General features: G+C 36.6%; 4 protein-coding genes across 7 annotated transcripts; 2 read left to right on the top strand and 2 right to left on the bottom strand.

Annotated features, from left to right (window-relative positions):
• The first annotated feature begins 21,609 nt into the window (after positions 1-21,609).
• On the top strand, positions 21,610-50,234 carry LOC123873662 (runt-related transcription factor 1-like). Of its 2 annotated transcripts, XM_045918629.1 has the most exons (6): positions 21,610-21,907; positions 22,493-22,709; positions 26,507-26,524; positions 37,799-37,996; positions 48,758-48,916; positions 49,415-50,234. In XM_045918629.1, exons 1-6 carry the CDS (start codon positions 21,728-21,730, stop codon positions 49,909-49,911), a joined length of 1,269 nt encoding a protein of 422 aa, XP_045774585.1. In that variant the 5' UTR covers positions 21,610-21,727; the 3' UTR covers positions 49,912-50,234. The 2 variants fall into 2 exon arrangements, with proteins under 2 accessions (XP_045774585.1, XP_045774586.1); XM_045918630.1 differs by lacking the exon at positions 26,507-26,524.
• Positions 50,235-51,858: 1,624 nt separating this feature from the next.
• LOC123874017 (carboxypeptidase D-like) lies at positions 51,859-64,998 on the bottom strand. Its single transcript, XM_045919161.1, has 15 exons — positions 64,480-64,998; positions 64,105-64,256; positions 62,893-63,053; positions 61,766-61,891; positions 61,368-61,464; positions 59,668-59,814; positions 58,867-59,145; positions 57,489-57,606; positions 56,518-56,700; positions 55,728-55,861; positions 54,954-55,114; positions 54,415-54,537; positions 53,597-53,702; positions 53,050-53,196; positions 51,859-52,416 (listed from the first exon to the last, which is right to left on the bottom strand). The coding sequence occupies exons 1-15, from the start codon at positions 64,832-64,834 to the stop codon at positions 52,144-52,146; spliced, it is 2,562 nt and encodes an 853-aa protein (XP_045775117.1). The 5' UTR covers positions 64,835-64,998; the 3' UTR covers positions 51,859-52,143.
• Positions 64,999-67,819: 2,821 nt separating this feature from the next.
• LOC123873664 (carboxypeptidase B-like) lies at positions 67,820-83,186 on the top strand. Its single transcript, XM_045918635.1, has 8 exons — positions 67,820-68,025; positions 68,573-68,776; positions 69,212-69,345; positions 69,648-69,808; positions 80,516-80,641; positions 80,925-81,030; positions 81,827-81,973; positions 82,890-83,186. Exons 2-8 carry the CDS (start codon positions 68,605-68,607, stop codon positions 83,169-83,171), a joined length of 1,128 nt encoding a protein of 375 aa, XP_045774591.1. The 5' UTR covers positions 67,820-68,025; positions 68,573-68,604; the 3' UTR covers positions 83,172-83,186.
• Positions 83,187-83,338: 152 nt separating this feature from the next.
• LOC123873663 (carboxypeptidase B-like) lies at positions 83,339-88,269 on the bottom strand. 3 transcript variants are annotated; one of them, XM_045918632.1, is made up of 9 exons: positions 88,202-88,269; positions 87,919-88,130; positions 87,562-87,651; positions 87,270-87,403; positions 86,614-86,774; positions 86,054-86,179; positions 85,211-85,316; positions 84,238-84,384; positions 83,339-83,736 (listed from the first exon to the last, which is right to left on the bottom strand). In XM_045918632.1, exons 2-9 carry the CDS (start codon positions 88,076-88,078, stop codon positions 83,482-83,484), a joined length of 1,179 nt encoding a protein of 392 aa, XP_045774588.1. In that variant the 5' UTR covers positions 88,079-88,130; positions 88,202-88,269; the 3' UTR covers positions 83,339-83,481. The 3 variants fall into 3 exon arrangements, with proteins under 3 accessions (XP_045774588.1, XP_045774589.1, XP_045774590.1); XM_045918633.1 differs by having other exon boundaries at positions 83,644-83,736; positions 84,225-84,384; XM_045918634.1 differs by lacking the exon at positions 83,339-83,736 and having other exon boundaries at positions 84,258-84,331.
• Between the last annotated feature and the right edge of the window lie 33,627 nt (positions 88,270-121,896).

Genomic DNA, 121,896 nt, shown 5'->3' with positions numbered 1-121,896 from the left:
ACCTGTACCTATTACCTATGTCATGGTGCCTGAAATAAGTACTATAGGTTTCATAAAATTGCTAACCGTTGGCCAATCTTCATTTTAACTAGACTGCATCATCATTTACCAGTTACTACCAAGTGAGGTCGCCGTTAAAGGGTAACTTGTTTCGTAAAAATAAAAGTTTCATAATAATGGAAAACAACACAAATATATGTAATATGTACCTATACGATGACAAACGTGCAGGGTGCTATGATGGGTGTTCATACAAAATACGGGATAAGGCGTCAGATTAGATTTCGATAGGCGACAAGCGAGCGGTGTCACAAACACTTCCCCTCTCGATACAAGACTTATTCGCACCTACATCAAGCTCAAATCATAGGCTACACCGATTACCGAAATAATGATGGTATTTTGTTACGAAAAAAAGTATATTATGACCATTGAATTAAAATAAGTTATCTAAGTACCTATAGGAGATAAATAGGTAGGTCGGTATGTAATTATAATATTTTATAACTTTAATTTTCCAGGACCTCTACGGCACTATGAAGAACGCAGTTTTTAATTGAAGATCGTGGTTTCGACTTCGGCAGGGGCTGTAATTTCTAAACTGTTTCTGGTCTGGTTTGGTCTCCACTGTACCAGCAAAACTATGCCGCCAAGCGATTTAGCGTTCCTCTTCGATTTCGCTTGGAAACTCATTAGAAATATGGTTGCTGCTATACCATTTCCAAGTTCTTAATTTCCGATTGCCATTAATAAGGTCGCCCTTTGTTTATTTAAGTGTATCATATATTCTGTCTTTGTAATTTTGTTACAATAAAGTTGTTTAAATTAAATTAAAATTGCATCTAGACTGCAACGTCATATACTCATACCACCAGGTTGATATAGCCAAGCACTATGGTGGTCATTGGATACAGGTGTGAAATAGACCGTAGACTAAGATCTGCAGTTGAAATTCCACGGACTCGTTCGAAGCGATTTGGCTCCACGTTTTAAATTCGAACCGCTAGGATGCGGAGTGCCCTTCCAGAATAAGTTTTCCCCTCCCGTCACGTCCCGTGACGTGTTAAGTTAAGTTGGACGTGTTAAGTTTTGATATTGATACCTTGAAGTCAAGAGTGAATAGGCATCTATGGAAGCTCGCTCCATCTTAGACTGCATCATCACTTGCCAGTTGCCAGCAGGTCTGACTGCAGCGAAGCGCTAGAAAATTAGTAGGTAAATACCTAAATAAAATAAAAACTTTGAGAAAAAAATAAACAAATACTGTCATTATATCACGAACGCCCGTAAAACTCGTCTGGGGCTGCCAATTTCCCCAGCCATTTCCCCTCAATTTTTTCAATACGCGTTCGAGATCATTTAACATTTTTATGTGTAATCTTGCTTGGTGGCGATAAGACAAGGATTTTTCGCGCTGCCGTTTATTTTATCGGCGACGCTTTACGGCGAGTCTGAAGAGATTAAATGTAAAGAGGGAAGCCTATAATATAGCCTCAGTAGCCCAACGGTAAAATGGCAGACAGTTATGAAAAGAAAAAAGGTTTGTATCATGAAGAGCTTTTCTGTGCCATTATATTATTACTACTGTACTATATATTTGAAATGTCTGTCTGTTGATGCTGCTGCTTGGAAAGCAGAATAATTCGTCGACAAATCAAACAGTTAGTAGAATACCTTCCTACCATACCTTCCTAGGCTTTTATTCGTAAGGAGACTGATTGACTTGTAGAGCTACGTTCGTAGCTCGTAGCTTCGTAGCATGTTTTAGGTTAGGATAGTCTGTTTTTTTTAATTTGCATTAAATGTCATTGTCCTATTATAATTTATCATATTATCTTCTATTTTCTCATGTACCTACTAAATATGTATACATATTAAACTTTTTCTCTTGTTCTCACTTTATGAACCCATAATATCATAAGCTTACTTTGAATTTTGTATTAGGTATACAATAAGTAATAATATTTATATTTATTTAGACATAAAAAAATAATAATTTCAATTCTAAGCCCCCAGATATATAGGTAGTACTTAACCAGACTATTTTTTAAAAGAATCGTATAAAACAACAGCTCTATGACGCAAAAGGCGCATCAAAATGGTTCTATTTCTAAATTATGCAACATTTGTATGGAAATACTACACCACCCCTCCTCCTTAAAAATACATCCCATGTTATTTGTTGCGTTGGTTTGACGCGCTCTCGCGATTTGATTGCTTTTTCATGTAGATCGTTATACATACTACGCTACGTCTATGAGTGTCCCTAGATTTTAAACCCTCTACGAAAATTTATAGGTATTAAGTACAATTTTAACGCACTTTAAAAGAAAACGCATTTCAATAGGAAAGTTCCGCGTTGCGAAAAATTGTTATTCGTAGGTTCCGTGTCACTGATTGAAGTGCTGTGAAGTGTGTGTGTGTGAGTGTTTTATCCCGGAAAATCAACGAACTACCGTGGGATTTTTGAAAATCAAAATCCACGCGGATAAAGTCGCGGGCATCAATAAATGTATTTCGTTAAAAATCTGAAGGTACAACACTACTTTACCAGAGCTCTCACATTAACGAAATGGTGGTATAAATAAAAAAAAGTGTCATGTCGGGGCGTTCGGTGAGCCGATTGGCTTCGATTATTGCCCCGCGGAGACTAATATACCTTTCTTTCGCAAATGTTTTTGGGAAATGTTATTTTTTGGATGTCGCAGATGGCGTCTGGTCCACGTGAAATTGCTGGCTATTTTTCCATCCGTCAACTAGAACATAGATAAGTGAAGAAAGCAAGTTATGACGTCATATTATTTACAGTGGGTAACAACAAACACTACTTACATAGTATGTGGGTTATTATAATTCTATAATAATTATTTCATCTCTTCTTTTATTATCATCGTTTCTTTTCACGAGCATTTTTGCCGCTTATGAATACAAGAGCAGAGAATAGCAACCGCTGGTTTAAGATATTCATCACTATATTTCAAAACAATTCTTATTGTCTAAACGATAAAAATATAGACCGGATGACAGAAAACTTTATACGGTATAGGATAGGGTAAAAAGAAAAGCTGCCATAGGCGCATGTCAATAAGAATAACGAGTCACATGCTTAGCTGCTGCTCAATGTTACCTTCAACTAAAAGCAGCGAAATATGGCTTGCCTGCATTTTACTTAAAGGATCTCATGCATCCTGCAACGGAAACGTATTGCTTCTTGGGTTTTTGAAAATTGTACCGTCAATAGGCAAAACAAGCCCACCTGCTTCGACGGAGCTGTTGTCATCACCTTCAACTTAAAATCGGCGAAATATGTCTTGCCTGCATTTTACTTATAGGATAGCAGTATTGGAGTTTCTTAGACGGCTCAGTTGGGACCCAGTAAGTGGGGTCACTCGAGTTAAGTAGATTCTTAGTGGGGCACGTGTTCAGACAGCAGGTGCGTTTCGGAATATCGTTTGGAATTGTGATTGAAATTGCGCCTTTTCCGGGGTCAATTTTTAGGGGACAATGATATCTATTGTCCGTTTTATGTATGCGGAAGTGGAGAGATCGGGATGTATGTAATTGGATATCTCTATCATGGTCTTACACTTAGGTTTCGGAAATATTTCGGGAATATACCTATAGGTAACAGGTAACTAACAAGGTTTATCAACTCACTATAAGATAAAGTCCTTGATCACTGGTCCTACATTGTTTACAGTATGTTTTCAATGACCGGAGGCCATCGATGCCGGAGGCATTATACTGTATCTTAATTTTCCGTTGTGTAGATCTGTACAACTAATTTAATTTACTCTTACTAATGAAGGTAAAGTCAGAATGCTAATACAAGTTATAAATTTATAAGTGCTAATTAACCTCAGAGATGAATGTGAATGCGTGCTAATAACCGTATCTCAAGATAAAGTACTGCTGCACAATTTCTAATATAAGAACCGGGCCAAAAAGTAAACACCGCGCCGTTTCAGCAGATATTAAAGGCATATCTCTCTATTATGAGCGGGAAGTTCTGTAATTTAAGGGCGCTCAGTGCCGGCATATGGCGAGCAGCGGAAGGGTTCTAGCTAGGGCCGTGCCTATACTACTATCGATATCGAAAATTCATGATTTTCCGGGACATTCCGTATTTGAATGAAGATGGATGGTGTCGGTATCTCGCGAACCAAAACAGGAAACCAAGAAATATTTTTTGACACAACAAACATTTTTTGAATACTACAAAGTAGGCTCTCTTTTTTAAGTGGAAAGTTTTGAAACGAGCAATGGAAAGTTTCAGACAGCGATCATCCTATTGAACGATACATATCGATAAAATCAGATTTTCCAAGGTTAGTTTCTAATAATTTGATAAAATAGCACACTAGTAGTATTAAGCGAGTTGTTGATATTCTAACATTTTTTAATTCCATTACAATTTTCCCCGTGACTGCAATCTCACCTGGTAGTAAGTGATAATGTAGTCTAAGATGGAAGGGGTTTATTTACACGGTATCGTAGCGAAACGCTAAATCGCTTGGTGGCACTTTACCAGTAGAGTGGTAACGAGCCCCGGCTTAAAATTCTCACCAGACCAGATCCAAGAGAATTTTTTTTTTGTTGAAAATATTACAATAAAAGTTAAAGCAAGCCTTATCTAATTACTATACAAATCATGCCCGCGTGGAATGGTGTCATACAAGACTATTTAGATATTATAAATTGCCAAATTGCGCCTGCTGGGAATTGAACCCGGGACTTCCTACTAATAAGATCACGGTGCTCGCCACTGCGCCAAGCAGGTCGTCAAACATTTATCGACGTGTACGTGGCACATCACTATTCGTTCATTCCTCAGGCACAGCTGCAGCACGGCACAACACTCGATTATACCTAGCTCGGTGAACTTGCTAACACGCACTTATTGAACGTGACATACTATTTGTATTATTATTTATATTGTGGTTATTATACCAATAGGTAATATTATACTTACCTACATAATATGAGAGGATATGTCTACTTATCTGATTACAATAAAACTTAGTTACTTAAGTACATATTTCATACGATCAAGTCTTAATAGGAATTATGAGTAAGTATTTTCATAACACTGTTAAGTATCAGTTGTCTAGGTAAGGCGCTAGCAGAGTGAAGTCGAACCCTCGGGCCTCGGTTAGATCCTGAATCGACGATGTGTCAAATATATTGTGATTCTACGTCACCATAGCCTACTATGGTGACGTAAAATCAAGAAAAAAATGGCGATTCTTAGACTACCTAGGCCAGTGACGTCGAAGCCTCGACGTTTCGTTACAATTTCCCCAACTCCCCTGAAGGGCAGCCGCTAGGACTTTCAGAATAATCGTTATCACCATAAAAGCAGAGTGAACTAGAGTGAGGGAACTCGCGGTATGATCCTGAATATACGATATGTCAAATATTAGGCTATGGTGATGTAAAATCAAAGAAAAATAGAGCTACCTAGAGCTACCTGCGTTAAATGCACTAACATTTGACTCCTTTTAGAAGTTCCCCAACTGTCGTGAGCTGTGATAAAAGCAGAATATAAATTGATTCCATGTGTACATTACATCCCTTTACGAACGTAGTAAGGTACCAACATCACTGAATAAATAACTTGACACTTGTTTGCAAATAAACAATTTAAAATGTCAAGAAGAGGGAAGGGCATGAGCACGAACCAACCCTTTTCCTTTACCTTCCTGACATTATGTTTTCTGACAACCAATTTTAAACCTGTTTGCTGTTTCCCTATTTCCTTACCTTTATAATCGTTTCATGATTTCTGATAAGTGTGAAGACCTCTCTGTTGCAGTAAGTATACCTACCTAGGTACTAGCTACTTATAGGTTTGATTCACGGTTGACTTGAAAATTATCTTCAGTAAAAAATATGTCTATGGAATATCATTTCAAATTGTAGTATTTACGGTTATTTTATCATCTGGTGATAGAAGTACTGGCTCAGATCAGCCTGAGTGTCCAGCATGGAAATGCAGCCAGTATTCTTGGCACCTTTCCACGCGGGCATGATTTGTACCATTACAGTAATTAGATAAGACTAGCTTTAAGTTTTATTGTAACATTTTCAATAAAATAATAAGTAGAATTCCGACCTTTAAAGGTGGTACTATTAGTAATGACCGTATGTATAAATACTTAGCGGTTGTGTTATAACGACATGGTTTATTATAACATCCGACAACCGCAAAAACATTAAATATACTGTAATTTATGACATTAACTATTATTCCACCACAAATCCGTCCAAAATTCATATAATATTAAGCAACAAAAGCGTCGCAACTTGAGACTTGATAGTGACCTCAGAATGGTCGTTATTGTGAGGTTATAGTGACCCACAACTTGTGAGGGTGTGAGTGCGGTGGTATATCAAGATACGGCTACCATAATTTACGATGTAACTCGGACGAATCCCCATACCCAAATCGTCAATGATGTTGAATGCAAAACGGTATTAATTCGGTTGTAAGTACACAAAATCTAAAATTGATTGACACGTATGAAAATAGTGATACGAGTATTTTCTTTCTCTGAGTCCTTACTTAAAATCTTTTTTACTGAGTTCTTACATTATGAAAGGAACCTGATGACAAATTGTAGCAGCCAAATTGTACCTGCCTATATTTTTGTTTTGCTTTGTATACGTTTTGTGTACTAATTTTGTGGTGTACAATAAAAGTATATTCATTAATTCATTCATTCATTATAATCTCAAAATTTCAAGTTTCTAAACCCAACGTTTAAACGTTTAAGTGGGTTGATAAATCAGTCAGTGAAGGCAAGTCTTTTCATATTTAAGTATATGTAGATATCTTTAAAAAAAAAAAATACTAGCCATGCTAATCATGAGTAATACTCCCCTTTCGCCTCCAATAAGGCGTAAAGCTTGTGCCAGGAGTAGGTACGACAATAGTGCAACGGGTGAGGTTTGAACCGCCGACCTTTCGGAATTCAGTTCGCTCCTCAACCGTTGAGCTATCGAGGTTCAGAAGATGAAACGACCGCGGCGGTCACAGCTGTTTGCGCTTGTCATAGTGCCGTAAAAAATCTGTCGGAATATTTTAGGATTATCTCTTGGAATACAGTGAAGTTGGCCATCTCAGCCTAATCAAAACAAAATGGGTGAGCGATACGGCCGAGACTGGGTGAGTTTGGTGAGCTAATCGCGTGGTCGCGCTTCACAATTTGCAGGTTACCCGCGCGACCGCTGTTGCGGCGGCCCGGCGACGGGTTCTTCGGTACACCACTATAATGTTGTGTTTTCATACGCATATTCCTTCATGGAAGTGGGTAAATACTACATAGTGTTAAGAATTAAAAATATTTAGGTTCTAGATAATGAATAAAAAAAAAATTTGCCAGTCTGCGTTTTATATAAACTGCCCAAGTACCTACTGATTTAACTGTCCAGATTTTATAATTTTAAGATGTTGTGTTTAACTGATTTTGATAAAAAAATTTACAAAGATAGCTTGCATCCCGGAGACGAACATTTACTTACGCTTTTTTTTATCTTGGAAAATCGAAGAATTCTCACAAGATTTACTAAAACCTAAGTAAATCCTCGCGGACGAAGTCGCAGGTATGATCTAGTTTTAAATAATGATAAAAATAATAGGTATATTGCTCATACCGACTACCAAAATATAAACTGACTAAAAATCTAAATTCTAGAAACCCTCCACTCTATCAACTTACAAGTAGGTAAGTACAATGTCATTTGACTCGCGAAAATATAAAGATTTTATTATCAAACAAAGCGAGCCTTGACCTTGCCATTTTCCGGCAATTTGTAGTCATTGCCATAACCGAAATTAAGCGAGCTCAAATAATTTTTAGTAAGTATGGATCAAACCGGGACCGACGGCCCAAGCTTATGGATCCACGGGTACAGTAAGTATATTATTTTAGGCACAAAATATATTTCAGACGTATAATACAATAATTCTAGCGATATATATCGAAATTTTGATGTAAGGCTTCTGAGAATTTCCATTGAAAGAATGCAGTCTTTACTAAATTACATGCTCCGTATGAAGCACCTATATCAGACTGCTGCGAGCTACGTCCTCACGCTCGCGTAGCAACATCTTTATAATCCGAAAGGAAACTCCAGCTGTCAAAATTGGCGCTTAAAGATCGCGCAGGCGCGCGAAAGCTGTAAGATGCTATCTCTGTCTGCCCCAACGAGGTCTGCGGGTCGCGGCTAACCTTCAGCGCGAGGTTTGCGGCGGGAAAAATGTGTGTTTCGGTGTGCCGATAGCGGAGAGCCGCGTCTCCGCAGACCCCGCCCAGCGCACCCGCGCCCGCTAACGCGTCTTGAGCCACTTAGTCGGTAAGACGACGAGCACACTGTTCTAATTTTGAAATTCCAACGGGGTCAAGAACATTCCTTTTCCCCTTAATCAATTTCAGAACGTAACACTTATGTAACGTTCTGAAACTGATTTGTCTTTCGAACGTTTGAGTATAAAAGGACATGGGAATTTCCGCAGAATTTTACAAAATTCAAACTTTTTCAAAATTCAAATTTTACAAACAAAATTTTATTTTTAACTTAATCTCACCGTTGAAAAATGGAACTTTATCTTCTAAATCTGATTAATTCAATAAAAAAATACTTTGTTTGTAATAGTTTTTAGCGAAGATGCGCTGGTCAAAGTTCACTAATAAGTAGGTTTTTAAAGATCAGGTAACTTTTAATGGTAGAAACTTAGATTAAAAAGGCGCACTCTACAAAATATTCTTAAGCACTGCAGTTTCCATACTGCAATATTGTCAGTAATTTAATATAGGTACCTGAGCAACTAAGTATATAATGTTTCAGTTAGGGAAATTGGAGGAAAAAAGATGTTGCTTTATATTTAGGTTTTCAATTTGTAGTGCTGTGAACACTGTCTTAGTTCCTAGCCAGATATGGAGCCGCGAGCTGTCAAAATGGAGTGAGAAAAAAGGCGGGAATGTGGCGCCGCTTTATGTGAACCTCGTCATTGCGCTAGAGCGAGAGGCAGCGTATAGTGCATTGGGTTAGAGCGGGACGTCGAACACAACGTGGTTTATAAGAAAACCCAAGACGTTGGGCGTGTTTGGCGGGTGGGCGTGTGGGTTTCGGGTTAGTAGTGGTGAGGTTCGCATGTGTGCGTCGGTGTACGTACTCGTGGCTATGCGGTTACAGGTGTGTGGGTGTAAGACGAGGCATGAGCCAAGCCAAGAGGTTTCCTTTTGTCCGCGATACGACGCTTGAGGCTTAGTTATTAAAGTGCGCACTTAAATTTTACGATGATATAAATTTCCATTGTCGGCTTTGTGAAAGGCGCTAAAGGGTTTCGGGTTGCCATATTACAGCGATACAAGTTCCAATTATTATGATTGAAATATTCATGTACAATATTTTAGCAGTTGTTAGTCATAATGTGTCTGGTGGAACTAAATAATAAAGAATGAAGTAAAAAAGTAAAGTTTGAAGTTTAATTCTTGTATAACTGTTAAGTACCTTAATTAGGTTGGGTTTATAGAAGGTCACTTTTTACTTTACGTTAGTTCCTACTGACCTAATATATATTTTACAGTATTAATAAAAAGAAAAATCTTTTTAATTATTTCCAGTCGCAAGAATAGCTAAGTACTTAAGTAGAATATCTGTACTTTTAATTAGTCGCCACTGAGCCAGGTGATTTGCATACACTCTCTCCAGTAGACACTGGCTTCTAAGTAGGTTACACATTTCCCATGGCATTGTGTGCGTAGTTTTGGAAGGGCAGAAATAGATATTAAGTATAGGTACTGCTCCAATGGAAAAAATTCGTAATAGCCTGTGGTTAAGACGTGAGGGCCTACTTGGGAGGTTCGAAGTTCGATCCCGCGGGCACGTAGGTACCTCTGACTTTTTAGAGTTATGTGCGTTTTAAGAAAATGAAAATATTTCACTTGCTGTACCTACTTAACTGTGAAGGAAAACAGCGATTGTTCTTAAACGTGTATGAAATCCGCCAGTCCGCACTTGACGAGCCTGGTATCTAAACTATGGCCTAATAAACCCTTCTCATTCTGAGAGGAGACCCGTGCTCCGTAGTGGCTCGGTGATAGCTTGGGATAATGATGATGATCATGATGATAAATGAAACTTAACTAGGTAGAAATTTAAGTAGCATTAAGACCCAAATTTCAATGCACTCAAAAACGGTAGTCATGCTAGAATATACTTTACCTTAGCTCTTAAGTTGAACTACTTCGGTTCTTGAAAAATATTCACATTTATACTTAGTTAAGGAAAAAAGTATTTTACAGAACAAGGAATCTTATTATTCTTGTATACTGTGGTTCTACGTACCAATATTTCAAAACTTCAATGAAAGTTTAAAATAATTGATGTTCAAAACGTGGAGTCGAGCTAACTTTATTCATAACTTTCTTTGGTTTTACGCCTTGTTGAAGGAGAAATGTTAGGAAGGTACTTATAATGATATTGATTTGGTATAAGTCTAACGATGATACATCGCGATTTCATAAATTACATACTTGATACTTTCATTAAACATTGAACCTTAATAGTGTGCGTTAAGGGGCCAATTTTAAAAGCTAATAAAAAACTTGTGGCTTAATATTTTTTAGTATCGTTCGTTAGTAAAAAATATCCTACCACAACTTTTTTAACCACTTGTGGCTGTAGGTATAGACACATCCAAATCGAATCTACGCTTTTGAAATCATGGGAAAAAGCTACCTAAGTAAACAAAAGCAGTCGATATTGTTTAAACTCTTTTGTTTTGGTTTGGCATTTTCCGGTTTCAGATTTTCAGGATAGATTCTTAGTTCTCAAGTCTGAAATAATAATTAATAATAATAATAGTAATTTATTGATACTTATACATACATGGGTTGCATAGCAAGATTGAGATTCCTACCTTCTGCACTAGGAAATACCTGTATTGCAGAAGGTAGGAGTATAAAGTTTAAAGTTTTCTTAATTAATTTCTAATATTCAAACTTAACTAGGCTAAAATTATGGATGACTGTGTGTGTGTGTGTGTGTGTGTGTGTGTGTGTGTGTGTGTGTGTGTGTGTGTGTGTGTGTGTGTGTGTGTTAGTGTGTGCACGGTGCAAATGGTGTTCTAATTGCTCAACTTTACTTCATAATCTTTAACCCTGCATCGTCTACACTCTACACGGGCGACACGAGGCGACGCAACGTGAGAGCGAGAGTGGATCGTGTGCTCGCTTCGTCCTCGATTTTTGGCGGAGATACAAAAAAATGAGGCGCAGGCAGCTAACTAAGCGAAGATACTGAAGAATAAGATTAGATTTTTTTCTGGACAAGGAAATATTGTAGCTTTTAAGTAACTTCGGAGTTTTTTGCCAGCTCTTCTAAGTAGAATTTGTTTTTCGAACTGGACGTGGTAGAGATATACCTACGTAGCATGAGAGACAATTAGGCGTTGTCCTATATGAATATGTATATTTTGATTTTAATATTTCTCTTGAAGACTGGAAGGTATGCTCTTGCGGTTTTCGCTTGATAAAACTCGCTCAAGCACCGACGAAAGGCTTTCTGGCGATAGTGATCAGGCGTGAGGTAGGTGTGGTTTATTTACAATACCTGAAGTTTAACGATTTTTTTATTATGAGGACTTGGGTCTGATTCTCTTGTTTGGTTCTGACAAAGATATTATACCTAAAACTCCAGATAAACAATTATTACGCGTGTGTACGCATGGGTGTTGCAACATACCTACTAAGTACATAGATATTGGTGCGAGGTTTACGCACCTTTTGGCACTTACGAGCGTGCTTTAAAAAATGGCAGCCCGTTACTGGTTGAGTTCTGGTTATAGGTTTACTCAAAGGCCCAGCTAATTAAAATAATTGTTCAGTGGGTATTGGGTATCTACCTAATTGGAACATCTAGTAAGTACAGTTGATCTTTAACTTTTTTTCTTCGCAGTCGGTTTTATTACCTGAAGACTTTCAATGCGACTTTCAAGTTGGAACTACTTACTTACTTAGTTTTTTTTCTAGAAATGCAGCAAATGGAATCGTGATACTTTTGTGACATAACCATGGCATGTTACGTTACGTCTCTACATAATATAAATTCTGTAGCATTGCACGCCTTTCTAATGCAAAGAAAATTTCGTCTAGAATTTTCCGAGGCGACCCCCATTATGTTGGCACGTAGAATGTACACACTTCGTACTTGTCCCGCACCTAACTATCTCTTTTAATACTTATTTGTACCCCCGCACACACAGACACGGTCCCGCCGTGTCGTTGCAGCCTGCGCCTGTGTGGGTGGACTTCTTTCCGTGCCCCTGTGTGCGGGCGAATTTCTTTCGAGACGTAATAAGGGGACCGTTTCTTTCCCGCTAAGGTTTTAATGTCGACCACGTTTCGGTGGCGAACGCGCGCCTTTCGCGGTTTTCTTAAACTTTTTTTTTATTGAGCGCGCTACGGGTTCAAGTGTTTTAGTGAAAGTGTCAATAAAAAAATTTAGACTTTAGTTTTTTGTTTTGTTTTAAAAGTAAGTATGAGTAATGTTGCTAGTTATAAGTGCTATAGATTAATAGTTGTTAGCAAGTTGTGGATTTAATTAATGGAAAGTTTACGCAAGTCCGCAAAGTTGGGCGGGCGTCGAGATGCGTGTTGTTTTCACGTAACCGCAGCCTCATTAGCCTGCGTGCACACTACGCTTAAACGAGATAGGCGTATATTGTGATAACATCGAGCAAGGCTTCACTACTTGAACCCGATTAATTAAAGTTTTGTTTACCTAGCCTGGTTGGATGGCTCTGTTTTCACGTATCCAAATAGTAATCTGGATATGCATACCTAGATATTATAGCTACCTCGCTTTTTTATAAGTGATATCATAAACAACAGAAAATTACTTTCGATAAAATTTCATAATAAAAAAACTAAACATAATGTGATGTAAAAAATAATAGTGAACTACTTTTTGATTACTGAAAAAAAAAATCAAAATTAAAAATGGTCATTCATAATAAATCTTTAATTTCAAAAACTCATTACTACAAAACTTTTGAAAAAAACTCACCTTTTAATATCAAAACTGTAGCAGCAACTTAGAAACTCAACAAAAAACCAAAAAAATGTAACTTTTAAAACGGAATGGAAAAAATAAAGAAATGCCCTTCCATACCTGTTCAAGTCTTTCAAATCAAATAAAAAAAAAAAAAACAAAAAATGCAACTAAAAAACAAATTGAGATAAAGTACCTATAATGATTGACAATCATTGTTAGTAAAAAAAAAAACTTGAACAATTTCATCCCTAACAAAAATGAATGTCTTCAAATTATGAACCCACGCGTTTCCTCGGTAACCTTGGCGAGACTTGTTAAAAGTAAGTGCGAACTCCCATTAGCACTCCCGGCCCTCCGACCTCCACCTGCTCCTAATTGTCGTTTACGCACTTATGCCCAATCTGTTACATCGTTTTCAACTTTCATACGTATGACAAAGGGAATCAATCCAAAATTTTTATGTACAAAGTCTTAAGCTATGAGCAGACTAAATGTTTTCGTCCACATAATTTAGGTTTTTAGGGTTCCGTACGTCAAAAGGAAATAAGGAACCCTTACAGGATCTTTTTGTTGTCTGTCTGTGTGTCTGTCTGTCTATCTGCCCGTCTGACCATCTGTCAATCTGTTCGTATGTCCGTCTGTCCGCTTGTCGTGTCTGTAAAGAAAACCTATACGGCACTTCCCGTTTACCTAGAATCATGAAAATGAATAGCACAAGTAAAGGAAAAAATCCGACACCGTGAATTTGTGGTTATGTCACGCAAAAAGAAATTGAAATAGGTTCACGAAAAATTTAATTTACTAAATCACTTAGATGACTTAGACCCTTATTAACTTGCAGAGTTTTAAATAAAGCTGTTAGGTTATCTTGTACGATGGTACGGAACCCATCGTGTGCGAGTCCAACTCGCACTTGACGGGTTTTTAAAAATCCCGTGGAAATTCTTTCATGCCCATGTCCGTTCCCAGGGTTCCAAATTTTATCAAAATTGGTTAAACGAATGGGCCGTGAAAAGGTAACAGATAGACTTTTCAAATGTATAATATTCTAATATGGATTACTTAATTTTTGAGTGGTATAGTCTCGTTTAGACTTATAATTATAAGGAGGATACAGTTTATTGTAGTTACTTTTTAAAACTCTTTGTATATTTTTTAATGTAATAATAAATAAATAAAAAAAAAAAAAAACTCCGTTGGTAGGATAAACTCAGTAGTCTTAGCGTCAAAGTTTGACTGTGCCAATGTGTATTGAATATTAGGATCGCATTTATCATCTTTTCCGATTAACTGATACATTCTTTGGCACAGCTCTAGCAAGAATGCTATGAAATTAGCCAATTAGAACAATTATTGTGATAATTATAACTTCCGTGTTAGCCCCATAGCATTTTAGACGGCGGCGTAGCGCATGGCTACGGGTTCGCCTACGAGCAACTACGAGCACTGCCTAGGTCTATGAGGTTACGATGATATGCTAGAACAGTTATTTCCGCCCAGAAATCCTTTTCAGTAAGAAATTTGCGTTGATAAATCTATCTAGATAAGTGCAACATTAGGTACAATGCTGAACAGTACTTGCAGCGTAGCGATTTGCTACGATTCCCTCTACGAATGACGAAAAAAAAAAAAAAGTTAACTGCGTGCAATTATTTTTGAGTGGGTGCCTATTAGCTATTAGCGCTTAGCTTAGAGTGAGCGTAATATTTATAATGCAGTTTAAAGCTCAACGTAGGTAAGTTATAGAGTAGAGCCAAGGCGCAGCATCTTTTTTGGTATCAACTTAAACTCAGTTTTTTTTTTTTAAATTCAGATACAAGTTTGCCTATTCAGCCATAGTCATAGCCATAGTCAGTTATTTTAGTTAGCCATAAAATACACAGGACCCCAGTGAGCGTCGCGCTGGCCTCCATGTTTTGTTTTCATTTTACAGATTTCAACCAAATGCTGAAAGAATTTAAGCTGAGTTTAAGTTGTTATTTGAAAAGACGTTTCACTTTGGGTCCACTCTACTCCTGAGGTATTTAATGCACTTAAGAATGGTTCATCATCATCATGATCAACCCATCGCCGGTCCATTAAAGAACACGGGTCTCCTGTCAGAATGAGAACGATTTGTCCATACTCTAACAGGCTGGCCAAGTGCGGATTGGTAGACTTCACACGTTTTTGAGAACATTATGGAGAAATCTCCAGAATATTATAAGAATGGCTACCAAAAATAAATTTGTCCTAGAGTTTGATCGATCAGAATTTTAGGAATTTAGAATGATATTCTGTTCATTAAACAAATAGAACACTGAAGAGGAATTTGGTAAGGCACGCAACCCCTTGAGTCAAGGGTTGTAATACAAAAGAGTGTCGATCAAAGACGGGGGAGTTATTAAGGCAATCACCTTAATGAAATAGCACTTGCAAAAAATTTTAGAAGAGGAAAATTAACTGAACCTTATAATTTTTTGCACTAGGACCACCTGCGGCTTTGCTCGGAAGAAATATATTATCATCTTTATTCCCTTTACCCTATAAATTTAGGAAAATTTGGCAAAAAAATTATTCCTTGTCTATGCAAAATGAAAGTAATCTCTGTGCAAAACTACAGCTTTTTAGACCCAAGGTTTTGGGCTGGACGTTGAGAAGTCAGGATTTTTGTTTATTTATAGGTAACTATGTATTGACTGCAAAATTCTAACCGAACTCACCTAGGGATTGGCATACCTATATTTTAAAATACATTTAAAAATACTTACATAAGTATTTATAAATATGATAATATTACTTTAGAATTTTTTCTTTCAAATAAAAATTATTAAAAAAAGACCAACTTCCAAAATCATTACAAAGAAAAAAAATATTTCTACACATATATATAAAGTCATACATATGTATAAAGTCGGCCGAGCTTAAAAATTTTTTTTTTACTTTGTAGTGGTTTTGAAAGTAGGTTTTTTAAATAAATTTTTAATGTAAACTTATACCATATCTTAAATTGGCTACCATGTGGCATCAAACTTGAACTCTGCCAATATGATTATGGTATGATGATAATTAAGTTATAGGATAGAAGTTACAAATTAGTTCCGTTCACAGCTAACTTCACGAATTGTCATAACCGGGAATCGACACAGGAACCATATCTACCTATTTGATAAATAATAGGTAATCATATCAGTCCTCGAAAATGTGTCTGAGATAACCTTGAAAGTTTGAACATAAATCACATAAATATAATCAGTGCTAAATACCCAACAGATTATTATTACTAAAGAAGTCTTTAGAATTAATTCTATCAGCTAAAAGGAATATACGTCAAATAAACTTAGGCAGAAGTAAGAACTCATTAATTCCTTTGAAAGTCGAAAGAGGGTGGCAATGTTTGCTGGAGTATTGATGTTTTCGCGATTCTTGAATATCTGTAAATTTCAAAAGCTTCAAAATAATTAATATGTAATATAATGTTTCTTACACTAAGTATATACCTAAGTTGTACATGATTTTATAGCTTTATCTGTAACTTGATAACAATTGATAGATAGCAGCCTTGATAGCAACTTACTTTTCACTCAGGTATAATATTAATTGTACTAAATAGAGAACATTTATTGTAAGACAACTGTATCTAATATCGGTACATAGATCGCATACATTACAACCGTCTATATTTCACTTCAATACATGAAATACGATAAAAGTTAGGTTACACTTCTTTGATTTTGCTTAAGAGGGGTCTCTCCGTCACTCGCTCCATACAAACGTAGTTCCAATTCCATTTGAACATTAAGCAACCAAAGTCCATGAAATTTTGCAGACATATTCTAAAAACTAATGTCTATGCCTGTGGTTTTCCAGATTTCTGTTAAAATATTCGATTTCAAAGTTACGCGATCTTAAAAATTTCGAAGCGTATAAAAAGCTAAGAGCAAGAAATACGAATACTCGGCCGTGACTGTGAATGACACATAGTCCAATCATTTGGTAGCCCCTTTTTGAGCACCAAATGACTGGACTAACAACTCAATTTGCCAGAAACTTCGAGCGCATTTTGATCTTCATTATCTCACTCATTTTTAAAGCTAAATTAATCAAATGATAATTTTAATGGAGAAATCCATTTAAACTTATGAATGTTTGATGATAATACAATATTTACCAAATAATAATTGTAATTGTACGAACACGATAATAAAGGTAGGAGGAGGTCATATAAACTCATTAATCGCTATATTGTTTGACTTCTCTCAGAATGTTCTTTGAGAATATATACCTACTTACCACTTAAAAAGTTTCGTTTTAATTATTTAAAACTAAGTAAAGTTTAATCTACCAAATGTTATATAAGAACTATTTAGAGTAATCTGAATTCTGGATCTACATTTTATTTGAGGTTCCTTGGCTTAATTTAAAAGGCTTGGGCGGGTTTTTTAATATCGCGTAAATGACGTCACCCGTCGCATTCCGCGTATCCTACTTAAGTGCTTGATTGTGCCTGGTGTTGTTTATTGTCACCAATATTGCAAGGGTCGCCTCCAATGGCGTGCATAGAGTTTTAGAAATTCTCAAATTCTCGTCTGGAATTTAAACAGGAAGATCACATTGGAAAATAGGATTTTGTTGCTTTTCAAAGTAAGCCGCATTGGCGGCTCTTCTGGTGCTGCAAATGTTCATGGGCGGCGGTAATCACTTAACATCAGGTGACCTGCCTGCTCGTTTTTTCACTATTTTATTATAAACAAAAAAAAAATTAGACATTGTTACGTTCAAACATGGCATATTTAATTAGACTCGGTGTTGTATAAAACAGAAGATAAAACGTATGACAGTAATAGAGGTAACGCTTTACAAATGTGAACCTTGGGTCCTAGTTATAAGGCTTCACTTTAGATTCGTATGTAACACAGATATCTATTCTTTTACATATAATACATACATGTATGTATTGTATCACTGTATACAATTAAATTAGATTGTATTTAAGCCAAATCTCATCTCACTAATATTATAAAGGGGAAAGTTTGTATGTATGTATGTATGTATGTATGTGTGTGTACTGTGTATGTTTGTTTCTCTTTCACCCAAAAAGCACTTGTCAGATTTAGCTGAAATTTGAAATGGAGATAGATTAAACCCTGGATTAACACATAGGCTACTTTTTATCCCGGAAAATCAAAGAGTTTCCACGGGATTTTGAAAAACCTAAGTCCACACGAACGAAGTCGCGGGCATCATCTAGTAATAAATAAAATCCTGTTGACAGCATTGCACGAGTAAGTAGAAACTTTTAAGATGTAAATTCCTTCCAAGCTCAATTGATCAAAGAGGCACATCTACTTTGAAATCAGGATGTCCGAGAGTCTTCTACATTTGAATATCTCACGTAGGGTCCGGATATTACATTTGCTAACCTATTTGTAACCGTCGCCCGACGATCATTATCCGTGTCCGAAAGGTCTGGGCTCCCTCAGGAATTTGTGCCCCTATATTGATTGTCTACATTTTCACTTCTAGGTTACTTGTAATGGATGTTGCGAGCGACAATTTCACACTGTTGTGTCGACTTGCAAGGAAGTTCTTGTTCGGGGTTTGTGTCGTAATGAAAAATAGCTTAAAACTGTTTACGTGGTTGACATGTTAACAAGTGTAAATTAAAAATTTATAACACTCCCGACAAGTGAAGGTTACAGTAACTAGAAAAGAGCTGATAACTTTCAAACGGCTGAACCGATTTTCTTGGATTATAGCTAAGAACACTCTCGATCAAGCCATCTTTCAAACAAAAAAACTAAATTATAATCGGTTAATTAGTTTAGGAGCTACGATGGTACAGGCAGATACACAGATACACACGTCAGACTTATAACACCACTTTTTTTGGGTGGGGGGTTAAAAATAATACTTTTTCGGGGCGTTCCCTCCACGATTGCCATTTCAACCAGTAGCGTACTATCGTTAGGTGTAGTTGATGCCCACGACTTTTCTCGGGATGAAAAATAGTCCATCCAGATCTATAGTTATCCATGCAAAGAACCGCGTCGATACATTGTTATGGCATTATTGAAGGACAAACCAAGAAAGTAACAAAAAAACAAACTTTCAGATTTATAATGTTAGTAAGTGATACCGTAGGAAATAGTAGAGCCTTTAAAAAATAATTTCGCACAATAGAAAGCAGTGAAACAGAAACGGTTGGTGTAATGTATCTTTGCCCCATTCCGGTCCTTTGTGGAAGGGTGCAGGGTAACGAGCATTGCCCACTTGGCCCCTACATGCTTTATTATTTACGACCTCCGCCCTATTTGTATGTTTTAAAGCTAAGATTTTATTGCCGCCCTATTCATGAGATACGAGCAAACCCGCCGTGTAAGCTCTACACGGTGCAGTGATTATGTTTTTCAGTTCCTTCTTTTTTATTATAATTTTTATGAATATTATAAAATGATCTAATGATCTACATATAACTTAAAATTTAAAAAACTCCCGACACAAAAACCTCTATAAGAAAACTAGAAAAGAGCTGATAACTTTCAAACGGCTGAACCGATTTTCTGTGGCATCGTAGAGCCTAAACGAATGAACCGATTTTAATTTTTATCTTGGAAAATAAAGCATTGCTACGGAAAGTCGCGGGTGTCAATAAAGTTACAGGCTTTAATGATTTGTATGTAAATTTTGAGATCGTGTTTTAAAACTGAATATTTTAAGGGAAACCTGGAGAACTACAGACATAAATTATTATTAGTTGCTAGAACGTACCCAACGCTAGAAAATTTAATTGAGTTTAATTGGTTAGTATCCAAATGAGAAACTAGGTTTCTTTGGAGCGTACTACGAATAAACCCCTCTCATAAGAAATCTACTTCCTGAATCTTTATAAGCCAAATGTTATCTGGATTTGTAATAAATATACCAAGCGTTATTGCCAAAAACATTACCAGAAGGCAGAAGGCTTTATCGAGTCGAAATCAAAGCAAACAAGGAAAGGCAGTAAAAGGCGTGTAGGGTGAACCCCTTGTAGAAATTAAGTTTAACATCCATCGACATATCGCGTTTCGCAAACATCTAACAGCCTATTCGTGTTTGGGAAAGGGGAAAATATTTTATAGTAATTGGTATAGGTTAAAGAGCATCTTTCCGGATATATCCTGGTTAGCTTATAAATCTCGGATAGATAGATCTATTATCTCAACCGGGATCTGGAATAGAATAGAATAGATTTTTATTCAAATAAACTTTTACAAGTGCTTTTGAATGGTCAAATAATTTACCACTGGTTCGGAATGCCGTTCCTACCGAGAAGAACCAGCAAGAAACTCGGCGGTTGCTCTTTTCAAAAGGGGTTTTATCTCAGGCATACCTACACCATTTTTGGAATCATGTGTGTTTTAAGATATTAAAATATTACTTGCTATAGCGGAGAAGGAAAATATCGGAAGGAAATCTGCATGTACAACTTCTTCTCACACTCACCTCTGTTCAACCATTATTCACCCCTTTTACACACATATCCTCTGTCATGCAATTCATCCCCTTTTTCTTTGGTCTCTCCTCTTTTTTCCTTCCTCCACTTGCATAATAAAAGCGATAATGGAAACGAATATGAATAAACGAATGACGAAGTAATATTATAAACCAAAGTCACATATTGAAATCAATATCTGTGGTGCAGGTCGTGAAAAATTGGCATACTTTATCTTGTCCGCGTGATTTGGCACCCCGTGTGTCGCACCCTTGCCTGATTGTGTGAAGTTGTGAACCCTTTGTGTGAGTTGCTTTGATGCTCCGACGCTGTCAATAAAGCCGTAGTGACTTTTGAGGCCATGTGATGTCATAATGCTCCTCTGAGTTTGGTTTGAACGATCTTTGTAGAAATCGGTTATCCAAGCTATTTTTAACGTAATGGATGATTTTCAGAAAACTACATTTTGTCTTCTGCTTTAAATTCAGCTTGTTCTATCAAATTGTTCTAGCAGACAAATTTTTTAACTGTGAAAATTGGTTCTTAGTCGCACAAATTTAATATTACTAATTAGCATTCTTTATTCCTTGTAACTGTTAAAGGAAACTGTGTGCAAAATTGCAGCTTTCTAAGTTCAAAAATGAGTCAGTTAGTGAGACAGGGCTTTTTATTTATAAAAGATTTTATATCGGATGGTGGGACAAAATATACAAAGCAGCGATACGTGATGTGATATGTTCTACATGTTGCCGCTTCTAGAAGTTCTGAATAAAAAACCACACTGCGTAGGAACCGAAATACTGCAGTTGCCCTCTACTACTCTAAAGTGCTCTTGTTGTGTGTCTTTTGTATTACAAAGCAGCCACGTATACCGTGTAGCCTACTAAAGTAAAGTAATCTACTATACTACTTACTACCGTCTAGCGACACTACTGTCGTGATTTGTTCGGCCCAAGTCTTTTGGGTTATGAAATATACCTACTTGCTCTACGGGTCTACGCGATTCATAAAAAATATACTTATGTCATTCTTTCCTTCTTTTCAGGTATCGAAAAGACGATGGCCAAGTCCATAAAAATCAGTGTAAGCTCACACAAATTCATGATTGATTTCAACCACACCATCCGATGTTTAACTAAAATTATGTGACAGATACAGTGAACTAGTTATAGACAATTAGCTTACGTTACATGTATACGATATCTATGGACGATGCATTTATCGAGTGAAGTGAGTTCGACTACGAACGGTCTTGGTCATGAGGCGCCTTCCTCCAGCTACGGCGGTTTGCCGAGTCAGCCTCTCACAGCAGAGCTGCTGGCCGAAAGGACGCTGGAAGGGTTGTTGGCCGACCATCCTGGCGAGCTTGTGAAGACTGGCAGTCCGCATGTTGTGAGTAATCATACATTTACGCTCTATTTAATTTCAATTGCGTTTCAAGTTCAACTTTGTAGCTATAAGCTCAAAATCCTTAAGAATATTGGAGTGTAACAAGACGTGGGCTAATTTTCCCACTCGTTCAATAAGTATACAGAGGTACTATCCACAGATGCTAGCAAATCAAGGAACATGTTCTATGATCAGTCTGTCATCATCTGAAATGTCCTAAAGGAAATATGCAAAATATTGTTGCAAAATAGCCGCCGGGCATTGTTTTTTCTCTAGGTTCAATGAGAATATTTAAAAGTCGTGACTTCAGGGTCTTCTTTAGAGATACGCAATGTATGGGCAAGATAGGAAATACCATAATAATGTTACGTTCATATTATTATATGGCGTACATAATTCGTGCTCGGTGATGAGTAAAGACATAAGATATAAAACGCGCTAGAGTAGACGAGATAGCTCTCTATACGTAAATTTGACCCAAGTGTCGTCTGCATTAGTATGTAGGGATCTACTTATTTACCTACTTGTTTTGCATAACATAATATCATTTGATATAGGTATAACGATCCTTTGTTAATATCTTCTCAGGTATGCACAGTCCTGCCCCCACACTGGCGGTCAAACAAAACCTTACCAGTAGCGTTCAAAGTGGTCGCCCTGGGTGACGTTGGAGATGGTACCCTGGTCACGGTCCGAGCGGGAAACGATGAGAACTGTTCAGCAGAGTTGAGGAACTGCACTGCCGTTATGAAGAACCAAGTCGCGAAGTTTAATGACCTGAGGTTCGTCGGCAGAAGTGGGAGAGGTGAGTAAATCATATTTATTTTCTTGGCTCGTAGAACAGGTAAGTATGTCTGTAATATCAATGGATTGAATGGTGTAACAAGTGAAAATTAAAAATTTATAACACCCCCGACGATCCAAAGTATTTGAGTTTTCCAAAACATCATTTTCAAATAAATAATTATGTATTTAGGCTACGTCCATCTTGACAGCTTGACATTTGTCTATTGACATAATATTATGAACCTAACGGTTATCTAACCTTCTTTTCTACAAGAAAACTAGAAAAGAGCTGATAACTCTTAAACGGCTGAACCAATTTTTTTAGATTATAGCTAAGAACACTCTCGATCAAGCCACCTTTCAAACAAAAAAAACTAAATTAAAATCGGTTCATTCGTTTAAGCGCTACGATGCCACAGACAGATACACAGATACACAGATACACAGATACACAGATACACAGACACACAGATACACACGTCAAACTTATAACACCCCTCTTTTTGGGTCGGGGGTTAAAAAAGATCTTAATATATTACCCGTCTTCAATTCTTCAGAACGCAAGTTAGTATGTACTACGTAGTACCTACTTACCTACATCATTATATAATATGCTAGATTTTATTATTTTTCTTCGTTACTCCTGTTACATCCAGTCTAACTGTAGTTAAAAGGCTAATTTTTTCCTGTCCGTGTTACTATTACCTGTTCTAGTTTTAACACAGGACTGTTCATGGGCGGTGGTAATCACTTAACTTCAGGCTTTAAGTGATCCACCCACACAAAAACAACAATTAATGGTTAAAATTGTGAAAAATATAACTTCTGGTAGAAATACTGCTAATAGCACGGATAGATACGGATTGTTTTTAACCCCCGACCCAAAAAGAGGGGTGTTATAAGTTTGACGTGCGTATCTGTGTATCTGTCTGTGGCATCGTAGCTCCTAAATTAATGAACCGATTTTAATTTAGTTTTTTGTTTGAAAGGCAGCTTGATCGATAATAATTTCTTAGCTATAATCTAAGAAAATCGGTTTAGCCGTTTGAAAGTTATCAGCTCTTTTCTAGTAACTGTAACCTTCACATGTCGGGGGTGTTATAAATTTTTAATTTACACTTGTTAATATTACTATATTACTCGATTGATTTGGAATAACAGGCTGAACTTACAAATTGAATAGCTGACTTGTGATTCTTTCGACTATAAGTAATTAGGAACAAGTGTAAATTAAAAATTTTCATCACCCCCGACCAGTGAAGGTTACAGTAACTAGAAAAGAGCTGATAACTTTCAAAAACTTGGAGTTTTCCAAACATTTTCCAAAACATCATTTTTAAATAAATAATAATGTATATCTAGGCAACGTCCATCTTGACAGCTTGACATTTGTCAATTGACTTAATATTAAGAATCTAACGGTTATGTAACCTTCTTTTCTACAAGAAAACTAGAAAAGAGCTGATAACTCTTAAACGGCTGAACCAATTTTTTTGGATTATAGCTAAGAACACTCTCGATCAAGCCACCTTTCAAACAAAAAAAACTAAATTAAAATCGGTTCATTCGTTTAGGCGCTACGATGCCACAGACAGATACACAGATACACAGATACACAGATACACAGATACACAGACACACAGATACACAGATACACAGATACACAGATACACAGATACACACGTCAAACTTATAACACCCCTCTTTTTTGGTCGGGGGTTAATAAAATAAAACAAAGTTATACGACCTAAGGAAGATTAGAGACGAGTCGGCCGCAACGCGGGGAACATTTTGTATGTACCTGTGTATATATTTCCATCTCGCTGCGTCTCTAGTAGACGTAGTTTCATATAAAATGTATATATTTAGCAGGCGGATTTTTGCGTTGCAATGCGGATCGGCCCTGCCGCCTGGTGGAGTCTATAATCCTTTAAAGAAGCTAGGTATTTGTTTAAACGCATTAATTGTCCGTGTGCAGAATCACCTCAAGTGTAGACGTCGCAATATCGACTTATGTTGAAGGCAATTGACCGGGTTATTTATATCCATGGCTTACTTGAATTACAGGACGGTTTTAGATCTTTTCTTAAGTTATATACTTTTTTCTGATACTAGATCTATACACCTTATAGCCTAGGTACAAAAGATTATCCTGAAGTTTGAAGTAATTTGAAAATGGAAAATGTTCATAAATGCAGGGTAAGATATTTATTATGTACAGTACCTGAGTGTTATTACAGTAATCAGTCCTAATTCACACAATGTCGTTAGCACAAATTTTTATAAACATAGTACCTTTGTATAAGTCATATTAAGTATATTACAACACCAAAAATTTCGGGCTTACAAAATCCAGCGTTTAATCTTTGTAAGTAACGGATTTCGCAAGAATTTGATTAAAAACAAATTTAAATAACAGTTTTAAAGACCAAAAAAATAAATACATAATTTGGCGTTCCTTATTGATAAAAACAATTAACATCAGCGTTTTAAATAACCTAAGTCTGAAATATTTTCAACCGAATACTTAACACCAAAAAAAGAGCAATACATTCACCCCATAACGTTTCCACTCTCGCAAAAATCAATGCCGAAAACATATTAAATATTTCATACACCGTACATATATCTGAATGTTTACGATAATGCAGACATCTACTCATAAAAAGCGCCCTCCCCCTGAGAGAACACTCAAAACAAAGCTCCGCTGCTGCTGAATATTTCAACAGGTCTTCTCCTTGTTGGAATATTAAGTCAATGGGGGTAATTGATCTGTGAAGATCTACTGCATTAGGACCGAAGCATCAAAGTCGCTTTATAACGCTATTACTTTAATAGGCCAAGAGCTCATCACAATGACAAGGTACAACAATGTATTTTATACTCTTGAAGTTGTAGTGAAAATAAATTGTAGCCTATATAATAATAAAGCTACGAGATTTCATTTGGCAAAAAGAACAAAAAAGTTTTTAGCGGTCTACGATGATTAACAAACTACTTATTGAATAAATTGAAAAGCGCGAACTTGCTTTGAATAATATATTAGTAGATCACACTTCACACTAATATTATAAAGGCGAAAGTTTGTATGTGTTACTTCTTCACCTAAAAACTTCTGGGCGGATTTGGCTGAAATTTGAAATGGAGATAGATAATATCCTGGATTAGCACATAGGCTACTTTTTATCCCGGAAAATCAAAGAGTCCCCACGGGATTTCGAAAAACCTAAATCCGCGCGGGCGAAGTCGCGGGCATCGGCTAGTACTATATATTATTTAACATTCAATGCTTATATACAGTTTTTCTGCCATCTCTGCCAATACTGAACAGCTTTTTATACGCAATCGATAAAATTAATTATGGCAGAAAGTACTTGACAAGTCCAGAAAAAAAAACTGTACAGCGCACATATTAATAGGTATATCAATGCGCGTACAGCTTACTAGATCCGGAATAATTGCCGTTTTATTTAATGCGCACAAAGGTTTAACAAACTTAAGTCTAGTCTAGCACTTTAGACTGACACCGCACTTATAGAACTTCGCAATTAAGTGTCGCCTTACCGTGTGGAAACGATACTTATAGCATTTAACCCTTCATTCGTTGAGAATGGCACGCAATCTCTATGCCTCCTTGGCTCCTACAACGACGTGTATAACTTTATTTGAACCAAACATTCTGAGCGGAGGAGACCCGTGCTTAGTAGTGAACCGGCAATGGGTTGATTATGAAAAAAATAGTTTGAATTTATTGCATATTTTTATACTATTTTGTCTCTGGTTGTGCATTTAATAACATTAAAATTTTTGTTTAAGGCCTAGCCGGAACACGTAGTAAGCAACTTTTTTTATTATTAACCCATACCGTCCATTGCTTCTTAATAGACATCCGACATCAAATAAAACCGGCCAAGTGAGTGTCAGATTCGCGCACCGAGGGTTCCGTATTCAGGTATTTTTCCGACATCTTCCACGATAAATCAAAAACTATTATGCATAAAAATAAATAAAAATCTGTTTTAGAATGTACAAACTAGTCCTTTAATATGCTACCCCACTTGGTGTTAGTTATAGTTATCTTACTTTGAAAATTGAAACACATTTAATTTTTTTTAATGATGTAATCACAAATTCACAGTTTTCGGATTTATTCCTTGACTTGTGCTATAAGACCTGCGTACCTGCCAAATTTCATGATTCCAAGTCAACGGGAAGTACCCTTTAGGTTTTCTTGGCAGACACGACTGACGGACGGACGGACAGACAGACAGACAATGAAGTGATCCTATAACGGTTCCGTTTTTCCTTTTGAGGTACGGAACCCTAAAAACGTAGCGTTATAATTAGCAGTTTTTTTGTAATACCTTTTCCTTGCAAACCAAAATTAATCTAGTCAGAATATTATTCTAACTAAGCGCTTACCTAGCTCTTATCACTTATGGCAAACATAAATTAAAAACATTACCCTTCTTCTGATGCATTCGGATTGATAATAAAATTTTCTATTAGCTGATGCCCGCGACTTTCTCCGTCAGTCACTTCGCAACGGAGCAACGGATCGACGTAATTTCGTTAAAGATATGGAGAGTGACATACGCTGCTTTTATATCGGAAAATTAAAGAGTTCCCACGGCAGTTATAAAAATCGTCGCGGACGAAGTCACGGGCATCAGCTAGTAAAATGATAAAACATCAGCGCTCATGTTACGATAGCTGAAAAAACATGGCTTGAAAATTTACACTATGACTTTAGAAATATAAGCTTTAAAAAAAAGCGAGAATTTGGTGCTCTGTCAGGGAGATTATTCATATTTTCTATTTGCAAATCTGTACCGTGCCACCATTACCAATAACTCGCAGCTCAGTTATATTATTTACATTTCGTCTTGTCAACATGTAAGTTATTACGCAAGGGGGGTTTCGGGAAACTATTTCCATTCAATACTCAAACAAACAGAGCGCATGTAAAACTTAAATGTTTAGGGGTAAAATGGGGTAAAACGGAACACGAACTGTAAACTCACATATTCAAATAGTAGGGGGGAGCTAACGAAGCGGGCAGGAAGAAACATCAACAGTCGAGGGAGGCATGTCATGTCACTTAGATCTTATTTGTAACTTTGTGTGAAATTGGAATAGATATGGTACTTACTATCGTAATATTCCTAGAGCTTTTTTTATTGCTATACACGGTCAATCTATGTACAGATAAGAAGTATAAGTTTCACGCAGAAACGCAAAAGACACATACACACGTACCTACTATTATGACGCTAAGTGACCTTATCAACATGAACAAAATATAATGAAAATGGTTACTCGCTTTTGTAAATATTGTAGGTACGAGTAGGTTCAAAAATAGTACGCCTATTAATTTTCTAGTCGGTCCTATAAGTTCATATATTATGATTAGTTACCTACCATTTACCTACTTAAAGACAGTAATTATTCAGAGTAGGCACAACGACGTTATTTTATTACTTGTTTGTTGAACCGGGATCGATTTCCCTTGTAAAACCAGAACACATTTCCTAACTCGCCGGCAAGCAGAGATAACTCATTAACATTTCCTTAAACAAACAAAAGCTTTGGCCGGCGTCTGTAAAAAACCAATATAGCCCTAAACGGGAAAGTGGAAAAGAAGTTAAGAGGTGTCTATTTGTCACGTTCCTTCGTGAATAACGTTCTGCTTTCCAATTAAGGGTAAGCGCTCTCTTTGTTTATCTTAAATTGCGAGAAAATCTCACTCAAATTATCGGGCAAGAGAACGAACGAAGGGGGATCGGAACACAACTTCTGTTACTCCGGATAAAAAAGTTGCCTGATGCTGACGGACAGGGCGCGGGGAATTTTTAATAAGCGAAAAATTTAATGAGGGTACCCGAACAATTTTTCCTCGGTTTTACCGTGTCAGCTCTATTTAAGTGTAAGAGAAGTTTAGCTGAAAGAGGGTGGAAGTGAGATATTTGTTTTCGTACAGGATTGTTAGTTATTGTTACTTGTAAGAGTTGATTTATTGGCCTTTATAGCTAATCAATCAAATCTACGAGTTATTATAATATGTTTTATAACAATTTAAATGTAATTAAATGTAATTAATCTAACGTTTTGGTTTATAAAACAAAACTATTAAACTCTACATTTAATAGTAATAATAATGTAGTTATATAGTAGCTTTTAACTTTTATGCAAGAATAAGAATATCACATTAATATTATTTTTAAAAGCATTATGTTTTTATAAAATACTAAATAAATAAAAAAATGCCAGGAATTTTGCAAATATGAAAAGCAGTAGCAATTATGTAATTATAGCTAGTAGGTATGTACATTATTATTGTTATAATCATAAATGTGATATAATAATTATAACTAATCAGGATAACAGTACTAGTAAGGATATAGGTACGTCGGTAAAGGTAGATGAGATTCCCTTATTACGTCCCCCGCAATAAGAGCCCAATTTACTGCACCAGTAGTCAAGAGGCGACATCTGCTAATCGATTGATTGACCCCACTTTAGAGCGATCGTCGATAAAAAATACCCCAGGGCCGTGTGTCCCCGCATTCCCCACGCTTAGCTTTTTTAAATGCAACCAAGACTTTCTATACGGACGATGTAAGAGTAAAGCAAAATATTGATTTAATCGAAGATCATAAATTAGTATCTAATTATATTGTTTTAATTTAAGCCCGATTCTTTTAAATTTTGAAGTAGGTAGTTCTTATTTTTTTTTTCTTCTCTCAGGACTGGTGCCGAACACTTAAACGTCCTTAAACACTTAAAAGTAGGTAGGTTTAAATATTCGTTGTAGTAGTTGGTAAAAGTACGATAACTCGTTCGAGGAGGTTTGAAGTTAGATAACTGCAATATGTCATTAATGCATTATCTACTTACCATTTAGTATCTTGTTTATAAAAATAACTAGCCTTTCCCCGCGACTTTATCTGTAATAATACGTAACGATTTAAGCTCTATAGCAGTTGGAAATAATGTGTAGCTTATCTATAAAATGGTCCTTCGAACCAGATCTAACTAACAAACTGCCGTTTAAGATGGCGTAGTGTTACAAAAGGGTCACAACTCACACAGTATTCTCGTCACATTCGAGCGTCATACATAGATAACTTGTGTTCACTATTGTTCTGTTGGCACCTGAAAGAGGCTTGTTAGTCAAACATCGCACACAATAGACCCCTCCAATTCCTTCCCCACTAAAACTACCATAAAGCTAGTTTTTACAGGATATTTCTCATCATTTATTATGAAATTCTGGTTTTCTTGAAAGGGTTCATGGTGAGCTAGCGGTGATACAAAAAATCTACTCTTAGAGCATCCCAGTTGAATACTTATTGGTGATAGCTTGAAATAATATTTAAATTTCGTTTACGAAATTTTTACGACGCAATGCTTTTGTTAGTTGTTTGAAGTGATGCTAGAATACGGTATTATATTATGATAGGTTGTGTGTGAGTGTCATTACATATGATTTTTGATATTATTTTTTCATTTTTGGGGTTCCGTATAAAAACCTTTATAGGATCACTTCGTTGTCTGTCTGTCTGTCAGTCAAGACCCGTCAAGGGAATTAAAACCTATTAAATACTTCCCGTTGACCTAGAATCGTGAAAATTGGTAGCCAGCAATGTTTATAGCATAAGTAAAGGGAAAATCCGAAAACTCTGAAGTTGTGGTTACATCACAATTTTTTTTTAGTGTTTTAGTATTAAGTAGGTACATCTTGTACCGGGATCCGTATCCCTCCGTAACCCTCGTGTGCGACTCCGGCTCGCAATTGACCAGCTTTTTGAAACAGTAAGCGTAAAATATAGGACTGTCCTAAAACTCCCGTTGTCATGGCAAACCTAGCCACCCTTAGAGGTGGAAAATTATTTTTGTATAAGAGCTGCGGAAAAAGATCTCGGCCTCACCTTTCCTTATTAACTGGAGAGGCCCCTTTGATGCACTGCATGGTTGCCCTTAACGGCTAATGGTTTTAAATTTGCCTTGTTATTTAGAATGGAATGGGAATATTATAAATTAGGGAACGAGTTTTAGATTGCGCGCAACGCTTGTAGGGTATAATCATAATTAATGGCATGCGAATGGTGTATAATGTAGTCTTGTACAGATATCAATTATTATGAGCTGTAGTTTTGGGTAATCCATGAGCAGGTATACCCGTCAATGAGCTAAACACTCTATCTGGAATGTAGACAAAATTAGTATTCCTGTAGAGATTTACAGCAATAATAATTAGAGTTATAAGCTGATCCAAAAAAAATGGCTAAGTATTTTAAAGCACTGCTTGAGATAATACAAGTCCCATGATGAAAATTTATAGGAACATTTGTCATTAAATGTAGGTACTTATTTTCATACAAAAATAACATGGTACCTATAGGCAATAGACGTATAGAGTAGATATAGGGAAATGAGGTAATATCTCTATGAGGTAAATACAAAAGGATGTCAGCCCGACGCATTAGTTTTTTATGCATGCGGTCTTTTTCAGTTTTTAAAACCCATACAGAGAAGGTACGAGTAACGAGATGGTATGAGTCCCACAGACCATGATAGTGTTTTTGAATTTTGACCTAATAGGTACCTACGCTTGGTTATTCGACCGTCATGGTTAATTGTAAAGTTTCGTGTTTTTTGAAAATTAAACCCACGGCATAGTGAACGCCGAACTCATAGAGTGGGATCGATGCCTGAGGTCACAAGCGAAACCGGGATGAGGCAGCAAATATTTCATATTTCCAACTAAAATAAAAAATGCAAAGTAGCTCGGTCCAAATTAAGGTGTGCATTTATTTCAATTTTTATTAATTTAAATGAGACGGCATAATGAAAGGTATACCGTGATGAGGAGGGAATGCGATCTTCGCACGGAGCGCCCCGGCCGCGACAGAAAGGGAGATCAGATTTCCTTTGGCCGTCTTTTGCAAGTTCTCTTTTCCGTTTTTAATTATTGAACCACTCATTCCTAATTATTATTATTAGCGCAGGGGAGTGGTGAAAATTGAGGGTCTTTTCCAAGCAATATTGACCGCTCGGCTTGAGGTGCCTCTCTAGGGGAGGTTTTTAATTGTACACGCTTTTGACTTTTCTCTTGTTCTTTTGAGTCGCTTCAATAAACCTGAATTTTACGATGTCTCGCTTGTAGACGGCCGCCCTTTTATTGCTTTTTTTTTTTTTTTTTTTTTTGTTGACGCTGGGGAATGCATTTACGCATCCCCCCCGGAGGGAGGGTATGTGGGACTCGCCGGCCGAGAGGCGACCGGAATACCCACTAAACCCCAGCGGCGCTACTGCGCGTCGCCTGGCGACTGGGTCACGGGAACGGCCGAAGCAAACAACCGCAACCCAGCCAGCGACGTCTGCCGAGGCAGACCCTCCACTGGGGACCTGCTCGGTCCCCACCACCGCACCTCCGGGACGCACCAACGAAGTGCGTCCCCCAACCCTGGGACGCGCACGTCGCCCGTGTCCCGTCCTACGCTTCGTCCACTGTGCCCTCTGCTAGTCAGAGGGACACGCGGAGAAACCTCCCCCCCTGCCAGGTCATTAGCCATAGCTAACATTATCTCCGAAGAGAAATTATTAGCCATGTTACCGGGGCGCACCGGCCCGAACACTGCTCTTCCCCTCGGACGCATCCAAAAGGGACCAGCAGCATCCAGGCACACTGGGAGGTTACCTGGCTGGCGCCCCGCCCTTTTATTGCTTGGGTTTCTTTACTTGTTTATATTTGTATGCGAATATTTTAGTGCTAAACTTATGTTTTCGTTTTTTATGCAAAATTGTTTTGCTTCAGATACGGTTACTTATAGTTAAAGTGAAGTGGGTACGTGTATAAATTCTTGACATGGCGTCTTCAGTAGAGATTTTATAAACCTTTGACATGAGAGTACGACGACACTGTAGACGGGAGAATGCCCTCTTTACGAATAATAGGCTAACTCTTAATACGAACTTAGTACTTAAATATTTAAGACACGTTTTCGAAATTAGTCTAAAGCATTCACGACACTACAGCAGGGCCGATTTGGGAAGCACTAAGCAGCTGCTTCCTAAATCGACCCGGCCGGAGAAATCTAGAGTGGTCCCTAGACATGGGTGGCCAACTTGCCACAATCTAGGAGATATCGGATGCATATTATCTGCTCCAGTCAAGCAAAGTAAATTGTGTAAGTAACGATTTGTTTCTAATTTTCTACATCTAACTAGGTATCTAAGTCTTAGTAGGTACAAACTAAAAAACCTAATCAAATTTCACATATTGAATTAAAATATATTTTTTGTTATGACGTCACAATACGGCGGAAAATCCCTATTCTTGGTTTGGGCGCCTTTTTCGAACCTTAACGACGACACAAAATGTGTGATACTGATATTATTATGGATACAAATATTCAATATAGTAGGTAATGTGCTAAACTTTCGCATTAATCAATAAGCAGTGATATTTTAATAGGTCGGCTCGGCACGCATTTATAAAGGCGCACACATAACAGGTACTCGCCCGCAGCCAATCCGCTAATGTCCCTAAAGCGTATCGGGCCGCATTACGTATTTTATATCCAAATTGCTCGTCTCTAAGCTGAAAATCCCCAGTAAGCCATGAAACCGAGATCAAAGGAGCTGGCTGCCATTACGATTGTGGCTCATTTTTTATTTAGCCGACGGAACTCTTATCTTAACGCCCCCGCCTACTTTATGACGTTATAAAGCTGATTTTTAATCTAACGGGGACTGGGAAATTGCATATTGAGTTCGGATCTGATTTCGCAGTTTTTTTGTAATTCGAATTTTTTTCAACCGACTTCGAAATAAAAGAAGATAGACACCTCTTTCATTACCTTAATTTTTTTTTGCTACTCAATAATATTGTTTTGATGGTCGACTCACTTAGATGCTTTCACCTGCGATTATTCGCAATATACATAGGTTGGTTTCTTCAATTCCTTCAATTAAAGTATACATTGATCATGGATGTTATTGAATTATTCCGATCTCATAATTATTGTCATCTGCCTTTTAGGAAATAACACCAACAATAATTATATTATTATGTAAAAGTAATATTATTATGTAAAATGTATTATATTAATAAGATATTATTATGTAAAAAAAACGTATCAAAGGGTCGTAGCATAGAGTGAAAGCGCACTTCATAAATCATTTTCACTTCGATAGCTCAACGGTTGAGGAACGGACTGAATTCCGAAAGGTCGGCGGTTCGAACCCCACCCGTTGCACTATTGTCGTACCCACTCCTGGCACAAGCTTTACGCTTAATTGGAGGGTAAAGGGGAATATTAGTCATGATTAGCATTAATATTCTTTAAAAAAAAAGTTATTCATAAAAAGACTTTCCTTCATTCATTCATATGAGGTCTGGAGCAAAAACTAGTCTTAAGTAAACATCCAGGACCAGCACCAACAATCAACATCTTGACCTTTCCAATACTTTTCGCACCATTTCCCCATTTCTCGGGCCGCGTTTGTATCAAAGGGTCGTAGCATAGAGTGAAAAGCGCACTTCATAAATCATTTAAGTTATTCATAAAAAGACTTTCGTCTCCCCGCCGTGAACATATTGCAGCGTGCACGTGCGACAAGCTTCATAAACTGCGGATATTGATCCCGAGGGGGCGCCACTCTTCATAAAAATATTGTTTGCACCGAATAACACGATCAAAACATTTTGTAGGCAAACATCTTATTTTATTGATTTTATCTCGTAGATATTTTTTTTATTCAGGGCATTTCAACTTTTACTTAACTAATCGTTATTTATCTTAGTCAAAATCTTTGTTAGACTGATTAGGTATTATGTAAGTAGGTTTTTTTTTTTATATAACTGTTTTACCTGTTGCTATTACAGTGCAACAACCTTAAAAACTATCACTTATAATATTAATATTGTAATATACTTAATCTAAACTTAAACCAATTTATATATGTAAGTAGGTATGTAACCTTTTCTCTCATCGGTCTGATACAAACTGCTAAGATGCAAATGAATAGGTCATTCTAAGCAAGTGTGATCTAAGCTAGATCTCATCATTGCTTAAGGTATGAATGTAGTCAAGTTCAAGCTTAACTTGCATAAAAATATCTGGTAGCTAAGGAAGCCTTGTCAATATACTTCCGAAATCTGTATGTTTCCACACAAAGAATATGTTAAGGCTAGCGCAAACAGGCGGAGTGGAGTGGAGTCGATTTTTTTTAATAACTACCTGAACTCAGCTTTTTATACTTTGAATTACCGTTAAAATAGATGTACTGAAAACCAAACGGAAATACGCACCGATGCCTACAATCATATTAAATACTTATAACTCAGTTTGAATTTTCATTAAGAACTAAGTAGCTTTTTCCGCGTTCGCCTTATTTAATTCGCGTTCGGGGATATAGTAGCTATCTATCTATGAAAGAATTTTCATAATCAGATCATTAGTTCCAGAGATTACCCTCTACATTCAAACTTATTAACTTTACCTGTTTATATAGTGTATAAACCACTGTGCCTCTGCTCTGCCGGTGTGCTTTGCACCTAAGGGAGTCTTATAATATAATATATGAATATACCTCTACTTATAAAATATAGCCTTGTTTTGCGTAGAGACATAAGGAAATTTTTTCTCATCTCAAGTTGGCGAATTTATATCCATTTTATGAAAATAAGCGGGAGGCCGCTCATTTCGGGTTTGGGGTGGGGTGGTGTTTACGTCGCTTTTATTTCTAAGGAGGTGGCTGACTTCTAGACAAAGTTATTCGTATTTTTCAACGTACATAACTAACTTCTAGTTTGACGACTTCCTTTCTAGTGGAAGGTCCCGGGTTCGATTCCCGGCAGGGGCTTAGAATTTTATAATTTCTTTTCTGGTCTGGTGATGATGAAAAACTGCCATACCCTGACCACGTGAGCCCGCATCCCTCTTATCTGCATCATCACTTACCACCAGAAGAGATTGCTTCAAGGGCTAACTTGTACCTGAATGAAAATAAAAAAAACATAATAGCGATTATCAAATTTTGGGAATTTGCCAGTTTTTTTTTAACCAGTCGATTTTCTATCGAAAAAGTCTTACCTATATGCCTTTCTACTACTGTATGCCCCGTCCATTGCCACTTTAGCTATGCAAGTCGCAACCCGTTGAATTACCTACCTATATCACTTACATAATTTGGTTCCTCTACGGATCTCCTCATTTCTGATTTGGTAACCGAGATTAAAGAGCCTTTCTCCATCATCCGCTGTCAAGTGACTGAGCTTCTATAACCTATGTACTAAAGATGTAGTTTCAATTTATTTCACAGTAATTCATGTAGGTATCATAGGTTTTAACAGGCCAGATAGTCAAGCTATAAACACGACCATTGTAATCTAACACGTCAATACCACAAATTTTACGTACTAAATGGCATAGTCAGTATCAGTTCACCGCTTATGAAGCCTGGATTGCGACCATGAATTTCACCAGAATTACCATTAGGTATGTGTCGATATGGCAGCGATTGTTCAAACGCTTGCCGCCGTGTTTGTGGCCGCTCTGTGGTGGATGTGTTACGATGGCAATTCCACTGCGTCATTGCTCCTGTACCCGATACTCATTACCTTAATTTTGCGTCAATAATTCCCCTACAATACATACATTACTCCTCATACACCACTACAATCGAACTCAACTTTAACCAATCCGGCAATGGATGCATACCATGCGTGGTCGGTTGACTCTATTATTGTAGCGATACAATTTCTAAACACTTGTTAAGTGATAGGTCGAACCGCGGTATCGGTTGAGTATCATTTAGATTGTGATGAAACGCAATGGTAAATGGGAGAGTAATTTCGAATGTTCGGTTTTCGGGATATGTTATGAATGTAAATATCGTCCACACAAAATTTTACGTTAATAATTTTAATAAGAACTCTTTTTGATCCATACTTAGCACTAGCGATCATACGAAATATTTTGCGAATCTAGGCTTTGATGCAAAGAATCTGAAAATTCGCCATTTTCAGTATTTAAAAATACCTACATTGTTTGAACCCCCCTTGATACATTTGATCAGCCTATAAATTAGAGCAAGTTGCTTGATTTTGACTATTCTGAGTATGTTTAATGAGAAAACTTTTCAAGGGTACATTAAGGGTTAACAACAAAAAAAAAACTGCTGAATTTTTTCGAAGATTTCGAACTCTTTCAAGTCTCAGGCAAACTCAATGTGTTTTTATAGCCATTTACATTTTTTGGAGGATTTCCTCTTCGCTAAAGCTTCGTAGGGTCGTGCCGGCACGCGCGTTGCGGGCTGACAGCCACAAATCAACGGCGGCTGTTGACGATTTCTTGCGTTCTCTCGGCGCGTTCTTTGGATGTCTGAGGAAAATGTCCATTTGTTTTAAATTCCCTACATTTCCGAACTGTAAAGTCGGCTTTACTTAAATGTAGGTATTATTTTGGTAAATAAAAGATTAGTCTAAAAGACGTTGTAATATAGAACCATATGCAATATTTATTCTTTTTAGCCGAATATAATATAAATTATTATGTATAATATTTGATATTTGTTTTACATACCTACCTAACATTATGTTCAAATAATATGTAATACGCAAAATACGAACCGACACGATAAATCTAATACGTAGGTACTTCGTCCATTTTTAAATTAAGTAAAAATTTGTTTAGGCAAATCAAATTATTGAGGTATTGGTATCTACTGATTGATGTTTTTGTACGTAGAGAACAACCCCAAGTCTTGAGCAAATTACCGACATGTCTGGAATGAAGATTGAAGTTAATAATTATAATGTGTAGAGATGATATGATAAATCAAAATTGCGTGCCTACTTCTAAATGTTCAAATACACTTAAAAAATTGTAAACTTCTTTGCGCAATTTTGATTTACCTAAAACATCTTTACACCGATCTCTACATCATCATTATCATCATCAGCTTGTGGACGTTCACTATTGGACATAGGCCTTCCCTAAAGAGCGCCACCACACCCGGTCCTCAGCCTTCCTCATCCAGCAACTTCCCGCCAGTTTATATACCTACATAAATAAACTTCATCTATTTTGTCAATAGGTAAATCGTTCACCCTCACGATAATGCTGGCAACGTCACCCCCTCAAGTGGCGACCTACCAGAAGGCGATCAAGGTCACAGTCGACGGCCCCAGGGAACCGCGGTCCAAGACCAGGCACCATGGCTTCCATCCCTTCCATTTTGGACCAAGATTCGCACCCGATCCTCTTATGGGCTCTCTACCTTTTAAATTATCAGGTAAGTTGAGAAAGTTCTTAAAAATTTTTTTTTTTAATATATTTTGCTTTTGGTTAAGACCCAGGTCTGGTGAGATGCTAGGGTCTAATCACCCACCAAAGAAGCCATAGAGGTACATATAGTAGATAATAACTAAGAGATCTGGTACAATGCCATTTAAAAATTATTAGGAGAGATCTATCATCACACATTTATAAAGATTCGCTCAGTGAATCATATTTCGAAGTGTAAATAAACCACCTACTTCCTCCGCGTAGGGCATAGCGCCGTTAAAGTAGGTACCTATTGTGTTACTTTGAGTTTTTTATTTCCTAACGGCTGAAATTAATAATATCAACCTTTTTGTAATCTGTCGATAAGTTATGTAGCAACGTTTTTATTTGTCAAAAACCCACGTCCGCTGTTAGTTTTAAGTTTGCTATCCAGAAAGTTACTAAATAACTTATCGACAGATAGAAGATGAATATATTTTATTCATTAATTTTGGTCGTAGTTGAGACGGATTGAATTCTATTATTGATTTTGACCGCTAGTTACGTACCTATTGTATATTTAAAACGTAGATTTAGATTTATAGGATACATGGATAGATTTCCGGCAGACAAAAACAGTTTTGAAGACGCTTGCTCGAGATAGGTTGATAAAAATGTTTATATTTCTATACAAAGATCTGAAAGTAGGTATTGCGAGTCAAGGTGAGCAGTGAGCAGTTAATAACATCTCCGTCCCCCGCTATGCAGTTGATCTCGAGGATATTAAATTGTCACCGGACCGCTGTCAGCCGTCGCCGACGTGCCCGACGCCCGGAGCCCGACGCGACGCCCGGCGCCTTCGAGGGGATTTCATTTGGCCCAAAAGTTTCGCGCAACAATTAATTATCTATTTCCCTAACCCTCTTTTGACACCTGTAAGAAACACGCCGCTTATTATTTACCTTCAGAAGCCCATATTTTATTATATCACAGTAGATAATGCCCGCAACTTGGATTTAGATTTTCAAAAATCCCGCGGGGACTCATTGATTTTTCAGGACCAAAAACAACTTGTCTTTCCCGGGATGCAAGCTATCTCTATACGGAACGTCGTCCAAATTAGTTAAACGGATGAGCCGTTCAGACAAACAGACACACACTTTCACATTTATAATATTTGTTGGGATATGAATTATGAGACTGTTGTGTAGGTGAATCAAGGTTCTAGACCATTTAAGAGAGACGTGGAGCTCAATACAAGAGGATATTATACGAGGTTCTATATGTACCTATTTAGTACTGCTTTTGAGTTAATTTCCTAAAAATGCCCTTCCGGCATAAGTTATCCCCTTCAATTTTAATATGGGTCATGTCAAGAACGAATAGGCATCTTCGTTGCGCGCTCCTGATGGCAGTCAAACAATAATCTATAAATAAATCAAAAGTGCCTATTTTAATTTTATTTGGTAATTTTTGACACCAGATCAAATAAAAGAAAAAAAAAATAGATTTAAACTAATAAATAAAATATTCTACTTTGAATGTACTCCATAATAGACTTGATGATTGTAAAAGTTCACCTTCAGAGCTTCAAAGTTTAACAATACAAGGATTCGACCCTCAAGCTCCTTCGTTGCTTAGCATCACCCTCACCAATTTGTGAGATCACGTGTTTATTACATCTCTAAAATTCAAGACGAATCTTGTGGAAAACTAGGACTTTTTCTTTACATTACTATGTAACAATTTTATTTAATAACCAAATGAATATCTTCTATTAAGTTTAGATTAGATTTCCATTTTTAATAAGTCTTTTGATTTAGCTTTTCTCTCACTTGCCTATAACTCGTCTTTGCATCAAGTTTTGTTGTCAAAATCTACCCTTAAAAATGTATCTAAGTCTACATTCTATGTACGCTACCCATTCAACTGTTGTTACAAGATATTCTTTTTATGGTTTATTGAAAGAATATTTATGTAAGTATGGGTTGTGGGTACACTTCACGAAGCGCAGTATTTTTCAGTTTCATGTGGTATTCAACTTCCTCCTAAGTCCTACACTGACTCCTAAGTCAACAAACTAAAGGTACAGTACACGAATAATCACATAGCATCTATAGTTATCGTGCTGGTTAGTCGCCTCCATTGTATCGGGGAATCCGGCAGGAGCAACGCAAGTGGCACAAACCTCGTTAGGGCGGGCGTCAAAGGCCCCGTAACTCAATTACACACCTCGCGCTACACTATGCCAAGGCCCAAGACACTCGATTATATTATTGTACGTGATAGACACACATATTTTAAAGGAAATTACTAATAAACCTCTGAAAAGTCATCAAACTTATTACAGCTACATTTTTATTACTTGTATTTTTTTGTGAATCTGACTATGGTCTAAGAAGTTAAATTATGACGCGAAAACGATTCATTTAACTATGTATAAGCATCTTTAGCTTGGTCGTAATCTTTGCTTACTTTTGAAATCCATCTTTTTTAAGTCTTTACTTACTTTGCACTAACATTACTAACAACTATGAGGAATTATTGTTAATAACACACTAACTTTGTATATGGACCTATTTGTAGAAACATATGTGGGTCTGAAATAATATCTTATTTATTTATTTAAATAGAAAAGTCAGGATGTTGATTTTTTTATAATATTAGGTAAGTACTAGCAGTTGCTCGCAACTTCGTTTGTATTGAACGTGAACTAGTTTTATAAACCTTTCTAATGGAAATCCAAAATGATGATGAAAACCGCATAAAATCCACATAGAAGTTTAGAAGGAAGCGAATAAGTATAAAAACAAACACGGCTTGCGGCTTTGTTTTATAGAAAGAGAGACTATTTAGAGAAGACAAATTAATGATAGAAGAAACGAGATCATAAGCTCTTCTCTTTGTCAGGGGTTTCTATAGTAGTTTCTGCAGGTTTGTCGTACGACATTATGATATAGGTAGACACACACCTTGATAAAGGGGTGTCAGAGGGTTCAAAATTCAATTATACCCCGTTCACTTTCTAACTATGTCAAGATACTCGATAATAATTTTACGACGATCATGAGAGAGTTATCTTAGCTGGTGTCAATCCCAAAAGACTACTTACGAGAGTTCAGAGTTCTGCGTTCTCCGTTAACTCTACGTACCTACCTAGGTAGGTATTTTTAACTGATAACTGATAACAGATAGATTGATTCTGAATTTCGGTCATAAATCTATATACACAAAAGAAGTAGACCATGACAGTTCAATAATAATTCAAATAATTTTATATGTACTTATAGGGGTTCAAGCTATTGAACTGAAATGATTACAAAACGCTAAGAGCAGAAAGAACTCTGTGTATTGCACTCTAGACGGCCGGGATGATAATTGATCGACATCTAAAGATAGATACAGATATAATATAACCACTATGTGTAAAATGCCAATGTCGGAAGATGGCTAAGAAACTTCAACTGCCCCTCTTTCAATAACATTTCGAAAATAATGATAAATTATCCACACTAAAGTTTGACGACCGCATGGTAACTTCTTGGCAGAGTTCAGAAATGCTAGATGTGCTACTTAAATCAACAAATAGAAAATAGGTGTCTTGAATTTAAAAGAAATAAATGAATAATGCGAAAACTAAAACATAATTGTAGCGCTTCAAATAAAGTCGGTGACGATGGGTACAATGGCTACGTTAAGTTTGATTCACAAGTGTAAATTAAAAGTTTATAACACCCCCGACAAGTGAAGGTTACAGTAACTAGAAAAGAGCTGATAACTTTCAAACGGCTGAACCGATTTTTTTGGATTATAGCTAAGAAAACTCTCGATCAAGCCACCTTTCAAACAAAAAAAAAACTAAATTAAAATCGGTTCATTAGTTTAGGAGCTACGATGCCACAGACAGATACACAGATACACACGTCAAACTTATAACACCCCTCTTTTTGGGTCGGGGGTTAAAAATTGTTTTTGAACGTGAAAGCTGAAATTGTTTGTTCATACATATTGTACATCCGCGTCGCACGTCGCGTGTGAGCGCCACTTAAAGTCGCAGCCTCCGCATTATTAATGAGGGAGCCTTAGAGAAAATTAAATATAGCATTAGGCCCGGAAGCCCCGGATTGAGGGGGGTGGGGGGGAAGAAAGAGTAGGGGCATAACCCTTCCGCGCGACAATGCGGGTGCATAATTACGCATTTGTAAATTTTAAATGTCCCACCCACCTCATACAGCCTTTTGTATGGCGTGATTCGCGCTTTTACTGTGCCTTTAAACGCTTTGAAATGAATTCGTATGATGATGACGCGAGCTCGATTAACTCTAAATGCGACGATTTTCACGGCGACATGTAGTATGCGTATCATTATAGACAGGATGTACTGGTTAATATTTAATCGCTGGAATTTTATCGAACGTACTATAATAGTGTCCGATGGCCAGACTACAGCATCTGCGATGCTTAACTCTAAATGCGACGATTTTCATACCCACTCGTAGGTACATGTGCATCATTAGGTATATATAATATAGGATGTATTGGTTAAAAATATAAGCGCTGGAATTGTATCGAACGTATAATATCCGATGTAGGACGTAGGCTGGTATGCCATCAGCATAGGTATTAGAATATACTCGTGGGTAGGTACTATTATGCACATTGTATGCTGAACGTAGTCTAGCTAAAGCTGCATTACTTACTTAATGAGTAAACTGGCGAGACGTAATAGGCTGGATGAGGAAGGTCGAGGACCGGGTGTGGTGGCGCTCTTTAGGGAAGGCCTATTTCCAACAGTGGGTGTCTACAGGCTGATGATGATGATGATGATGATGATGATGAATTTTATTACAAACGGGTAAAGTGTAAATTGTTAGTCATGATCTTTACCGTCATTTGTGCAAGTAGGAGGGCCAAATATTAATAAGCAGACGAAACAATATAATATTATGTACTTAGTCAAATCACACCGTAGCATCCTAACCACTAGACTAGACGATCACGCCAAGACCTGTGATAGCTCAGTAGTTAAAACGACTAACTCCTACTTGGGAGATTGTGGGTTCGAACTCGGGCACGTACCTACCTCTAACTTTTCGAAGTTATGTATTTCGAAGTTATTAAGTAATTTACCAGTGGTAAATTATTTGACGATTCAAAAGCACTTGTAAAAGTTTATTTGAATAAAAATCTATTCTTCTATTCTATGTACGTTTAAAGCATTTAAATATCACTTGCTTTAATGGTGAAGGTAAATATCGTAAGAAAAACTGCATGAGTTCTCCGTAATGTTAACAAAGACGTGTCAAGCCTGCCAATCCGCACTTGGCCAGCGTAGCAGACAATAGCCTGAACCCTTCTCCTTCTGAGAGGAGCCCTGTGCTCCGTAGTGGACCGGCGATGGGGTTGACCATAATGATGATAATGAAATTTTAAATAGATACCCGAAATCTTACCTGAACACTCAAAAATGCGACATCGCGACCTTAACAATCTCAGCCATCCCCGAAGACTTTACACTGAAAGGTTAATTAAGATAAACAAAAAGGGGTTAAACAAAATCAATAGAGGCAAATTCATTAAGTGCTAAGTAGATTGAAATCCAACATGGCGCGCAAGATGGCGCCGGCGGGTTAAGGCGCGTTGACAAAGCGACCTCGTTAGTTCGCGAGCCCTCTTATTAACCTTATGATGTACGGAGGGCATCCGTCTTGCCTTGCGTCAGAGGCTACCGGCGTGGTTGCGCTTTAACTAAAATATAAGTTGGGGTATAGTTTTGGAAGTGTAGGATAAGTTAAGTCTGCTAAGCGGGTGTTTGCATCGCCACCAAATGCTCATACCCATATACCTATTTGAATCTAAGAACAGGTGTTTTGGTAGATTTCACTTTGATATTTCTTATCAAAATGATGATGATTATATCATTTCCAATCATAATTTTATCAGTGTAGTAATTTGTGAATTGTAGGGGTTATAAAGCTCTAGTTTCTTATGATAGCGACAGACGCGACGTCACTTAATAGGTATAGTTGACATAGTGATTTGGAGCGAAACAATCGAATAGGTAAACCCAGAGGGTAAACCAAATGGTTTTCCAGAGTAGATACATTTTTGACCGTAAACGTCGTCGGTGTTAAAATGCTCTATGGGTAAGTAGGTCTAGCGCTGCCGTCACGTATTGGCCGCTATAAGACGCTTCTATCCTAAAAGAAACCAGATGTTTCTGGCTGAATAGAATAAAGCCTTATGGGAATAGGAAAATCCCATAGGATCTCTTTAATTTTCCTGAATAATAAGAAACCCACGTCTGTCTTTGGGATGCAAGCATTGTCTGTACCAGATTTCATTAAAATCGGTTTAACGAATGAGCTGTGAAAAGGTAGCAGACAGACAGACGGATAGACAGACACACTTTCGTATTTATTATATTAAGTATAGTCTGGTATTGGAATTATAACAGCATGTAACACCTAGTACATCAACAATTCAACACCAATCATCAGCCTAATACTCTAATACTCCAACTTCAAAAAAACTCCAAGAGTTGAAGAGATGTTAGACAATTATTTTGAAGTGTTTCAATGGCTTAAACCCTTCTTAAAACCTTCCTCTAATCACCGAAAGACTGTTAAAAATTCCACCCTAATCCCGGCCCATCGGAATCAAACTGAAGACGATAACACTTTTATCCGCGTAATCCGAATCGTCTTCGCGGATTAACAGTAGGAAAAGCAGAAAAAATGCAAGACGCAATCTAGCAAATGGCATTAAAATGTTTGGGCTCAACCCTCTCGTCGTGGTGCTATTTTTCAAACTGAAAAAAATCCCTTCGAACGGAGTAATGTAGCGGACTGGCACGTCTTGGGAGGCGCTCGGTCCGAAAAAATGTGCGTTGGAGATGTTTTGATACTTTACTTTCCGTGATAAATCGTTATTTGGTTTTTTGTTTGGAGACAAGAGATCAAATAATTCTTTCGTGGATATTATTAAGAGTAAAACAATTTTTTTTTACAAGGGATATTTTACAAGGAGGGAAGTGTACTTATTCTAAAACTAAAAAGATACGAAAATAACTTTTATGACGTTTAAGTTTATTTTGGGATTATTTTATGACAATTTTATGCCTGGAAAATGGAGGTATAGGTAATATAACTGTGTTTATGCAATTTTATTACTAGTTTTAGAAAGTAGTCATTTTAGAAAGTTAGACTGAAAATTAATTAAAACATTATCTGAGTAACTTACACGGGTTCAGAAAACATCCTTTGAGCTGTTATTACCTACAGCTTATTCATAAACTGAAAGCGGGAGGGTTAATTTGCTGTTAAAAATATATATTAGGTATAATGCTTGACCCAACGATATAACTCCAGATGAGCAAATCTCATCCACTCGTATTTTAAAACGTGAAGACAAATTAGTACACTTTCTGTGTGACGCGAACGCGCGTGTTTACGTACCCTTGTGTAAAAGAACACCTATGATCATATTTCAAATGTGATGTTCCGTTACCAGTTTAAAGAAGTTGTTCACTTGAATTTACAATAGTTTTGTAAATGTAACTACACACGCTTAGTTCTTGCATGTTCAATCGCTCTACACGCCGCCGATTACACACTGTGAACACAGAGCAAAGAATTCCAGCATTTTTAACGAATGCAAATGGTCTGGCGCTACCCTTTCTTCTGCAACTTTGAACAGCGAATACGAAATGAAACAATGCCTTTTAGTTTTAGGGTTGGATAGACGCATTATATATTATGGTGTGTTTCTGGGTGTTTTGTATGAATACACCCAGAGTTACAAGATAACAAGTGTACCTAAATTAAAAATTTATAACACCCCCGACAAGTGAAGGTTACAGTAACTAGAAAAGAGCTGATAACTTTCAAACGGCTGAACCGATTTTCTTGGATTATAGCTAAGAACACTCTCGATCAAGCCACCTTTCAAACAAAAAAAACTAAATTAAAATCGGTTCATTAGTTTAGGCCCTACGGTGCCACAGACAGATACACACATACACAGATACACACGTCAAACTTATAACACCCCTCTTTTTGGGTCGGGGGTTAAAAATACAAGAAAAATATAGAATGTACATTACAACATTTTAATTATAATATTTACAGTAGCTAAAGATGATAACACTAAAATGCGAGTTATGTAACATCGAAAAGTGCTGGAATGGCGACTTCGAATCGGAAAGTGCAGTGTTGGCAGTCCCCTAGATGAAATAGAAGAGATATCAAACGAGTTGCTCGGAGCCCCTGTATATAAGTTGAACAAGCTCGCGTTGTATGAAAATCTTTAGATATAAGAAACCGATTGGCAGCAATAGATGTCTATCGGTTGATGATGAGGATAACGACATAATATTTAATCCAAATGCGAAGCTCTAAAGGTATACGCATTATCTGGAAACTAAGTAGCTCTTGCTCGCGACATAGTCCGCGTGGATTTAGGTTATTAAGAATTTCAAGCTACCTCTGTACCAGACAGAGTTTACTATCATTGATGTAGCGCTTAGAATGATAAACTGATAGGCACACTGACTCACGGATCTTTATTATTATCTAGCACGGAAATAATCGGTTTATTTTAAACAACCAAACCATCAAAAGCCTTCTAATACTACGTTTAACTTTACTATTTTTTTTAATCTAGAGCTACAAATTTGATAAAATTGATCAGTAAAATATCCAATCTAAGTGCCGAAAATCTCTTGACCTTAGTTCTACTAAATAGAAACTAAACATTGAACTCCATCTACTCTATCTTGCCGACTAAGATAAGCAAGAAACCTACTAGGTATATAATCCTACTGTGCGAGGAATAGTAATCTCTATCAGCACAGATCACTTTGAATTCAGTCACTTGATTACACTCTGAGTAGATGAAATAATCAGCCTATCCATAACCTAAATCTTTAATACCAATCAAGCTAACGACGTACGCTTTCACAGGCTTTTCAAACCCCGTCCAACAAACATTCAATATCTCGTAGTTATCGTAAAAGCTTCAGGGCATGATTAAACTAATCCTCAAAAAGAGGCTTTTGTCTAATTGCATCCATGAACTACCTATAAACGCTAAGCGGTCGGATTCAAAATAATGTGTTTTACATTTTCGCAGCGACGGTATCAACGGGTATAAAACGCCCTGTAATTTATTCTATTGCTGAAAGGGTTGGGTTGTGCGGGGTGGGAATTACCCAAGGTGGGTGCTAAAGGGTTAAGCCGAATATACGGGGTCGCGCCGGCGAACTTTGTTAATTTATGCGCTTAAAAATGTCAACTGGAAATTATGACGCCGAAACACATTTCCTATTTCATTAATGTGTTTATGATGATACGGGCTGTTTTATTTTAATTTCGCATTATGTTAATTTTTCATGACTGTTCTAAAAAATAAGTTCTAATCGTTAATCATTGCAAAATGATGTACATAGGTATCTATGACTCCGACGTCAGTGCGTTCTCACCATTCTACTTATAGTTAGTATTTAGTTCTATTAAAAACTCGCAGGCAGCAGCTAGTCTAAAATAAATCCTTAGTTAAGAAGTTGCAAATTCAGCAAAAGCTGGGGCGTGTCAGATATACCTAGCTAGTTATAATATTTATTTATTTTTATTTATTAGGTTCACCTATAGATAAAATAATAATAAATGAGCTTTTTTGTTTCATTATTGTTAGTTATACTATATTTATTGTTAGTTACTCTATATATAGAGTGAGTTGAATCTTATATCTAAAACTAAAAGCTAACAAATCTAACAATAACCAATATGTTGCTAACTAATATTATAAATGTGTAAGTTTGGCTGTTTGTTACTTCACGCTACAGTGACTGAACTGATTAGGCTGAAATTTCAATTGAAAATAGCTTATAATCCCAGAAAATCAAAGTACCTTTTCCCGCGGAATTTTTAAAACCTATAAGTAAGTAGGTACCCACGCGGATAAAGTTGTGCACTCATCTAGTAATGCACTTAATTTTAACTTTTACAGCTTGTATTTTATCATGAAACCTTCGAAATTGAGCCCGATTTAAAGCGCTTAAGATTTGAGTAAGAGACATCATTCAAACATTGGAAAACCGAAATCATTGTCAGTAGGTAACAATTAAGGAGTGTTGCGAAGGAGATAACGCGCGAATTGAGACAGGTTCGGAGGGAGGCGCTCACTTATTATTTAAATATTCCACGATGAGTACGTTCAATAGTTCACTTTAGTAGAGCGTAAGGACTTATTGCTTCATTGTTTTCTCAGTAGGTAGGTCTTTATTCAGGGGTTCGAACCGTCAACCATTTAACTTCTGTTTCATTTTCATCCTAGATCGATGAGCTATTGAAGTTTATTATTATACGTATTTATAAACGGCTATTATTTATTTATTTTGGCGGAACATACTAAAAGATTGTCAATGATCATTATTATTGTGTAATGCGATAAAGATCTTTGTCGATTGATTTTCGACCGCCCGTTGTGCCAATTCTTTTTTCCACGCACAATGCAAACTGTGGCACCAAATCCCTTCGGTGGTGCTCGCACTCGATTTTAAGATGGGGCTTTATAGCCCCACGCGTTGGTGGTTCCTCTGGTGCTGTCGTCAATGGCGGCGAAAATCACTTAACATCAGGTGACCCACCTGCTCGTTTTATTTATATTAAAAAAATGTTTCGATGGAATCTTATCGAGAACTGGATACCTTACTTTAGGGTGCCAATTTTGGTGATTAGACACCAAAACTAAGTAAACATATCTGATAGACCGTTCTTCATTGTTACAGGTATAGCACATCAGCTGGCTGGTCTCCCGGGCGGCGAGTGGGGTGCGCTCGCGAGGCACTACCCTCCACCACTGTTACCCACGCATGCGCACTTCACACCACACGTCTTGCCACCAGCGCACACGCAGCACCACGTCCCACCACCGCCTCATGAAACAGGTAAGAAAAAAAAAGACGAGAACTAACAAAATAAAGTTCAAAAGAACTCGACTAGATATCTACTCCTCTTAATAAATGCTAAAAAAATTTACTAAAACTGTTTTTCTGTCGCTTGGTATCGGACTAAGAGCCCGGGAGGGCCATTCATTCGTTATTTTATAAAAGCAGAAAGTTTCTCTGCGTATTGTCCCCAACACAGCGATGAACGTTCAGCGAATATGAAGTTAGCATCATGGTGGCTTTGGCAGATAACAGGTAACAAAGACAAAGAGGTTTAAAATCGTGCGTGAAAATATAAAGTCTAATTTTTTAAACTAGTTAAACTTTAAGGGTGTCTGGCAGGGGGTTGCCTCGATAATAAGTGTCTGGCAATGCATGACGTGATTTCTAATCTATTCCGAAGAAAATTAAAAAAATATTATGTCTTCGTTACCTGTTATCTACTAAAGCCAAAGCTCCTAAAGAAGAGGTAATCATAGCACAATATTTTGTTCGCAGATATAACCTCAGAGAATCCGACAACCATGCATCCCCACAGCACGACGAGTCCAGCCAACTCTCGACCAAATTCCCCACACGACGATGACGACGACATCTCGGTGACCGCGTCAAGTAGTCCACCCCCTGACGACCGGCCGGGAGCTTTCACCTCAGTCACAAGAACTAGAAAACCCCTACAACCCCTACCAGCACCATCAAGTCTCTTCCACAGCGCTTTAGCAGCGCAATTATTCCTGAATTCACCTCTCCTGCCAACACCACCCGCATGGCTGTACTCCCAGTTATACGGCGGTTACGATTGGTGGCTCAGACCTCCAGTGCCACAAGAAGATTCCAGTCCAAGTCCTGACAGAGAAGAAGAAGCCGGTTCAACCGCATCAAGTTCAAAGAAAAGACCAGCGTCACCGGAATGGTCCGAACAGGGCGTCAGAACTAGAAGCAAGTCTCTCATGACGTCAGAAAGACGACCAGTCGATGTGTGGCGTCCTTACTAGTCAAACATTTAGTTCTCGAATATTACAGGAAGTGTTGTATAGTGCTCGGCCTCTACCGTCCGATGTGCAGGTGGACCCTAAGGGCCGACGCAGACGAGGGACTATTGTCCGCTGAGGACAAAAGTCCCTTGTCTTTTACTACGGTGTTTCGCCGTACTATTGGTCCATTGTGTACGTTATGCGATGCAGGTATTATACTCTATCCGCGGAAAGAAGTTGTATAGCGCTCTCTCTGTTACGCAATCCTATCCAATTGATAGAGACAAAATCTTAGTATGCGCTAACCATTTTGAGTCACCAACCAATCACAAACAAAAGTTTTCTAATTGAATTTCGAATGTTTTTGAAAACATTTTCGAATTGAATTTTGAATGGTTTTTGAAACCATGTTTGTAATTGGTTGGAGACTCAATATAGTTAATACCCACTGAGATTTTTATCTCTATCATTTGTATGGGATTACGTAACAGAGAGAGCGCCATACTGACTTCTTTCAGCGGATAGAGTATAGTGACAAATTTTTGTCCTTCACGAACAATAGTCCCTCGTCCGCGTAGGCCGTAAAGTAGTATTGCGTAGAACAAAGTTGGATACGAATTCGATATAGTGATAATTGTCGATAGGTGTTTTTACGTTAGTTAAATGAATGTGAATTCCAAATTGTATTTAAATAATTGTTGATTGTATTATAATGCAAGGTCTGTAAATAAAGTTATTCGAAATTTTTAATCAACTTATTTTATCCTAACCTCTGACGTAGAACCAGAATTAATATTCCAACTAAGGTCCAGGTGCATGATAAGCGGTTAAAAAAAAAGTTACGGTACCCGTTAAACTTTGACCACTTTTTAAGGTAAAATTTTGGTGCAAAATTAACAAAACCTGACTAATGCAACCCATTTTGCTTTTATTGAGGGCGAAAGTAAAACTATAATCGTATTGTAATTCTAACCATCTGTCATGCAACTGAACCTAAGATTGTTAGATTAATCAGTAAACTCATAAGTAGATATAACAATTACATTAGAGCAGTGACTTATACCTAAGTGAAATTTACATTACGAAATTAGTGGCACGAAATTAGTTTCACGACATTAATTTTACTATCAGTTGCATGTGTAAACGTCTAATTTCATAATGCATGCATTACGAAATAAGACGTTTACACGTACAATTGATAATGTCGTGAAACTAATTTAGTGCCACTAATTTCGTAATGTAAATTCCGCTCTTGGTATGTAGAGGCACGCATAAATATAAAATTGAAGCATTCGAAAGAACAAAAAAACTTGCGAATTGGACCTCAACTTGCACGCTAGATTTTAAATGTAATCTTTTATTGATTACTCACGAAAATTAGTGATTTAACTTTAATTTTTCGATGTTCCGAATACGAAATTGCTACCATTACATACCGACGCACGTACTCTAACCGCTGGAGCTATTACAGTTTTAAATGGGTCGGACATAAATAAACGGTATGGAAATTTGTAAAATAAATATTATCGAAATTAAACTTTTGGCAAGCAGTGATGTGAAACAATAAACCGGCGTATTGGAGCTCGTTTGATGTCGTGGTGGGAGGATACATTTTTGGATTGCATCCATATTATTCGTGACCGCAGCGAAACGTATGGCCTTTACGTTCATAATGAACAAAATAAACGCTGCATACTTTTATTACTGTTTGAGTGTTTTAATTAATTTATTGCAAATTGAAAATAATTAAATTATAATTCATACAATCATTCTATAATCATATTATTGGTTTTTATCATAAGTCGGAGGTGTGTGAATACCTAGCAAGCTCTATTAATTCTAAATTATAGGCTGTACTTTTGTGTAAAAAAATAACATACACCAAAAACAGCATTAAATAATTTATTTCAATTTTCAATTACATTTATTGGTAACACTACCTATATAGTTCGGGTTGATGACATGGTTTAAATTATGAAAAATAGAATACAAATCATAAATAGCGTGTTAAGAATTCTCTACTATCCTTAAATTTTCATGTAATTAGCTAAAGTCTTGACGGTTTACTGGGTTTGTTCCTATTTAGCATTATGTGGTAGATATCTTCCAACTACGACTGGGTACTGCATTATTTTGTCTTCGACACTCAAAAACCTCAATTCTTCCATAATTCGTTTTCAGTAGAAACACATTCTTTGGTAACCGATGAACTAGGTTTGTCCTTCCAAACGACCTAACTTGTTTCAATTTGTATCATTTAGAACACACGCACGAGTGTGAACTTCTGCATTTTCTGTCCACAAAATCCATAAGTCTTAAGACCCCACTCACAACTTCAAACGCAGTAGAGACTATCTCTTCTTTGGGCAGTAAAAACCTGTGTTTCTTGCCTCTTAGTTCGATCATGTACGAATAGGGGATGCTGGCAACAGCGTAACTCCAATCTACGCTTGTTCCAGCTGCGTAGTACATGAGATCCTTTGTGCTGCCGACTTTGTAGGTGCGATTACTGTTCTCGAAGATAGCCTGTGAAGTTAATACGTCATTCAATGACTGTTTTTTTTTAATAATCTTAGTTCCACTCTGTCTGATATACTAAATGGAATTGTTAAAAAAAAATTCTGAACGCTATTTTGTAGCCACGAATTTTTACTAGTAGTCCGTTTACAAGGCAAAAGCACATTTTAGGAAATCTAGGATTTTAGTACACACGTCATGAGAGAACAGGAAGAAAGTAAGGAAAATGCTAGGTTCGAAAACTCAGCAAAATGATTGGTAATTGTGTTATTAGGAAGATTCATACTAAATAGCGAAGGGTACAACCTTCGCTATTTAGTATGAATCTTCCTTCTTAGACAAAAATAATAATTATAATTTTACTAGTGTTTTACAACAATCTAAGGGAAATTTTAAAGAGGCAGGATTCGAATCACGTTGCGAGGTTTGGATCCTTGAAATTTGAAATTAAATCCATATCTGTGAAATTAGTGTAGTCAGCCATTAGCTATTTAAAAATATTTAGACAATATACTTATACACAGATAGTAATTAGATACAAATTGTTCAGAGCCGTGGTCTTTAAGCTAAACGAATATTATTGCAAATAACGTTACCTAAATATAAAGCATTAAAACGGAGTCATTAGGATTAAAACTTTACCTTGGCCATGGCAGTGCCTCCTTCCAGTAGCTCTACATAATCGGGACAGGGGTCTCCCGTATAGCCCCATGGGAAAATGATCACTTCACCATAGCTGTGCAACGATAGGAACACTTTGAAATTCTTCCCCGATTCAAGTATTATACGCTGAAATAAAATGATCAATAGGATCTTGCGTCTACAGATTAGCGAAAGCTGTAGGAGAACTAACACTAGCCAATTTAGTTTTTTTTTTTACAATCAAGTTAATAATTAGAGTTAAATAGTGTACATCTCAAAAAGAAAAAAAAAACAGTGCAAGACAAAGCTACGTTCAAAGTCGCTTACACTGGCGAGTGCAAACCTAACTTCATCGTTCTTTGTAGCTATTTTAGGTGAAGTTTTTGAGATACACTATTTAACTCTAATTATTATTATTATTATCTGGGTTGTAAAAAAATCTAAATTGGTTAGCGTTAGTTCTCTTAAAACAAGTAAATATATTAAAGCATTGTCATTGCTTTAATCTGCACAGCAAAAAAAAAATCCTGAATCAAACATCTCTTACTTTAACAGCCGCTGTTTCCGGCTCTGAAAATGGCTGAGGACCCCTGAAAAATATATTGCCGGGGTCCTCCGATGAGCCTTCCTCGCCCTTTTCACCCCAACCGTAACTGAAACAAGTCAGACAGACATTTGAAAAAAAAACCACAATAATTTACTTTTATAACATAAACTAGGTAATCCGCTCTGGCTTCGCGTCGTATGGGTGGACGTTCTCAAAATAATTTTAGTGGGGAACTGAGTTGTAGAAATAATCTACACGCAATTCTTGCAGTTTCCAAACCCATGGATTTGAGATAAGAGTGGTCGTTTTCAGAGATTTTAAGTTGCCTGGGTGCCTGGTGCACTTCGACCGCCCGTTGTGCCAGATCCTTTTTTCCACGTACGTGCAAACTGTAGAATCAACTCCCATCTGCGGTGTTCCTGCTAGACTAAAACATGGGTGGACTAATAAATTCCTGAAGAGGCGGCAACGCATCGGCGGTACCTCTGGTGCTGCAAATGTTCGTGCGGGCGGCGGTAATCACTTAACATCAGGTGACCCGACTACTCGTCTGATCGCTATTTTATTACTGAAAAAAGTTCTGTCTTAATGTATTGGGCGTATAAGTAATTTACACATTGGCCGGTAAAGACACATACTGCCACTGGCATAGCGACGGGTACGGCAATAGCGGAAACTCCTAATTTTTATATGGCGATGATTACCTACACACAAAATTATATTTTCAAACATTCCATACTTTCACTATTGCTGTATCATCGCCATGCCGGTGAAGGTGTCGTTGCCAGCCAAAATGAAAACGTTCAAAAGTTACCTACCTGAAATTTCTATTCAAGTCAACACCCACGCATTCCCCATAACGTGCTCTGTTTTTACGCCACATACGGTCGTGTGTGTGCGTGTACTCGTAACCGTCTGGGTTCAACACTGGGAGTATGTACCTACAACAATGAAACAAAAATTTCAGTATAAATAGAAATAAGTTCCGTGGTAGGTGTTCTTCGTTGTATCTTTATAAACATACTAGGTACCCGACTTCGCACGGGTAGCATATTACATTTTTCGTAGGAATCTCTATTTTTTTTGAAAGTAAAATTTAGTCTGTCACTCAGGAATAATGTAACTTTCTACTGGTGAAAGAATTTTCAAAATTAGTTAAGTAGTTCCAGAGATTACTTATAGCTAACGACCTAGAAAGTGACTTAGGCTATTTTTTTATTTCGGAAAATTAAAGAGTTTTGATGGGATTTAAAAAAAACGACGAAACGAAGTCGGGGAACTTCAGCTAGTACAATAATACTTAACGAGCCCCACGCGAGGCGGTGTACTTAATTTTTTTTGGATAAACTTGTCTCACCAATCTTTATTCGTCACGGAGTCTGGTAGCTCATGGTAGTTCCTCACTAGGTGGTTGGCGAGGTAAGTCACTACGGCCGTACTGATCCACTCGCGGGGGTGAATCGATCCATCTATCCACACGCCCTGGTTACCACTCTCACCGTTTGATATCTTCAACATCTAGGCGATAAAAATACATTTTTCTTTATAATAATCCTTCAACAACTTCTACATTCTAGAACTATAGACTAGAAACTTCTATAGGATATATCTACTAGGAACGCACTCGGACTGTGTCGTTTTACCCAAAGTTGCATAAACACCGCACAATATCTAATGTACCTACTTAATCTGTGATGCTACGCTACGCGTATGCCTGTCACACTTACAAAGTATACGATTTAGTGTTCACTTTTTTTTTTATCTATGTATGAGATTCGCCTTTGTTACCCTGAACTAAGATTAGAAAATGAGTCACACATTCACTTCTCAGCTAAGCCAGAAGCGATAAAATTGCGGATATGGGTAGGTACAGTTGGCGTCAGAATTCGAGTAGCAATTCCGCGAAACTATTGCATCAAAAACCTGTCGCACTTATAACCTTTTTCTAGAGACACGCCACACACGCCTAACGCACACATATCCGTGCCACACGAATATTATGACCATTAAAGTGCTAAACGACTTACGGCCTTTGTCTGTACATGTAAAATTTGGTTATTATTTGAATTTATGAAGCTGTAGTAGTAATTAATTGAAAAAAGTTTAAAAATACATTGACAGGGTTCCTTACCTTTAGGTCCCTACCTTCAACTGAGTGACCAATGACATGAACAGAACACAAATACGGATACCCAGCAGCCAGGTCGTCCATAAAGGAATATATCACGTCCAAACGGTGGTAGCCCTTCCAATCCATTGTACGGCCTTCAAACACAAGCATTATTATGATAATGATATTAATTTCTCATACATTATATATTTATACTTTTAATATTAAACGCTCAGTTCATTATTTATCAACGAATTACAATTCTGTTTCATTCAATCATTAACTAATTCATATTTCATTTATTGATTCAATTAATTTAATAATGTCAATGCAAGTGTAACTCTTTAGTTAATAATTAACAAGTTAAATAGAATCATTATTATAACAACGTCATTTAATTAAAATTAAGAATGCTAAGAAAAATTAGGCAAGCGATTACTAGTTCATCTAAGTACAATAAATAAATAATAATCGATTGATGATTCGGCTTAAAAACTGTCAAGTATGGCATCGTACTCTAGTCACAGTTGAATTTAAGTAAAAAAATCTGAACGTGCATATAAGTACTGTTGTTTAAGACTGATAGGAAACGAAAGGGAGAAATGGACTAACTAATCACGCAGCAGAAAAGGAACCTCCAGCATTATCCCTAACTACATACCAACCACCAAATAGATTGATAAATCATTCACTGCGCAGGTTCAAGATCAGAATTCTTTCTTGTAGCATCAACTGTATTATCAGTGTCATGCTTTACTTTAAGAGAGGTGCTTATGCCGTTTGAACGGTGTCTTAACCTATAAAAACTTACGCAATGCAGAGTTCCTCCTAATAAAGCTGTTCCCCTGTTCCCTCTTAATCATCGGATCTACGTCTCCGATAGCTATGGAATACGGAATGTCCCTTTCGTGCAGCATGCCCGCAACTTGGGCGGATCGTGGACCTTCCACCATGATGTCCATGGTGCTGAGCTCCTCCTTCCAGATGTTAATCGCTGAAAAGGACATTATAATTTTTTTTAAAGAATATTAACCATGCTAATCATGACTAATACTCCCCTTTCCCCTCCAATCAAGCGTAAAGCTTGTGCCAGGAGTGGGTACGACAATAGTGCAACGGGTGGGGTTTGAACCGCCGACCTTCGGAATTCAGTCCGCTCCTCAACTGTTGAGCTATCGAGGCTACGCTGATCATTCTCCTGTCTACTTCTTGTGTGATCTTGTTTTACGCCTCGTACGTGTCTTATGCGCCTTTGATTGCCTAGTAGAGATCGGTATGCAGCGATAAGACTGCCAAATTGTACCTTCTCCTTTGCTTGCTCTATTAAGTAAGTTTTTCCTGTGTTGGTTTTCTTTAGTGGTGTACAATAAAACTCTATTCCATGTTTTCATTCATTCATAATTTTCTCCACTAGTTGGACGGATGACCGTAATAGACTGACAAATTCTTTTTGCTAAACGTTATAAGCATATCCTTGCAGGCGAGCTACGTCCAATAGTGAACGTCTAATGGTCCGTTCTAAATCCTTAACTAGGTTCTTCCTTTTCAGTGCAGATAAAGAACTAGCATGGCGAACTACATAGAAAAATTCAAATACACTATGACACCTCCAATCTCCATAATATTTAAGTATGTTAATTTTTGACCTAACGGTACCATAACAATTTGACTGAAGAGAATCGAGAAAGAGATAATATAGCTCTTGTGCTAGAAGCTACCTCTAACAAAGGATTTCGGGTGACTAGTCAGCCAAAATACTCAAGATTTAGTAAAAATTATTACCTCCCAAAGTATCGAGTGATTTAACAAAATATCTTTGCGCGTCATTAGTGAATCTTAATTCCCATACTTGTGTATTGTTGTGCGTTAGTGCTACTTTGTTCATTAAATATTCGTTAATTAATCGTTAGTTAATTCGTTAATTATATCTTATTTTAATCTAAGCATTTTATTTTGTTGTAAGGAAAAAAATAACCGGAATTTTGTGATAACAAATTGTCAAAGATTTTGTCTATTGTCTATTTTGACCCATAAAGCTATTTTGACCTGATATGACATTGACTTTATTACGAAGTCTAATAGAAAATGAAACAGATTCTTTTTAGCTTACAGAGCAAGATTCAAGGATCGCCAGACGTTACTTAGGTACTTTCTGAGAAACAAAATGTGTGGGATAGAGTAGCGTAAGCGTGTACCTCCAACGTACGCATATCTGCTAAACGCTAACTTGTGGAGTCCATGTTAAAAGTACCTTCGCCAAACATTACACACTCTCTTTTAAATCTGAGTGCATCAAGATTATCTCACTTTTGGCTAAAATGAACTGTTGCAGCAAGAATATCTTAAATTCAGCCAAATAATAATCGCAATGTGGTACTCACACTTTTTGTAGTAAGTGGGTTGTATGGTATTTAGCTGAATACCATAAATAAATAAAAAAGGCCGTGATAGCTTAGTGGTTATGACTCTTACCTTTTGTTCGCGGGGTCGGGGGTTCAATCCCGGGCACTCGCTCTAACTTTCTGGAGCTATGTGCGTTTAAAGCAACGTTAAGATAGGATAGGATAGCGAGAGATACAGATCTGTCATTTCAGTTTAGTTTAGAAATTGTGAAGGAGACATTTAGGTACAATATCTGAATATCTTTTGTCCCAAATAACATAATTTTAGGTTTAGTTTAGTTAATAGGTAGTTATTCAACCGCGAATTAGCATCAGTAACGCATCGCTCAGCTAAATCCAAAGCAAACTGCAGCGGGCCGGACAGTAACGAATGTGATTGCTTTGAAGCATTCTATATTATGACAAGCTCATAATATTTTAGCATTAGAATAACCTGATGCAACAACAAATTGCGGCAGTGGTATTCGTATATCTTTAAATTAACACGTTTATAGTAATACTAGCTGACGCCCGCTACTTTGTCCGCGTGGATTTAGGTTTTTCAAAATCCCATAGGAACTCTTTGATTTTCCGGGATAAAAGTAGCTTGAGTATGGTCAATTTTCACTCCGAATTTCAGCCAAATCCGTTTTGCAGTTTTTGCGTAAAAGAGAAACGATGGATATTATTGACTGCTTCACGCCTACACCACTCGCCACTTCAGTAAAAACTATGCCTGAGATCATTATAGTAACCTGATTACCTACTCACCTAATTTATAAATTATCCTTTATCACTTTGTCTCGTGTCATCTTTGTTTCCTTGGAATCAATAAACTCCATCAAAGCTTTGACACTGTTCAATATTTCGTTACCGGTTTCTTCTATTTCATCCTTCGGTAACATAAACTTGTGCCTTTTACTTCTAAGCTCTATGAGATAGCAGTAAGGAATCCCGGCTTCGCCATAGCTCCAATCATTGCTAGTACCAGCTGCACCATACATTACATCTCTTGAGATGCCCACTTTATAGGTATTGCCATTGGTTTCAAAAATAGCCTGAAAGTAATCAAACGTTGCATTGGGTGATGATGAAATAGTGTACAGGTTTCTATTACTTAACAATCATTCAAATTACTTGCTTTCTATGGCACAGTCATGTTTTTGCCAATTTAATAATTGACATTGGATTTATTTTTACTGTCTTTTTTGACGACTTCTTCAGTTCATCGGTACCTTCAGTCAGCTGTCAGTCTTTTGGATCACATAGAGAAACAAGGAGTTTTTTTTTTTAATTGCATCTAGTCTGACCCCGTGACTAAAGCAACAAAGTCAAAGTCAAAATCATTTATTCAAAGTATATACAATTTGTGCACCTTTTGATGGTCGAAATGGTTAAAGTACGATATAGTGGTGATAATTAATTACGTAACTTAAAACTAAAGCTACGAGGGCTCCAAACGCGCCAAAGTCTGAGAAGAGCCCACAACAAACTCAGCCGGGTATTCTTTTTTTTTATTATACAGTAGGTACGGAATACCCACTTACCATTATTTAATTGTGTGTGAATGAAAATCTTACCTTAGACATGACAGTAGCGCCTTCTAGTAATCGCACGTAGTCAGGGCAGGGTTCGTCTCTATAGGCGAAAGGAAAAAGGATGACTTGCCCGTAACTATGTAGGGTGATGTAAACTTTGAATGGAATACCGGAGTTCAGAATGAAGTCCTGAAAAATACATAGATTTTTAAGTAGGTAGGTACATACATCATCATGTTGAAAAGTAAAATGGGGGATAGATATTAATAAATTTTTTTCACACAACAGGTCTCCTCTTGGAATGAGAAAGGCTTGCCATAGTGCGGATTAGCAGACTTCACACACCTTTGAGGACATTATGGAGAACTCTCAGACATGCTGGTTTTTTCAGAATGTTTTTCTTCACCGTTAAAGCAATTTAATTCTTTGAAACGCACATAACTCCGAAAAGTTAAGGTGCATGCCCGGAACGAACCTCCGACCTCCCTAGTCCCTACTGTCCTCCCTAGTCCGATCTGCCACAAAATTAGTAGTTCGTCCGCCTAATTTTGTGGCATTATTTTTCGGACCTCTTTTGAAGCACTTATTGAAAATTCTTATCAAGGTAATCATATCTTTAAAAAATACATATTATATTATCGAAAGTTTCGTAATCAGCAGAGAAGGTTCGGTCGTCAAAACGTAAGATACTAAAGCCGCGAGAGCCAGAGAGATGCAGGTTCAATCCCTGCCTCTCTCTGGTTCCCCAATTTTTTATATGACGTATTATATTGCCTGAAAAATGTTCAAAGGAGTAACCAATTATGTACAATTACATAATAAAACAATTAAACTCAACGCAACGGTATAAAATCGCTGCAGCGAAATTGATTTACTACTAAAACCTGTTTGCAGTTTAATCTCCGCGTGCAGCGCCGATGTCACGATTTCGGCATCAACAGCACATTACAGCTTTACATTAAAGCGTGTAATGGATATTATTATTTGCTACACGCCTTTATTTGATGTGCACCGCGTTATTTATGTTGTAAAACTGTTCGGTTAAAAGAAATCATTAAACAACTACATATAAAAAGGTTCTCTAATAATAATTACTGATGTACCTAACAAAACTACCTAGTTAGTAATCTTTTTTCACTTTTATTTAATGGCAAGTTAGCGTACTGAAATGAACATACAGGTACGCTGGAAGAGGTGTGCCATATATTTCGTACCGATTATACCAGGAATTAAAAATTGACATTTTGTATAAAATAGTCTTCGTGTTCACACTAAGTTGAGATATGTCATCACTGACATTTAGTTACAAATACGTTCACATGAGCTTGCTGCTGCTATTAGTGACAAAATAGAGAAAATTAAATTGTTTCAAAAATAGGTCGGCAATCGCAGGGCCAGCGTACTTGTTTTAGATAATAGAGGTCAGTGAGCTAGTCCTTGGTAGTCTAGTTGTGATTGTTATCTAACTTGGAAAGGGAATGACAGTTAATTTCACTTAATCCATATCACTATTCCGTTTCTGCACGGCATCGTACTGGAACGTTAAATCGCTTGGCGGCACGTTTTTACCGCTAGTGTGGTAACGGCAATAGCCAAAGCCTCATATCTAAAGGTGCCCACGCACTCGAACTGAACTGCAACTGAACTGCGCGTCGCGGCAGCGTCCCGCACGATATTCTCTCCAGCCGCGTTCAAGTGCGTGGGCACCTTAAAGGTAATACAATGATTATTCGTATTTATACCCTTATAGCTCTTGATTCAGGTTCTGAAAATGGTTCAGGACCTCTGTAGAATGCATTTCCGGGGTTGCTTGACGACTCTTTGCCTCCCCAACCGTAACTAAAACAAACAGAAAACGCAGTAAGTACCTAGATGCTAAAAAAAATACGTATGCACCAAATTGGTAACTTTATTGGAAGTGGATTAAACTCTAAGCATTGATTTTATTCTTCAACCTGTTAATAGGTAGCGCGTAGCATCAATTCAAACTCCTACAGTAGTAAGATCAACAAAATTACATATAAAAAATTACATTTTAATTAGAATTGAATAGTTTAAATAGATTGCAGGGGAAATATAGACTTTTTTAAATATATGATTGTGAATCGAATAACCGTGGGTAACTTAATATCCTTATTACCTGAAATTCCTATTTAGGTCGACACCCACACATACACCCTTGTGCTTTGCTCTATTTTTCCTCCACATACGGTCACCTGTATGCGAATGTTCGTAGCCGTCGGGGTTGACAACTGGGTGAAAATACCTATAAATTGAAGGACAGCTTAACGGGCCATGTATTAAAACATTTCGCGTAATTATCTGAAAAATTAAAATGATGCCTATATGTAATTAGTTATTTGGTTTGTCATTATGATTTGATGAATAGTGAATTACATTTTTGTAAAAGTTTACTTAATTCTATACTAATAAAGTAAACTTTTACAAAAATGTGATTCACTAAATATGTAAAAAATTCTATAAGTACTAATATTTTACATGTTTTGCCAGTTTATATGAGTATAGAGACTAAAGGGCAGCTAAATAAATATATATCTTGGTTTAAATCAGCTTTAAAGTTCATAGAGCGTACCCACTTACTGTAATTCAAAAGCAGTTGATTGAAATCTACCGCTGAACTATTGCACTATTGTCCAAACATTTGTACGTTTAGTTGGAAGGAAAAGGGCGTACCTGCACGAGTCACGTTTAAAACCATGCCTAGTTTACTATTTATTTTTATTCTTGAACAAAAATATCAACAAATATAAGAATAATAAAAGAAATATTCACATAAATATTAGGAAACAAGTGTAAATTAAAAATTTATAACACCCCCGACAAGTGAAGGTTACAATAACTAGAAAAGAGCTGATAACTTTCAAATGACTGAACCGATTTTATTGGATGATAGCTAAGAACACTTTCGATCAAGCCACCTTTCAAACAAAAAACTAAACTAAATTTGGTTCATTAGTTTAGGAGCCACGATGCCACAGACAGATACACAAATACACACGTCTTTATAACACCCCTCTTTTTGGGTGGGGGGTTAAAAAAGGAATGGTATCATAACTTGCAGATAGAAATTACCAATCAACAAAAATTTGGAGTGGACTGAAAACCGAAAGGTCGACGGTTCAAACCCCGCCCGTTGCACTATTGTCGTACCTACTCCTAGCACAAGCTTGACGCTTAGTTGGAGAGGAAAGGGGAATATTAGTCATTTAACATGGCTAATATTCTTTATTAAAAAAAAATAATTACCAATCCTTATTAGCGAGACTAGGTGGCAAGATTGAGAAGTTGCGAGCGATATGGTTCGCGATGTAGGTTGCTACGGCTGGCGCGATCCACTCGCGTGCGTGTATGCCAGCGTCCATCCACACTGCGTTGTTACTTGCGTCACTATTTGATATCTTTAGAACCTGGCGAAGTTAGAATTACAAGGAAAATCTTCAGCAAAAATACCTAGGTATAGTAAAATAGGTATCCTGGCGAAAAATGTCTGTGACTAACCTTTTTAATCCAGAAATGACAGAAGAGTAAAGCAAAATGGAATTGTATGAATCATATATCATTTCCATAGCTTTTACCTATTCCGTAGAAGATATTGTAAGAACAGATATTGAGTTCGAAACACTGAGTATTCGTTTGGGTTGTCTAATTCCATTTCTACACAAATCCTAAGCAAAACTAAAACTACGGACTGTTATTTTAGTTTAGGAAATACTATAAAAGAGATGGCACTCCTCTTTTTAATACTTAACAATTTAGGTTAGTTTAATTTTTAAACAAAATATCTGTATAACTTAGCACAAAAATCAGAAAAGTATCTAATATTTTGAGTAGGTATTTATGAGGCGTTGACAGATCGACAATACATCGGGCGAGCTTCCATAATATTAGGTATTGCATGATCAACCCATTTCCGCCCCACTACTGAGTACGGGTCTCCTCTCAGAATGAGAAGGGTGTAGGCCATAGTCTGCCACGCTGGCCCGATGCGGATTGGCAGACTTCACACACCTTTGAGAACATGGAGAACTCTCAGGCATGCAGGTTTCCTCACGATGTTTTCCTTCACCGTTAAAGTAAGTGATATTTAATTGCTTAAAACGCACATAACTGAAAAGTTAGTGGTGCGTGCCCGGGATCGAACCCCCGACCTCCGATTAGGAGGCGGACGTTCTAACCACTAGGCTATCACAGCTTTAGGTAATATTAGGTATGCCGTCGAAATTCCATCTACACGCACGAAACGTTATGCGTTATCGTTCCTCACTCTTTCGCGATCTGTGTTTTATATCTATTGCAATTCGGGAATCTTTTAAATAAGAGTGAATAGGCATCAACGCATGCCATGTGGCATCTTAGGCCACATTATCACTTTCCATCAGATGTGATTGTGGTCAAGCATGTGCCTATCAATAATGATTGAAAAAAATGTATAGCCAATTATGAGGAAATCCCGATTACCTTCAACTGTCTGCCTTCCAGGGATGTTCCAATGATTCCGACAGTACATATTGAAGGATAATCAAAATCAAGATCGTCCAAGAAATCGTGAATTACATCCAGACGATGGTATTCATTCCAGTTCATGCGTGAAGGCTTATCTTTTTGATATCCTAATAAAAACAATTTTAACTTCAGGTTATTTTGATAAAACGAGCATTTCCACCAGAAATTTGACTATATTACTTTATACAATAGACTATGATGATGGGTCAAAAATTCGTTGAGCTTTTGGCTAAGCAATTCCGGTATTCCTGGCGATTACCTACTTAGGCCTTCGCGATTGCATTTGGACAATAACTCATACTAAATATTGTTCCTTACTAACTTACTAACCATTTTTTAGAGTTTCTGGTTCACTTGTCGGGATGGCTATTTTCAGGGACTTCTTTATTTGAATATCTTCAAGACATTGTTTAACCAAAGCATGTTCTTTTAAGAATTGAGGTTTGTCTACTTGTACGTGTCTAACTTCATATATATTTTCATGAGTTTGGCATCCAATTTTATATTGAAAGCGTTCGTAAGTATCATTATTGATGATTGTAGTAGGTACAGTAGACTGATCACCATGTTTGCCCTTACCAGTCAATTCTACATCATCAAGGATACTAAAATCGGATTTATTTCTCAACGATGAACATTTATTTTCCCTGAAGGTTCGGGTGATAAAATCGTGCTCAGTATCCATTATTTCTTTAAATTTAACAATATGTTTTTAAAGTCGTTTAAGGTAGAAGCATCAGTGTGCAAAAAAAGTACAAAAAACATTTTGAAAATCATGTTTTAAAGGAATCTTAGATAATATTTCTATGAATAATTTATTATTAGTTTTCTATGCCATTTTAAATATTATTTTTCGACTTAATATAACTTTTAAAGAATTTTAAGCTAACTTTTATGCTTTTAAGGCTATGTGTTTGTGTTTATCTTTGACATTGTGAATCGTGGCAGAATATGTAGAGAATTCTGATAAGTCTTGATAATAAACATCTCGATCAAAAAGTAAAAAGTATTAATATAAGTTAAAACTTCTTCAGATTCATATTGTTGATGAAGAAGCTCGCTTTTTGGTGGAACCTTGCAAGAATTAAATTGAAATAACCAACTACGTGTTGCGTGCCACTTTTATCGCGAAGAAAGTGTATTATTACAACTTCCTATTTTCTCATGGATGCTTTTCTGGGTATACAAATTTGCCTTCATTTGTTAACAGGATACAAGTCTGCCCCAGTTTTGTCTTGGTCGGTTCTGTGGTGAGGTTAATAAAATGCTACGTAAAAAAGTGAATCTAAACAAGAAATATACCATCTAATGAGAATCTGAATATGTAAAAAAATGATTGACTGACTGACTGATCTATCAGCGTACAGCTCAAACTACTGATACAGATCGGGCTGGGCATGCAGATATAATATTATGACGTAGACAACCATTAACAAGGAATTTTTGAAAATTCAATCTCTAAGGGGGTAAAATAGGGATTCGGGCATAAGCTTTAATATAAATAATCAGGAATTAATGGAAAAATACAATTTACTTTCCTGATCGGTTCGATTCTAAATTGTTCCCATTTGGAAGGTTTTGTAAAAGTCCGTTTATAAGTTAAAAATAAAATAGCTATAAAGGGATCCCGATAAATCTAACAAGCGAGTAACAAGAAGGGGGCGCAATTAAAAAGATAAACGCGTGTAAGACGAAGTCGAGGCGACATTTGGGTGGGGTGTCGGGGACCGCCGTCTGGTTAGCGGGTTACCATGAGACGTGCCCCTACTATACAATCTCATTCTACAACTACTCTTATACTTCTTTTTTCTAGCTGTTCAGTCTGTTCTGGCTTATGCTAGAGTCCACTATTTTGCTAAGCCACTTTTACACTTTGCACGATCTACTGTATTCTTCTTTTGAAAACCATTCAATCGCTCTATTAATGTTATTTATATTTTATTACAAGTGTAAATTAAAAAATAACACCCCCGACAAGTGAAGGTTACAGTAACTTGAAAAGAGCTGATGACTTTCAAACAGCTGAACCGATTTTCTTGGATTATAGCTAAGAACACTCTCGATCAAGCCACCTTTCAAACAAAAAAATCTAAATTAAAATCGGTTTAATAGTTTAGGAGCTACGATGCCACAGACAGATACACAGACACACAGATACAAAGATATACAGATACACACGTCAAACTTATAACACCCCTGGGTCGGGGGTTAAAAACTCTCTGTTCTAAAGAATTAATTATAACCTGAGTGTAAATAAACAATTATTGTTCAAACTTTGATGAAAATTAGTTCTCTAAAGAATCTGAAACTTGACAAAAACTTGAAATTAAAATAAAATCGAGTAAGAATATTATGGACTTTGTTATGTAGATTTAGGTTTTAAAATAGATTTAGGGTTTAGATGGAGTTTGTTCCAAATTTTACTGTCCATTTTACTGTTCCACGATTCCACTCACTCCACGATTCGCTCGATGATTCCACGTATCCTTATCAATATTTTACTTTTCATTCAACGAAATAATTATTATAATTAATGACAAAACAAAACATACCCAAATTGTGCTAAAATGAATTATAGTCAGATAAATGAGTATTTATTCATCCAAGGATAAATATTGAAAAAAAATTGTTTAGTTATAAAGAACAGGATATGTTATGCATCGAAACATGGACTAGCTGATACCCGTTGATACCTACAACGTCATCCCCGTGGATTGAGGTTTTTAAAAATCCCGTGAGAATTCTGTGATTTTCTAGGATAAAAAGTAGCCCTATGTACTTTCCAGGACTTCAGGTACCTATATCCATGCAAAAAAATCAAGTCGATCCGTTGCTCCGTTGCGGCGTGATTGAAAGACCAACCAACAAACAAACACACTTACGCATTTCTAATATGGGTGTACTGATGTTATATTTTCATGCGAGCAGATATGGCGGTCTCTTCTGTTAAGTGAAATGAGAAAATAAAGTGAGAAATTGGTGAGAAACATGTGAGAAAGTTGTAAAATATCCGTAGTAGGGTATTTTCATTAAAAGGGAGTGCATAGGGGAGGGAGCGGCGTTTACTGAAAATATCTGATTACATCTAATTATCGAGCGAGTGGCGCGCCTCTTAGCGCCTTAGCTCTTTGAGCTTCTCTTGATTACGGGGCCATTGTTTGCGCCGATGTTTGAGAATACCATATTGAAAATCAGGAGCCTTTGAATGTTTAAATCTATGGCCAATATTTTCTAGAACTTAGTTATTTTGTGTAAAATGGAAGATCTTAAAAATAATAAGGACTTTGTTCATACAAAAGAAGATTTTGAACCCAGTAGGTCATCGATGCAGTAGGTACAAAAAATGATTTTGGTAAAAGTCATCATAAAGTAGTACATAAGCTGTTATGATGATTAGATATTGATTGATTATTTATTTTCGTAGGCTTACACAGGCAGATAAATAGCTTGTATCCCAGAACTCATGGTAAGGTATGATGTCTTATTAGGTATATTAACGCGTTTAGTTGGAATCTATTGTATTTACTCTAAAATCTTTTTGTACCAAACTAACCTCTCTCCAGCAAAGAAGATCGTAACATAACATATTGTTCCCTCATTATGCCCTCATTCCACACTCTACGTTCTCTATGATTATAACCAAGCTAGTGAATTTTATAAATAACTATGTCAACAATTTGTCACAATATATCAAAATTTCCATGTGTACATTTTAAAATCTTGATTCAAATAAGGACAAAATAAATGTTTTGTATCCAAATTCCTGTAAATAAACCATCAAAGTGGCACGCAAAGGCAACAAGTATCAAATATGGGACGTGAAATGTGTAAAAGAAGGACAGCGCCTGTTTTTAAAAAATTTAGACAATAAGGGCTGTGAGTTGACCATAAATTGACCAATTAATAATTACTAGTAATTCATTAGTAATTCAGCTTTTTACTAACCTATTTCATATTATTGTAATATATTACCTGTATACTACAGATTGGCAGCTTTCACACACCTTTGAAAACATTACGGAGAAGGTTTTCTCACCACGTTTCTTTCACCGTGATAGGAAGTGATATTATTACTAACTCTAAAAAGTGAGAGGTGTGAGCCTCAGACCTCCCGAACAGGAGACAGCATCTTTACCAGTGCTGAAGTGGCAATAGGCAGGGCACATAGTTTGAAAGACTGATAGATGTTGGGGTCACAAAATACTAGAACGGCAACCTCACATTGGTAAGCGTAGCGTTGGAAGACCCCAACTAGGTGGACAGACAACACCAAAGAGTCGCTGGGTGCCGCTGGATTCAGGCGGCGCGGCGCAAGACCGTTGCGTGTGGAAGTACCTAAGAAAGATCGATCTCCAGCACTAGACGTTATCGGTTGACAATGATGATGATAATGATCATAACTAGATTAACACATTTATTCCAGCTATAAACATTTCGAAAGAAAAGGCAAATGCCATGGAAGTGATCATAGATGGATGCCGTGTAACACAGATACAAAAACTGCTCCGAGATAGAGACATCGCCTTCGAAGTGGCCGATAGCAACAGATCGTGTAACAAAAGTCCTACCCGCATCACACCTCATTCTTCTAGCATTGTGCCACCAGGGCCGAGACCAAGATCGCCTAGTAAGGCATTTTTTTTTAATTAACCCCCGACCCAAAAAGAAGGGTGTTATAAGTTTGACGTGTGTATCTGTGTATCTGTTTGTGGCATCGTAGCTCCTAAACTAATGAACCAATTTTAATTTAGTTTTTTTTGTTTGAAAGGTGGCTTGATCGAGAGTGTTTTTCGCTATAATCCAAGAAAATCGGTTCAGCCGTTTGAAAGTTATCAGCTCTTTTCTAGTTTAGTAGTTTTACTGTGACCTTCACTTTTTGGGGGTGTTATAAATTTTTAATTTATACTTGATCATAGTGCTTATTTCGCTAAATAATAATCTGTTATGATAACTTTGATGGTGGTTTAAGTTTTATTAAACAAAAGTTTTCCATTTATCTCATGACATGTATGCCTATTAATATATAATTAAAGGCAGTAGTTTAAAAAAAATCTATTTTCAGGAAGTTCGATCGATTGGAAAGACTACTATCCGCTTAAAAATATTTATTATTTCATGGATAGTCTAGAAGTGCGTTATCCGTCAACGTGCACCGTTTCCACTATAGGCCAGACGGTAGAAGGACGAGACATAAAGGTTGGTAAAAAAGTATCATTTCTAGTGTAAGTTAAATTACACTAGGCATAACACGCTTAAAATAGTACATTACAGTACAAGCTTGAAAAAAAAAAACAAATTTAAAATTTTTAATAGTAAAAAAGTAAAAAGAACCATAAAAAAATTAAAGACAATAAAAATAAGTAATAATATAAAAAATTAAGTAAAAAAACAAAGAGTCCAAGTTAAAAAAAATACTTAATTGAAAAGTAGTACTTATGTAATATTACGCTTATAAATCACTTTTATATGTATGGGAATGTTATTGTCAATGTTCACAGATGTTAAAAATTTCCAACAGCAGTGCCGGCAACACTGGCGTGTGGATCGATGGTGGCATACACGCGCGTGAGTGGATATCCACTTCTGTTGTGACTTATATTGCCGACCAACTAGCAAAGAATATGGACAACCTGCCTGAGTACATTACTAACAAAGATTGGTGAGTATCAAAATACCAATGACATTATAGCATAGCCTTGTAACGTTCATATTACATGGCGCATATAATTCATGCTCGGTGATGAGAATAAGACAGAAGATAAAACCGTTTGAGATAGCGCTTAACAAATATGAACAAGTGTTTTAGTTACTTTGTATACCTAGCTTCCCATGTAACATATATCATGTTTCTTTTTTACATAATATATGCTATCATTGATAGTAATAATTATTATATTTCGTCGCTTCATTCTTCAGATATAACTAACAAAATGGTAGTACCTTTACCTTGCAGGCAACACTTCGCACTTTTAGAAAAGAGAAAGTCAATTTATTTTATCTCTTGTGGGTAGGCTCTGTGACGGTTCGTCATTCTTTTTCCGTGCGAGGCAACAAGCGCACGCTTCAAATTAAAAGAATAAATTAAATATCATAGTGAAAAAATGAAGAATAAATTAAATATCATAGTGAAAAAATTAAGAGGAAAAGTGAGAGAAAACATAGGCGATTAATTGTGTACTCATAGGCGATTATTTGTGTACTCATCGTCGGATTCCGAGGACAATATATGTAAGTACTTTAACAATGCGTTACAGTGTGTAATTCCCTGGCGTGCGTAAAGTGTCAGGTAGGCTTTCCTGGCGGTTAACTGAGGGTTAACACGAAGGACAAGCATGACACTAAAAATCAACCCAGGCGGATTTAGCGCCGGTCGACTTAACCGGACAAGTGAAGGTATCTGTAGGCTGACCTGGCGGTTAACTGCGGGTTAACACGATGGTTCAGCGGATGCCAATAACACCCTTTGTTCCCGAATGTTCAATTCGGTAGATTCATTGCTAAAATATTATTTCAAACTACCCTCAAAATTTAACTTTTAACACCGTTTTCTCGTTTTTTGTTCCCGAATGTTTAATTCGGTAGATTTATTGCTAAAATATTATTTCAAACTACCGTCAAAATTTTAACTTTTAACACCGTTCTCTCGTTTTAAAAAACGGAACACAAGGGTCAAATAAAAACAATAACGCACCGCCCCTGTTATCTTGTTCGCCAACGCCATCGCCGCTGTCACCACAACAGCAAAAGGCTCCGCCTCCGTCAGCTTGCGTAGCTGTGGATGAAATTGTTCCGTCGTCGTCACAAGACGCATGCAGCGAGCCGGTCGGTGCCGGAACTCGAGCCGGAATTATTACATGCTTTGGGGGACGCAGCGGACGATATACCGACTTATAGTCCCAGCATTCATGGTAAATTGGCGCAGCGATGGCTCCCAATTTTAAAGTACGTGACTCCAAAAAATGGCAAACTGTTAAAAGCTCCGAATTTAAATACAGATATATCTGCCGCTGTCGCGGATATTGTAAGGGCCCGAGACAGAAAGCTTCAGTCGAGGCAGGATCAGTTGGGCCTAGGTATAACGGCCATAAATAAAGCGATGACCTTGTTATTGACCGATGGTGACAAGGTACAAGCGATTAAAATTTTTATCGGATAGCTGCCGAATACTTACCGATCTTCACTTTACTGAGACACAAGTAAGATCGAAACTGATCACCCCGGGACTAGATAAATCCTTTTTATCTGTAATTCGGGACCAATATCTGTAACTCCTTTCGGAAATACACTTAAGTACCTGGAAAAAATAAAAGCCTCAAAGGCCATTGAGAAACAGGGACTCCAAATCAAAAAAGGGAAAACTTCGACATCGAAGTTCGAACCCAGAACCGCCGCGCACGGCCGATGACGCAGCCGCCACCGTCAACGCGGAACTCATCTTGGTCTCCAAGCGCGACGGACGCCACCAACAGGCGCGCCCCAACGCGGCGCTAACACAGGTACACGCTGGCAAACTGCAGCATTACAATAATTGTTGGCTTAGGATTACTAAAAATTCTGTAGTTTTAGATTGGGTTCGCAACGGTTACGGTATACCTACCTACCATTCACTCATAAAGTAGTGCAATATGATATCCCTCATAATACCTTCTCAGTTGGAGAAAAACGGGAAATGGCATTGGCCATTATGAAATTATTAGAATTAGGAGCTATTAGAAAGTATAAACCTCAAATAGATCAGTTTATTTGTAACACCTTTTTAGCTTCAAAAAATCTAACGGCGGCCACAGGTTTATTCTCAATCTTTGACAGTTAAATTAATACGTTTCCAATTCTCATTTTAAGATGGAAGATCATAGAACGGCATCAAAATGATACCAAAAAACGGCTTCATGGCCACCATAGATCTTAAAGAGTCCTACTTACTGGTCCCAGTAACGTGTGCCCAACATAAATATTTACGATTTCCATTCGAAAACGGAAATGCGCAAATAATACCTAACTTACGAGTTAAATGTGATGCCTTACGCCGTTTCTCCACTGCACAGTGCACACCGCACGGCACGACATAATACTGTGACGACTCCGAGTGCCATACATTTCTATGGACCGTTTACCCACTGAACGACACCGCACCACACGACAAACGAGAACAAAAATGACATCGACACCAGGACACAAGCAGACGGGAAAAATGTGGTGCCGTGTCTAGTGGGAAAACGGCCTTATGGTCTATGTTCCGCCCGACGGACGTTTACAAAATTAATTAAAATTTATAATATATATAAATTATAAAATTAATAATGAAGGAGGTAGTTAGTTATCTAAGGTATGCGGATATATCGTATTTCAATCAGTCGTGTATTTAGACGACATTAAGTGCATTGTGGACAGCTTTGACAAATGTCTTAGAAACGTAAACGAAACTGTAAGGTTACTAAATTGTTTAGGTTTCGTAATTAATTACGATAAAAGTAATTTACACCCTCAACAGGTTTTTAGGGTTTATGTACAACACAGTTGATAGGACAATATCGCTTCCCTCAGATAAGCCAAACAATATTTTGAACCTAGTTAAGGGTAAGCTTCCACTAAAACCAAGAAATCTAAGATTTCAAGCTACAAATTTACCATCATAGAAAAGACTTTCACGTAATTGAATACATGTTTAAAATAAATCAATCTTTCGTCTCAACATTTAATGTATCATGTTTACAAAACTATTTTATTTATTTTGTAGTGATCAATCTCCCGTACCTAGTTTTACGAATCATATTAATAACACGATTTGTTGTATTGAATAAAGCATAAGTTCAATCAAAAATTTTTGTGAAAATAAACTAGGTTCTATAACAAATCTATTTGTACAGTTTTGGTAAACATCCATTTATTTAAAAAAAAAAAAAAAAAACATAATAATAAACATCACTTTATATTACAATAAATAGCCACGAAATGCCTTTGTTTGTTTAGTTTGTATGGGATGTTTGTTAAAGTGCAAGCTGGACCTTAACAAATTTTATACCTACCGAATGGTACTATTAGGGATTTCGCTCAACTATTAGGTGTTCTCACCTCAGTCTGCCCAGCTGCAAGATATGGCTGGTTATATACGAAGAAATTAGAAAGACTGAAATGCCTGGTTCTTAATAAGCACAAAAGTTACGATGTAAGTTTTAAAATCCCACGTGGATATCTTGCCAGATTTGATGTGGCGGTCGAATAACATTCCTACCACATCAAATACACTTATGAGTCCTAATTTTGACTTGGAAATTTTCAGAGACGCATCCGGGGCAGGCTGGGGAGCTTATTGCGAAAACAGGCACTTGACTTAATCATGGCATCCTTATCTAAAAATACTTTAGATCAATACAGCGGGACCTATAAATATGGTGGCAGTTCTGTCTCGGTAATAAACTCGACCCCTACAAGTGTTCACTTTCGTCTATAATGATATTTTTAACTGAACAATTTAATAAAGGTGCCGCATACTGCTCCCTGCACCCACCGTTCCGCACGGTCTTTACTTTAGGTACCTAGTCATTTAACTACCAGCGACGGGGAAACGATTACTTAAAGGTGCCTATAAGTTAAGACCAGCCACATCGAAGTATTCATCCACTTGAGACCCACAGTTAGTATTAAATATCGCCAATTGGATACCCAATTTTTCGTTAGAGAAAATCACCGAAAAATTGATATTTGCTCTGTGCACAGCACATCGAGGACAAACTCTTTCGCTAATAAAATTGGATAATATATTGATAAGTACTTAGGTCTCACGGGCGTTAATCGTAATTAATCGTAATCGGGATATCAGACGTAATTAAAACTTCCGCAGCTGGACGTGAGCAGCCGGTATTGTTTTTACCTTATTTTAATAAGAATAGGTCATTTGTCACGCTACCGTCATAGAGGACTATTTATTCCTCACCAAGAAGATTAGATCAGTAACTTCGAATAACCTGGTATTAACATTCAAACGACCGTTCAGGCCCGCGACCACCCAAACCATCAGCAGGTGGATTAAACAAGTGTTGGACGAAAGTGGCGTGGATGTGTCGGTGGTCAGCGCGCACAGCATGCGCCACGCTGCCACATCCGCGCCGCGCGCCTCCGGTATTTCGGTGGATACCATTAGGAAAACTGTCAGTTGGACAAGCAGCTCACTGTCCTTTGCCAAATTTTACCATCGCAGAGTATAGATGACGGTGTCTTGGCCAAGTCTATTTTATTACCTAGGGAAACGTAATTAGGTTTTCCTAGTGACAGGAATAGACTACAATATAGAATATCTAATAAGTAATGACTTATTTACCTAGTTGGTTTAAAAACTTAACTTTCTTTGTATACCTATCAAATAAATGTGTAAGATTTATTTTGTTACCTAATATAAAATGTGATTTGTTTAGCTAAACACTGTTTACTGTTTGGCTGTTTATTTTTCACTTTTAAGTATGCAAAATTTTCCTCTCTAAACATCTACCATTTTGTTAGTTATATCTGAAGAATGAAGCGACGAAATATAATATATGATCAAACGAACTTGCAAAGTGAAGTTCGATCGATATTATATGAGTACGCTTCATTCGAAGATATATACACCCTCCCGAACCCAAACCCTTATCAGGAAAATTTTGTTCCTGGTAGTTATTTACTTACTGTTAACAATTAAACTCTCAGATAGTAAAATCAACCCGTATAATGCAATGTAAATCGGTCGGAGCGCAAACAGCAACTGAAGCTTGTCGTTCCACGCCACGTCCTCGCCCTAGCGCCATCTTTTTCGTCTCGATGGAGGGGGCTCTGACGTCACGACCACAGCATAACCACCAACACCAAGCAACACAGAACGTGAGAACGAGGTGTTGCCAACACGGCCATGCTGCATGGTGCCCGCCCCGGGCACCCCACGAGTCGGGATAAAATTACTGCAAAATAAACAACCGTTAACACCTGATTCACATTACCTACTTGTAAGGATCCTTCCTAACTTCCTAAGGAATATTGCCCATTCATTGTCACTTATCACTTCACAATCATACGACAGCTCGCAACTTAACAAGACACCTCCACTATGTACTCGTAAGATCCAGGAATATTGTCCATTCGTTATCACTCATCACAACAACAGCTTTCAATTTAAAGAACAAAACAACCGCATCTAAAGGGACTTTGCCACACTTAGGGGACCAGATTTGTCGTAGTTGAAAACCAACTGCACTTAAAGAGCGTTTCGCTCACTTAAATGCAGCAAGTTGGTCAAGACCACTTGCACTTAAAGAACATTTCGCTCACTTAAGCGTACCAAGTTGGTGAAGACCACTTGAAGATCACTTGCACTTAAAGAACATTTCGCTCACTTAAGTGTACCAAGTTCACCTTCAAGTTCCAAGCATCATAGAAGACCACTTGAAGACCACTTGCACTTAAAGAGCATTTCACTCACTTAAGCGTACCAAGTTCGCCATCAAGTTCTAAGCATTATAGAAGACCACTTGAAGACTACTTGCACTTAAAGAGCATTTCACTCACTTAAGCGTACCAAGTTCGCCATCAAGGTCAAGCATCGTAGAAGATCACTTGAAGACCACTTGCACTTAAAGAGCATTTCACTCACTTAAGCGTACCAAGTTCGCCTTCAAGTTTAAGTATCGTATTCCAATGTGATATTTTATATTCATGGTACAATATTCCCAATTATCTTTCGAATATTTTATCAAAGTTCAAGCTTCGTATCCCAGTGTGATATCTTATATCCATGGTGCAATATTCCAACTAATTAATCTTCCAAAATTTTATCACGGCTCGCTGTATCAATTATGTTGCTATACATACTTAATTTTAAATAGATTACTCAACATAATACACAAGGTAGCCTTGCCAACACGGTTTTTAATACTCCATGAATATTCTTTAAAGAAGCAATGCATTAGCACTCACGATTAAAATCAGATCATACCTCTTTACTAAATCTCAAAATTCTTTACTAAATTCTGAACACATACTCAATGCCATAGCATCGTGCACCCACACAGTGCTCCGACACTATTCATCCACGTATGCAATCACCACACTATCTTTATCTACCGCGCATCCACGCAAGGGATCACCGGTGCATACAATCATATTTGATCTCATCCATTTTATTTTAACTATCAATGATTTATTATTATAAACGGATCATTTGATTGTAAAGCTGGTGCTATCAAAGTTAACTTTAAATAATTATTATCATACTAAAACTATCACTTTTTAAACTAATCAATATCTTAACTGCAATTATATTAATGATTTCACTAGTTCACTGCATTATTAATTACGAGGGTTGGTCACCAAATATAATCTTATAACCCACAAACTATTTTAATTCATGAATTACTCTAGTATCAAACAATAATAATAATTGGTATTTCATATTCCATATATGCAAATATTAATTACGCTATCTCAAATAATTATTAGGTTAATTAAAAATGATAAACAGAGAGTCATGGATTATGAGCGACACCGATGCATGCCACTGCCAAAACCAAGACTTTCTTTTTAACTCATTCATCTGTCCATTCACGCAGGGAATTCATCTACTGCCACTGTATGCTATCGAATATTTCTATTCGCACAATATACTCTTACTGTCACTCTTTATTATTTTCGGCCTGTCCTGATTATAGCACAGAATTGCAGCTGAGAGCATAAAAATGTTGCATTTGTCTACCCTCTCAAGTTAATAATACCCACTTAGCTATCCGGTCAAGAATATTTCTTTGTTCAACGCAAATGTGAAGCTTTTACCCAAATTTGTAATATTAGGTATTAACTACCAACATAAATCATAGTTATTTTTTTTTTAAATATTATTCTAATTTGCATTATTAATGATATACTATGACTTTACAAACTAAATAAAGCTTCATTATCATACTATACACACCACAATCCGTAATTATTATTTGTTTTTGAAGCAGGTACACATCAAATGCAACAAACTTTTGAATTGAACAGACTACAGGCAATAGTTCTAACTCTGAAGAGAAATATTACTTTCATCGTTACTAGTCTGTCTGTGTCTATTTTATTAAAATATAATGTACAATCCTTTTACCTTCGTTCTAGTTCAATCCAATCGACTTGTACATGTATACAAAACGGTTCTCTGTTTGGATGGACAAAAAATAGCTAAAATGCTTTCAGAGGTCAATGTGTATACGAGTCTACTACTACTACATTACTTTTCTCGGGGATAAACCAAATCGGATCACTCTGTTACATTCCGTCCAAGCAAGTTATTACTCCCTAGTACCCAATAGGTACATACCTATAACGTAAAAATAAATTCGCTTAACGCAATTGAATCAAAAGGAATGTTAACACATTTTTTTTTATTACCCTTTTGTAATTCTGCTAAAAACCCTTGTATCAACAAAAAAATTCAGCTTTATCTTTAAATAGAAACCTTACGTAAAATTATTCATCTTGTATGCCAAAAGTACGCCCTAATATTATAACGATCTAGTCAAACATCATATTGTAATGCATGGTAAATTATTTTGACGATTCAAAAGCATTTGTAAAAGTTTACTTGAATTATTATATCATATTCTATTCTAGTCTAGTCTATTCTATTCTATTGTATAGGGAAGGGGATTCTATTGTAAGGGGATGCCTATGTCGATGAGCACGCAGAATATAAAAAATAAAACTTAAACTTCATATGTAAATAATCTTTACTGTAATAATTTAAAGTTATTATCTATCTAATTAATTATTTACTTAGGTAGCACTAAGGTAAACCTGTACAGTACTTATTTAAAACTGCAACAAAGGCTCTTTTTAAAATATTTACTGATTTAAATAACCTGTATAGCAATAATAATAGATAAAACAAAAGAAACATTATTTAAACAAAACTAAAAAAAATGGCTAATCCAAAAATGTTACTACAGTGTGCATGAACTATTGAATGAATATATCTCAATAATATGATAATACGATATAAGAAGATTGTAATAACTTTGTTAACCACTTTTTATTTGTAAGTACTTTTTTTAAAGTCTGATTAGTTATAATAGGACATAATTTGAAAACTCCCATAATCTTTATTTATATGTGACCTTTTTATTTTATTTTTATTTAATGACCATATAATTAATTCATAATTTTTGCTATTCATATTTCATATTTCATAAGAATTGTAATATTACCTTTGATTATTTACATATGTTTTACTTTGCAACGCCCCAACGGGGCTTCATGTTGTAATATTATGATATTTTTTTATTTATGATGTAAGACATGAATGCAAATAAAGAAAGAATAAAGAATTACCTCTATAAAGATACGAAAATTCTAAATATAAGTCACTCGTATGCGCTTCAAACTTGTATTCCTATCAGGAAAATAATAACAGGATATATACACTCCCAATTATGCTTTAAAAGAAGAACAATTACGAAAACTTCCCTAAAAACTAGTATTATAAACGTATGGATGTTATTACTTACCCACACAATTATTCAATGTAGATAATATGAAGTACTAAAATGGATACTTGATATCATGTGCGTAAGTACCTACCATTGTAAATGTAAATAGCTGTAATTCCTGATATCTAAAAGACTGTTATGCTCTTTATTGATAAATAAATGTTTTTAAACTGAAATCCCTTTACTAACGATTTTGATATGCGCGGACAACTACTTCCGGTATCCATAAACGCCTCGTGACATGTATCAAAAATATACACTTTTAACCCCATATATTATGTAAAATTTACTTACAATTAATATAATAACTTATTATTATAACATTAATATTGACATTTAATTAAGAGACATGTTACCATAGAAATTAATTCACTTTTTGGTCTCATCAGGATTATTTGTACGGATTATTCCTGATGAGTATTAAATATTTGCATGCTTATGAAGTAGAATATGAAGGTCGCTACTTAGTTATAATTTTGAACGCAACAACTGATATTCAGCAAATAAATAAATTTCATTTCATTTCAGTATACGAATTCGGGATTGGTTATCATGATTTATATCTGAGCTAACATTTCACCTAAGACATTCTTCGATTACTTTTACCACTACCACTATAACATTTTAACTTGTTCGTCACGTATACTACCCACATGTTTAATATTTTTATTATAAAAACTTCTATGTAAATAACTAGCTCAATCGTCACACGTTTTTAAATTATTATCTTCTAAGGACGTATATTACTGATGCTACTATAATAATTGACCCACTATAATTTAAATAATATTTTGTTCGAAAAAAGTTGAGACAAACGTGAATTTAACATTTAGTTCCAAAATAAAATTCGAACAAACTAAAAGTTAACCATTTTAAAAAACATATTCCTTTGAATTTGGAACTAAAAGACAATTTCGTTTACCGATCACTATTCCCACGTGGACCACTTATAGACTGTACGCAATATTAAATCGTGCCAGACTTTTAGCTGATACCTTCAACTTAGTTTAGTAACGAATTATCTCACCTGACTATACAAAAGTTTGAGAATACGATTTAGTAATTTAAACCATATTCACTTAATCTTAAATAATTATTCAAAGTACTCACAGTTTCGGTATCTTTACGAGATACCTTATTACGTTTCCATCGCGGCCGACGGTGTCCTGGCACTTGAAGACCTCTAGGTGGAAAAGTACGTTTGCGTTTCGACCGATTTTTCCTCAAAGCGTAAGTTACTACACACTTCTGATGTTAACAATTAAACTCTCAGATAGTAAAATCAACCCGTATAATGCAATGTAAATCGGTCGGAGCGCAAACAGCAACTGAAGCTTGTCGTTCCACGCCACGTCCTCGCCCTAGCGCCATCTTTTTCGTCTCGATGGAGGGGGCTCTGACGTCACGACCACAGCATAACCACCAACACCAAGCAACACAGAACGTGAGAACGAGGTGTTGCCAACATTACTCTAAAAAGAATGACGAACCGTCACAGAGCCTACCCACAAGAGATAAAATAAATTGACTTTCTCTTTTCTAAAAGTGCGAAGTGTTGCCTGCAAGGTAAAGGTACTACCATTTTGTTAGTTATATCTTCGAATGAAGCGTACTCATATAATATCGATCGAACTTCACTTTGCAAGTTCGTTTGATCATATATTATGTAACTTTGTAGCGTGGATTGTAGAGAAGAGTAGAGCTTTTTAAATTCTATGGATATGGCATATTATATTAAGGTGACTTGCGTACTTATTAGCTGCAAAATATGGCATTTAGCTATTATCTAAATTATGTCGGTTCGGGATTTAGTAATAGAAGAAATAGATGTCTTTCTGATATCTTACTCTTAGTTAAGTATTTCTTTCAATACTTTTCAGGTATTTTCTTCCTGTCGTGAATCCGGATGGCTACTTTTACTCTCATACTAGCGATCGAATGTGGAGAAAAAATAGAGCTCGAATAGAAAACACGGTTTATGGCGTCGATTTAAACAGGAATTTTGGGTATGTAAAAAGGTAGATAGCAAAATATAAGTATATTCCCAACTAGTTTATGCCCGGGACTTCATCCGTGAGAGCTACACAAATTTCTAACCCCTGTTTTACCCCCTTAGGGGTTGAATTTTCAAAATTTCTTTCTTAGCGAATGTCTACGTCAAAAAAGCTATCTGCATGCCTTTCAGCCCGATCCATCCAGTAATGTGATTTCATTCATCCAAAAGGTGTGCGTTGATTGTCAGTCAGTCACCTTTTTCTTTCATACATTATATTTAGATAATAACTACAGATATCGCTGGCTATTGAGAGACAACGAATGCCATGGGGATGATCCATCTCATATAAATTATCGTGGAGTTGAACCATTTTCGGAGCCAGAAACTGCAGCAATCAAGGTAAAACATATATTTTCGGAAGTTCGTAAACCCACTTATGTTTTCAAATTCTTATTTCTTATTTCATACCGAACCATATTTTACATACATTTGAACACACATCGACAGTTATAGTCACCAGATTCGCGCACGTGGCTTAACAGGGCTCTCTCCGTCACTCGTTTCATACAATCGTAGTTCCAATTTCATTTGAATATTAAGCAACCAAAGGCCATGAAATTTTGCAGACAAATTCTAGAAACTAATATCCGTGTCTGTGGTGTTCTAGATTTTTCTAAAAATATGTAGTTTTAAAATTACAGGGGCTCAAAGATTTGTATGAAAATTTTTAAGACCGCGTAACTTTGAAACCGAATATTTTAACAGAAATCTGGAAAACCATAGACATAGATATTAGTTTCTAGAATATGTCTGCAAAATTTCGTGGACTTTGGTTGCTTAGTATTCAAATGAAATTGGAACTTCGATTGTATGAAACGAGTGACGGAGAGAGCCCTCTTAAGCTATAGCTAGAGTTTAAACGAATAGGTACCTATAGGCACTGCTAGGATATGGTATACCCCCGTCAATTACAATATTGGGACCCACTTGAGACCTTTAAAGAAGAGTGAACAAGCGTCTTCTAGGTTTATATCTTAGGCTGCATAATGATGCAGTCTAAGCAGGTACTATTTAGTGTGATTGCTAACTACATGCTTATTTAGTAAAAAAAATTAACTGCTTGAGCAACTGCTTGATGATCGACTGCTCAAGCTGCCCTTTTATGGTTGTGCTTATAAATAACTTATGTTTACAGGATCTAATACTATATTCTGGTGTTCCATTCAAGATATTCCTAACATTACACGCGTACAGTGAAGTGATTTCTTTTCCTTGGTGCTTTACATCGGAGCCGTGTGCCGATTACGTTAACTTATTAGAGGGTGCTACTGCTATGGCCAAAGTGAGTATAATAGCTAGTGGGTGTCCGTGTAGATTTAAATATTTCAAAAATCCTTTAGAAGCCTCTTTCCTGGGATAAAAATAATTCTTCGACGGTTTATATTTTACGACAGTAAGACGTATTCCGTTGTCTACGGTTTGCAGGATGTTATGCTTAGACATTGAAATCACTGTTGGTTTGTGCTGTGAAAGGGTAACAGACAGACAAAAAGACACACTTGCTTTTATAATATTAGTATGAATTTATGATTCTAGATGGCCATAAGAAAGTTTTCTTCAAAATCTAACACTTAGGTATGTGCTTCGATATAAGTGAAAAATTAAATATGAATCCTTTCATTAGTGCTGACTGCACATGCCGAAAAGTAAATTATTGCTACTCGACTTTAACAAGTCGCACACTATGAGAAAACGCGGCTACTTTACCATGATTCTTGTAATTGGCTACTTCCAATTGAAGTCGAAAGTGAATATGCACCTTCTAGGCAAGCATACTTTACCTTAAGCTGTATCATTAATTCAATTTCCATCAGCAAAGAAGCAAGTAGCAGCCAAGCACTTGTCTAGAAGGGTGCATATACACATTCTCACGAAGGGTGTGACGAGACGTTTCATTTTTCTTTTTAAAAAGAATATTAGCCATACTAATCATGACTAATACTCCCCTTTCCCCTCCAATTAAGCGTAAAGCTTGTGCCAGGAGTGGGTACGACAATAGTGCAACGGGTGGGGTTTGAACCACCGACCTTTCGAATTCAGTCCGCTCCTCAACCGTTGAGCTATCGAGGCTCGTTTGTTCTTTGACGTGGCAAGATAATGCGTGAGTGATGCGCAGTCATTCAACGGCGAGTGGCATGATGGAATGTAAGGGCGAATATGTAAATGCACGGTAAATTATATTTCAAAAATTTTTTCAGGGTATCTACGATGTCAATGGTCGCATGTACAAAGTCGGTAATTTCAAGGATATAATGTACTCCGCAACAGGGACGAGTATCGATTGGAGCTATGGTTCAGCTCGCATACCCTTTTCGTACCTCATCGAACTACGGAGCAAGCAGTATAAGTTTCTACTTCCTAAGGAAGAGATATTGGACTGTTGCAAGGAAATACTCGGCGGTGTGAAGGCTTTAGCTCAATTTGTGGACAAAAAGAAATGTTTGAATTGTACTATGTTTTTTAATAAAAATTGCTTATAGCATTTGGGAATTGAACACAATATTTTCTTTTTACGTTATTATATTTTAAGCTATGATAGTTTTCGTATTTGTAGATATTTAACTTTGGTTTTTAGCCATTTATTTAATATGAGAAATTTATGACTAAAAACCAACGTTAAATATTATGATGTTGTTAAATCGTTTAAATTTTTAATACGCTTCAAAGTATTTTATTAGTTACTTAATTAAGTTTTACCTATATACACATATGCATTATATATTTACTAGTAAAATATGTATAAGAAATATAACAATCGCTCCAGATCCATTGAACTTCAAACTTTTTTTTTCATAATTTTTTGGTTCTTGGCTGATCAACAAATTCCATCAAACTTTTTACTGCTTGCCAAATTTCTTCGCATGTGTCTAAAATTTGGTCTTTTGGCAATTTGAACCTGTGTTTCCTGCTTCGCAGTTCTATCATGTATGAGTATGGGATCTTCGCAATACCATAACTCCAGTCTATGCTGGTTCCACACGCGAAATATGTAAGATCTTTTGTACTGCCCACTTTATAAAGCATTCCACTGCTTTCATAAATTGCCTGAAAATATAATCTATATTGATATTGTCACACATTTTTATCTGAAGGCTTTTTATATAATAACAAATGTAAATTAAAAATTTATAACACCCCCGACAAGTGAAAATTACATTAACTAGTAAAGAGCTGATAACTTTCAAACGGCTGAACCGATTTTCTTGGATTATAGCTAAGAACTCTTTTGATTAAGCCACCTTTCAAAAAAAAAAATTAAATTAAAATCGGTTCATTATTTTAGGAGCTACGATGCCACAGACAGATACACAGATCACTGATACACACGTCAAACTTATAACACCCCTCTTTTTGGATCGAAGGTTAAAAATCAATTGCTGCATGTATGAAATATGACCCTCACTTGAAAATGGCTCGACTGATTTGGATGATTTTTATTTTGTTGTGTCCGTATTTTTGAAAAATCTTTATTGTTGATGATGATGATGAAGCACTTTGTTACAATCATCATTACTAGCCTACTAGTTTCTTACGTGGACTCGTTACCCTTGCCATGACCGCGCCACCTTCGAGCAGTTGTAGATAGTCTTGACATGGTTCCGCCTTGAAGCCCCAAGGGAATAGGATCAGCTCATAGTAGCTATGGAAGGAGAGGAAGACTTTATAAGGCGTCTGCGAGCTTAATATTGTGTCCTGCAAAGTTTATTATCATATAGCGATCAGTTCTCTGTTTATTAATACAAAAAATTAAAACAGAGTTGTATTCTTTGGCAGGTTAGCTAACATTTTTTTTGGACCTAATATAAGAAAACCCCTGACATGATGTCAGAGACGTTTTTTAGATTTTAAAATTTTGTTGTAGTTAATTTTTTTTAGATTTTTTATTGTTTATTTTTTAGTAAAAATTTAAGTTTTAAAAGGAACAGAACCTTGTAATTTTTGCCTATGTTAATTTCTATATTCAACAATACAAAACAACATTGCGCCTTCATTGTCTGGTTCTGTTACTTTTAATGACTATTCCTGCTATATTTGAACAAAATCTCAGGAATAAGTCTCGGCTTGCGGCGCTCTCCATTATGGCGAGAATAGAGCCTCTGCACAGTTCTGTTTTGATCTGTTGGTGCAAGTCCTCCCGAATTCGGCTGTGCTGCGGGCAATCGATGAGTAGATGGAAGATCGACTCATCGACACTTTCATCGCAAACACAGCCAGGGACTTGAAACATTTTTTATTTAGAAATAGTTTTAATCTCTAAATAGATCAAAGATTTGGAGTCGCCTTTGGATCTTAGCATTCGAAATAGTCTTACTTAGAAGCTCTTTAATCCTAAGACGCGTATAAGTTCAAATCCCGCCCACTGTGGCTACTATTAACACAAAAACGCTTTGTTAGACGGAAACGGGAATGTCAGTCATTATAAAACGTGTAAATTGACGTCACTAAGACGTCACTCAACCTTAAAAGCTAACTAGGAGTAGTTCACTCTGCTAGAAGTCTGGCGCTGTCTGGTACTTACCCTGACAGCACAAGTTTCGGGCTCCGAGAATGGAGCAGGTCCTCTATAAAATACATGATTGGGTGAATCTGATGATCCTTCTTCATCATTATTTCCCCAACGATAGCTGAAAATAAAAAAAATACCAAAAGTAAAATAAAAATAATCACCAATTATTAAATTTCAGGAAAGCTAGCTTTCTCAGAATGTAAAAAAATTAAATGAAAAAGTCAAAGTTAAATTCTGTGTTTATTTTGTTCAAATAAAAAAGTAGTTGAAATAATCACAAGTTTTGTTCTCAAATTAGAGTAACAAGTCTGCTTGGATATATTTTTAGTGGATCAATAAGCTACAGTAACATTGATATAGAAATTGGAGATATGAAATAGACTAGAGACTTTTTTTAGTAAGTTTTTATAATTTACCGGGGTTTTCTTATTATAGACTAAAAGCCAAGTAATATTTTAATCGGATTATAGTAAGATCAAAAATGCGACGAGTGTGTTTTGGGGATTTTTGTGGTGCTGCGTGGTGGTGATGCGTATTGCATGCTTGGTGGCTCGCTTTTCCTCCACATTTAGCAGTAGGGGGGCGGGTTAAACATATCGCATGCTGCATATTGCACCATACAGATGAGTCTGTTTCAGCGGATTATGGCAAATTAAGCTTTTGGTCCCTAGTAGATCGCAATGACGTCTGATTGACCGACACTTACTTATTGACTACAATGTATTGTTGGAATAAGAATACGATAATCAGCTTCACAACAGCGTGCTTTCTTTATTACGTCTGCCTCATTCTTAAATAGTCAGGCTACTAGTTTTTTGAGGTGTCTTTATCTTTTGCATATCAATGTACAGTCACCTAAAATTCCTGTTGAGATCGACTCCCACACGCTTGCCGTCTTGCTTCGCTCGGTTCTTTCGCCACATACGATCGCTTGTATGTGTGTACACGTACCCATCGGGATTCAGTACAGGGACTATGTACCTGCCAATAAATCTATTTTGATCATTACAAAGCGGGCGAAATTGATTGGAATTATAACAATAGTAGATGATGCCATGACTGATGATAGATTTCATTAGAGTGGATGTATGTATTTTGAAAATCCCGTGGAAACTGATTTTAATCAAGGATAAAAAATCTATTTGCGGGATAGCATGGATTATAAATGTGATAGCTAAGTGTGCCTATCCCATTACAACGCTCAGTACTTATATGGTTAAAAAATCTTTGGAGTTCTTGGAATAGCTTAAAATACTCATTCATTCATTCTAAGTTCATTACTGAGTTAGTTGGTAAATTTTAGTGCGCTTTCTATTTATGTCCAAAAAGTAAATATAGAGTAAAATTCCAAATTCATGCCCTGGTATAATTTGCTATGGTAAATTATTACCTAAGATGCAGACATTGAAAATTACCAATCTTTATTAGTAATGCTTTCGGAAAGTTTCTGGAAGTTTCTGACGATGTAGTCCGCGAGGTAAGTCACGACGGCTGTGCTTATCCATTCCCGCGAGTGAATTGCTGCGTCTAGCCAGACTGCGGGGTTGCCGGCCTCACTGTTGGATATCTTCAACATCTGTTGGTAAATATATTGCCAACTTCAATCATAAACGGGCTTTGAGAGCAGCAAACTTGCTCTAAAGTGCACATCTCATGCAATAAATAAAATTGCAGTCAGTATCAAAAATAACACTTTCGACTATAAATGCCTGTGTCCATTTTTGTTTCTCGATTTCATGGTTAATCCCAAACAATTACCTAGTTGTTTCATTAGTGAAATCTGAATTCCACGTCCTTGGTTGCGTTTAGGTAACATTTTGTGCTTTTATGCTTTTCAGCTGAGAAGAACAACATAAAATGTGTCTCAATTAAAACGCCCAAATACCTACTTAGTCACTACAAGCCAAAAAAACTAATTGCACTCAAGAACCGGATACACATCTGTGAGTAAAAATACTAAAAGGGTATCACCTCAGCATATTGCTGGTATAGGAATATCATTAAATGGCTGTTTTTCAGGCGGCCCCTAAACACTCGACATCCGCCGACGGCGTAGAAAAACACCACTTACCTTAATATCTCTTCCTTGGACGGACTTGCCAATAACTGAAACTGTGCATATGGCTGGAAAATCCTTTTCCAATTCATCCATAAATGAGTATATAACGTTCAGTTTGTGGAATCTCTTCCAATCCATTAACTTTACTATAAGAAAATATAAATATTATTGGTAAGACCGACTAAACTCATTTGTGTGTCGGAGAATGCCCGACTCCGAAAAACAAGGGAGTTTAAGTCCGACCTATTGAGTCATCAGATTAATATATTTATAGATATATTGGATGGGGTAGAATTTATCATACCTTTTCTTTTGGCCGGCTTTTCTGAGGGGATTATTTGTTTTATGGTTTTGCTTAAGCTTTTTCTGAATAATACACTTGGTATGAGTTGCCCTGTAAAATCACATAGTTTTAAAAATATAACCTACAACCATGCTTTTATTACTCAGCTGTAAAAGTTCAGTATTTTATGGTAGCTAAGGATTTCTTTTCATCTGCAATCTGCGATATGAAGTCATTTTAACTACAGTTGAAAAGAATTTAATGTTTTAAGCAACCGTGGTTACGGGCCGCCATAAGTATAACGTATCTATTTCTTTTTTACACTGTTTTTACCTAATAGAAATACATATTATTATAAATTGGAGCCTTACGATCTACCTTTGCTTCGACGTCGCATAAATTTCGTTTGTGTGCCATTATTGGCCTTATCGGCACTGTTACTGTTTTCTGAAGATTCGTCGCTGAACAAGTCAAATCGCTGGTCGACGGCTACCATTTGGGATTTACAACTTTCCACACTTTCATCATGGCCTTCCATTAGTATGGGACCGGGAGTTTAAGGGTTTGAGTAAAATTATCTATGTACCTGACTGAAACAGAAAATGATTTGCATAGGTTCGTTAAGCTTATAAATCAAGTGAAATAATGAGTTTTGAGTTACCTATTTATCACAAAAAAAATTTAGTTCAAAACATGTTCAAAAGTATGTTTCAAAAGTGACAACTCAATAATGTCGGTTTACAACTTTATCAAACTTCAAACTATATAATCTATGCTATGATTCGACTGAAATTGACCTAATATACAAGTAATGCCTACTGTATTATTATCGTAAGAAAACCTTTACCATTAAAAGTGATTAATGGAAAATAATCATGGCCTTTAGCAATAGGGAATACAAGAGAAAGTGATAAAATTTGAAAACTGAAAAGATACATAATGTAGTTACATAATGTACATACTCGTTATATACATTATGTTAGTAAGGAAAGCATAGTTAGAAATTTATAGAGTCAGTCAATAAAGGTGCAGATGTCCACTAAAAGTGCAGTTGGCAGCCGGAGTAGTAAATAAAATAAGCTTTCATCAACTGAGCGGACTAGATACGAGTACATGAACAAATTTCGGTCTCGGATTAGAAAACCGCGGCCAGAAAACTGCGCGTCAACTACGCGTTGGCGTCAGTCTGCAGTCCCAATCACGATAGCTAACGCGGTGTTACTCTGGACTGAAATGTATTATATTTTTTTTATTTAAATAAAATAAGCTTTCAGCTACTGAAGGTAGATACGAGTATATGAACAAATTCCACAACAAATGAACAAAGTAGTTTTTTTCTTTTTGAGGGTTCCGTACCAAAACGGGGCCCTATTAATGTCACTCTGCTGTCTGTCTGTTTGTCTATCTGTCTGTCTGTCCGTCTGTCTGTCTGTGTGTCACAGGGCTCTAGCTTGTAGACTAAATGAGTTACAAACCTGAAATTTTAGTATTCGGTGTAAGAGGTTGACCCAAAACCAAATATTGAATTAAATATTAGTTAAATTATTTTTCAGGAGGCTCCCATATATGATTTATATGAATAAAGTATAGTACAGAGGTAGCTTGCATCCCAGAAATTGACATAAGCAAGCAAGTTGTCGTGGAAAATCCCATTGGATTTAAAAAACCTAAATCCACGCAAACGAAGTCACGGGCATCATCTATAGTCATAAATATAACTTATAACCAGCTGCACTTATGTGATTGGTCAAAGTAACCCCGACCTAGAAGTCAGTGTTATCAATTTACAAAATTATTTGCCTTCTAGGCAAATTTCCAAAAACCATATTGATATCGTTTTTCGAAACAGAATAAGCCGTCTAACTTTTACAGTATAACTTTGGACTGTCGACGAGCGTAGCCCTGTTAATTGTAGACAAACGAGATTGATTGAAATGGACATGGAGTTACTATCTAGTTCTGGCATTTTGCTCTTCTAATCAGCTTTGTGTCGCAGGTAAATGTGTTTTTAGATTAGACTGATGCTACGGATGCTACAGCGTCTACGAATAATCTACGACCTCTACAAATTATGTCGCGTAGCACTACTACGTAGCTCTACAGTCTACAAGTAAGTTAAGTACTTTATATTTTTTATACCCTTTCTTTTTAGTTAGTGTACGGAAAGAGTGATCTATCTAATTGGTACCACAAATCTGTTGTCTTAATTTTTTTTGCAAGTATTAAAATAAGTAGGTTATAGAAGTTCGAGCAGGTATAGTTTATTTATTTACTATAAAAACCTTTAGTCTTGTACCTGTGAAATTCAAATTCAAATTCAAAATATTTTTATTCAATTAGACTTTTACAAGTTCTTTTGAATTCTTGAAGGAGGTGATTTATCGATCTATTTGATATTACCAAGTGAGTGGCGATGGCGGAACTGACTATTCGGCCGCACATTGTTTCTTTATCCAAACTTTCGTGAAGGCAAAAGCAGTACAACTAAATCTAAATTGGCAGACATATTATTCCCTTTCCTGTCACCTAGCAGTGAATTACTAGAAACGAGTATTTAGTATGTTTGTAAAGAAAGTACCTATATAATTAATGGAAAGATGATAAGTAATGGTAACTTTCTATGGGAAATTTTCTAATGTAGATAGATATAAAAATAATTATGGCCACTAAAGCACTTTCCTAAAGCAGTAAAAGTGCATCGAATGTTAATTATGCCTTAATGACGTAGGGGAGCGTCCCGAGTTCGATTCCTGAGCGGTAATTAACAAGATTACGTGAAGATAGTGGCGTGAAATGTCGACATCCCGACTAATTGAAATGTACGGCGCCTTGTCACTACATTGTTTGGCTTGAGATTAATATGTTTGACTGAAGATTGCCAAGGGGATTGTATAGGTTTACCTAGTCTATAGAAATGTAGGCGAGTATGTAGATGTATGCTAAGCCGGTATGGATGAAATGTTTATTAGTCTTCATAGAAGTTAAATCATACTTGAAATACTGAAAGTGTTTAGTGCAGTTTTGCCATGGTCACAAACGTTGCAACACCCTGCAAGCAAGTAGTAGTTTTATCATTGACTATTCAAGTCGCTTAGGACTAAGATTACTCCAAGGCCGCGATGGTCAGAGGAACGTAGGTTCAATCCCTGTTTCACAATTTTGATGTGTATTATATATTTATTTCTTAAGTTGATTTATAAAATTGACTTGACTTACAATTAAAAAATGTTTCATTACCAATATTCATTCATCAATAAATACCCCAAATAATGTCATCAATTAAATAACAATTATTCACCCTTTTAGTAGTTTTCCAATGATAAAAGATTTGTTTTCTAAATCAGTTGTAGAACAATCTACGACAAAAGCACATAATGCCTTGAAGCAACTGGGGTTCGTTTTAATGTGAGCCGACTTCGTGTAAACAACGCTGTCTCTGGCTTCCTTCGCCTTCGGCGGAGGCAAAGAGTAACTATCCGTTCAGATAGACCGACTTGAATAGCATCGGAGAGCGTGGTTTTCCACACAGGTCGTGGTGGTGGATGTATTCGTTCGAAGCATGCAAAACGTGCCAGTCGAGAGTGAAAGAGAAGCTAATCGACTTAAAGTTTCATTCACACTGAGTTGGGAGCATCTTCAAGCATTCTCTTGTCAATAAAGATGTAAAAAAAACTTTATCTTAATGATCATAAATAAATTTTATATTAGATCAAATTCGCTCACTATGGTCGAGAGGTCGAAAACACAAAAAACAAAAATCGAGAGAGATTAACATTTATTTAATATTCGAGTGATTTTTTAAGAAGATAATTTGTGTACAAAAATTATGACCAGAATTACTGGAGTTTTCCTTTCTTAAGCATTATAAAAAACCATAGATTTGATCTCTTTTTGGCTTAGTAAAAGATTGCTTCCTAGCAATGTAGTCACTATTGTATTTTCGTTGTGTAGTAAACGTTTTTATTATTGTGAACAGTTTATATACAATAAAGTTTATTTTCATTATAACTTTAACTATGACGCAAATGTGCCCACACATAGTATTTATATCTTTACCTATAAATATTTTACATTGTATGGCAATATTTTACAAAATAAATAATCTATGGATAAACTTACCTGACCTAATTTTAAAAATTCTGATTGCAATTTTGAAAATTAAATACAAATGTTTGCAAATATAAAAAGTACTTTTATTTTTACTGAACTTGACTGAGTCTTTTCAAGTTGCAATTCTAAAATACGATTGTTCTATGCCAAAGACATAGAGGGAGACGGGTAGAATCAAAAAATTGTGCTTCCAATAAGGGACATCATTAATTCTCGCCGGTCGCTTGTCGGGGGATTGCCTGCATTACTCTAATAGCTTCTGAGAAAAATAACGGATCAATATCCGGCCGATCCGGACGACCGGCAGCCGACCGGAGCGTTTGTTGTGGTCTTTTATCTGTACTGATTATATTGGCGCTTTGTGTTCTCTTACTGATTTATTCTGGTATAAGTAACGCTCAGATGTTCGTGACTATGGTCTTAAAACCCTTAAGAGGGCTCTCTCCGTCACTCGTTTCATACAATCGTAGTTCCAATTTCATTTGAATACTAAGCAACCAAAGTCCATGAAATTTTGCAGACATATTCTAGAAACTAATATCTGTGTCTGTGGTTTTCCAGATTTCTGTTCAAATATTCGGTTTCAAAGTTACGCGGTCTTAAAAATTTTCATACAAATCTTTGAGCCCCTGTAATTTTAAAACTACATATTTTTAGAAAAATCTAAAACACCACAGACACAGATATTAGTTTCTAGAATATGTCTGCAAAATTTCATGGACTTTGGTCGCTTAATATTCAAATGAAATTGGAACTACGATTGTATGAAACCAGTGACGGAGAGAGCCCTGTTAAAGAGCTCCAATATTTTCCAAGACCTAACACTACGTACATTTTAGGGTTCCGTACCTGAATGGAGCCCACGAGGGAGACAGACAGACAACAAGGTGATCCTGTAAGGGTTCCGTTTTACCTTTTGAGTTACGGAACCCCAAAAAATAATAAAAATTCCAAAAATAGTTGCCATGAAAATTCAAAAAAGTGTTGTTTCTTGTACGATGGTAAGAAACCCTTCATGTGCGAGTGCAACATGCACTTGGCCAATTATTCTTTCTTTTCTTTCACTTTCGTATATAAAGGAAGCTTGCCTTCTGTTTCGCAAATTCTTTACATTTTACTTCATTTATTTTACTGGTTTTGAATAGAGTAATTATTACGGCTTAAAAGTTTCAGTTGAATGATTTCAATGCCTACAACTTTGATCTAAATAATAAAAAAAATATTTTCATTTTATCATGATCTCTACAAAACGAACGTTTTATGTGAAATACGAAATTATTTCTAATCACCCCGCATTTATAAATATGTAGGTAATACAAATCAGTTTGTCTTTCGTCAAAAAGAAAAACTTGTTACAATAGCCCCGTTTAATTAGTAAAAGCTGATTTGTACCCAGTTAAACAGGTGCTTACGCAGGCTACTAAAACGTTAATAGTCTTGTAAGAATCCCCCGGGTATCTAAGTATTTCTTTCAAATAATTATCCGAGAAAAACATCCGGGGATTCTTCGGGTTCGTTAGGATCTTGCCCTCCCTAAGTAGAATTAATGATTCCCTTTATTGAAAGTTCAATTTTTTGATTAGGGGCCGTGGCCTCTCTCCAAAACACGGTTCAAACACCGGATAACAGGGATTTTTATTTGCATTCGGTCAATAGAGATTTTGATTTGATTTATATAGAGTGTGCTTGATCGAGACTGCGCTTTTTTTTTTAAATAGCTTTTGTAATATTTTTGGAATTGGTTGAGAACTTTTTAGAGTAAGTAGCTATATTCGAAATTAAGTTATTAGTTATTCATAGTTTATTAACTGATTTTTTTCTGTTACATGTAAATATTGATTCATTCATATTCTGAGTTATAAAAACTGTACTTTATAAATAAAACCGGTTACCTTCTTATACTTAACTGTTATTGAAGAGGACTGATGATGCCATCTAAAATAAAAACGTGAGAAGAGAAACAGTTTTATGTCTTAGAACATTTTCCGTGATGTGTTTTGAGGAGAACAATACCGAAATAAAAATTTCAACAGGAACGACGTACGTTATTTGTGTAGTTTCATTGTAAGAAATGTAGTAATAGGCGGACGTTTTTTGTGTCTTACGCTATCTTTTAGCCCCAAAGAAATGTGGAAAAAAACAATATCATTGTTTAGCCACCTAAATATTCTATCAATTTTTTCTCTCTTCATTACATCTATACTTATTAAGTACTTATTACTTTTTATGAACCTATGTTTGAGGTTTCGTTTAGTAATGGGGATGATGTCTGTGTCAAAAATAAATTAATTCTTAGTAATTATTAAATAGTGTTTTCCGAAAAGCGTAAAATCCGCATTCGATGCTAGTTATAAGTTTGCTAACCATTTTAAATTATCGATTTGACTAAAAAATTACGTCCAATGTTATGAAGTCAAATCTGTTTCAAATGGGTTCAAATTATCTGAAATATATGACTATTTATTTATTTACTTATTTTTATTTTATTTAAGGTTACAGTTGGTCAGTGAGGAGAGGAGAGCGGGGCAAGTGCGGTCCGGCGCGGTGGGAATCTAATTTGGTTCAGCGTCGACGCTCATTTGTTCAGATTACACGCCATCAGCCATGCCACCGCGCTACCGCTGCTAGAAACTCGATGCGATAGATCTTGAGACTTCACTCTCACTTACTAGAAGATATATATATATATGTTGCTGAAATATAATAAATCCCTTCTATAATTTTCGCTAATTTTAGTACCTCCACGTCTTGTCTAAGTTTTACTAAATGAATTTAATTTAGTTTTAAAATAAATAAATAGAATCTTTATTGTCTCTAATATTATGTTACTGCCAATAATTTTAAGTTCATGTATGAATAAAATTAACATGACTGTCAAGTTCTGTTTTTCTTATTCTGATAAAAATATTGCCGATATATTAAAAATTCTGTCTTAAAGAATCACATGTTTCTAGACCTAGCTCGTATTCTTGCCTTTTGAGATAGGTACCTACCTACCTACTCAAGTTGAAGGAACAAAAGTTGCTTAAAATCAACAACCTACATACGAGTAGGTACATAAGTACTGTATATAGATACCTACTACGCATACAATCTTTCAACTCCAATACGTTCATTCAAATCAATGTGACCTATTTATAAGAGAATTTTTGAGTATACTTTAACGACGTGTCCACGGCCCCTCTTACCCTCGCCTCCCTACATGGAACTCTAACTATTCATCCCTCGGGCGGTGTCTTTGTAAAATGATCTTTCCGGTCCCATTGTTTGCTGTGCACAGTCCCAGGGTAAACTGGAAAATGCTCGTAGGTATGTTAACCCTTTACAAATCAGCTTGACGAAATTGTTCTGACGCAATTAATTGTTTGTCTACTTTTTTTTCTTTTTTATTTAAATATTTAAAAAAATACACATCTATTTATCATCATCATAGTACAACTAACGATAAACTAAGAAATATGTCAATGGACGGACTCTTAGGCTGAAATCTATAGAGCGCACTTTGACTTTGCTTAGACTTAAGTTTAAGTTAAAACGAGACAGATTCATGCAAGTATTATAGCGCTGTCCCGTTTTAACAGTGTCTTAAGTCTGAGCAAAGTCAAAGTGCGCTCTATAAATCTCAGCCTTAGATAGACCTAAGTACTTTTATAAGTTTAGGTTAACATAATATTACTTATTAGCTTTACACGTAGGCTAGATTGTCATCCTAATAAAGTACTGCTGTCAGTACCTTATGGTTATAAAAAAAAATAGTAAGTACATACTATGCTGGCCAAGTGCGGATTGGCAGACTTTTCAGACATCTAAATTTCCTTTCGATGTTTTACTTCACCAATAAAGCAAGTCAACATTTAATTGCTCAAAACCTTTTCAAAAGGCACATAAATCCGAAAAGTAAGAGATGCGAGCCCGGAATCGAATCACGGATTGCTCGAATAGAAGGAGACACGTCTTAACCACCCTTAGGCTATCATTCACAGAAATTACATTATTCCCATTTCTGTGCTTAGGCTACCAGTTCTGTATCATCCCGAGCGACTCTTCCATACTACTAATTCAAGTGAAGATAATTTTTAACCCCCGACCCAAAAAGAGGGGTGTTATAAGTTTGAGGTGTGTATCTGTGTATCTGTGTATGTGTCTGTGGCATCGTAGCTCCTAAACTAATGAACCGATTTTAATTTAGTTTTTTTTTGTTTGAAATGTGGCTTGATCGAGAGTGTTCTTACCTATAATCCAAGAAAATCGGTTCGGCCGTTTGAAAATTATCAGCTCTTTTCTAGTTACTGTAACCTTCACTTGTCGGGGGTGTTATAAATTTTTAATTTACACTTGTACCATGGACCATTGTTCTATTTAACCCGTTAAGAGTTGTCTGATTGACCAGAATGTACTGTTTCCACTATAATTATAGCAGGTAGGTATATATGTATACCTACTAATTATATTATTTACTCATTTATACACGTTGACCTGACGTACCTAAATTCATCAGCATTAACCCCTTATGTGCAGTTATGTTTCAATAGACAGGGATCAACATTGGAGGCGATATGCGTTCTCACGGTGATTGACTTACCTAATGAGAACGGTCCGGCACTTCGTGACGCGTTTACACCACGACAGCATCATGTGCAGCTATGTTTCAATAGACAGGGATCAACATTGGAGGCGATATGCGTTCTCACGGTGATTGACTTACCTAATGAGAACGGTCCGGCACTTCGTGACGCGTTTACACCACGACAGCATCATGTGCAGCTATGTTTCAATAGACAGGGATCAACATTGGAGGCGATATGCGTTCTCACGGTGAATTACTTACCAAATGAGAACGGTCCGGCACTTCGTGACGCGTTTACACCACGACAGTATCATGTGCAGTTATATTTTAATAGACAGAGATCAACATTGGAGGCGATATGCGTTCTCACGGTGATTGACTTACCTAATGAGAACGGTCCGGCACTTCGTGACGCGTTTACACCACGACAGCATCATGTGCAGCTATGTTTCAATAGACAGGGATCAACATTGGAGGCGATATGCGTTCTCACGGTGATTGACTTACCTAATGAGAACGGTCCGGCACTTCGTGACGCGTTTACACCACGACAGCATCATGTGCAGCTATGTTTCAATAGACAGGGATCAACATTGGAGGCGATATGCGTTCTCACGGTGAATTACTTACCAAATGAGAACGGTCCGGAACTTCGTGACGCGTTTACACCACGACAGTATCATGTGCAGTTATATTTTAATAGACAGAGATCAACATTGGAGGCGAAATGCGTTAACACGGTGAATACCTTATCTAACGAAGGGTCCGGAATTTTGTGACGCGTTTACACCACGATAGCATCACAACTCTTTGAAATTCATAATATTTTCTTCTGGGCAAAAATGTCCTCCAGGCCAAATTTCGGTTTCGGCGGCCAATCTTCACAGAGATACCTAATATATTTATGGGAAATATTAAAGGGCAAAATCATACTGCTTTATCATAAACCCATCAAGAAATCTTTGAGATCAACGATAACCTCAAAGAAGTAGGAGCCCTGCTTCTGATATTCATTGCAATTCTTTTCCACTCTCTTCTATCAATTCAGTGTACACCGTGAAACATAATGTACACCGTAGAATAATATGAATCAACTTGTGCACACTGTAGTCTGATCCGTTTATTCTGGCTCGTTTAACTTCAGCCGTTTGATTAAAATTATAGAAGGCATGGTCAACATTGAAGTCGCAATGTAAACCTGGTTTTGCATCTGCATATAGCGGCTAATATATGCAGCTGTAGCTCGTTAAACCGTAATATAGGGGACTGATAGTATGTAGGGCTATAAGCTTAGAGAATAGGTGTAGTATTGTAGCAACACATGTATACACGGTGATTGGTTCCCGTAATGAAGACAGTTCAACGCCTTTTGGGAATGTCACTTGTCACGGCATTTGAGCTTCCTCCTATAAAGGGCTTCCGACACATTCAAGCCTTTCCTTACCATTAGAAGCATTACCTTCTAGGTAAACGCATCCCATCTTAGACCACATCATCACTTTTCATCAGGTGTGATTGTGGTCAAGCGCTTACCTATAGTGAATAAAAAAAAAAAAAGCTGCTGAACGTCAAGCATGTAGATTTGTTTTCTTTGATGGAGGATGAAGCAAGCAAGTCCAAACCGTGACCAGGCTGTACCTACGGGAAAACGATTTTGGTATGATGTGCTTTAAATAGTTCGTAATTAACCGCGGCATAGTTCTAATGAAAATGTTCTAGATGAAATAAAGGCATTATTCATGAATTAATGTTTTTTTTTTCATCCCACAAAATCCGCTGATGTTACCTTCCCCTGACCCGTAGTCGTATTGTACTCTTCCCACTAATTCCCACTAATATTATAAAGGCGAAAGTTTGTGTATATGTGTGTGTGTGTATGTTTGTTACTCCTTCACGCAAAAACTACTGGACGGATTTAGCTGAAATTTGGAATGCAGATAGATAATATCCTGGATTAGCACATAGGCTACTTTTTATCCCGGAAATTCAAAGAGTTCCCACGGGATTTTTAAAAACCTAATTCCACGCGGACGAAGTCGCGGACATCAGCCAGTAGTTGAATTAAAACATTCTTTCTCTAAGCCGGTTTCCTTCTACAATTAAGAAGAGCACCATATGAACACACTAGATGATGCCCTTGACTTCGTCCGTGTCTTTCTATTAGGTTCTTCAATTCAGCCACCCGTGTTTACTATCAAAAATTTAAAAACCTGCGGTGCCAAGATAAATCAAAAATCCAATACCGCTGGCTAACCTTAATCAATCTTGCTAAAAACCGATTATCCAAATCTCTTACTCACTCCCACCTAGTTAACGCAACAAAACAGCTTTCCGTCGACAAAAGCTCACGCTCTTCGACGAGGGACGGTGATCGAACTGTCTCCAGGGTATGAATTGATTTAAAATTATACGGAAAAACGCCACGTAACAGATTGAATGACAAGAGGTTGATAAGAATGAGCTTAGAAAATAATACTTGAACTTTTTCCCCAAGTTTATACATAGCGGCATAGTGCGCTTAGATAATTTTGTTGGAGATTTTGGATGTGGCTGCTTTCATACTAACAAAAAATTGGCAACCTAGCTATTCCAAATGATTAAGTGTTTCAAGATCTATTAAAATCATATTACCGAATGCGTGATGTAGACTAGCAATAAGTAAGCGAGTGAGTCGAGATGGATTAACATAGAAATAATATTTTCAATGGACAATATTTGCTAATCTCTACTGAGATAAGTACTCTTCATTTTATATTAGAGTCAATTTTGTAACTAAAACGCATGTAAAAGTCTATACTACTAAAAAATAATTATTCAATGCCACTTCTGACGAAACATTGGGGTTTGTCCAAAAACGGAACCATTTTATAAAGTCGTGTCCCCCGCGCCGGACACTGAAGGTATTACGGTATTACTCTATTTGCTCAGTCGCCGCTCGCTGTTTACTCAGTAAGGCTCTCGTTTAACAAGTTAGAGGAAACCTCCGGGTTGACAAAGCCGGGACTCATTTGGGTAATGTTATGCAAACATTCAGATTTCATAGGATACCTGAGCGAAACGGTATCTGTTGTAGAGTCAATGAGAATGAAACCATTTCCGAAGCATACAGCTACACATATAGAATGTCGACTCAAAATTATAAGCAGATTAAAATTTGTTTGAAACAATTATAAAAGCACTAAGCAGAGGTCACATACATGCCTAGATGTGACATGGGTAGGTGTATCACTGAAATGGGTATATTATACAAGTACGCTGGAACACGTGTGCCATACAGTAGGTACTTATGATAACAGTACAGACGTGACAGGCGATATTAATTTATATGTATTTGTTCATAATTAATAAATCAATAGGTAAGGTAATTAAGGCACTGGCCCCTGAGATCTTCTAGTTTAGTGGCCAGGATTCAATGTAACAAATACCAATTATTTATTGTTAAATTCATTCATTTTTTGAGCGTAACGGTATTAAAATTGACACTTTGTGTAAAATGTTTTTGTTGACAAAAATGTCTGTCTCATCACTGACGATTAGTTCCGAGTACGCTCACAATGACGCTCACAGTTGCTATCAGCAATTATCTATTTATCTCTATTCCTTCCTGATAATGCCTTTCTCGTACACTCGTATATTAACTATAGGGCACACAACCTAATGAACGTACCATGTCACGGTACTCAAACAACCAAAACTTAATCCAATATGATTACCCACTCTTCGTCTGTTATTGCTAACCATTAGCTAGCTCTAGCACATATTCTACTGGTAGCTATAGGCGATGGCGCGACGCGACGCCAGCGCCGCGACAATAAAATTTCACGCAACATAAAGCAAAAACACACCCCATGGTTATATCCCGACCACACACGCAAGACCTATCATTTTCATCCGGATCCTTTTAATAATTTGGGAGCTGGTGACAGTTAAATCAGTAGTTCGTGTGGCAAAAGTTAAAAAACTTGTGAATGAGCTAGCGGGATTAGACGTTACTAATTTTTTAAATAAAATTGCCAGCAAACGAGCAGGTGGGCCACATGATGTTAAGTGATTACCTCCACCTATGAAAATTTATAGCGCCCATAGGAACCGCCAATGTGTTACCCCGGCTATTCTAGAATTTGTCTTGAATGTAGAATGATAGGGTAGGGAGCACTGCTAAAGGGAGTTGTTACCACTAGATTTTTTTTTACAATTTTTTTTAAATGCTGTCCTGTTACTTGCTCATACCTGGCATTTTATTATTATGTTTGTTTGAATAACTTTAAAAAAAATATTTGACTGCAAGTTATATGAATTTTTATGTAACGAAAATTCAATACAAAACAACTTCCAAAATAATAAGTGTTACCTACTAGAAGTTTGGTAACAATATTTTATTAGGAAGTCTTGTTTGCAGCAAATGATTTAGCGCAGGATTTTGATTTTAAATTACGTAATACAGAACCTACCTAATGCCTAATGCAGCAATATTTAGTAAACTGGACTGAGAAGATTTTTTATTTTTTGTGAAATGTTAAGAATAAAAGGTGGTATTTAACCACTACGACTTAGTGGATCTTTAATCAAATAAGCGTGTAAGGTGGTTAAGTTTTAAAGCAGCTACGTCTTTCGGCGAGCTAATTGAGTGTCTTTCCACCAGCTCTCTTGCTGTAAATGACGTCAAAACTAGGAAGAGGGAAGTGTCTCCCGTTCTGGCGCATAAAACACATTTCGTTAGTCCGGATATCGTCAAACTTGTAGATAACAACGTGAACTACAACTATCAAAAGTGTCGTTTTAGATGTTCATCTTCGGATTTATATTATGATTTTGTACCCTCGTACCACTTAAATTGTTCTAATTAATAGAGTAAGATTTGAAATGCGTAATAGGTCAAAATATAAGATTTATCACTGCTCATTTCACTCTTCAAAAAAGTCATACTGTCCATAACCAATTTGGCTTCTAAAATTAATAGATGATGTCCGCAACTTCGTCCGTGTAAGTTTCAGTTTTTCATAAATCCAGTGGGAACTCTTAGATTTTTCAAGACAAAAAGTAGCATAATATACCGTTCCCCAGCGTGCAAGTTATCTCTGTACTCATTACCCTGGAAATAGATGGGCCGTGAAAAGGTAGCAAACAGGCAGATAGACCGGCATATTTTCGTATTATTATAATAAATAGAAGTATAATATATAGATATGGATTATAAATTATAAAAAAATCATTATAGTGAGGTGACAGTGTGAGGCAACCATGCAACAGCGCTGCCACAGTGATCTGTGAATAAGCCACAACAACTGTCATTTTTGTCAATCATACACACTTAGGTACCTCACGAGTAAAAGGAGCAAAATGCAAAAAAAGATATATCTATTACCTAATTATTAATATGGTGGTTACTGGTTAGTGTACATAGTGGTTACCTAATTATTAATATTGTAATTTAAAACATCTTACTTATTAAAAGAGAAAAACTGAAACTCCAGGATACTCTCTATTTTATTATGTAGATATTAGGAGGGCTAATCAATAGAAGCTCCTACATCAATATTTGACTGATACAACTCCGCTTTATTAAGTACCGTCTAAAGAGAGTAAATATGAAAATTCTGGGAAAATCATTTTCATCTAAGTATAATTTTCTATCTCCAAATAAATGACTAACTTTTCCTTCTGCTTTTCGAGTAATATTTTCAATCGATTTGATCAATAATTCTTTAAATAGTAGAATAGGTACCTATCACTTTACGAGTATAATTCAATCAAGCACGTGATCTACATTAATAATATTATTCCATCTATTTTTCAACTACACCTACCAAAAGTTTAACAATAAGTTTATTTATTCTGTAACATGAAATTTAGGACTACTGAAAAAATGTGCCAACAATGATTTTTTCCTAGATACACGAATAGATCTCTAGAATGACATAGGCTTCTTCCTATCCTGGAAAATCAAAGAGATCCCACGTGATTTCTAAAAACCTAAATCCATGCAGACGAAATTGTGAACATCATCTAGTTCGAACTATAAATGCCCACTTATCCATCTTTTGCAAAGTTTAAAGTAACGTCACAGAATCGATATCGGCTCAAAATATCACGTATCGCATCACCCCTTCGGCTAACAACTTCCAACTTGTCGACAACTTCAGCCTCTCGGATATATTGGGAATATAAATATCCTCTAGCCAGCCCTTTCTCAGCCACTTAAGACGTTCGACGTAGACCCTTATGCCCTTTACATGTACTTAAGGAAACATCTATTTTGAGTTACAACTCTAGATGTCCCCATGGGAAAATGCGCATTCGAAAACTTAATTTCGTTGGCAAATTCTTTGACAGAAGGGTCAGGCTTTTGAAGGACTCAATACGGAGAAATATAAAATCGTATTTTTAACCCCCGACCCAAAAAGAGGGGTGTTATAAGTTTGACGTGTGTATCTGTGGTAGCTCCTAAATTAATGAACCGATTTTAATTTAGTTTTTTTCGTTTAAAAACTTGGCTTGATCGAAAGTATTCTTAGCTTAATCTAAGAAAATCGTTTCAGCCGTTTGAAAGTTATCAGCTCTTTTCTAGTTACTGTAACCTTCACTTTTATCGGGGGTGTTATAAATTTTTAATTTACACTTGTGTTCGAAGCGTACAGAATAACAAAATGGTTATTACCAACTTATGACTAAAGGGTGTGTCTAGTTCTATAAAAATCTTAGTAATTATTAAATAGAGGGTATTTAGAAATAACCATCCTCTCTAATAGGCAAGTAATATTCTCTCCCATTTCATATTTACAATATGCAAGTAGGTATTAAGTAGGTACCTACTTGCATATTGTATGGATCTCTATCCTACTCAGATGGATAAATCTGTGCGGGTCATTCAAAGGTCAAACCCCCGTGCGCCCTCATTTTGCGTCATTGCAGATTCTATTGATGGATATTAATTCTTGTATCCTTTTATCTCCACTATGTGTGCAGACGAGCGTTTAATTCAATAACAACCATGAGTTACTAACATTCGTATATTACATTCTAATAATATTATCATAGGATACTACGTGATCCAAATAGATTTAGGATTTTTAATTCTCGTAGAAACTTAATTTTCCGGGGTAAATACTAAATAACCTATGACCGTTTCCGAGATACGAGCTGTCTCTGTATCCAAATCCAAGCGGATAGGGCGTGAAAAAGTAACTGACGAAAGATAAACAGACATACCTATAATTACCTACATGCAAACCTACACACACACACACACTTTCGTTTTAAATTGTAGCTAGGTATAATAGAAATCATGTTATATGATGAGCCCATAGTGAAAGCTCTTGTAATATTAAAGTGGCTTTAGGTTTCAATAAATTTCGACTTTGTGTGCGAGTCCGACTTACAATAGATCGATTTTTCATATTTATATATTTATTTTATAAGTTCAGGGGTGAGGACGAATTTTGTGTCCTTAAGATGGGCAATGTATTTCGAAACTTTTTACATTGCCAGTAATAAAAAAAATTTAAAACGCACGATGAATTCGCAGGCAAACACCCGTATTGAAAGATGCCGCATTTATAATGCTTCTTTTATATCTCCCTGTCTGGACAACAGTCTCAAACGCTACTTACGTTAAGTGTACAAGTTTTTCTATAACCGAGGGGCCGAGCCATGTTCGCTCTAGTGTTAAATTAGCGAGTACTGACGACTGAGCACGAAATATGTGCGTACATACGAATATTTCATCATATAAGTATGAACGTAGAAATAAGAATAGGAGTAAAAGATAAACGTAACTAAAAATTAGCACAATCATATTGTGCATTTTTTTGTATGCGTCCACTGCTGGACATAGGCCTTTCCAAGAGCGCGCCACCAAACACGGTCCTCCGCCTTCCTCATCCACCCGCTCCCCGCCACCTTCTTCAGGTCATCGGTCCAGTTTCGATACTAGCTAGTCGTAGATACCTATATAGGTACGAGCAATATAAAGATCTCGTTAAAGATATGCTTACGAGTAGACGTAGGTTAGCGTATCGAATCCGTCATCTAGGTATTAATTTTTATCCCCCTTTGCTTCATCATTATCAACCCGTCGCGAGCCCACAACTGAGCAAGGGTGTTTTCGCAGAATGAGAAGGGTTTGGGCCATAGTCTACCAAGCTAGCCCAGTGCGGATTATGGCAGACCTCACACACCTTTGAGAACATTATGAAGAACTCTCAGGCACGCAGGTTTCGTCACGATGTTTTCCTGTGCGTGATATTTAATTATTGTTCAACTGAAAACGCAAATAGCTCCGAAAAGTGAGAGGTGCGTGTCTCAAAAGTACCAGACATCACTCTATCTATGAATACACTAAGTATCATCGAATGTACAGTTACAAATAAACTATTCATAGTACACCTATAATTACATTATTGCAAGGCATTCCCAGAGTTGCATAGCTGGAATAGCTCGCCGTGGGTCCCGGCACGCCAGGCGTGCGCCGCCGCGTGAATGCCGCCGCGTTCCGCCATCCATCGCGGATCATCGTCATCCAGAGGTGTCCATGATATTAATGTTATGCCATACCTGCCATTGATTAATCGCATATTCAAGGTTTTGCTTAGTGAAGATGTTTCGTTTGGCCATCATCAACGGATGATGGAGAACGGGTCTTCTGGGGCGAAATGAGATGGATTTAAGCCATAGTCGACTAAGCTGGCAGGTTCGGATTGGCAAACCGTATAATGCGGACTGGCAGGCTAGACTATTATAAGCTAAGTATATATTATTGGTTTCACGTCTTGTTCATATTATGCTGGCATTCCGTCGAAATTGGTAACAAATTTTTTAGTTAGGTACTCTACTTCCAGTTTTTTAAAAAAGAAGAGGAATATTAGCCAAGTTTATCGTAATGACTAATATTCCCCCTTTCTCCCTCCAAGTAAGCGTAAAGCTTGTGCTAGGCGTAGGTACGACAATAGTTCATATTAGGTATTTACGCAGTAAGTATAGATGATTTAGCGATCTCGATTGTATATTAAAGAACTGTAATGAAGACAAATTTTATGTTTTTCTTTTTCTAGTTCATATTTAAAATTGAGAGACATTATTCATCTTACTAAGCACTAGCTGATGCCCGTGACTTCGTTCGCGTGGATATAGGTTTTTTGGTCGATGAAAAGTAGCCTTTGTATATTAATCCAGGGTATAATCTATCTCCATTCCCAATTTCAACCAAATCGGTACTAGTTTTTGCGTGAAAGAATAACAAACATCCATACATATATTATACCTACTTCCAAACTTTTGCGTTTATAATAATAGTAGGATTATATACCTACCTATATCAATAACATACCTACTTAATACCTGTATTCTGAGATCTTGACTTACCAACCAGTATCTACCTCGGAGTATAAATAAGCTCCTACCTGCCTCATGTTGATGGGTGATGTCAATCCGCGAACTGGCAGTCTAATGTAGCTGCTAAGTGCGGCTTAGTGCACATGGAACCATTGTAGTGAAACCGTGTAATTAGCAGCATGTCTACTCATCATTTAATTAACATATCTCTCTTTAGCGTCAAATAATCAGTTTAATGTCCAGGGGCGCCGGGTTTTTAAAATTCCCGTGGGTGCTCCAGCTTTTTTAATGACATACCTAGCTACTGATATTTTTTTTATTTATCAGTAGGTACTGTACACACAAACTCTTGTTTTAAAACATTCGATTCAAAATAAATTAACAATTAATTAAAATTATTTGGATATGGTAAGTATATTATTTAGATCGCGTTTATTAAAAGATGAGAATGAGAAAGATTTTAGATATTTATAGTCGTGGGTGCTCGGCACCCACTATTTACCTCTCGTGGGTGCTGGAGCACCCGAGTACCCACGGAGTCGGCGCCCCTGTTAATGTCTACTATTATATCGATACTATATTATATCTAGGTATACTAATATTATAAAGATGTAAAGTTTGTAAGTTTGTTTATAGAAAATAATCTTGGAAACACTACTGAACCGATTTAGAGAATCCTTTCACCAGTAGCAAGCTACATTATCACTGAGTGACATAAGCTATATTCTATTTTCAAAAAATTAGAGATCCCTACGAAAATTGCAATAAGTTACCCGTGCTAAGCCAGGGCGGATGCAAGAGGGAAGATGTCTAGTTCACTCTGAAAATATAGGCTTCTTCTAAGACGTAAGGACGCGTTCACATAGGCCGCATCGTTGCTTCCATTAGATACGATTGAAGCCTAACAAAAACTTTATAAAATAAGGAGGGTAGTTCGAAATCTTTTACCGAACGTACGTGTTTTACAACGCTTGTCCAAAATTAAATCTTTTACATAGTAAATCGTACTTTACGACATAATTAATTTGTAAAATTGTGTTCGGCAATATATAACACAATAAATAAAGTTGTGGTAGTGAGTGGCAGAGTTAGTTTAGTGTGTCAAAACAACTTGCCGACTTGTGTGCGCGGTAGCCTACATTCTATCGTTAGAATATAACAAAGACAACAATGAAGTGCCTCGCTTGTTCTAAGGAACTACACAAAGGCGATTTGATAAAATGCGTGACCTGTATGGGTATTTATCATTTTCAGTGTTTGAACATGACTTCTACATACTATGTAGAACATTACGAAAACATAAAAAAATCGTGGCGTTGTCCGTCCTGTGAAAATGTTACTTCGAGACGTAAAGGTAATGACACACCTGTGCGACAGCAATTTATCAGCCCCGACGCAATATCACAGCTCGATATGTCCTGCGATGACTTGATGGCTCACGAAGCTAGTGCAATTAACATCGAACCTTCTGTCAAAAAAAGCGATTCAAACCCTTCAGGAGTTATTACCTATAAACAGTTCGAAGCTCTTTTAGATTCGAAGCTCGAACGTATGAAAGCCTATTTATCAACTGAAATCCATAGCCAAATAAACAGTGCCCTTGAAAAACTGAAGTCGGAATTCACTACAACAACAGATTTTCTATCAGCTCAAATTTATGATCTCAGTAAAGAAGTCAAAAGCTACAAAAGTAAATTTGAGGACCTAGAAAATGAAAAACTTACTCTGCAAAAGTCTATTAACCAGCTCCAAATTGAGCTAAATGTCAGGGAGCAGTCAAATCTGGCTAACGACATTCAAATCACGGGAATACCGGAATCTGAAAATGAATCCTTGGTCCATATCGTTACCACCGTGGCGTCTAAGATAGGAGTAAAAATCGAGGAACGTGACATTGTCAGTTCGCTCCGTGTCGGCCCTAAGCGAGCCGCCCGCGCCGCTGATTCATCGAGTGCGACACATTCCTTTCGTTCCCGACCAATTGTCGTGCGACTCATGCGTCGCGCTACACGTGACGAACTTCTTAAAAACGCACGAGTCCGCCGCGGCTCGACTACGGAGGACCTCGGCCTGCCGTCGCACGAACCCCGCCGTTTTTACATCAACGAGCGGCTTACAAAAGTTAACAGACAGATCTTCGTTAAGGCGCGCGACGCCGCACGTACTGCGAGATGGAGATTTGTATGGACTAAAGAAGGCAGAGTTTACGCCAGGCGCTCCGAGTCCTCCGAAGTACATCTACTGCAAACAGAAACGGACGTCGATAAACTATTTCGCGGTACTGGTACTTCTCACATTGATGTATAGTTTTATTGTTATGAATTTTTTAAACTCCAACTACAACGACTGTATTTTGAAAATACTGTTATTCGTTCTGCGTATAACCGGGATGTCCATTTGTGAACACGGAATTTACTACTTTATATATATAATTTTGTTTGTATATTTTTCATGTAAATACTGTAGTCTTCATAGCTATTTGCAGGGTACTAATACAAACAGTTCAATTATTGTAACTATCATTATTCTTTCCCAGTATGGATGGGGGTTGAAATTATTTTTCTGTACTCGAATTTTGTTGTATATTTCTAAATTATTAATATCAATTGTAAAAATTTGTTTTTGTGGCCCACCTTGTAGTGAATATAACATTGCAACTTGTAACAACGTTGCAACTTTTTCTGTCTTTGTATATTTTATGTACACATATTATTGTTGTTTCTTGCTATTGTGTTGCGCGCCAACGAAAAATACTAAAGCAAAACAAATAAAAATTGCATCATTTTTGTTTGTTTACATATTAATAATGACAAGCTTTTATTTGGATCAGAAATCTAATATATTATCTTTAATTATAATATTTTGTAGAATGTATTATTTGGTTATGTTTAAATATAAAAGGTAATAAGTCAGTATTTCTAAAATTGGGTTTATTTAATGCTGGATACTAATCACGACGAGTTTGCGGTGGCTTTAAATTCTCATTCCCCAGATATTCTTGCTATTAATGAAACTTGGTTGAAAGCTGGCGAGGATGCGCGAGCACCCGTTGTCAAGGGTTTTAAACTTCTACATGTACCTAGGTCACCTACAGTTCGCTCTCGAGGAGGCGGTGTAGCATTTTATGTTAAGCAAGGGCTTAAAGTGCGCAAGTGTTCACACCCGCCTGGACCTGTCGAAGTTGAGCAGATGTGGATATCGCTTACTATTAATTTACACAATATCCTTATTGGTACTGCTTACAGGCCGCCTTGGCTTGATGTGGATACATTTTTTGATACTCTTACGGAATCCATTTTGTTCTTTACTAAATTTGATGAAATTATCTTGCTAGGGGACTTTAATATTAACCTTTTAAATAATACCAGCAGCAGTTCTCAGCAACTCAATAATTTTTTGCGTTACACTAATCTTCAAAATTTTGTTACAGAGCCCACGCACTTCACGTCTTACAGTGAAACACTTATAGATATTGTATGTTCTAACATTCCAATTATTAATCTCAAAATCAATCATAATCCTGACTTAGGTGGACACGCGATGATTTTAGCTGAGGTGAAGATAAAAAAGCCTAAAATTCCGTCGAAACGCATAACCTATCGTCCTATTAAGAATATTAATATGATAGAATTCAATAAAGACCTTGATAGAGTAAACTGGAATGGGATCATCAATGATAATAGCGTCGACAGTATGGTGACTTCATTTAATAAGTCAATAATGGACATTTTTGATAAACACGCGCCTTTAAAAACATTTATGACAAAAGACCACTTTAGTCCCTGGCTAACTAGTAACGTTCGCTACATTATGAAACTAAGAGATGAGGCACATGCAAAATACAAAACGCGCAAGACAGATGTTAGTAAAAGCGAATATAAAGACTTGAAACATCTCTCTTATATTAGCGCCATTTGTGAAAAGAAAGCTTTTTATGATCATCATATTAACGCGCACTTAAAAAATTCAACCTACCTTTGGAAAAATCTGAAAAAGCATGTTTTACCCAATTTCAAAAATACTGGCGATTTACCTGAAAATTTTGATGACCCCGACATAATAAATGACCATTTTCTGAACATACCTGGTAATGATGTAATCGACGAATCTTGTCTGGCACGTTTTGGTTCACAGAAATTTTTAAAGGATAGTAGTTTTCAAATTGAGCCTGTACATGAAAATGTAGTTGCAAAAATCATACTGGCGATTAAATCGAATGCGCAAGGAATAGATAAAATTAACATGGATATGATTGTTCTTACATTACCTACGACTCTTTCTGTTATCACAGCTATAGTTAACAAGTCAATACTATCCTCGAAATTTCCTTCACTCTGGAAAACAGCTTTAGTTCTGCCTTTACCAAAAATTAATGATCCTGTAAGTGTCAAAGATTTACGACCAATAAGTATTCTTCCTTATATTTCTAAGATTCTGGAAAAAATAATCTACAACCAAGTCATTGAGTACTGCGAGACCCATAATATTTTACCATATTTTCAATCGGGATTTAGGAAACATCGTAGCACATCTTCTGCTCTGTCAGACGTAATTGATAATATACTTACCTCTCAGGATTCTGGTAAGGGTAGTATTCTTGCGTTGCTTGACTTTTCCCGGGCGTTTGACTCAATTAATATAAAACTAATGCTTGCTAAACTTTCATTCTATGGCTTTTCTTCAACTACAGTGCAATGGTTCTCTAGCTACCTACATGATAGAATGCAACAAGTGGTTATTCGTAAAAGTGATGGTAAGGATTTGTTATCTTCACTAAAACCTGTTAACAGGGGCGTCCCTCAGGGCTCCATTCTAGGACCTCTCTTATTTATATTGTATTCGGCTGATATTATTAACTGTATTGAAAATTGTCAATATCATCTATACGCCGATGACCTTCAAATATATATTCCTGTCAACCATCAAGATATTAGTAATGCAGTTAACCAGATGAACAAAGTCCTAAACAACATTTCACAATGGTGCCAGCAAAATGCTCTTATTCTAAACCCCCTGAAATCTAAATTTATGGTTTCGGGTACAAAGAAGCAAGTAAGTAATGTTCTTGCCCACAAGCCAAAACTATTGATTGACGGAGTCGAAATAGAACACGTCAACGAAACTAGAAATCTTGGCTTGCGCATGGATGAAAACCTTCGCTTCGAAAAACACGTAGCTGATCTTGCTCGGAACTGTTTCTATAGACTAAAAGTGTTGTACAAGATTCGGCCTTACATTAACATTAACCTAAGAATTAAGCTTTGTGACACACTAATATTGTCAAAATTAAATTACTGCCTAACAGTTTACGGTCCTTGCCTATTTGGTAAAACGTGGCGTTTACTTGAACGAATACAAAACGCATGCGCTCGTTTTTGTTTTCCCATTCCACCAAGATCTCACGTCACTCCATTTTTAAATGAAAACAATCTACTGAAAATGAAGAACAGATATTATCTACTTTTAGGTACTTTATTGTTTGGGGTTATCAAAACTAAACAACCTGAGTATCTGTACAAAAAATTGGTATGGCGAGAGCCAAGATCTGGACAACTCAGGACGACAGTGCCCCCATTATCGATGCCACGACACAGGTCTGCAGCGTTTCGTGGCAGTTTTAAATATCTTGCCACGAAATGCTGGAACGACATCCCCCCACCTTTTCGTAACGTTGGCTCCAAATTTACTTTCAAAAAATTATATCGTGCCCATTTACTAAAAATTCAAAAGTCAGTCAGCTAGTTTGTGGCAGTCTGAAAGACCTTTATTTTATTTTATTTTATTCACAAATAGCTTTCAACCTTAAAGATCACAAATTTTTATTTTTATTTTCACTTGTTTTATTTTAATTTTAATTTGAATTAACAGTTAATTTACCAGAGCTTCCCTCGTTTGGGCCCGAACAGAATACCAGCGTTGTGGGTACATTGTGTATCCACAACATCAAGCTGAGTTCGGGCCCTTTCGTTGGCACGACACATAATACATACATAATACACTCTTTAAGTTAAGTTAGTTTTTAAGTTTTATATTTTAAATTTTATATTCTAGGTTTTATATTTTTTATTTGTATTTTTTTATTTTTAGTTTTGTATATAAGCGTCATTATTTGTAATACTATGTTTATGTGTCGGTTTCAATGAATAAATTTTATTCTATTCTATTCTATTCTATTCTAAAATATTAAGTACTCTGACTTTATGACAATCAAATAGAATTAGGCAGTAGGTACTTGCAATAAAAAAGTGAGAAAGCAGTTAAGTGTCTACCAACGAGTTTTGTATTCTACGAAAAGGTATAGGTATAATTTTGTTCACATTATTCATGCAAAAACTTTCTCGTAGCAACATTTAACTGACTTCAAAGTGCATTTCGAGAAATAACTACAAAAGCACGAGGCATGCCAAACTTACTGAAATATCTTGACTTTGCAGCAGACACGACGAAGTTTATATGTGCCGTCCCACGTGTCAACCCCGTGATCAGACCAATAACGTCTGCAAAGTTTACTTTAAGCTGAACATGCGATTTTGATCCTAAGGAACTGGTGTGATGGAGGTGAGATGTGAAAGAATAAAGTTGTGAGTTATAAAACGTGTCGCATTTCATTTAGCGGCTGGTCAGTAAATTTCATGGTTGCGTATTATATTGAGGTACTTAACAGGGCTCTCTCCGTCACTCGCTTCGTACAATCGTAGTTCCAATTTCATTTGAATATTAAGCAACCAAAGTCCATGAAATTTTGCAGACATATTCTAGAAACTAATATCTATGTCTGTGGTGTTTTAGATTTTTCTAAAAATATCTAGTTTTAAAATTACAGGGGCCCAAAGATTTGTATGTAAATTTTTAAGACCGCGTAACTGAAACCGAATATTTTAACAGAAATCTGGAAAACCACAGACATAGATATTAGTTTCTAGAATATGTCTGCAAAATTTCATGGACTTTGGTTGCTTAATATTCAAATGAAATTGGAACTACGTTTGTATGAAGCGAGTGACGGAGAGATCCCTCTTATAATACTCTTTGATCCAATCATTTCTAACACTGTAGGAGAGGTGAGCGTGGTATGGCTAAGTTACCGCCTTGGAGAGTCTAATAGGTATGAAATTATTGGGTAAGTTAAGCAATGTTTAACCTATGACATTGGTTCACCGAACCCGTATTAAAATTCCTGTACTTACCTACCTACCTTTAAGCTAAGTAGAGTTACGAAAACGCTAGATTTTGCCCTCCTCACAGGGAAAGTGGTGAGCGCTACGGAATTGGGAGGTCCCGGGTTTGATTCCAGGCAGAGATTTTCAAATTGCCTCTGGTCTGGTTAGCCGTGGCTAGTACTGGCAAACCCATGCCGCCAAGCAATCTAGAGTTCAAATACGATGCCGTGTAAAAACTAGAAACCGATTTATTATAAGCCGATTTATTTAACCGGATATATTAGAGTTTATTCTATGTATCAGCTACATTGTATATATGAGAACCCTCCCTACCACCAAACCAAACAAAAGCAGCCAAAACCATACATACCAAAGCAGACATTTCTTGAATAGTTGAACGATCTGATTATAAAAGACAAAGGTCGGAGTGGTATCCACAAGGCTACTATTAGCGTGCACCGCCCGATTGCTATTAAAGGATTAACGTCGGGCACAAAGCGATGGCATTTTGTTCTTGCCCCTTGTCCAGTGTCCCCCTCCCCCCCTCGCCTCGCCCCGCTGGCCCCCTGGCCCCTTTCAGCCGGTAAGCGTCTCGACCCTTAAGACCTTTGTACATTTGCATAGCTTTAGATCGAACTTAGATTTTTCGTGTTCTTAAGAACACGAAGAAGTATCTGAAGGAAGCTTCTGAGATTTCGTCTTAAATATTTAAATATATTCTTAAGGTTCCTGCGTTAGTACTGGAAAATCTTCAATATTGTCTAAGTCCTACGTGTGAGCTTTTACCGGTCACTTTATCTAATATCTTTTATTTTGGACCATATCGCAAACACAGTGCACAGTATAAAACACAGAAACACACAGGAAAAGATAATTTATTTAACTTGTGTCTAAGTTTGTTTCAGAACAATTTTCATTTAAAATTAAAACAGTCTGAAAAGAAAACACAATAAAATATGGAAAAACGGAGGTCGGAATCTACACAATACATAATAACCAATTATACAAATAATAATCTGACTACATAATTATATCTAATCTATGTTGTAAGGTAAGTACGATGGAACTGTCATATTATACAGATCGAAAAGCCCTTAAAAATAAATAAAGATATTTAAAAAAACCAATTATACTGTATACGTACCTATATCTACGTAGAAATGACCCAACTCCACGAATACCTATTTACGTACACCTACGTGTCTACATATTTCCCCGTATCCGAGGGTCCACCGCGCAGTACATCATCCAAGAGTCATATCTCACACTCTCTTCTCTATTTATCATTTCTTTGTCCACCCTCGGAGATTTATGGAGTCGACATAGCCCTTCGAGATGCTATAACTCAACGAGAGTTTTATTTATTGCCTGTGTTATTCTCTTATCTGGTTACGTGAAAATTGGTATCCAAAATCTTTGAACACTTTGTCTGAATTATTAACAACACTATAGGTACTTGCCACATCGTCAGCGTGGATATACATTTTTTAGAATTCCTTGGTTTTCCGGGGTAAAAACTAGCCCATACCACTCTCCAGGTCTTCCTAAAAAACACAAAAAATTAATGTTTTTTACCTTTGTCCTATGAGATCGCAGTCAAGAGCTAGCCTGTAATGGAATAAAATAAAACTTGGTTGTTTAGATAAAAAGCCAATATGACAAAAACTAAAAAAGTAATGGAATATTATTTTTCAAACTAAGTATAGCTTTTAGCTAGATATCTTACAGGAATAATATTGGTAGAATGGAAATTATATTAGATCGAAAAGTAAAGTTCTATTAATTAATGGTATTAAGCATTTCGGTTGTATTTTGATACTTTGTTTGGCTCTGATTAATTAGGAGGGATAAAATGTGGAAGAGCTTTCCGAAGTTTGTTGTCTAATAAAGAAAGTTCGTCTTTTTGAAGGCCTCTTTGAAGAGCGAGCGGGATTAGAAAACTCGTCCTTAAGATCGCACACGACCTCAAGGTCCTACAGGAAGTGCAAAGCTATCTGAGCCGCAAGAATCACAAGAGGCGCAAAAGCCGTAAGTGGCTTATATTTTAGTACTGAAAATGAGAGCAGCATCAAGTGCGCTTGATCGCATACGGCCGAAGGGCCTCAAAGTCCTGCAGGAGGAGTGATGTACAAAAGCCGCAAGTGGCTATATTTTAGTACTGAAATCAGTGTCGTCGCAGCATCGGGCACACACATGATCGTAAGATTTTAAGATCTGGCAGGAAGCGCAAGAGCTTTTCCGGCCGCAAGAATCACAAAAGACACAAAAACCGGAAGTAGTTTATATTTAAGTACTGAAAATAAATGTCGTCACAGCATCGGGCACACTAGATCGCACGCGGCCGTAAGACTTTAAGATCTCGCAGGAAGCGCAAGAGCTGTTCCGGCCGCAAGAATCACAAGAGGTGCGAAAACCATAAGTGGCTTTTCCACCTTGTAAGTAGTTTGGGGTCTGCCAACGCTGCATCTCCAGTGCGAGGCCACCATTCCAGCACCGTCGGTTCTTTGAATTAAGTCCAGCATTTTGCAGATGCGAAACGTATGATGCGGGCAACTTTTGTATTCTTGACAAATATGCTGCTTACGGCTTTTGCGGCTCTAGCGGCTCTTGCGCCTCTTGCAGTATACGATCACTCGAATCACCTCGCTTTATGTTCTTTTGATGTTCAGACGTTACTTCGATTTCTCTTGTAGAATTTTGTTTGCCAAAAGCACTCATTTATTTCTAAGGTAGTTATAGGTAGGTATAGGTACCTACTACGAGTACTTTAGAATTGGGTCTATTTAAGAATATTCGGTCTAGGATGGTATTCTTAGGTATTTTACCTAATATAAGTAGATAAAAGTACTTGAAAGAAATAATATGCGCTAATAAAATACCCTAAATAACGCAAGTAGTTTTTAATTTTTATTGACAGATTTAATTCAACTACGTATAAGTAAGTACCTACTTACATTGGATTACTTACGCTTAATTAATTCAACTATGCAACACTTGATCTAAATATTTATAAGGAATACCTATTGAAAAGCGTTTTTAAAGATACTTAATCGCACATTATTTTCAGCCAAGCCAAAATTTTCATACTGCTGAAGTAGGTACGCATGAAGATTCTGTTTTCTGCTCTGCGGGTAATGTGCTATTAGGTTAAGCCATAAGAACTTTACAGAATAACAAGTCCAAAATAAGTAGCCTCCAGTACAAGCACCCATAAATCATAGACACCCCTATTCCTCTTTGGTCGCAGGGGATGAACTTATCCCGTCTTAATACACTGCGAGAAAAAGTAACCTGATCCCGCCGGACAGGGAAATTCACTTACTGCCCAGACTGTGAGGTGTTTTGTATACAAAAAAGCCTTATACAAAAGGCTATTTGTGAATAAGTAGGTAAGTACAGTATCTTTATAAATACCCAGGAGCAAAATTAACGGATTAGCAGGAAATAAAAACAGTACAAACACTATTGTTAGAACGTTTTTTTATACTTAGGTAGGTAGGTATTTTTATTACTGCAAAAGCTCGAATTACGGTAAATTCTAAGGGGTTTTCAGTCAGTAAAACGTTAGATGTAGTATCTTTAGAAATTGAAGACTTGTGTGTCTGTTCAGTTTTACAATTCGACCTTATATCTATCTAAATAACGGCTGAAAAGTTATAAACGTGTTACATTCTGAACTAAGTATCGACTGAAAAAACTGAACTATTTTATGATATAAACTTACGCTTATTTTGGTCTTTTACGAGCATTCACACGATGGATCTTAGGATTTATCACAGAGGCACGCATTACTTGGTCCGAATAATAACTGAAATAAGTTTGAATTCAGCGTTTAGTTTGGGCTTTGCCAGAAGACTAGCTTCTACAGAGAAACTACAAGCAAAATAAATAAGTAAGTATATCACTGTGCCAAATAGATGATGATCGCAACTTCATTCACGTTGATATAAGTTTTTAAAGAATCCCGTGGGAATTCTTTGATTTTCCGGCTCAAAACGTGGACTATGTCCTTCCCTAGTATACTAGCTATCTAGGTACCAAATTTCGTCATAAACGGTTAAACAGATGAGCCGTGAAAAGCTAGCAAACAGATAGAAAACGCCTTTGCATTAATAAATAGGTAATATTATATAAGTAAGGACAGGAAAGCTTCATACCTAATAATGGTAGTAAGAATAGCAGGTCAAAGAAGGGGTAAGAAAGTTTGTTTCATCAGATGTATTACGTTCAAGTTCGCCTTCAAACCCGAGAATATTTCACAAGATTTGTGGCCGGCATGTAAGAAAAACTACCCGCAATCCTTTACGACGTCAGAGATCGCAGGCGGCACCTCGCGGCCAGACTCGTAATAAATCAAGCCTCGAGGAAATTGCCGACGACGGGGAGGGAACAGGGACGAAGGGGCAAAAGGGAAGGGGGAGGTGATTTAATTAAATCTTGCATCGAACTCCTGAGGCCTGCCTAACGAACGACCATTGTATTTAAATAATGCGTGTGTCGACTTTTTGTGTCTGTTAGAAATTGGTTCATTCGATTTAGAAAGGTTGGCTTTATATTTTTTATTATGTTATATAGGCCCTGTATCTTTTGTGTAATACGTAGGTAAAGTAGCCGTTTTTAATCATTAAGATTCAATAAAACTGATTGAATTATTTTTCAGTTGTGTTAAAATAACAACCATTGAATTCAAATAATATACATGTATCGACTTTTTCCCTGATTTCCGGGAAATTTTCCGAGAAAGCTTTCAGTAAATATTTAGGGCCTTTAGCAATGACGAATATGATGCAGACCCAAAAGATGTACCTACTTAAGTAAAAGAAAGTATTCAAAAGCCATTAAAATCACATAAAATTAAAATAAAATAAAACAGGAGGTGTTGAACGACCATACTGAGTAGGTACTTACTCTCCTCAATGGCTTATATTTCATTTGGGGGATTCTAAATGAGGCTTTATAGCAATAATACCAAAATATTCCCCTAATTAATATAAGGGTTGAACAGGGTCGCGAATTTACAGCTTGTTAGCGCTTATTTGCGTTTAAGCCTGCGTTTTATCTGTGGAAAAGTGTTCGCAAAACAAGGATTGCTTAGTAAGAAATTGTAGGTTCAACTACTGGTCATTATAATTGCTCATCTATGACTGAAAACTGTAAAGTTGTGAAAAGTTAAAATTTCTCAATGGAAAGTTAAATATCACCTGCTTTATCGGCGAAGGAAAACATCGTGAGGAACCCTACATGCCATAGAATATACTCTGAAGTGAGTAAACCAATCCTCAAAAGCTTGGCAGACCATGACCTTAGACAGGAGAGCTGGTTTCAGTCGTGGGCTGGTAAGTCTTGGTTGATGAGATGTAAATTTTAAGAAAGAACTGACTGACTGATTTACCTACCTATTAACGTACCTATTTTCACGCAAAGAAACGTGTCGCACTTCTGTATTATAGATAACCAAGAAACATTTGATCCCATCAAAAACATAACATGTACAAAAATCCAAGTCTCGCAACCTACCTAGTTCTTCTACCGCAAAAAGTTTTGAGATCTAACATAAAACCAAGTCAGTTAATTTATTCAGTATCTATAATCCCACCAAAAACATTTCATGTAAAAAGGTAGCCAAGACTCACAAGTTCATAATGTTTTCACTGTTAAAGAGTTATGAGATCTCTAGTAGAGCCAAGCCCCTAGCTGAGCTTAGATTTGTGCTGGCCATGGGACCTATCCCAAGCCCAAAGTAATATAGCTCTTAAAATATGTTCTTGACTATATCACATTTATAACAATAAATAACAAATCACTCTACTTACAAGCTCTGATTCTACAAACCCTATATCTTGGTAAAAAAAGTACGGCTTGGCCGTTTACAGTTCGTGGATTTTTTAACTGAAATGACATTTAAGCCCGGAATAGCTTCTGCGACCATCACGAAGTACAATACAAATTAGTAATTGTCGAATAGTTTTACGAACATTAAACGGCCAAGCCGTCCTTTTTTTACCAAGATGTAGGGTTTGTAGAATCAGAGCTTGTAAGTAGAGTGATTTGTTATTTATTGTTATAAATGTGATATAGTCAAGAACATATTTTAAGAGCTATATTACTTTGGACTTGGGATAGGTCCCATGGCCAGCACAAATCTAAGCTCAGCTAGGGGCTTGGCTCTACTAGAGATCTCATAACTCTTTAACAGTGAAAACATTATGAACTTGTGAGTCTTGGCTACCTTTTTACATGAAATGTTTTTGGTGGGATTATAGATACTGAATAAATTAACTGACTTGGTTTTATGTTAGATCTCAAAACTTTTTGCGGTAGAAGAACTAGGTAGGTTGCGAGACTTGGATTTTTGTACATGTTATGTTTTTGATGGGATCTCATTTCTTTTTGTAGATAGGTAACCATCCTTTTAAGTTCAGATACGGAACCGTATAGTAGGTGGTAGTTTTCAACATTGCCGCCGAGTACAGATCAGCGTCGATGTAAGGGTCCCCACGCTCGTCACAAGTATAAAGTTGTATCCATCCCAGTGCACTACCACATACTCGACTATAGTACGCCTAATATCGTAAGACGACTCAATATTCCCATACATAGAGAATGACAAAGTTTAAAATTTACACCAAAATAATAAACCATCGCTACGCGAACTTTTTGATATTAATTTCACAATTATTTTACTACAGTATCTGGGGGCACGGTAGTGCCCCCGGCCATTATATTATAAGAAGATAACACCACAATCCGGGAAAATAATACAACTCTTTCGTAGAGTTCTCGAACTCGTCTATTTTACTTAAAACTTGATACTTGATACTACTAACTAACAATTGAATTATATTTTATGAGTACCAAATGTTCATCAGACACAACCCATGAATGGACCTCGACGTTTAGGGCTGTCAACCATACTTAATAATAAAGTATGTTACCTTATTTCGGGCAAACGTAACGTATGAGAGCAATATATTTTTTTTTGCCTATTTTCACTTATTTTTTTTTAAATTCTTTACTTAAACAAATAAATCTATACTAAAATAAATTTATATCTATGTAAAGACGTAAAGTTTTTTAAGTTTTTTGTAGGACGTAATCTCTGGAACTATTGAACAGGTTTTTAAAATGAACATTTTAATAAGCTACCATCTGCCAAGTAACCACAATACATCGTATTTTTGTAAGTTCACTTTTTAACTGCTCTAGTTTACTATTAACGTGAGTTTTCCGCCTCAATATTTTGTATCCTTATACAAGATCTGTTTACAATTAATGTAAATCGGGTGATATTATATTTAATAGGTGGCAACTGTCAACCCTACTGACATACCACATCTGGCAAAATTAACAAATAACTCTAAACGACTGAGTCTGTAAAAAACAATGCATAGCATTCATTGAAAAGAAACAAGCTTTTTTTCCGAAGACCGAATCCATCGAGTGCCAACAGGATCCCTATTACTAAGCCCCCGCCGTCCGTCTGTCCGTCTGTCTGTCAGTGGGCTGTATCTCATGAAATATAGAAGGTAGATAATTGAAATTTTGAAAGATTGTGTATTATATTGCTTCTATAACAGTAAATAATGAAAATAAAATAAATAAAGGGGGCCTCTATACACGAAATGTGATATTTTTAAAGCGTCTCTTTTGTTTTTTTAAACCAAAATACCTATTTAAAAAGTACATAATTTTCAATTTTGTGCGATGGTATGGAACCCTTTGTGTGCGACTCCGACTCGAGCTTTCTATTGTATACTAGCTGATGCCCGCAGCTTCGCCCGCGTGGATTGGTCAGATTCCCCTGCAGCATCAGGATTGAGGAGTTGGACTCCAAATTTTTTATGAAACGATGTCGCAAAATTCCTCTATCGATTAAAAAAGAAATGACGCAAATCGGTTCAGAAATCTCGGAGATTTCGGTGTACATAGGTAGAAAAACACAACTCCCTTTTTGAAAGTCGGTTAAAAAAGTAGCCTATGTTACTCCCTGGTCAATTCTCTACTTGTCTGTGAAAACCCCGTCAAAATTGGTCCAGCCGTTCCGAAGATTAGCCTTTTCAAACAGACAGACAGACAGACAGACAAAAATTTTAAAAACGTGTGATTCAGTTATAGTATCGTTCAAATAACCATATGACCTTAATATGCGGTAGTTATTTCGAAATTACAGACAGACACTCCAATTTTATTTATTAGTATAGATTTCTATTGTAGCATATAAGTTGCTTTCGAAGTAAATATACCATATTCTGTACCATATTAGTACTATGTAATAAGGTTCATTATTGTCTATTTCAAATATGACATACCTACTCCCACTGCCTACCTGCTCTGTAAAAGGGTCCATTATTATTTTCTATTTTCAAATACACCATATTATTACGATGTAATAGGGTTCATTATTGCCTATTTTCAAATATACCTTTTTATTACTTTGTAATAGGGTTCATTATTGTCTATTTTCAAGTATTATCGCCTAAAGATAGGCGCTTAAGTTATTCGAAATTCACTGCAAATGTAACTTTGTAATCACGCAAGTTTACAATCTTTTTATATAAGTTTACAAAATTACTTATGCAGTAATAAGTAAAAATAAGTATATCTTGAAAACGGGACTGAAATTCAGGCATTTTTAAATTTTTCCTTGCTTTATACTCTAAACACTAACTGTGTGCAAAATTTGAAACTTGTAGGTCTGCTAGAAGTACCTTAGAATTTTGATGATCGGTGAGTGTGTCACTTACAAAATCAAGGAACTTTGACTTGTAATAGTTCTTAAACTACTGGTTCAAATTAAATGTAATTTGGGCATATACCTGGTTTTACTATGTCCTCTTGGTCACTGAAAATTCAGACTTCTAGCTTTATCTGCAACGAAGTTACAGGGGGGTCGAAAGTGACACGAATGGGTTCGAGAAAAGGATGGTACGGTGTGCTAGCTCGACTTGGCCGGGGGCACTACCGTGCCCCCAGATGAATGCGCGATGCAAATCAATTCGTAAATTTTTGCGAAATATCGTTTGAGCTCACAAAATTCGTCGAAGCGGTGTCACATCGTTTTGCGTCTTGGCAGTTGGCCCTAATACCGGCACTCAGCGGTCGCTGCGAGGACGCTGCACACTCTGTGAACAAGCAGCAGGCTAGCACCTACGTTCTACCACAGAACAACGAGAAGCCGTGAACGCTGGC

This window comes from Maniola jurtina, chromosome 17 (genome assembly GCF_905333055.1).
Source record: "Maniola jurtina chromosome 17, ilManJurt1.1, whole genome shotgun sequence".
Lineage (NCBI taxonomy): Eukaryota > Metazoa > Arthropoda > Insecta > Lepidoptera > Nymphalidae > Maniola > Maniola jurtina.
The sequence above is the reverse complement of the archived record's forward strand: the minus strand, read 5'-3'. Positions and strand labels throughout refer to the sequence as shown.

Coding starts and splice junctions, on each gene's coding strand:
- LOC123873662 (XM_045918629.1), top strand. CDS start 21,728: ATGCATTTATCGAGTGAAGTGAGTTCGACTACGAACGGTCTTGGTCAT. Junction 21,908..22,492: donor AGACTGGCAGTCCGCATGTT/GTGAGTAATCAT, acceptor ATATCTTCTCAG/GTATGCACAGTCCTGCCCCC. Junction 48,917..49,414: donor ACCACCGCCTCATGAAACAG/GTAAGAAAAAAA, acceptor TTTTGTTCGCAG/ATATAACCTCAGAGAATCCG.
- LOC123874017 (XM_045919161.1), bottom strand. CDS start 64,834: ATGGATACTGAGCACGATTTTATCACCCGAACCTTCAGGGAAAATAAA. Junction 55,115..55,727: donor TTGAAGGTAGGGACCTAAAG/GTAAGGAACCCT, acceptor TTTATCGCCTAG/ATGTTGAAGATATCAAACGG. Junction 52,417..53,049: donor GAGGCACTGCCATGGCCAAG/GTAAAGTTTTAA, acceptor TTAACTTCACAG/GCTATCTTCGAGAACAGTAA.
- LOC123873664 (XM_045918635.1), top strand. CDS start 68,605: ATGGAAGTGATCATAGATGGATGCCGTGTAACACAGATACAAAAACTG. Junction 69,346..69,647: donor TAGAAGGACGAGACATAAAG/GTTGGTAAAAAA, acceptor CAATGTTCACAG/ATGTTAAAAATTTCCAACAG. Junction 81,974..82,889: donor GTGCTACTGCTATGGCCAAA/GTGAGTATAATA, acceptor AAATTTTTTCAG/GGTATCTACGATGTCAATGG.
- LOC123873663 (XM_045918632.1), bottom strand. CDS start 88,078: ATGGAAGGCCATGATGAAAGTGTGGAAAGTTGTAAATCCCAAATGGTA. Junction 87,652..87,918: donor TATGCGACGTCGAAGCAAAG/GTAGATCGTAAG, acceptor GTGATTTTACAG/GGCAACTCATACCAAGTGTA. Junction 85,317..86,053: donor GATCTCAACAGGAATTTTAG/GTGACTGTACAT, acceptor TTTTATTTTCAG/CTATCGTTGGGGAAATAATG.